The sequence below is a fragment of the Melospiza georgiana genome, chromosome 4 (genome assembly GCF_028018845.1).
Source record: "Melospiza georgiana isolate bMelGeo1 chromosome 4, bMelGeo1.pri, whole genome shotgun sequence".
Taxonomy (NCBI): domain Eukaryota; kingdom Metazoa; phylum Chordata; class Aves; order Passeriformes; family Passerellidae; genus Melospiza; species Melospiza georgiana.
This window is the reverse complement of record NC_080433.1, coordinates 51,000,001-51,124,938: the sequence shown is the minus strand read 5'-3', so window position 1 is coordinate 51,124,938 and position 124,938 is coordinate 51,000,001. Positions and strand designations below refer to the sequence as shown.

General features: G+C 40.9%; 2 protein-coding genes across 4 annotated transcripts; both read right to left on the bottom strand.

The window, feature by feature from the left end:
- Window positions 1-3,525: 3,525 nt before the first annotated feature.
- SCAF11 (SR-related CTD associated factor 11) lies at window positions 3,526-54,221 on the bottom strand. Of its 2 annotated transcripts, none has more exons than XM_058022935.1 (15): window positions 54,143-54,221; window positions 37,151-37,226; window positions 36,159-36,313; window positions 27,126-27,203; window positions 25,332-25,429; window positions 24,239-24,306; window positions 23,559-23,614; window positions 21,131-21,237; window positions 20,107-20,196; window positions 18,678-18,784; window positions 12,417-14,924; window positions 10,208-10,551; window positions 7,322-7,540; window positions 6,763-6,882; window positions 3,526-6,391 (listed from the first exon to the last, which is right to left on the bottom strand). In XM_058022935.1, exons 2-15 carry the CDS (start codon window positions 37,209-37,211, stop codon window positions 6,263-6,265), a joined length of 4,140 nt encoding a protein of 1,379 aa, XP_057878918.1. In that variant the 5' UTR covers window positions 37,212-37,226; window positions 54,143-54,221; the 3' UTR covers window positions 3,526-6,262. The 2 variants fall into 2 exon arrangements, with proteins under 2 accessions (XP_057878918.1, XP_057878919.1); XM_058022936.1 differs by lacking the exon at window positions 54,143-54,221 and adding an exon at window positions 53,342-53,613.
- A 24,624-nt stretch (window positions 54,222-78,845) lies between these two features.
- Window positions 78,846-121,437, bottom strand: SLC38A1 (solute carrier family 38 member 1). Of its 2 annotated transcripts, XR_009114351.1 has the most exons (17): window positions 121,190-121,437; window positions 112,384-112,596; window positions 104,541-104,616; window positions 103,856-103,971; window positions 98,888-98,961; window positions 97,101-97,193; window positions 96,706-96,787; window positions 95,462-95,544; window positions 94,504-94,562; window positions 93,669-93,788; window positions 91,411-91,490; window positions 90,147-90,247; window positions 86,888-87,006; window positions 86,217-86,358; window positions 86,011-86,108; window positions 84,780-84,967; window positions 78,846-81,668 (listed from the first exon to the last, which is right to left on the bottom strand). XR_009114351.1 is itself a non-coding variant. In XM_058022009.1 (16 exons), the coding sequence occupies exons 2-16, from the start codon at window positions 112,500-112,502 to the stop codon at window positions 84,866-84,868; spliced, it is 1,464 nt and encodes a 487-aa protein (XP_057877992.1). In that variant the 5' UTR covers window positions 112,503-112,596; window positions 121,190-121,437; the 3' UTR covers window positions 78,846-84,865. The 2 variants fall into 2 exon arrangements, 1 of the variants encoding a protein (XP_057877992.1); XM_058022009.1 differs by having other exon boundaries at window positions 78,846-84,967.
- Window positions 121,438-124,938: the final 3,501 nt, after the last annotated feature.

The window sequence follows — 124,938 nt, the reverse complement described above, 5'->3', positions numbered from 1 at the left end:
ACTGCAATTACTGCCTGGCACCCCAGGGGAGTGCCCCAGTTCAGAACACAGGAGGTGCCAGAAGGCAAAAGTTACCTCAGTGAGGGGCAACTGCCCTTGCTGTGGTGTGATGGCTCAGCTCCCAGTCATCTGTATTCCTGTGCTTGTTAGTTTAACAGTGATATGGGGGAGTTTGATGCAGGGTTGTTGTCACTTAATTCTTCACAGCTCCAAGTTTGTGACAAATGCAGTTTTTGAAAGCTCATTGAGGAGAGGGAGCAACTGGCAACACGTTTCATGTTACACGATACACAGTGTACGACCCTTTCAGATGTTTTTGAAAACAGGTAATTGCAAAATTTCTCTTACATGTATTTTCTTTATTATGGATTACTTTAGTGTTACCACTGCTCATTACAACTGATGGAAAATGTTCTGTGCTCTCCAGTGAGCATCATCTCACTGGAGCACAGTCATAAAGAATCTTTGTTGTGGCTTGGCTCTACAGCATCTTCTTGAAGACAAGTTTAAATTTCTTTGGAGAAAAAAAAACAAAAAAAAACCAAAGCAAAGCTATATTACTCTGATTCCAGATTAGCTGTATTTTTTAAATGAGGAATTCTCTTGTATGTACAGTTACATTTCTTCCTTCAAAGTGTTTTGCAGCATAGTAAGGATGCTGAAAGCATCTCTTGCTGAAGTGAACATTATTCCTCAATCATCAGCCTGGATCTTCTAGGAGTTGTGAAGCTGTCAGCACAGTAACACAGCACTTTGTTGGCCAGTGGTCTAACTCCACTGACAGCTGTTGCAGCACCCTTGCTTGGAAGGAGGAAATGTGCTGCAGTTGATCACCTCTAGACCAGCCCTTTATTTCCATTCCTTTATGCTCAGCTGTGCTGGATGATGCAGTTCCTGCTGCTCCCTGTGTAGAGCACGATGGCAGGGCAGAACTGCACAGACAGGGGTGTTCATTACTGCTTGCCTGCCTACAGTCTGGAGCAAAGCACTTCTGGATTTGAACCATTTTGTTACTACTAAAAATCCACTGTTCTCATTTTTTCTTGCTACTTTCAAGGGGGGGTGGCCTGGAGGGAGAAGCCCTGAGCGTGTAGTGAGGTGTGAGTTCAGTTCCCATCACGGCCCAGGATCTGCTGACATGCAACAGCTGCGGACACACGTACTCGTCCCGTTGTGTTTCCTCCCTCCTCTGCCTTTTCTACCAGGTAGTTACTGGGCTGTTGGACATTCCTTGCATGAGTGGGTGCAGAGAGCTCCATGGCTGATGTCCCTTGGCTTGCTGGATCAGGGGATGTGTGTGCAGGCTGCAGAGTGTGGCAGGGGCAGCAGCTGAGGGGGCCAAAAGGTTGCTCAGTGTCTGTGTAGCAGAAGCTGCACCTGCAGCACATGGGATGCAGCTCTGCAGGGCCAGAGCAGCTGCCTGGAGCTGGATTGGTTCATTAATTTCTTCCCTCCTCACCAAATATCAATTAATGCAAAACTAGCATTCCTAAGGGAATTAATGTGAGGGATTTCACAGAGGGGTTTGAATTCATGAATCATTTTCAAGTGGCAGACAATTCAAGGCTGACTCTAATAAGTAAAGTTATCACCAGTTTGTTTGTGGTGGGATGGTGGTATCTTCCTAAACTATCACTACTTCAAAGCCATCTTGGTTTTAGAAGCCTGCTGGTTTTCACCTGTTTGTATCAGAATCATCACTTGGATCTTGGCTCCTCCCTGTCTGTGGTAAGATAACCGGGAATAAATCTGAGCCCATAGCTTAGAAAAAAGCTGATTTACTGCATGTGAATAGAAATGCAATATTCGAGTAACAAAAATCTCATAAAGGGGAACCATGGTAAAGGCTGTGATATTGGGTGGCTGTTGGACAACTGGTCTAAGGTGGATTTCCTGCAAACTACAATCTGAGTGGATATGTAGGTTTTGTTCTTTGGGGGTTTTCAGCCTGCATGTCCACAGGAAAGTTGCTGTCCTGCAAACTGTAAAGTTTTCTTTTACACCAATGTCTGCTTGTCCTGACCTTTGGACAGGACACAGGCTTGCACCCTCATTCCAGTTTTCCTGCTGGCCTTAGTGGGCTCCTGTGAAGTTTGAGGCAACTGATGTAGAACTAAACTCGTAGTTGACCCAGAGCACACCAAAGATGGAATCCCTGCCCTGACCCACGTAACTGCAGTGCCTGCACTGCAGGGCTGTGTGTTCTATTGCCCCTGTACCGAGTGCTGCTCTACTGCTATTAGAAATGTTGGTTCAAATAGTCCTCTAGGAAAAGCCCTGCGATTCCAGGTTCAGGCCTTGACCAAGACCATGTGTAAGCTACATTCCTGGTCCTCAAAATCCCTGAATTTTGGCAAAGGGCTCTGGAATTTACAGTGAATTCTGATTTCCATGAGTTATTTTCTGTCATAAAACTTGCTACTGCACTAAAGGATCAAGAAATGCCTGGCTATTTTTGATTGATATTCCTTATAATACTCAGTGGGTATCAAATTTCTTCAAAACTTTAGGACTAATCCTATGACAACCTGCTGCCAAAATCTCATGTTTGGCTCCTGCAGTAGTTTGTGTTGGATTACACTCTGGGTTTGCATGTTTACCATGTGTAACAGGCATCGACTTCCTTGCTGTCAGCCCCTGTACTTACTGCACAGTGCAAGACAATGAAAATCAGGTTGAGCTTTATTGTTGGTGGGTGAGTCTGGGAGTTGGGAGTGACATAGGAAGTGTCAAGTTTAAGTCAAGTTCCAGATCCCAGCCTGTGCTTTTCCAGAGCTTCATCTCCTTCTATACAAGTAGTTACTTGTGCTCTTAGTGGTTTTCTTACCAACCTAGTGATTAAAAACTTAAAATCATAGATACTCCATTAGTAATAATTAGTACTATTAGTAATAATTAGTACTCTTCAATTACTGAAATTGGTGATACAGTTTATTGTCTTTACTGTCACCTCTGCTATTTATCAAGTATTGACCAATGTGAATATTATAAGGTATAGTAATAATGAAAAATGTTGCCAGCATAGCTCCTTAACTGTAACTCCCACACCCGTGCCAACCTTACCTATGGAGCTACCTCATGAGGGTACAGTGGAGGTGACTCTTGGAAGCAAAGAGATGCCTGGAATTGCGTTCCCAAGGCAGGGCAGCTCTCCTGCATTAAAATCCCCCGAGGGTATTTCAGTGAAGCTGCTTGTTCCTAGGGCACGCCCAGGGTTTGGCTGCTGCCCTGTTGGCTTCCTGCAGCAGGATTCCACTCCTGCCCTGAACCCCTCCATGTTGTTCAAGTCCCGGGTGAATGGGCTCTTTGCCACCTGCACTTGTTTGTTGCTAGCTTGGAGCACCTGCAGATGGGCAAGGCAGGGTGAAGGCTAACTTAAAACAAACGAGATGCAAAGGAGGGGGCACCCCGGCAGCACAGAACAAGATAAATGCATGTGCACAGAAGGAACAGGAGCTACCTTGCTTTCCAAACCACACCGCTTGAGCCAGAGTCATTTAAAACCAAACACTGCCAGCTGAGAGAAAAGAATTTATTAGAAACTGTTAAACACTACACAAAACTAAATTTTAGAGTATTTTTTTCAGTAGACAGCACTCCAGCCTACATACACAGTACTGTGGACTTTGGACAGCCACCGTGCTGGTAAGGTATATCTTTAGGATGAGACATTCAAGCAGCATGCACAGTGAGAAAGGGAAAGGGGTGCAAGGGAAACCCTTTTGATTGGCGTAAGTTCACAGAAGGTACACCTGTGTAATTGTTTCCCACAAGGTAGTTTGGATTGAAGGAATCGCCACTACCCCAGAGGCAGCAAGGGGGCTCAGCTCCCCAGCTCTGCTCTCAGTGCTGGTGCGCGTTGGGAGGTTTCAGTAGAAGGTGTTTCAATAAAGTGTTTCAATAAAGAGAATTACACCTTTCATCCTACTGGAACGCAACCAGGACTCTGAGGTTGCCAAACTCCCCTTCTCACACAGAGACCAGCAGAGACCTCACTGCTTTTCAGTAGAAACAGGAGCAGAGTCTACAGATTAAGGCAATGCATTTCTGTAATTCAACATAAAAATTGTAACAAACTCCATATTTTCTGATAAATTCTGAAGTATTTAATTGTAAAAAATAAAGCTGCTAATCACATGCTACTCTATTTGGTATTCTTCATTAGGTTTTGAAATACAGTGGAGCATCACTATAGTCACTGCCCCAACAACGTGGAAGCCAGTGACAGCTTCTCTTCCACCCAGGAGCTACAAAACATGAAACCAATCACCCCTCCCTTCTCCCAGTTCAAATCCTCCCTTATTTCTTCCACCTCCACCTCTCTTCCAAAAGAGGAAAAAAAACCCCATGAAATATTTATCTGACTCCTGAAAGGAGCTTTATAGCAAGGCTCAACTGTATAGACTAGAAAAAGATATAAAAGTGATTAAAATCCAAAAATTCAGAGAAGGAAAATGTAATAAGTACGCATGGCGTGATAAACCAGGATACACATAGCAATTTGCTACATTTTTCAAAAAGTGCTAACCAATTTTAGCTTAAAATAATTCAAGAGATCTTACAAATTGCTATCATAGTGTAAAACTGAGTATATTGAAAAGCCTAAAACCTGACTTGGCTGTAGAAAATGTATTATATCTGTTTCTAATTTACATAGCATTTGTACTTAGGCACACAAAAATAAATATAGACAGTCAAATGTTTCATTAAGTCTGCAGAAAGTTACAGTTAAAACCAAGCAATCAACTGTTGTGACAAACATCATGCTTTTACACCTCTGTCTCTACACCACACATGTACATGGATATCCCTTATGTCATCCTTAGGCTTCTGCAAAAGTTACTTAAAAGGTGAAACTGTTTTCTGCCAAAACCAGGTAATTTGGGAACTACTGGCTACACAGAGATAATTCCTCAGAAATCTCAACTGATACTTTCTGTTAAAATGTTTTTTTCCTGCTTCTGGGCCAGGAGGCTTTGGGCTGGAGTGGAAGCCAGGGTGATCCAACACCAAAGACTGTTATGGCACAACAGGACTGGAGTGTTAGTGACAAGATTTTAACAGCACTGTGTAAGAGCAAGGGAACAAATCGGAGTAAGGCTCCTTGGAGAAGGATCTCAAGCTGTTCTTTTGCTAAGGAGCACATGGTGATTGCAGTATTCCAGCAACCCTCCCTGCTGCTGCCTCAGTAAAACTGGTTTTACCTGAGCTGTAAGCTTTCCCCAGGCACATCCAGTGACCTGACAGCTGTTTTAGCTTTGTGGTACCTCTAATAACTTCTCTCCAGTGCTCAGGGAAGCAGGAAGACACTTGGCTTCCAATGGCATGGGCTCACCAATACCAGTCTGGTGATTCATGCCACAGTCCCTAATTAAAGGAGAAAGGTATCATGCAGCTGAGATTGGCACAACTGGCAGTCTGGTCAACTGGGAACCTAACAATAAATTCCAGCTTTCTTGATTTCACTTGAAGAAGAAACTTTTCTGTTTCTGAACATCTAGCTTTGGTACACTAATTTCCTGCTAGCCTAAGGGCATAACCTAAACTGAGGTTCTCAGCGTGTGGTTACTGAGGGCTTTCAACACATAAAAATTATTCAAGTTATCCCACTATCTTGAAACAAATTAAAAAACATCACAAACAATACCAAGCAGCATAATTTTTATTTGGTGTTACAACAGCTGTGCAGCACCCATGCTTTTGGGCACCACAGTTTACTGTTTATGACTTTTCTTTTTGAAATCTAAACAGTTGTGTTCAGACAACTCTATGTGCTTTTTTAATATACACACTGTGACCCCTGCATTCAGCCTGTCCAGTTAACACTAGAAATATTTGTCAAGGCAATTAATTATTTCATCTTTGCTATAATTAGGGAGCAATCAAAAGAAAAAATTTACTTTAATCTGACTGATCACATGTACTGTACATACCTGTTCCAAACCCAACGTACTCCAAGTTTCTAAGTTAATGCACTCTCTTATTCAAGTCAAAATGCTGTACATCTAAGTATCCACACAACCGTACATTCCTAATGATTCTTCTTTACACCTTTATTCTTTTTAGAAATCTGTTTTTAAAAAGGAATAAAGAAGTTGCCCTGCAGATCTATATTTCTTTAGAACAAAACATCATACACTACCTTGAAAAATAGTTTTATCAAAACCAAATTCAAATCACTGTCATGTACAATTTTCAGTTAACAGTTCACATTGAAATTGCACTTTGCAGATAGAATAAAACTAAAAAATGAAAACATATTCTATTTCCTTTCACAGGAGACTGCCTCTTCAGGATTTTTCTTCCGTGAATGCTTGTATTTGTCTACATATGCTTTGACTAGATTTGCCACTTTTGCAGAATTAACTTCTCCACTCTTGCTATGACAAACCTGCAACAGTTTAAAGAACAAAAATATCTGAAACATTTCCACTGATTTGCCACAGTCCCACATTATTCACTTATTTCCCAACACTTCTGATTCTTCCATCCCAGGCAAAACATATTTTAAAACTCCTAATACTTTCCAATGGCTCCCCTAAATACCTCTGAATTCCCATTCAATTCTTCCACACAATAACCAAGTTCTGTTTTGAGAAGCCAAAGAAAGCTCTTGTGGATAGAGAAAGAAGAAAGGTATTTTTGCTTCTCCCTCTTCCCCATTTCCAGCACCAATGGGCTGTTCCCAGAAAAACGAGAAACCCACCCCAGAGCTTGCCCCAAGGTGAAATGCATGCAGCTTGGATTACTGGACCCACTTACTTTATCTACAGCTTTCCGCACAATTTCTTTGTATTCCTCCTTGGTGATATCTTTGTTTTGGTAGAAAGGTTTGATCGCCAGCTTGACTTCTTGTGCTGCTTTTTCTTGAATTAACAATTTCTGAAGAGAAAACAAACTTGAGTGTTATATTTCACTGCCTATGTATCTTTATCAATCCCAAGTTAAAACTTAACAGGAAAAGGTTGCTACAGAAGATGAGAAAACCACTCCCCACACACACACATTTCAGCTCTCATGGGAGCTGCCCGTGCTCTGCTAAGCACAGAACGTTTTCCCATAGCAATTCAAGTGATATTTATAATAGTGCTGATTTAAAGAAGATTACATTAAAAAGAGTCAGAGGCTAATCTGTGTCCTATGATGGCCACAAAAATATTACATACATGATGGTATGGAGTACATTACACTGAGGGGTTATTGTCATAACTTGCTATCTTTTAGTACATCAAAATGCATTTATATAAAAATTAAATTTTATATGTTTTAATGTAAATATATAAACAGTGTATAAAAAATATATGCTGAACTTTGAACTTGCCTGGTCCTTCTTCGAGCTGTCTGCACTGGCTTCCACTGTTACACTTGCTTTGTTTTCTCCCAATTTTACAGCTGCATTAGAGCTCTTCATGTGACCTGATGACGTTGCATTACCCGAATTTGGTCCCTGAACTGTTCCCACATTTCCCAGGACTGCTGCTGGAGCAGGCAAAGCTGGAGCACTCATGCTGTTACTTACATGAGAAGCATTTGGAATACCCTGTTTTAAAAAGTTATCAGCAGTTAATACATCATTCTTCTATATGGCAATGGGCCTTTCTAGGAGTCTCAGCTGCTCCAGAACGAGCACAAATACTGCATGCTTTGGTTCATTGCCTAACCTCCACACTGCTCATTATTATGGAAGGTACACACATTACATTAGATTGACTCAAAGTAAAAACAAAAAGAAAAGCATCTTCCATGTCACCACAATGGCTGCCATTTTCCAGCTCTGCTCCCAGTAATAAAATACCCTGCAAACAGGCACAGAGGGTGTTAGAACAAGGGGAAGGAAGTTTATGGCTGCAGAATCAACCTGATTTACAAAACAAGGCTGTGATAAATTGACGTTTTCTAAAATAGTCAGCACCTAAACACACCTGCAAAAGGTATCACCCAAAGCCACACTTGCATTCCTGCATACTGATGCTGCTTTGAAAAAACCTATTTTCACGTTTGTTATCAGCTTGAACTTGCAAATATAAATACATAGGCAAGAGATGAAACGCTGGCTGAAGTACCAGGATCTGTTTTTCAGGAAAAGCCATTTTCTGGCCATTTCCAAACATCACCAAAAGGCACTGCACATACTTTGGAACTGAGAAAATAAGTAGCTCTCAGACTTCAGATAGAGGCCATTTTTAGCAAAAGCCCAGAACATCCTCCTGGCATGGTTCTGGCAGGCTACACTAAACGTTGCTTTTTTGCAGGTCATCACCGTTACTCTTTACACATCTGCATTTATCCACATGGAAAATAATGAAACAGGAATCTGAGCTCTTTGGAAAGGACACAGAAAAGGAGCTGTTATAGTCAGCATGCTAACGCTCACCAGTGTGCTGTCTTCATTTTCCTTTCAGCAGGAAGGACAGGTGGTGTCCTGCAGTATTCAGTCATTTCTATTGTGCCACCACTGAGGGGCTGTTGAATGAAATCTCAAAGAAAAAGCAGCAGCAGCTGCAAGACCATTCAGGTTCATGGACACCAGTACACAAAAGCAGGTAAGAGCAACAAGTGTAACATGGACTTTACAATAGGTAAAGCTGCATTTTGCAGCAATACACAATCTTTACTGGAATTTATTTATTGCTACACTAGATACTCATTTCAGAGGTTTGAGGCTTATGTTCTGACTACTTACATTTTTGGAGGTTAAATCTACTAGATTTCCAATCGTGAAAATATTTTAATTAAGACATGAGGTATTAATTAAATCAACAAGCAATCTACCAGCATTTTAGTTCCAGCAGTACCTTGTTGGCTTAATTTGCAGTGTATAAAGTTATTTCATATGGCCTGTAACCCCACTCAGTATTTCCCACAGCACTCAACTCTCCTTGTTGTAAGTTAATGACTATAAACAGATGACAGCAGTGAAAAGTGAGAATAATGCAAGCCATTTATCAGTTCACTTCAGATCTTTACAGGTTATGCATGAACAGAGGGCTAGAAATCGTTTGCTCACTTTTTCAACCTGGAATGTAGGGGAAAGTGGTTTAGGTTAAAACAGGCAGCAGCAAAAGAAAAGCACAAACCCCAGTCACAGAATCACAGAAATTCTAGGTTGGAAGAGACCTTTAAGATCATCGAGTCCAACCCATGTTCTAACACCTCAACTAGATCATGGCACCAAGTGCCACATCCAGTCTTTTTTTAAACTCTTCGAGGGATGGTGACTCCACCACCTCCCTGGGTAGATGATTCCAGTATTTGACCACTCTTTCTGTAAAATGCCTCCTCCTTAATTCTAGCCTGTATCTCCCTTGGCGCAGCTTGAGACTGTGTCAACTCCTGAAGAGCCCTTTACTTATCATAAATGCAGTATTACATGTTCTTGCAGGGCCGTGGGTTCTCCTCCAAGTTGTTCATACTCTTTTCCTTGATACAAAAGCTCTTAATGTAAACAGCCAGCTACAGGAGGAGCTCACATACATAAGAGTTGTTTTAAAGATATCTTGAGAGTCACAAAAAGATGGTCTGACCTGCCCTAAGCATGGCAGAGTCTTTTTGAAACTGGAGAAATAAAGTGGGAGTTAGGTCTCAAACAGGGCATGCAAAACCAGGAAAATCGGGTAAGAAGGTAGAAGTAAAAAACACCAAAGAGACCTCAGAAATTATTAATTAAAAAGCTCAAAAGATTAAGCAGAATAAAAAATGTGTGTGTGGGGAAGCCACTGAGATGGTGACAGATGGAGTATGGAAGTGTGGAAGAAATGGGTGCCATGTAGTACTTTGCAATTTTCCTCTGTTGATAGACCCCCCCATGGGATGAGAACTGCAACACAGAAGGTTAGATCACTTCCTACATGCTGCTGAAACGGTATTCAAGCATTTCCTAAAATGTTTAAAAATCAGATTTGAAAGGGGACGATTTAGTTTTGGAAGCAGGTCACTTCTAAGATAAAAAAGATAATGGACAACACTGATGAAATTTTTCAGTGTTTCATTACCACAAAAACCTGGTTATGATGCAGTATGTTGTTACTTTTTAAAAGCTACAGCCCATATGCTCATGGATGCTTCCACTTCAAATTTGGTGCAGAGTGGAAAAAAGCAGGCAAGAGAGAAAGAAACTGCAAGTATAAATTTATGGTATTCAAGATAAAGAATCCTTAACTGGTATTATTTCACCACTGTTCTTGCCATGGCTTCTGATAAAGCATACCTGCAATTGTTTTCCATCTTGCTGTGAAGCAATGTAGTTGACTTGTTGAGATGGTGGGGGTGGAGGTGGAGGCGGAGGTAATCCCTGAGAAATATTTGTGGGAGCAGCTACCTGTATGAGAGGCACTCCAGCAGGGAGATGCATGGCCATTGGAGGGTGCATGTTGAAAGGATTTCGTTGCATATTCATCAAGGGAGGATGGACACCCACTGGATATGGGAAGATATTCATAGGTTGGTGCTGTGCATTCACTTGTGGCATTACATTCATTTGTTGTTGCATCATATTTATTGCTAACTGAGAACCATCATTTTGCTGGTTGCCTTGGTCTTTGAGGTTCGGATCTGCCAAAACAAAAAAACAGACAGTATATCAAGAAGAAATTCTGTACTTCATAAAGCAAAGTGGGAGCCAGGTGTGTAAACTCTTAATTAGGGATGGATTATCAAAAAGCTTTCTATAATCTGAGTATTTTTAAGATATTGCACAGCACTCACCACCACGCGTGCCATGAAACCAAATGCTAGTTTCAAAGTTTAAAAAATGTAGGTTACTATGAAAGCCTGCATTTTGAATTTTTTTCTATACTTGTTGCCATAACAAATCAAATAAATTATTTCATCACAATGAAACTGCAATTTTTCACCAAAGAGCAGGAAGACAACATAATTAACCCAGTAAATTTATCTTCTGCAATTGCAGAATGTTAGTCACACATTACCACATCAGCAAGTCTCTGCTCCTGATTCACACACGCTCACTGTACACTTCTGGTAATTACAGAAATACCCTGCTGGGATTTTTCACACTGAGCAATAAGTCATCCTCAAACCATTTAACAGATACTCATATTCAGAAAGAGTTGTTCAAAAACCCCATCATGGTACAACAAGTAAAACCCAGAAATAAAAATAACCTCTTGTGGTAGCAGGTAGCACTTCTTAAATGAATTACTTTGATATCCCATCTTCTTTTCAACAGAAGCCAAAAAGTTAAAAATCTAGATACAAGCACCAAGACTTCCAGAAGTCAATAAAAGATAATGGGATAACAGAATCACTGAGGTTGGAAGGGACCTACTGAGACTCTCTGGTTCAGCCTCCCTGCTCAAGCAGGGTCAGCAAAAGCAGATTGCCCTGGAGGACCATGTCATGATGGCAGCTTAGCCTGTTTTATCCAGTTATCAGAGATGGTTGTACTATTCTCAGCTTCTAAATGTGAATAGCAGCATGCCTGCTCCTGAACTACATTAAAAAGTCTCTGAATCACAACATGCTTTCAGTTACAGGTTTGGTAGGTTTTCCCTGCAGCAGATAGAAGGGTGACAATGTTGCCTCAAAACTAGGAAGGCACTGATGCAGTTATCTCTCACAAGAGGGAGAAAACTGCTTGCATATGGGATGAAAATGCATAAAAATGAAAGGCAGAACAAGGAGAGAGTGCAAGAGTGCAAGTCTTCAGTGTCTTCAGAAATGGATTTCATAGTTCTTGAAGTCAATCCACATCTATCTTTAAAGATTATTAATCAGGGCATTAATAATCTGTGGATGACTTCTTAACTACTCAGAATCAATCTCATCCAAAGTTCAGTTAACTTACTTTCTACCAAAAAGTTTATTTCTGTCAGGGCAGTTGTCTTTTAGATATAAAAACCCCTCTAAAACTGATTTAGACTGATATTAACATTTTGGAGGAATTTTAAAACTGAAATACAGTAAAGGCACTGGTTTTGTATTTATAAATTACCCTAAATTTTTTAAAAGCATTTAAACAGGACTACTTATCTAGGAGCAAGATAAATATCAATATGCTGCTTGGTCATCTCCAAAATTTGCCATGTGGGTCTGCACAAGCAAATTAATGTATTTTTGAAACAAATTAGCCTTTTTAAAGTTTTTCAGATGCTAAAAGTAACTATGAAGATATGCTTTCTCTTCAGCCAAATCAATTTACTTCAGCAGCACTCTTCAGATGCAGTCCTTAAACCTGAAACCTGAACTTGGGCTTTATGCAAAACCAAGAAGCCATCAAAACACAAGAAATCACCAAATTCCACCTTTACCCCTCCATATTGCAAAAAGAGTATGGATTCACCCAAAATAACTTTTTAAAGAATTTATCAGCAGATCAGATCACAGGACAATGTGACAGGATTTTGTTCAGCTATTGCATCTGTGACAAAGATATCATACTTCAAAACCATTAATACCTTGTTCAGGTGTCTCCTCTTCTTGTCTCATTCCCCATCCAGACTGTGGGCTCGATGAATTGCGTCCCCTTCTTGAATAATAATTCTGCACATCAGCAGGTAAAGTCTTCCTCACAGCCCAGCTGGATGCAGACGTCCACCCAGACCTGTCAGCAGGCGTTTCGAACGAAAACTCTTGCTCATTCTTACGCTTGCATGGCTGCTGTTCCGAGAACCTTGAAGCTTCATTCCCAGAACCATCTGAGTTCCCTGAGAGAGGTTTTCTGTTTTGCCAGTGACTTTCACTCTGGTCTCCATACATGAAACCACTTCGGCCACGGCCACCTCGGCCACGCTGACCTCTCCCTCGATTCGGAATCCAACCTGAACCAAAGTTCTTATTCCAAGACTGTCCTGCATTATCATGCCTGCTCTCTTCCCAATGTGGTTTCTCTCTCTCTCTGTTCCTGGCCTCAGGAACAGAGTTTATCCTCTCCATTACCCAGTCTGGACAATCATTCCTCTGCTTATCTGAAGAACACTGATCATCGTTGCTTTTTTCTGTATTATTGTCCTTCTCTTTTTTAAGATTTTCATTCTGTTTCTCTTGATCATTTCTCCTGTATCGATCATTTCCTCTGGAACTTCTCCAGCTGTCATTTGCCCATCTGTCTTTCCATCGAGGTGAATGACTTTCCCTCTCATTTCTAGTGAATGAAGAACCTTTATTTCTAGTCCTAGATCGTGATCTTGATCTAGAGCGTGACCGTGACCTAGACCACCTCCTATTTCTTCTTTCTCTGTCACGATCTCTTCTTTGATTATCTCTATCACTGCTTCGAGACCTAGATTTTCGCCTTGGAGATGAATCCTTAATTCGTGATCGAGAAGATGACCTCCTGCTTTCCCTGACAGTTTCCCTTTTGGGAGATCGAGATGGTGGTTTTTTCTCATCTTTGAGTGCGTCTCTCTTTGGAGAACAAGATAAGGATCTCCTTCCCTCTTTCACAACTACCTTCTTGGGTGATCGTGAGCTCCTGTCTCCAGTTGTCTCCCTTTTAGGGGATGGTGATTGAGATTGCCTGCCCTCTCTCCCAGAAGGAGACCAAGTTGTCGATGGAGAGTGAAATCTAGATCTTCTAGTTCGAGCCTTTTTCTCTTTTTTGAGCTCTGGCTGGGACTCTCTTGCTTGAGGAACAGTTTCATCTTTTTCATCAGAACCTGATAGAGAGTTTCCCACATCACACTGTAGGGAGTTCACTTCTTGCTCTGTACTCTCAGGTGGCACTAACTGCTCAATCTTAGGTTCATTCTGGTCACTGCAAAACGAGTCACAGTCCATTGGTATCATTTCATTGTTATCTTCACCAAAATGTTTATGTTCAGCATTTACTGGTGGAGACTCCGAAGTTCCACCCTCTTCAATTTCTGAAATGGTGTTTTCTTTTGAGGGCTGTTCTGAGGTACTGTCCATAGAAATACTGTGTATTAATGCAGCTGGTTCTTCATCTTGAACAGGTTTTGTATCTGCACAGTCTTCTACTGGTTTTAGTTCAGTCTCAGAATTATCTGTTTCCATGGCTTCAGGATGCTCAGGCAACTCACTTCCAGGGCTCTCCAATGGCTGATCTTTTTCCAGAGGATCCAAATGTTCCAACAATTCATTTTCTGGACTAGCTATGGGTTGATCTACTTTTGTCAAAGTTTCTGTGTTCTCCATTAGTTCTTTCTGAGGACTACATGATGTCTGATCTACTTTTTCAGAAGTTGCATGGTCACATACATCATCTTTGGGACTAGCTACTGTTTCCACTTGTTCAAGAGTATTTTCACAATTGTCCTGACTGTCAAGATCTGCATTTTTTTCAATAACATCTTTTACTTTAAATTTCTGACTTTCACTTCCTAAAGTTAATATTGGGAGTTCTTGAAGAGAAAGACTAACATCTGCATTGCCTGAATTGTCTTCATCTCTGTCACATTCTCCTGTAGTTTCCTCAATAGTTTCCTCAATTTCTGCATGCTCACTACAGCTTTCCAATCCATTAGCAGATTCTGTTTCTACATTATTCTTCTGTGGGAGGCTTGCATTATTGCTTTCATTATCTGACTGGTGGTCCTTATCTAAAGTTAAGACTGCTTCAGGCTCAGCAATGTCATCATCTTCCACTGAGCCACAGGGTGATTTTTCAGAACGTGCAGAACGTCTCAGTTTCTTTTTAACTGCAGGTGTTTGTTGTTTAACTGCTCTTTTAGACTTGCGTTTTGGAGGAGCATTCTCTGCTTCTGAGTGAGTTTTATTCAGAGATGGGTTATTGCTTTCAGGGGCACTGCAAGCAGAACTGCTTGATCGAGGGGAGCTCCGAGACTGAGTCAGAGCCTCGTTTTTGCTGTTCCGTGCAGACCTTCTCGTAGGAGTAGTAGCAACTGATTTCCTCCTACTTCCTCTAGTACCAGATGAACCAGAAGCTTCCTTTTTCTCTTCTCCTTCTTGGGTACATGCAACAGCATATCCTTTGCCTAAAGATTCTAATAAAAACAGAAAACATTAAGATTTGATAATAATCATTTATCTGAACATATTTAAGAACATAAAAGGGCCTTCTGCAGCATAACAGATATCCTCCAATAATACAATTTAAGATTTAGTATGTAATACTGCCACAGCCTTTTTTCTTTTTTAAATGAAAACTGGTTGTTTTAAAGAACAGAAACAAGGTAAAGTGACACATCAGACATCTGAACACACAGTTTAGAAGCAGTGCTGGCATGGCTACATGGACAGTGACAGCATGCACAGTGAAACTGCTATTGAAATGGCTGCTCAAAGATAGCCAGCATTTAAGCTGTTAGAAAAGTTATTCATTAACCACACAGCAGTGTGGTTAGCATATAGCAGTTCCCGTCACTATAAGACAGGCTTGTTGTTATGAAGCACAGTACTAGAGAATGGGACATCTTCCAGTGGCCACCAGTGGATGATCACATGTGCAGCAGTTGATCAGGTACAGCAATGACAGTGCAAACTTATTCAGTTATAGGGCAAACTGAACTTGAACTCTGCCACAAGACACCCAAGGTGCCAGCAGCACATACAGCGTGCAGCCTACAGTGCATTAAAAAAACAAAAGCTCTACAAAGAATGACAAAGGCACACCTAGCAAGCAGCTCAGCTCTTGTGATGATACTGCACTAATTTATTTCATGCCATCCACCATTTGACAAAAGTCTAGGTAGGGAAGCTAAGGGTTTACTGCACAGGGAAGACTGCACTGTCAGCTATGAAAGCTTCTGGTGGACAGCTCAGGAATTAAAGGTTAATGATAATTAAGAAAATATACTTGAATGTAATACTTCAGAACTAAATTAATTTATTGGGATGTCCATTAATTTGTTTCACACTTTGTGCAGATTTCAGGAAGCATCAAGGATGTGGTGTTAAAATGCATTCGTTCATGGCTCCAATTTCATACACGAACAGTGCAAACTAAGAAAGATTAATTGCTATAGATTTTGCAATAAATCTCTCACATCACAAACGTGTGATTTTAACTCTGCACATTATTTCCCATGCTTCTGCTACAGCAAAAATTTGGCTACTGTATTCACAAACATATTTTAGAAAAGTAAGATTGGAATAAGAAAACTAAGTAACTGCAAAAAAGCCTCTTTCTACCACTTACTACTTTGTTAGCAGAACCAAAAATGCCTATCACTGTATTAAATGCAAACAATAATTTCAAGAGAATTAATTCCATAACCACCTTGCTCGCTTTTAAAAGAGCACAGGACTACAATCACATGCTCTGACCTTCCTTGCAAACACAATAATTTGCCTGAACATGAAAAAAAAAAAAAGGACTGGTTCTGGATTTTGCATGTCCAATGATCAAATAATCACTTGAGAAAATGAAAACCCCCCAACATCAACTGTATAGAAGGTACCATGTATTTAAAAGAAAATAACATGACGGTAAAGAACTTCCAGGGAATTTCAGGTGACTGACACTATTTCGCGTATCTACTCTAACAGTCTCACCAATCATTTTGTTACAAAGTGACTTTACAGCGGTTAAGTAGCACTTAGCAACAGGTGGCTGCTTCAGACTAATTATGTCTTCAAACCTATTACAATAGCCAGGAAATCAAGTCAGATGTTACATGACATTTCAAATTTTAATATCTGTGATTATTTTCTTCAAGGGAGAAGAAATCTTGCAATAATAAAAAAAAACTCCAGTGGAATGTGGGAATCTGGACAGAATTTAAAGGGGAGTTATTTTTCTAGCACATTCAAAATCTTCATGTGAAGCACAAATCCTTTTTTAGCATGTCCTACTACTTGTAAAATTTTAACAGAAAAGCTTCACAAGATTTGGACTTGCACCAAATAAAAGGCATTCCAGCTCAATAACTCTTTACTGAAAAATATTTTAATCACACAGAAACTGCATAATGCCAACATAAATCTTAGTGGTATTTGTAGATACACTAAAGCGTTTTCAGGTCAAGTTATTAAAGCAGACTATTTAATGGTAGCAGACTACTAAAACTGCAGCAGCTACAGGCATGATTCAGACACTATAGTTATATGGTCATTATTGATATTTGTATGCCTCCTTTGTACAACTCTGGAAGCCAGAGTCAGCTGTTACTCTGCTGCAAATCTGTATACTTTAGGTGAGATCAAAAGTTGAGAGAAGCATAAAAGGAAAATAAAAAATGCTTATGCTATGCTGTTTCAGGCACAATTTAGTAAGAAATGAGATAACCAGTTTGCATCTTTTTTAAAATATATTTATTGTCTTCATTCTCCTTTTCTTCACCTTTTTAAAAAGTCTGTGTCCTTTTATATATATATATATACTTGCTGTGCATCTCTAACAATATTCAGATTAGGTTCCTCTTTGCCTTTGTCTTTACCTTTTCTTATGTATGCTGTCCTTTTACTCAGATGCTATATAAAAATGAAATGGGGTAGCAAGACTCACTCAACAGAATGTGACTAAAATCCTCAAGGGACATCTTCATGTCCACCATCGCCTTGTTTTACTAGGAAATTTTAAGACTCTTAATTCCTGCATGCTCCTTATCAATAGAAAGTATTTCAATAAAATGTGAAGATGACTTAAAACTCTGAATCTTAAAACACTGTAGTATGTTGGCACTAATCTTACAATTCAATCTTTGTCCACAGTAAAAGCATCAAAATTCTAATCAAGACAAACTATAAGATTCTGTTCTAAATATAATTTTTAATGCTTCTGGGACATCCTAACAAAAAAGCTTGACAATAGAAGTGGAAAAGTAGAAAGGGAAGTCAAGAGGTATGAGCTGACATGTATATTACTAGAAGCAAAATGGTTAAGGATCAGCTACAATGCACTGCCAAACATCAGAGACCTGAGGAAGCAACCTATCCATTTTTCACTGGGAAATGTGGAGGTGAAACACATACCTTTAAAAAGAATAAAGAATATGAATGCAACTTTTTCATCATCCTACTACTACTTAATTCCTTCCAGTAATTTATTTTGACACAATTTTCATAAGCCAGGAGACCCAAATCTGTCCTATCTGCCTACTAGACAAGTGAAAGTGGTGTGATTCCCAATTCAAAGAAGGTATTAACTCAAGCCTTATAAAAGACAACTCCTTTGTTTCCACTTCTTTGAACTTGTGCAGCTTTTTGGAAGAGAAACTACATTCTTGCTGAGCATGGAGACAGAGGCTGTTAAAGTAACTGGAAGAAGGCAATTCCTTCCATGTCCTGTCTTCTGCTGCTTTCCTGACAGACCATAGAGCTCCAGCACTTTTGCAAGGTTTTGCCCAGGAGAGCTTGTAGGCAAACTGAAAGGGATCCATACACTTCGCTGCTTCCTGACTAATGTTCTTCCCTGCTAGAAAGGTTTGTTCCTCACAGCACACAATATACCTCTGAAATGTGCCATTCATAATGCATCAAAATAAGATTCATCCTCGAACAATAGGAAATGATGAAAGAAGAGCACGAAATGTTGCAATTAGAAATGGAATGAAGTTACATAAATAATTATTAATTTAATCTTCAAAAGAATAAGTTATACCAGCTTTGAGGTGGATGATTAATGTTCTGTACTCCAAATTCAGAAATTAGGTAGCTGACTTTGAAATAGTACCAAACTGCATCAAAAGAGATTTTTTTCCCCATTAAGTGTAACTAACTATGTTTGATTTCTAATAATCATATTTTAACAATGCTCCACATGAGCTATAAAGAAAACTTACAAAAAAAAAGTTTACCAAAGTTTTCCAAAGGCCTGATATTTGTTGGAAAAACTCTTCCAGCCACTGCAGAAGAAGTGAGAAGACAGGTCTCAGCTTCAACTCCACAAGATATTAAAGGAGCACTGCAAAGTAAAAGCAAAAGCAGTGACATAAGTTGTTTTAGCTGTTTGCAGCAAGTCTTAGAAACAATGCACAAAACCAAAACACATTAGGCAACTACAATCCTTTAAACTTCATCATAGCTGGAGAGAAACACAAAGCTGGCAGTGAACAAAACTTTCCTTGTCATATTTAATTTCAGATTTATTTTACTGCCTAATCTATTAAAACTGTTTGAACAAGGTATGTTATGTTAAAGCAATGTACATCTGGCTTTCTTTATAGTCAAATATAGAACAGCAACAGCCCAGTCCAAAGTAGTAGGTTATAGCACTGGAAATAAGGGAATGAGTGCTGATTCAGTACTTCAGCAGAACAGCAACCATTTCTGCATAAAAAGGAGAAACTGTCTACATGAGAATTTAGAAAATACTCCGTTTTTTTTTTCTTCATACAAACAAAAAATATATATTTATTCAAACTCCTTCAGAAAACCTTGGGCAAAAACAGAGTTTAGTTAGGGATCTACAATTTTTGCATTGTGGCTGAGTTGGAATGAAACTTCTCCTAAGAAAATGCAAATGTAATAAATTTATTATTTCAATCCTAGATGCAATTTTTATTGTAATTTTAAAACTCTTCACTTGCAATTTTAACTTTAATCTTTTTTTAATACCAAAAAGAGCAAAGAGATATGTAATGAAATTAAGATCATAGAACCAATTTCTTATTGTGTTATTTTAAAATCAGTTATTTTTACAGTTCTGCTTCACAGTCACAAAAAATATCCTTAGGGCATGCTTTAACACACATCTGCTCTCTGACAAAAAAACCCATAGAATTACTTTATGTTCTCTGTTTCACTTGATACAACTCTTGTTAGCTCTTTTTAGATGCAAACAGGATTTTTTTATAAATGATTACAGAAAAAGTGATAGAACCAACCCATGAAAGTAGGGTACAGGGTGCTCTGGAGAATCAGAATCAGATTGATGTTAAAGCAAGCATAGTCTGATATCTAGGGACAGAGATAATTTTAAAAGCTCATTGAATATTAGCTTCCAAATAGAAAACATATTCAAACACACATTTCTGTGAAAAGGTGACATATTAAGAGGCACAAGTCAGTGGAGTTACTGTGCTTGTCACAAGTACCAAAAAATTATTAAGACATACAAAAAAGAATCTATTGACATAAAATCACCAACCAGCAAATACACAAAAAATTAACAAGTTAAATGCAAACATAGTCTCATGAAAATAATATTCTATCTAAAGACCAATTTGAATTAATCAAACTCCAAACTTGAAGTATAAATATCCACTATGAGTCCAAAACACAGACCTTTCAACTCTAGCAATCAGAGATGAACAGGACAATTCCAGTTCTTGTCTCTTCTGTCTGATCCCTGAATTGACTTCTGTGAATTCTGTACTGAAAGACAAATTTCATACAAGAAGTTATAAAAAGTAACTTTGCACTATGATAATTTTGTATTTCAGTAACTACTCCTACCAATTACTTTAATTTAACTGTATTAGAACTTTCAACAGTCATGATTAAACTATGCATTGGTTATTGCTTAGAGGAAAAACACAGTCTCAGCAAACACAAAAGAAGTCCTAAACAAATAAAGCAGATGGAATGGAAAACAGGAGATGAAATGTGTCTGTTGGAAAGTTGAAGGATGGAGAAACTTTGCATCCTTGACTAATTAATTCTCTTGCATGCATGGCAAAAAGTTCATCTTTTACAGACTGTCAAAAACACATATAGTACTTTTTTTTTTAATTAGGCCATATTATTCAAATAACATGCTTTTAGACTGTTCTTTTTCTTCCATTTATTCAATGAACAATTTATTTATACACCCATTCTTAAGTTAAAGACTTAATTGAGTATTTTGCTTAATGTAAAATTGCTTCATGGATGTTTAAAGTATTCCTCCTGGAATCAAACAACAACAACAAAGAAACTTGCTTCTGATACAAACCAGGATATTTACCATTAACTTTTTTGGTAACTGCTGTTGTAGTAACAGGGCTAAGCCTTTCCTATCCAAGGCTTCAATTCAGCAAGGAAATAAACATGAACTAAAATTAAAACTCTTGTGAAATCAATGAGGTTAAAATACTCAAGTGTGTGCTTCTGATGCTGAACACATGACAGAAATTGGGGTGTGCCTTTTAACAGTACTCATATTAAAATATTTGTGTTTGTCCTTTAACTGCTCTTTATCAATTAATAAATACTCTGCCAATCTTCAAAAGATTTCAAGGCAGTATATATACAGGTAGGAGCAGAAGGAAGTTAAGAATCCACAATTCAGTTACCCATCAATTTATATGAAGCACTAGTACACACTAACCAGTCATTTCTACAGCTAAAAAAGGATTCTTCACTGCTACCACCAGCCAGAAGTGTGCTGAAGAAATTAGTTCTCATGCGCTCATTCCAGCAGGTCTGTCTTCTGGGCTACACAAAAAATAAATTATGAATTAAAGACACCCAAAATAAAATAATTAACACAAAATACATGAAGATACACTGAAATTAAATTAGGTCAGCAAGAATTTAGTTCATAAAAAGCAGACACCATAATAGCCCCATAGGTATATGTAGATATTTGCAGTTAAAGCAAACAAATTTTCTCTATTCAGTCTCTAAGTTTTCAACAACTGCTTTTTGCAGATAAACTCCATATTTTATATAAAGCAAAATCTTTCATGCTCCAAACAGACATTATGAATAAATAACCCTGATCCTCACTCTTTCACAATTCTGCTACCTAATGCACCACAGTAAGCACAGCTCAAGCACCTTCACAGCAATTCACCAAATAATTTGTTTCAAATAACAAGAAAACCTAACGAGGATAGCCGGGATTCTCCTTTGCCCTCAGGTAGGACTATGGAACATGAAGATTGTCTAGTGTGTCTAGTTACTGAGCCCTCACACAGAGGCACAACACTCACTTTGTATTTCAAAAGATTCCAGAAGCACCAGCAATTTACATTGCTAACAAGGCCCAGCCACGCGCTGTGTGCTGCTGCCATTTGCAGGGAGCTCTGCTCTGGGCACTGCACCGGCTGCAGGGGAAAAACCAAACCCCAACAACAAACCACCAACAGTCCTCCAGGTACCCTTCCCAGACTAATATATACCTACACTGATCCATGTTTGTCACAGCACCTAAGGGGCTCATACCACCTCAAATCTGACCAAAACTTTCCTGTTCATTCCCTGGGGTGGTATTTTAGTACAGGAACTTAGAATACTCCTGTAATTTTAATTCAGAAAAATGAAAAATAAACTTTGGAGTGGGATGTATAAAAATACAGGTCTCAATATGCAGAAATTATCCATATGCTCCATCAAACTTTGGCACACCGAGCTGCTTCTGCAGGGAAAATGCCCTATTTTATCAGTGCAAAAATTTCAAGTTTTGCTTAAAAAACTGTTGTGTTTAAGTTTTATTTTAAGAATAATATAATTTTTTAATATTAACCTTTCTCCCTCCAAATAAAAGAGCTATCCAGATGTTCCACAAATATCCTTATGAAGTAGTTGCTAGTACACCATGGCTTTCTTTTAAATTTTGAACATTTCTTGGATAATGTTCAAAATTTAAAAGAAATTAAAAGAGTCCCGTGCTTCCTCCTGAAGGTTTTTAATGGTTCTACTTTTGTTTACGCACCTTTTTTTTTGCTACAGGTGCTATTAGACACTTCACCATAAATCAGTAAAACTAAAAATGAAAGCATTCCCCAGCCACGAAGTCACATTAGTGGCTGATCTACCGTTAAACCCTGTCCTTCCAGATCAAAACCCCCTCAATGCAGTGAAATATACTCTAAGTTTACAGGGAAACAGAACCCAAATTTCCAAATACCTGACTTAGAAGGGGCAGACTGGAGGTAACAATATCCCTGACAACTATGGTGTAATGAGCACCAAACAGAAGTTACAATTCAGGCCATCTGCTGCTGAAAATACACAGGATGTGCCCCATACTACATGAAACAACACAAAGCTTTTCCTCCAAATATTCAAACTTCAGGTAAGATAGAATGATGGCAAATTATGGCATTTACACTGCAGAATTAAATTTATGGCCTAAAACTTGCACATTCATTTACAGCTACAACTATGAGTAAGAAAGCACTGATCAAAAATTTGTGTCTCAGAGACACAAAGTATTTTTGAAAGGAGGGATGGTAGAAATCAAACGAAAGCCTTTACAGCTCCTTATAAATCTGGCATCTGGTGATCCTGTGTTTATAGGCCAAGATTTATAAACAAGAAACCTGGAAACAGAAACCTTCTTGACAGAAATGTCACATTTAAAAAAATCCCAATTTGATGCAAACCATAATGTCTACGTCAGATTCACATAAATTACTTGGTTGATTACATCTATATATTTTATTGAAAATAATGAAAACCTTCATATAATGGTTTGGCTAAAATCTTCCCAAAGGAAGATGAAACCATCTTCCTTTGGATGAAAGGAGACGAATGAAAACAGGGTTCAGGATCTTATAATGTAACAGCCTAATCTAAATGAAAATATTTACCACCACAAAACTAATTTTAATCTGAGAAAGAAGCTCATATAACCCGGCACTATATTCTAATTACTTCAAGACAAAAAGAGACAAAATAAAAAAGTTTTAATCATACCAAAATGAACAAATTTTGGAGAAGAAGTTAACCTCAAAAAAAGGCAGGAAGGTGGTCTTAAAAATGCTCTAATAAAAGAAAGCATTTACAAATGTTTCCTTTTCAGAACCAACCTTGTTCATCTTCACAGAGAAAGCTTTCTTGTTTTGTTTGTCATGCAAAATATTACCTGTGAAACAAAGAACAAAACTTTCATCTTAACTTTAACATATTCTTGATTGTTCATCAAAATCATTAATGCAATGGGAGGTTAATAAAATGTGTATCTTGAGTGCATTTACAATGTTTACATACAATTGAGTAAAATGAAAATGCACACACTTTTACAATGGCTTTTTAGATACCAAGCAGTTTTTACCTCTTCAGTTATTTTCTTTATTTCCTAAGTTATGAACAGACTTATCAAACAACTTTTATTGAATACACCCCTAAGAACAGCAATCTCAAAACACAGCTAAATGTTGGTTGTGTTTGAACTCTCACCAAAAAAAAACATCTGTGAGTAAAAGCTAGTCATTAGCAGTTCCCCAGCTGCCTGATGCAGAAAATTACTTGAGGCTGAAACCACATCCATTTGAGTTGTGACTGAAATTGAAGAGGCAGTTTTCCAGTAATATAAGAACAGGAGTCTCATATACTGCAATTCTGCTCTAGAAGTTCCACATTTCTACTACTTGGATTTTCAGTTTTATATAAAAATGTAAGCAATTTAAAAACATTAAATTGGCTCATCAAGAAAGACAGTCTAGAGTTCCTTAATAAAACACAGCAATTCTGGCAAATACCAACTTACTGTATTTTTTCTTCACAATTCTGCTTAATTTTATTGTTACTGGCCCTCTGTCTGGATATACAGCTCTTCTGCAAGACCAAAAAAAGACATTAAAAAAGCAGTTTCTAGGCATCCAAACAAAATATTCTCCTATTTGAAGGTAATTTTATTCTTTGCACATAAATCAAGTTCTAACCACTATTAAAATCTGAACTTGCATATCATCTTTTGTATTTCAAAAGCCATAGTGTTTCAAACAGCTTAGAAAAAAAAAAAAGAAAACCAATTTACATAAAAGTTAATATCCTGTACTAAATCAGAATGCTGAGATTTGTTTGATTTCATGGCAACATGTGAAAGATGATGTTATAACCTGCTTCCCTTTAAGAATATCAGTCAGTGTTGATTCAGAATGGTGAATCATATTTTCTTATGAGTTAAAAAAGGTAATTTACCTCCAGTTATCTTTGCTGTAATGAAGTCTGCTTCACATTAAACTTCAAGAACTCTGTAGTTTTCATACATTCCAATAAACACTGACTTTAGATAAGCAGTATTTAGCAAAATTCATCTGTGTAATCCTCAACTTCCCTTTATACAATGCAGCAAATTTTACAAGATAATGTTTACTAAAACAGAAAGGTTATTTCTATATAACAACAGAAATGTTCCCTCTCAAGCTTACTAGAATAAAATCAGTTCTTGACTACAACTATGTTTTACAGAAGAGGAACATCACCAGGGCTTATGATAATATGCAAGAAAAGTGGATCTTTGTTTAGAGAAACAAACAAAAAAATATTTATATTGTTAGAATTTGATGTAGCCATACTTCAAAGGAATGTAAAATTTTTCAGAATTGCTGGAAAAATGCAACTTTCACAGAGATCAATGCAAGAAATACATTGCCCTTTACTTCTTCCCTGCTATTTTAACTATTTAAGTGGGAATTACAGCAATGATAAAAGTAAAATTAAACTACCACTCATGAAAACAAACATATTTTAAAATAAAATAATTTTACAAAATTTTCAGGCTGTACATGTAAAACCAATTGATTTTATTTCTTTTGAATATTCCAATTCAAACATTTGAAATTACACGGCTGACCAACCTCACAAAACTTCTCATCTTCACATGGCTGTAAGTTTTCTTATTGCAGGCACAGTTTTCCTCTTCCTCCTTCCTCCTTAGTTGTTTTGTAACCTGAACCTGTGTTGTAAAATAGAATCAACCCAATCTAGAATGTCATGACACTTGGGCTTTAAATTCATACAAAGTCTCTTCAGGTCTGTACAGAAATTAAACTCAAACAGAAGGACTAGAAAACATTTCAAATCCTACTGCTTTTGAAGTAGACATGACTTTGACTTCACAGTTTGGAGATTTCATTTTTTTTTCCATAAAATAGAAAAACCTACACCTTGATATGCTATTGACAATGTCTGAGATGCATACCACAGAACAAAAAAATCCTGAACATTCCAACTGCCATGGCAAGTGTCTCAGAGCTATGCACTAGTTTCCATTAAGAATCTATAAGCTAAGTTTTTAAAACTAAGTTGTTTGTTCAGAATACACAAGTTTCACCTTGGGAAAATGCTGAACTACCACTCAAATTAATATGCTTCCTCATAATTCAAACACACACAATTTTCTTCTAGAGTAAAATGACTGAGGTTTTTTTTCACATCTCAAAAACACTGAGAGCAATACAACTTTTATTTCACACTGTGAATTTGCTTCAATGGCTACACTGCAATTGTTTGCATTAGAAATTTTGTATTTCCTCACCCCCAAAATCTGGCTTTTCATGCAGCCTCCTAACATATTAGCATGCTAATTGTGAATATCACAGAGAAAGCTGCCAGTCTCCTGAGAGCCACTGATGATGCTGACCACTGTGTCTGTATATCTTGGTACACAATCCACCTATTCCTACAGCTCCAGTGGCTCTTTTTCAGGGAAGGACATTTTTCTCTGCCCACCTGTTTACACTGCAATTCTGTGAACAGACAATCTTTCAAACTATATTTTGATACAGCCTTTATACTTTTCCAAATGTAAACTTCAGTTTATCCCATTTCAACTACTTCCTTGATTCTTCAGAAATAAAGAAGACAAAATACACAAGCATGGTTTTCTATGAGAAGGAAGCACCTCTAGTTGGCAGCATGGCTCCTTTACAGGTGACTGCCTGGGCCTCCAGAAGTACAAGAAATGAGTAGTGGAAGCCTGTTTTCTAAATGTCATGAAGTGCAAGACCAGCAGCTTATGAACTACTTATAAGCATCATTTCATCACAAAATTTTGAAATTGAACATGGAATTACCAGGATCTTTCTATATGCATTTTCAAGATCAACTATCAGAAGAGTTTTTTTCCTACTTGATAAACTAATCTCTGTATCAGTATTTTTAAGAAGAATTCAGAACTGAAAAAAAATTCAGATTTTGTTTGAACAAAATTTAACATTAATTGATCCTCTTGCGTTTTTGTCTGGGAATTGGAGGCTGTGAACCCAGAAGATTCACCTCAGCTAAAAAAAAAGGCAGTATTGCAGGATAATTGGTATAGCAGTTGTTTACAAAACCTAGTTTAAAAAACACTTTGAGACCAATTACTATACTTCTATTCTTGGATATATCATGAATGCTCAGAGATACTACAAAGTAGCGACAGAAGCTTTATGATTATTATTACTCTGGTAAAAGACTTGCTCTGAAAAAATAATTAAGAATAATTCCTAGCTTCAAATATGTAATAGAAACATTGAAACAGCAATTACTTTGTTAAGAAAGCTTATTTAACACAACACATTTCATTTTATATGAACGAAAGGCTGCAGGAAAGGAACTTGGACATTCCTACAAGGGGACTTATTTAAGAAAATAAGTCTGGAACATACCTTTATCTGGTTATCCAGTGCATCCAGCCTGCACACTGCTTGAAATGGTCTGCAATCAATAGGACACGAAGCCTGCGTCTGAAAAATTATTTTTCTTATTACAAACTTGGTAATGAGTTAAGAGAAGCCCTAGAATTTTCTCAACTTTTATTCACTATTATAGTAGCTTACAGAAGCATACAAAGTCCCAATTTGTTCACAGTAAGGATGCATTTGGACACATTATCCATACAATCAGTATTTTATTTTATATAAGCAGATAGCTCTTTCAGGGAAAAATTTAAAGGAAACCAGAATATAAGCCAGAAGTTGTGTTTAGAAAAGGAAAAGCATTTAAAGCATTTTACATCAAGTTACCTTCATTTTCTGGTCTTTTAATTCCTTTTAGGTAACTGATTTTATACCAATGTGTCTTGATTTCGGCTGGGATAAAGCTGATTTTTCTTAGTAGCTGGTACACTGCTTTACCAGATTAATGTTGATAACACACTGAAAAGCATAACAATATGCAAATGTCCTCTACATTTCATATTGTTCTAACATTTTATTTTCAACAGGAAGTGGGCTGCATTGTGTCTCCCTCAAAGCATAAAACTGGTAATGCATAAAGCAAACAGTGGTTATAACACATCTCTTTTGTTGCAGTCAGCAGACAACAGATTCCCACATGTAGTACATCTAAAGTTTTACGAATCAATTTTCAAGAAAAGGGAACTGAAGGCTATTTTACCTTACTGTTTGATGGAAATAGCCATTTATTGTTTTTCCCTGATCATCTAAATGCTCTCCTATTGAGGCTGCACTACATCAGATAAAACACACACACACAGAACAATAACACATTATTAAGCACGGAAATGGGAAATTTCAACTGAAGTGCCAGGTAAGTGGATCACGTAGTCAATCAGCTTTAAGAAAAATCCATATTAGATATTAACTTTTGCTGTGAGAGAACCCTTTATCCCTTTTAATTCCAGACATGTTTGCTGTGGGGGTGTGGTTCTTTGTTTGGTTTGGGGGTTTTGTCATCATTACACCCTCCACACCCACCTAAATTCCACTGGCCTTCAGAGGCTCAGTTCAACACCTGTAAACAAAATAAAAAACCAAAACACACCCCAGTCTCCAGCCCTAATTCATTCACAGAACAAGATCCAGTAGAGGAACTGCATGCCCTGAAGAGGCATATAATTTCTGCAATTTAGAGAGCTACAGGGTATCTATGCAAGCAAGACACCATACTAGAGTTACATACGAAGCTAGGAAAAACCTGCATAAGAACTCTGCCCCAAAATCCAGTTGTGAACTTCATTGCTGTTTTTTCATCAGGCCTTCTAATTTTCCAGTTAATTCTGTTCTTTTCTCAATTTCAAGGAGTGCTCAACTTCATTTTCACATACCAGCCCCCAAACATGGAGCATTCAGGAAGTTTTTGAGCTTCTGATTTCAACTGAAGTAGATAGAACCAAACAAGACTGATTTTAAAAAAATCCCCAGGGGTAGTTTCAGGTATAAGCTGTTGAACAAGAATGTAAGTTAAAGCCATCACCTACCCTTTGATGCTCTGGTATTTTGTCCTAACTAAAAACTTCCTCTTTTGGGGGATACCATTGTTCTCTGCAGTGTCATGGCCCCAGACAAGAAAAGCATATTGGGTAATTAAGCCTGTTCTCTAAGGACTCAGATAATGAAGACAGTTCTTGTTCTGTAGTCAAGGTGCAGCTAATCCACAGTAACACAGTAGTGCAAAGTTCCATCAGGATATTTGATAGCATGCAATGCACTGCAGCTTCTGAATCCACTGCAAACATCAAGGTACATACTTTCATTCTTAGATATGCCAGATTGTAAAAGATAGGTAGGAGGAAGTTATTTTTCTTAGCCATTTTTATTCTCATTTCAGGATCTACCTTAGCTGAAATGTTTATCCAATACAGTCTCTTCCTACATTAAATTTACTCATGAATGTCAAGTTATCTTCCCAAGTTTAAGTCACTGCAAGTTCCGTTTATTCACTGCAATAAAGTATCACAGAATCTAAGTGTTACTAGCAGCAATCCAAATAACAGCTGGTTTTGCTTCACTAGAAAGATGTTCAATTCTTCTGAACAAATGTTTAACAACTTAATACAGTTTTATACAGTAGTAAAAAGGGAGGAGAACATTCTGGAAGAGTCAAAAACTACCATTAGGTTCGGATATGTTCAGAAACAGCGGATGCTCTTTCCACTCCTACTCAGTTGCTTTTTGCGGCCTTAGCATTTTCTGTAAGCTGACAAGAAATTCCAATAAACTCAGGACATTTGGTTGTACATCCCCAGGTGGAGTACAGTTTTGAGTACCCTGAGGGAAACTAGAAGTTACTTCTGTCTATAAACATGCATCAGTTCTTACCTGTCTGCTAACAAATAAAAGCAAACCTTTAAAATGTTGGAAAAAATGGAAGAAAAAACCCAAAGTTCCTCCCCTGTCCCTTTTCCCAACAGCAAGACAGGATTTATATGCTACAGAAAGGAATAAAGGTAGAAAAAGTCAACATTCATTAGAAGATGCAATTATGAGGAGTGGTGACCTTTAACTCATCTCTCCTGTTTTTTGGGAACCTGGTTCAGGTAACAAAGGTGTTGAGTCTTCTTTCATCAAAGGCAGGTTAGCAATTCTACTCTTCTGAAGTTTCCATTCAGGGAGCATTGTAAGTAATAGAGAATGTACACTGTACTTTTTGATAAAGAATATTTAAAACAAGAAAGAAGATGCTGAGATGGAGCAAGTCTGAGGTGCAGCTACCACTTTTATTGTGCACAAGGGAGAAGGTATGTGAAATGCATCAAAACCTTAGAAGAACCACAGATTGTTACAATACCTTTCTTTACCATAGCTTTAAAAATCAAAACATGCAGCACATCAACATCATTAGAACCTCAGCACAGGTATTTGTGGCCTGCTTGCTTTGCTTCCGAACAGTTCTTTCTTTAGAAAACCACACACTAGTAGCTTAGCAGACTTCAAAATATCTTTGATTGTTTTATTCTCCACATGAAACTATTGAGAGTTTTCCTGTTAAACCTGATAACTCCACAGTGATTTATTCTTTCACCCATCCTGTGATAGCTGAAGAATTCGCTTCATAAAATACATAAGCATTCACAAAAACCTGCAAGCCCTGGAAAGTTATCCACAAGCAATGTGTTTCATTTTCAGATTTAAAAAAAATAAATTGTATTTTATTTGTTTTTTATGACACTCTAGAAAAATCTTACTTTAGCTTCACAGGCATCACTTAATTTATATATTCCTGTAACTGCTAGAGTGACACAGAACTGTGCTCTCTAAACTCAAGGAGCAATAGTCCCCAGTTTTAACTGCATCACTTCAAACAGCATTTGAACTAAATGAGGTAGGCAAAAGGATGAAGCAGTTACTATATTCCAGCCAGGAATTTTCAGAAAGATATACCAACAGGTGCAAACTAACCCTAAAACATATTTGGCTGATAAAATGACTTTGACAGATACCCCCATCTCATCAAGTTCCATGTTAAGAGATTTCATAACAAGCAGTAACAAGATGCAAGTACAGAATTCAAGTTGCTGCAGTAAATCCCTCCACCAATTTTTTTTTTCTTCAAGTGGCTCATAACAAAGTCTGTTCTCCAAATTTTGTATTGAAAAGATGATACAAAAAGAAACACGATCCTGCAATCTTAGAAAATCTGTTAAACACAAATAATACCAGATTCTCCTAAATAAATTCAGACTTAGAGTGAGATTTAGACTGTTAAAGCTATGTCTGTATAATTCACTTCACCTTGCAATAACAGTACAGCAAAAAGCCCACAGTAACACCTCCAGCTTCAGTGAACAGGGAGACCATTACACCACATGTAGTGAGAAACACCCTCTCCACATTTTAATGAAAGTAGGAACACATCAGAAAACGCACTATTTTCTAGAAGCATGCAAAACCTTACCATTACCTTTTTTCCAGTCTACTTTCAAAAAGTAAGTACATTTAAAAGTTTTATAGTTATACTTTAAGAAAGCACGATTTCTGACAAGTCTTTTTTGGAGGGAAAAATCACTGATAATAATGATACAGAGTGCAAAAGAACAGATTACAGTTTTAACAGCTAATCAGTAGACTACTTAGTTACAAATCTAAACAGCTCTCTTCTCTCTACCTACATGACACAGCTGGCCAGTTCTTAAGGTCCAACTCAAAATTGCCATAAAGTGTTGACAAATTAAGTTTAATTGTATTGACACTATTGGAAGAACTGGAGTAAAATGAAAACCACTCAGACTTTTGCACTGGCCTTCAACAGTATTAACATTCATAAGTTGCTACATAAATGTTCTTGCAAAATCACAAAGTGGCTGAGGTTGGAAGAGATCTCTGGAAGTCATCTTGCCCAATCCCCCTGCTTAAGTGGGGAAACAGCCAAGAACAACTGTATACTACAAAGCAAACATGTAATTTGCAAAAAGGTATTTAAAATCTACACTTCCCGAAACAATTTTATTAATACAGTTTTTCTGAACATCAGTTCTCAGATGAACTGTCTACTTATAGATCACTTTGGGTATACTTGAACAATAAGGTTTTTTCCACTGTTATTTTTGGGGTTTTAGGTTGTGTTTCTTTGAACACAATCTATGTTTTGTTCATTAGTGTCATCTTAAATCTTGCCCATAATTCTCTGTACTGAAGATCTCTGTGAATGTTGTTGCCACTTAAGCTGATTCCTTCCTATATCCTTCAGAAAAAAAGAATCCAGATCAGAAAGACCAGAAAACACATTAAGAATCCCAGTTATCATACAGGTAACCCTCCTTAACCTAAGAAGAATATAGATGTGCAGTAGTATAATCCACATACACAATAATCCAAACCTTGCATGAGCACAAAGGCAATGACTACTCTAAGAACTGAACATCAAAATCTATGAATAAAACACCTAAGAACATCCACTAGAAACATACTGCAAGACAGCTCTTTGTGCCAACTGCTTAGTGTTATTTAGTCAACCACAGATCCTGTACAGGGCCCACCTGAATATGCCCCAAGGCTTTGGAGAATTTATGACTGTACATACTCCACTTTCAAATTCTCCAGATGGGGAAAAAATAATGCGGGAAACCAGGATTAGAGCATGAGATAAAAAAGCTTGGTAGGTGAGGGTCACTGAAATCAATGTCTGTTACACAAACATTGTAATAATGCAGACAACACACTGAATCTTTTCTTCAACACTCATCTCTCATGACAGTTCATAAGAGAAATAATAGAAGAACAGATATAGAAATCTCCAGTAGATTTCTTAGCACTCTGAAGAACAGAAAGGAAGTTAAAAAGCCTACACTAAAGTAAATATTTATTGTTTCTAAGACTGTTTTCTTTGAATAAAATAGAAAAACAAAGAGATTTTTCTCTAATGCATACAGGGCACGATACCACAGCTGCTAAAGCAGTTGTCTTAGCTGAGGTGGTGTTAACTACTTTGTGCATGTTTGCCACAGATGCTTAGTTAACTTTTCTTTGTATCAGTTTCACTTAAATCCTTTCAGAACCAATTATTATAAACTAAAACATGTGCTTACCAATGAAAATACAAAATACAAGTTTATCAGAAAAAAAGTTTAAAAATTTCGTTTTGACCCAAGTAGTTTAAATATATTAATAGTATTACAGATGACAGAAACATATTAATGTAATTGCTTCCTTTGGTGTAACACGACATTACTGGTGGTATTTAAAGACTCTAGACAGGGGGTTTTTGTTGTTGGCTACACCCTCCCCCCTTTTTTTATGTGGCCAGAATAATGTTACCACATGCATGCTCTTAACACTGAAAGCAACCCTTCCCTTACACTGTCCTTCTACATTCCCACTGAAAGGTGTGTCCAGTAACCTCAGCTCCTGATTTAGCACCTTCTACATTTTTATGATCTTCCAGCACAAACTCACTGAAATACAAAGCCTCAAGCTTGAGAGTCTTCATTAGTAAATTACACCACGTTGGCTTACAGAAGTGGTTGACAGCTGGCACAGGATGACAAACATTTATGTTAATCTTCGTGTGCCTACTGAGAACAGCCCCCGGCAGTGTCTGGGCGAGCACTACTTAGCACGGCCACAAGCACACAAGTCAACAGTGTAATAGTACAGAAGAGTTTAATAGTATAGGCAACTGATTTTGTGCATAGCAATGCTATCAAATGCCACAATTAACACAGCCAAAGAGAGCAGAACAATTCAAGGGACTTATTAAAAAGTTACTCTGAAAATCAACTCCTTTGTGGGGATTCTTGGTCTGTCCCTGACTTTTCTTTTAGGCTTTAGACATCTTTCTTTGAAGGGAAAGAAAATATAGCACTGACTCAACTGTAATGCTATTGAATTCTGAAACTAAATGTTCAGATTTAGCCAACAGGATCTAGTGTATTAGACCTGTTCTGCAGCAAGTTTCCTACCTCTCTTTACCTTTTGGAATAAAGGCAATTTTTATACATTGCTTTTTTATTTCTTTTAAGTGCTTTTTAAAAATCTATATTCTCTCACTTCTTAAAAAGTAAGCTGTTCAAAGTGTTATAACTGCTGCTTTCAGACAGAAGATCTGATGGTACAGGACATTTTACTGCAGTTGTCATGTTGAAAATCTCCTGCAGACTGAAGAGGGAGCAGAACAGTTAAACTCTAATATTTTGCCTAAACTACCCTGGTTTTGATTAGAGTCTACACAGTTATATAAAAAAGCCATAAACTCTCAGGAGAATAATGATTATGTACAATTTGAAAACAACTGTTAAAAGAAGCAGCTTGCCCTGTTATATTTTGTAGTCCAGATGCTATACAGAAAAATAAAATAAATACCCAATTTGAACACAGACTGCTGGCAAAGCCTCTAAGTGTATGGAGCAGAACTGAAGATACACAAAAGAACATGTCAAATAATGTGAATATTAGTCAGGGTTTTTTTTTAAGACTTAATTCAATAATTTTAGTCTCAATTTTGTTTTTCTCCAGCACTTAAAGAAGAAAATATCATTTCTAAAAGCAATTTGTTTATATTCCTAAAAAATACTTAAACCTTACCCAGAATCAGGTAGCCTATTTTTTAAGCAGTAGGTAATTTTTGTATCTTTTTTATATCTTCATTACTCAGAATGAATTAAAATTATGTTTATGATCAAGGAACCAGAAAAATCTAACCCTTATGAAACACTACTCAAAAAAGAACACATTCAGTTACTAAATATCAGTAACAGGCAAAAAGCACACAGCATCAGTATGTTTTAAATGGTGACATGCTTATAATATTTTTCTGTCATTCAAATTCAAATAGAACCTCATCTGCTTCTCACAGCTGAAGACTCTGAGCTGCCACCCAGGCTTCAACACTTATTTTGTCACTTTACTTTTAATTAAAACTACTAAATTAGGCAGTGGAGTTCCATGAACTCCACAGGCCTGGCTGTCAGGTAACCTCAGAAAAGGAAGCCTGGCTGGTTTTGCCTATCTGATGTCGCTAATGAAAAGCAGCAGCAGCCTTATGTAGCTTTAGAAACTCCCCCACAACTTTTTTATGGCATCACATCTACTTTACCTGTCAACTTTTAAGAGAAGTTGCTTTTATTCTATTTGAATAGCACCACAGACCACAAAAAAAAAAAAAAAAAAAAAAAAAAAGACATGACAAGAAAAATGTCGTATCACTCACCTGCCCTTTTAGAACAAGAAAATTTCTCTTGCTCGTTGGGCTTAAAAGCATCTCTTAGACAATGAGAATAAACTCAAATCCTGCAGCAAGCCAATATACTGTACTGCTTCCCTGGGAATGTCACTATTTAATGCTTTTCAGCTGCCATTATAGCAACCAGCTTAGTCACTCAGGGTAAAATTACAGGTGAGAATTTCCTCTTCCCTTACAAATCAAATTGCTTCAATGAATTGAATGCAAAACAGAAAATCTGGCAACAGGAAATTTTGTTTATTATCTGGTTTGTAAATCTAAGCAATTTTAATGTAATAACCTTTTTTTTAATACTCTGAAGTTCATATAAATTCTTCCAAAAACTGTGTTACCACTGGCTTTCAGTAATAAATAGCACAAATATTAAGGTTAAAACATAGCAAGAATCAGTATATTGCATATATACATACCAACCAAATAATACCAATGTTCTAAAGGGAATACTGCAATCAAAATCATACTTTACTTCAAAAGAATGAAAGAAACCAAACACTGCAAAGAAACCCAACAGTGATCTCCCTAAAGTGACAAACAAATTGAAGTCCATAGAAGCAGGGCAAAAGGCAGCAACCCCCACTCATCCCAGTAAAAGGCAATATTAATTTGGTGTTTTATACTGATAATTGAAAAAGTTACAGGAAAGGTAAAGACACCAGACTGAATGCAATGATTGCATAACATAGCTGAGGGAAAACAGACTAAATAGAACAAGGTCATCAAGGATTTCTTCAACAAGTCATTTTTGTTTAATGTTCCAGAACTATCTACTAAGTTACTGACATAGAACAAAAACCAGTCCTCATTAAAATTATATTTTTAGAACAGCAGTAAAGCTTTTAGCTGAATTCTCTCTACAGGTAGAAAACTAAGGTTGTATCACTCATTTTGTAGACTAACATGGATACATATTGGTCCCAGCCCTGAGCTGACACTATGACAAACAGCCTAAGGGTTATCACAAAGTAAAATAAAGCTAACAACAACGCAATATTATATCATGTATATAATACTGTCTGATCTTCCAAACAGACAACACCATCCTGTTTACTTATCCCTAATCTCTAGCAACCAATAACTAGAGTAAGCAAGATTGCCTAGTGAAAGAAAACTCAAAATATTTTATCGCATTAAGAACAAAGTTTTCCAAAATCTATTTACAAATTGGTCACTGCGTACTTCTGTGCAAAGCCAAAGTCTACAACTTAGAAAAAATTTATCTGTAGGTATTAGATGCAATAGATTTCACTGAAAAACAAAAACACCTTGGTGCTCAGTCTTACCTCAGCCCATTTAAGAATACAAGTCATGCAGAAGGTATGACTGCAGCTCTCAGGAAACCCAATCTCTTGCTCTAGAAGGCAGTTCAGACAGATGGGGCATGTGTTGCCATCATACAATAACGTAGAACAGGAACAGCTTTCCTCATTTTCTTCACCTGGTATTATTAACAGTGACACTGAGAAGTTTTGACAGTTTTTGAAACAAAGTCCTTCTAGATCTGAATAATAGAGAAATAAGAATTCTTTCATGTACTCCTCTGGCCAGCTTCTTGGCTACATTAGGCCTGAAAACTTGAATTCAGCTTGCTTGTAACTACAGAAAATTGTGTTTCAGATGAAGAAAGCTAAGCAACTTATTTCATAGACTACTGTACCAGTCTTTGCCATCAAAACAAAGCTAATTACAGGGATATTTCAATAAAGCAGGTATCACAGTGTTTCTTCTTAGTTATGTAGTCATTTAGACATAATTCTCCTATGCTCTTCCTCCTTGTGTGTTTGTACTCTCTCCATGACTTCAATTACTCCAGCATATTCTATACTATCTTATATACATATGGTCTACCTTTACTTTAGCATTTCTGTCTTAGAATTATCTTAATCTGAATATCTTCAAATATTTACCTGATCATGTACATTAAATAAAAAATGCTCCCGATTTTGTTAGAGTTGGAAAGTGTTTCCAGAATACAAAAATGTATGAACTCTTCTTCAAGGAATTTTACTCTGAATAATCATTTTCTCTGAATAGCAATTGCTACCAACATTTTGTTTTGCTACTAGAAGTTAACAAGTAACAACAAGAGAAGAGGCAGGAAATTATTTGGGGACCTCACAGGCCAACACCAAATATTATGAGAGAGTGGTTATATTTACACAACTTCTTTCAAAACAAGCAGCATACTAATCGAGAGAGCAAATGAAAAAAATCAGACCTTCACAGCTTCAACCTGAATAATATGCTTCAATCTTTTCACACACACAAACTTTACCTTCCATGCCTTCATGTGTCTGATCCTCAGTATCTTGAATACATTGCTTTCTGTTCTTCATCTTACAAAATGTAGTCTGGAAAACACAGAAACAGTTCATGTAGATTGCAACTTGAAATTAAAAAAATTTAAGAGTATTCTCCATTGTAGAGTAGATGGTATTAGAAGTTAAGAGATTGTTTATAAGTATCATTATTGCTGTCTAGCAACTGATGTTTCCAACTTCAAAATTTGCTTTTGTTCAACAGATGAGAAGTTTTTGCAGAGTTTTAAAGACTACCACTGGTGCTTTTATTTTTAAAAATGTAACATATTGCTAAGTTTCCATGCAAATGATCCCATGCAACACTGCAGTAACTAACACTTGCAAGCTGCCCTATGCAAATAGTTGAAGCAACAAACTTTAAACACTCTAGCACCAGAAGAGTTGGTTATTTTACAAACCTAGAGTCACCGTAGTAATGGCAAGTGAGAAAAATGAAAGCAGCTTGTATGACAAAAGCAAGAAGGAAATAATTCAAATTATTTGCACTCAGTAAAACATGTAGAGAAATTTATATCAAACAAGGGACAGGTCACAAGCACAACGGCAGCGCAGTACCATGAATGGGGATGCACTTTTTAACTGCTCTGTGAAAGAGATAGCTCAGATGAAGTACATCCCAGTGATTCACATCACAAAAGTTGAAAGAATTTGACCCTACATAAGAAATAGCAAGTATATGTTCTTTGGAAGCTTACTTAATACATGTAGAACGAAACACACTTGAAAAAGAATATCTATACAAAGGACTGAATCTCCTGCAATCACAGCAGAGACAGTATGTACACCTAAAGCCCCAACCCAAGCCCCAGAGGGAACAACAGCTTTCTAGCTTTCTTCAAAACTATATGAAGCTTTAAAGATGATTAGTATTCAAAAGGACAAACTAAAACTTCAGAAGACATTGAAGAAATCAGAGATTACCAATGTCTGCTACTTAAACATTCAAACCTGAAGCAAATCAGCTGAGATGCAACACCTTTGCTAGACAAAGCAGTGGGACAGAGCTGAAACTGCCACAATCACGTTCCTCAACTAAACTTCCTCCTATTTCACTCAGAAACTACAATACTTTGCCACCATGACATCCAGAAGAGGGAGACACAGAATTTGCTTCCCCAGAATTTTCTTCTGATCAAGTCTTTATTGCTTGATCTTGGCAGCAGAAGTGTTTTAATGATCATTTTTTTATAGTAAGAAAAGCAACTCTGCTGCACATTCCCATCACATATACTTCTCGTTTTCTTAGTCAACCCAAGAAATCAGGAGTCAGATCTATGAGTCCCAAAACACAGTTTGTTAAAGAAATGGTCAAAACTGTGAAACTAATTAGAAATCTGCAATTAGAATTCAAACTGGCTTCAATATTCCCATTAGAAATTACTTGATTCCCCAAAGGGAACATGGCAATCAATCCAGCTGAGGGTAGGGGAAATTGAAGGGATAAGGAAAGAAAAGCCTAGCTGTGAGGGATTTTCCCCCTACACTGCTATTGCATTTTTATATCTAAAATTATTTCCAAAGATATCAGCAATACATGGCATCAACTGTAGGCTGGTTACCAGCACTAATACTAACACTGACCAAATTGCAGCCAATGCCGTAAGCTATAGGCAAGTTCAGTTGGCAGAACAACCATTGTCCAGACCTCCACCCTTTGCAAGGTAAGCAAAAGGAAACCCAACCCAAGTCAAGCTGCTCCTTTCCTTTAAAATTTAATGTCTTCAACAAGCAAAATCTGTGTGAAATTAGGACAGGTAAGACCATGAAAACCACATCTGAATTTAGGAGATTGTGTTCTGTTGCTTTTGCTCTGATTTACACAAGTGGCTTTGGCCCCAGAAAGTGCAAATCATGCAGTAGTATGCAATATAGATGATTTTATACACAAACTATAAGAATGTCCTCTCTTCATCACATCATTCAAACATCACCTCAGCAATGCTTTACAGAAGCCAAAAATTCCACAAGCTGTACTCAAACATGTTTCCACCCCAGAAGTCCCAGGACACCTCATAGCTAAGTCAGTCTCAAGACAAGACCAAGATTTCTGCTCTCTGCATAAATCCACAGAAAATTATTTAAATAGACACAACCTAGATACCAAATTAAGGAGTAGCTTTTGAGTTCGCACTTATTATAACACAGGTCAGGAATTCACTAAAACAGATTGCAGAAACAGAACACAGAAGCTCTTTAAATTTGTTTTTCCCCAGACAAAGTAACCTTTTACTCCATTGTACTCTTTCTAGACACAGACATCCCATAAATTCTGACACACTCATAATTAGAAAAACAGAAATCCTAAAATTCTGACAGAATATCAGTAATCCAAGACATGCAGCAACCAAAAAAATTTATGTGGTGTTACCCCATTCTTCTCACAAGCCTATTATTTAAACAGATACTGAGTGCTGCTAATGCATTTCACAGATCACTTTGCACAGCACAACTTCATCAGTTTGACACTGCATTTTGCACAACACAGCAGAGGAATTTAATACTACTGAAATTTTCATAAATAAAGTAAAAGATTTAATCAAAATTTACACATTATTTAACAAATTAACTTTGAAAAGACTGTTTTCTCCACCATTTTAGAAGGGGTATCACAGGCATTAGAATAGCAGAAGAGTTAGCACTGGACTGTTACTACATTTATATGATTAGAAGCAGAATTAGTAAAAGAAAACATGGTCATTTAGAAAGAGCAAACAGCATAAAAAATAGAATACTTATTTTTCCCAAAATGTGATAAGACAGCAACAAACACTATACTATGTTTATGCCTTTGACACTGTCTCCCACAGCACACTCCTGGAGAAGCTGGAGCCCACGGTTTGGACAGGAGCTCTCTGTGCTGGGTTCAGAACTGGCTGGATGGCTGGGCCCAGACAGGAGTGGTGAATGGTGCTGCATCCAGCTGGTGGCCTGTCACCAGGGGTGTCCCTCAGAGGTCTGCGCTGGGGCCAGTTCTGTTCAATATCTTTACTGATGACATGGATGAGGGGATTGAGTATTTCATTAGTAAATTTTAAGACGACACTAAGCTGGGAGCATGTGTTGATCTGTTGGAAAGTAGGATGGCCCTGCAGAGAGACCTGGAATGGTTGGATGGATGGGCACAGTCCAGTAAGATGCAGTTTGATAAGGCCAAGTGCCCAGTCCTGCATTTTGGCCACAGTAACCCTCTGCAGTGCTCTGGGCTGCGGATGGTGTGGCTGGACAGTGCCCAGGCAGAAAGGGACCTGGGGGTGCTGGTGACAGCCGGCTGGACACGAGCCAGCAGAGTGCCCTGGTGGCCATACAGGCCAGTGGCACCCTGGCCTGGATCAGGAACAGTGTGGCCAGCAGGAGCAGGGAGGTCATTCCTCCCCCTGTACTGGCACTGGTGAGGCCACACCGTGAGTGCTGTGTCCAGCTCTGGCCCCTCAGTTTGGGAAGGACCTTGAGAGCTTGAGCGTGTCCAGAGGAGGCAGCGAGGCTGGAGAGGGGCTGGGAACACAAACCCTGTGAGGAGCGACTGAGGGAGCTGGGGGTGTTCAGCCTGGAGAAAAGGAGACTCAATGGTGACCTTATCACTCTACAACTCCCTGAAAGGTGGCTGTGGTCAGCTGGGGGTGGTCTCTTTCACAGCAACTGACAGAACCAGAGGACACAGTCCCAAGCTGCATCAAGGTAAATATAGGTTGGATATTAGGAAGAAGTTTTTTACAGAAAGGGTGATAAGGTACTGGAATGGCCTGCCCTGGGAGGTGGTGGAATCACCATGCCTGGATGTGTTAAAACAAAGACTGGATGCAGCACTCAGTGCCATGGTTTAGTTGAGGTGTTAGCACATGGTTTGAACTTGACGATCTTGAATGTCTCCTTCAAGATCAGTGATTCTGTGAATTCTGTGCTGACCAAAAAAAAAAAAAAAAAAAAAAACAACCAAAAAATTCCAACCAAAAACCCCACCAAGAAACCGCACCCCTCTCCAAACTCTGGAGAATCCTTCCTAAGAATGCCTAAAGACAACATTACAGCTAAGATGGTATTTTTCTGGTGCTTGGACATTCTCAATGGAATTACGTTCTAAGAGAAATATCTTACTTTATTTCATATTTGACAAAGACACGGGTATTCTAGTATATTAAACTGAGAAGAGTGATCAGAAACACTAGCACATGTACACAACACTACCTCATTTCCCTGCTCCCTTAAATGTTTATGTTTCCAGGCTACTCTTTCAAGGAAATTAAATTCCTGTTCTTGTTTTCATGGAATGCTTCTGCCAACAAAAGTTCTTAAAGAAAGTTGACTGTAGATTGTGGTAACAAATTTGTACCTCTCCATCTGAGGAACTCAGCTTCATGAAGAATTTAAACAACTCCATAAAGCAGACTAAGTACCATGCACACATTAAACTATTTCCTGTATCATAAAAGTACAACTGTGATTCACACAAACTACTTCATACAACTCACAACCTAAAAATACAGATGTATTTCAACACTAATTCATTGTGCATGTGGAAAGAAAAGACTTGGTCTGTTCAAAGTCATGCCTCTTAATTTCTCAATGGATGTATTATATTATAATCTTAAATAGACATAGAAAAAGCATTGGATTAAAAAAATTACAGAAGCCTAGTTATAAGTGACGCATGAAATTAGCACATGCCTCCTTTTTGCCTAACTACAAAACAAAGTCTTTACAAGCATTCTTTATACCCTGTAAATATAATGCAACAACTAAATGCACTCTTCCTCAACCACACTAACAGTCTAGGGACTTGTCTACACACAAGTACCCCAGTTCAGCTGGAAAGGGGGATGGAAATCAAGAACACATGCAATGAAGTCTCCAGTGAGAATGTTATCTTGGACATCATTTTGCACTTACTCATTTCTGCAACAGACTTAACTCAAGTAACATTTGTAATCAAGCTTTCGGCTTTTTAGATACATGTTGCACTAACAGAGTAGCATTAACTTAGACTGTTCTGTTACTATTAAAAATATTTTACTTTAAAAAGGATTTGGGGGACTCTTAGTTGTATTTTGATTTTTTAATAACTCAAGAAACAATCAGTTTCAGTTATGAAACAACAGTCAGACATATATTTAGTCCACAGAATTTATTTGCTTAATTAACAAGAATAACACCATTTAGTCCCATCAAATTCTTGGGCAGTAGTAGGAAGGACTGTTTCTCCCTATTAATTTTCATGGTCATTAAGAAAGCAAGCAGAACACTGGGAAAGATGTTTAAGCCACTCCCTCAGCAAATATGTTTTTAAAGAAAACAAACCTTAACAACTAGTCACATTCACAAAACCAGATTTTTGTTGGTGGTGGTTTTTGTTATTGTAGTTTTAGTAGTTAATGACAGAACATGTATCCTCTGAAGTTCCTCATACAGGCTCATCCTAATCTCTGGACCATTACTGGGAACACATCCAGCTGCTGATGAAAAATTTTAAACATTTTGCCAGAACTTGTGTGCTGTCTAAGAGATGGGCTGAGAAAATACTTATCATTTCCAAGAGCAGTTGAACATTTGAAAAGCTTTTGACCTACTTGTATCACTATGTCTAACATAACACATACACCAAAAAACAGAATAGGAAAAAAACCACATTACTGGGTATTTGTCTAAATACATCAAGCACCTTCACAGTTGTTTTATTTTTTATTTGGAAAAACATCTGATTTGTCAGAAGGGCCTGGAAGGTAGACTTGCTTCAAGTGACAATTGAGCAATGTTGTTTGCCCTTCAATAAATGAAGGCTACATTGAGAATCTGGGAGCACTTATCCTGGATTTTCTCCTTTGAGTAAAATCTCTTGGTCCAACACATTAGTGAGAATAGAACCTACAGTGGCACTCAAAAGCAAGCTTTTAAAGAGGATCTTTACTCTTTGTAAGCTCAAATTGCACCTTGTCTGCATTCCCAAATCAAATCCAATAGAACCAACAAAGATGAAGAGAAAGAAAGACCAGTGCTCTGCCTTGGGGAATAAAGAGAGAAATCTTTTTCTATAGGTGGTTTAAGCCTATTCATGTAGATCCAGTATCTTGGAAAGAATCACTGCTATTCAGGCAAGGAGATACTGCTGATTTAAAGACTCTTTCCAGACCCTCTAAGGATGCAATTACCCAAGAGAGCTGACAGCTTGCTGCCACCCAAAGAAGCAGCTATGTTTCTCACCACTAGTGATGGTGAGCAGACTCACTAAGAGCCATAGGGGTCCAAAGACATTGCAGGTGACAGAATGAGGCAGGGAAGACATAAAAAGGCATTGCCCCTTTTGACAGCAGTAAGGTGCAAAAAAAGCTCGGATTTTGTTGTCAAACTGCACCCCCTTCAAGGACACAGCAATACCTAGCTAGATCAGCTGCCAGGTCCATGAAAATGCAAGGTAAAGTCACAGGAGGAAACTACCAAAGCCAAATGGCAAGAACTATACCATACTAAACAGCACACTGCTGTCTGTTGCTCTTCTCCCTCCCTACACAAAAAAAAACCCCAAAAAAGCCACCCCCACCCAAAGCAACACAGTGGATATTATCCTCAGACTTTCCACAATCCAGCAGCAAGATACTGACATGTATACCTCAATTACAGATTCTGTGGCTACAGCTATGTACCTACTAGAATCAATGTGTTCGTTTTTTGTGGCCCAACCAACAATAATACCACAAACAGCAGCTGCAAACACTCACTCATGTCCAGTCAGCACCAGACAGGACAACACCATGAACTGCCTCCTAAACAGGGAAGGCAGGCACAACTCCATCAAAATGTGCTTGAGAACTGCTGCAGTGACTCAGGTGCAGTGACTATCCCTCAGCAACCTATCTGACCATCCAGAAAATCAAGAGTTTTAAGAAAGAACCTTACAGTGGACACACAAACACACACATGGTAATCTCCTTCCTATATATAATGCTTATAAACTGTTTCAAAAACCTGCAGTACAGATCTTGTCAAATCAGTGGAACAGGCAGTGCTCCTCAATGAAGTTTAACAAGAGTACCTGCACGACTTAAGCAAAAAAAATAAGAGTAGTAAGAAAAATGCCATTTAATATGACCTCACATATTTGAGAATATTCTACAAACTGTGAGGACATCATGTCTTTTACAGAATGTTGGGTGTTGAAGTGCTGCTACAAATCAGATTGAACTGCAGTTTTGCAAGCAGAACACTTCTGTTTACTGGACAGTGTAAAAAGGTAGAATGGTTAGCAGAAGTTTAGGATCTCTCCTGAATTTGTTTTAAAGGCGATAATAAACTGTGGAGAAATCTGCTAAAGTACACAAGTCACTGTACATCAACTATCCCACAAGATTTTCAGTATCTGGCAGCAGCAGTAAGGTTAGCTCATAAGACCATGTGGCATTACATGTCAAAGTATAACTATGTGGCACCTCTATACTATCAGTGTGTTTCGGGGTGACCACTGACAACCAAGATGGCCCTGTGTTTAGGTAAATTCAATTTGCAGACCAAAAAACCAGATAAAGCTAAACTTGCCAGTCAGCAAGGAACAGAATAAAAACAAAAAAAGGCACTTAGGGGAGTTAGTTGTCACAATGCTTCATTTGATTCAAAGTATATGCTCCCAGCTGATCAATCTAACCTGTAATATAAAATTATGCTTATGTCCCAGCTGCCTCTTTAGTGACACTTCTCAAGTCTGTGAGAAAACTCTTTCCTGTTCTGCTAGAGGACAAATTATGTCACTCAAGCCTCTGTCAGCTCTTGACAATGCAAAAGGGCAAAGCTGTGCAGCTTCCCTACATGCTAAACTAAGGCAATCTTGGAGGGTAATTCCTCAATAAGTCTGCACAGATAACACTGCTTCCCAAACATGTTCTGAATTATACAAGTCAATTCCAGACGTAATCCTTACAGAAGTGCACAGCTGGGCTCATAATAGCCATAAGGAAGAAACATTCATTGGAGCTGCAGTTAAGTCCCTTGGGAAAAAACAGCTTCATTTATACAGAAGACAGGATGAATAAAACCTTTTAAATACCGATACAAGGTGATGAAATATGTATTCACAGAAATTAATAGCCCACCTTATTTTTCTTTCCAAGCCAGTATTTTGAAGAGAAAGCAATGTGCACTGTGCTGCTGTCTCTCCTGTGCATGCACGTGTATGATAAGACACTCAACAGAAGAAGCACTACACCACAACCACCCCGTAGGAAGAACACGTGTTTGCCACTGGCTAAGTCACAACATTTCATATCCTGACAACAAATCACTGAAATACTGTAGTAATTACCATAATACAAAAAATATTAAAGAGAAAATAACGTACATAACACGCTGTCACAAAATCTAGAATTCAGCACTTTGGTGTTTCTTCATAGTAGTCTGTGACTAAACTGAGTGAAATTGAAATTTACAAATAACAGGAACTCATTAGGCATTAGGTACTATTTTCAAAGTGCACATGGTTTAAGCAACTAAATCCAATCAGCTTAAACTCAGGACCTTCCTTCTGCTGTTCAGGCTCCTTAGTCACATGCATACTTTTGCAGCTGGAAGGGATAGCATTACATACCAAAGTCAGCAAAAATGGCTCTGCCATTTCCTAGAACAGGGTTGTTTTTTTAATGTACTTTTTTCTAGCCACTTGGAAGCACTAGCATTTTCATGCTTTCCACCAAAGTGCAAATATTTGGCAGTGGGTCACGGAGAGTAAGAACATGATTTCCACACACGTAACCCTTCCAAATAGAGCCATGTCACAGATCTGGGGGGAATAAAAGGTTTGTATTTAGTCAGTAAATCTTTGCTAGTCGTTGCATTTAATTTTCCCCCCACAATCTTGATCCGTGCTAAGCATACACAAATAATTTGAAGTTCCTATCCCTCTGCTACACAGCACATATAACATTCCCACAAGATGAATGAGCATACTTCAGCCACTGCTATGGCAACACAGCAGGACTTGTTGCAGTCATCTCTCTGATGCTAAAGAAACTAGAAAGACTATCTTTATTTTTCTTAATACCATCCTAATCATACCCAAATAGCCAGACTCAAACATCAGGGAAGCAGGAGCTGAACCAGGAGACCTTGCAAAGACAGAAGCAGCGAATGAGACTTTTTAAGAGGGGAAGGAAAAATGATGGGCAAAACTGATGGAGTAAGACTGAGCTCAAATTAAAAGCTCTGGGGCAGCAGCAAGAAGCATATTTAAGATGCAAAAAGTAAAGGGGCAACAGAATAAGAGTGGTAGGTGATTAGAGAAGCATCTCAAGCTGTAGACAAAAAGGACAAATGCAGCAAAGGAAGAAAAACAGAATGCAATTGTCCAACTACAGACTACCACTATTTTTTCTTTTACCTAAACCATAGTACTCCTATTTTTTAGCTTCTGCATGTTCAACCCCTGCAAAATGAAGGACATTCTTTTAATAAAATTTATGTAATGCACAGGGTTCCCTATAACTTTATGGTTTAACTTTCATGGGAAATAAAAAGAACTACAGAAGACTGCATAGAACAATAGACACAGTCTTGATAAAAATACCCTGAACTTGAGTCCTCTATTAAAAGCATGCTGTTCTTTCATTTGAAACATCAAATCAAGGGTTTAGACTTGTATCATGTTTATGACATGTTCACAATTTTTAAAAATTGCATTTCTGCAAAAAAAAAAATTACAATTACAAGTAAAATATACAGACACTGAGTCAAAAACAAACAAAAGAGAAGAAATAACATATCCATTTAAAAGCACATGTTGCCTCTCTGAGGCATACACTTAAAAAAAACACACTAGATGAAAGCTTTGGTGTCAAAAACACAGTCCTTGAGCTCCTTCTTGCTTGGAATAACAGCATTTCATAAGCTCAGGTCAAAGACCTACGCTAACCTCTTACAAAACCTGAACAAAAAGAAATGCTGTATTTGTGGAAAAAGAGACCCTGAGAAGGATTTATTACTACTATAATAATTTTAAGCGTAATTGTATTTTGTACAAAATCTCCAACAATATCTGCAGAATAACAATGCATTGAATGCCATTTCAGAAGTAGCAGATAGATGGGGAGTAAGCAGTTTCAATTACTGTTGATTTTGTTTTCACAGTCCTTACTCAGCAATAACTTTCAAGACAGCTAAAATAAAGTTAGAAAACCCCAGCCAGGAACAGAAGACAGGTTTGTAAGAAAAGGTCCTTCTTAATATGAACATCAATGCAAGGAAAGGTAACAAACTACTAATGCAAGATGGCAACCTCAGATCTGAGCTGGAAAATACAACCTGAACTCCATCACCTTTCCTTCCAATTTGTGAAGTGAGTCTAATAGACAGTCATGCTAATCCTCTTTTTGGCTTCACCCTATATATGGCATCAAGAAATTACCTATAACACAACAGTACTTTACAGTGAATTCTTAAGTGACCAACATAGGCTTTATTACAATTGTTATTCTATGCCATTGCAAAAAGAACTTAAGCTTTCCATGTTAACAACACTAGAAGTTCCCCACAGCCAGGAACTCCACTGTCATTCAAAGTTTCTTGCCGGAATAAGAGCCACAAATAACCACTGGAACCTGCTAACTTATCCAAGACTTGCATAAGGTACCTTTCTTGCTTAGATGAAATTGCATCTTAAAAATCAAAACTGCACAGCTTTAGAGAGAAGAATATATTTTACTTTCGTTGTTAGAAGTATCTTTATTTGGTAACATCTCTAAACCAAAACTCCAATGAGCTCAAGGTAGCCCTAACAGATTGATTTCCTCCAGCTGTTTCACAGGACTTTCAATTACTTTTTGTTACACCCATCTATCCACAATGGTCACTACCTCTTACCTAACAATTGATAAACTAAGAACGTTTTAGATAAGCAAAACTGCATATGGAAAGTGCTTATTCAGTAGCTATATGGAAAGCATGGGAGAATTTCATTGCCCCTCCTATGTCCAGAACTGCTGAAGTTATTCACTCTGAATAGCAAACAGGCCAATTAAGAGCACAAGCCTACCTTCAGATTCTACCTCAACATCCAGATTTTTAATATCAGTTCAACTAATTTTCATGTAAGTGTCTCCATCTCTCCTGTGGCATAGCAAGAAAAGCACAAGTTTTCATTGCTCCAGTTTTGGCCTGCATTGATATGGACAGAGATGAAGACTTTTATCAGACACTGATCACACAGAATTTCACGTTCTTTATTACTGCTGGCAGTCTAACAAAAGCCAGGCAGCAAGCCAGAGACAGCAAGGGTTAACTCAATTGACATTTCCAAGCAATTTTGTACTTGCTTGAAAAAGTTTCAAGTATACCACTAAATGCATCACTCAGGTTTACTCATAAATAGTACCTGCAAAGGCAGATCCCGGTTAAGCAGTAATTTCCTCCCTAACCATTGCATTTTAAAGTGAGCTCACCGATTCTTAAACTACAAAACACATGAAGAGAGACATTATTAGTGTCTTTTAGAAAAAGTGCTCAGATGCTGCAGTTTATTAGGCTTTAGAAAACAGCTACTGGAAAACATTTCTAGCTCCCAATTCTCTCTACATATTCTTTTATTCACACACACATCTATATTTATATATATATGCACAGGCAAAATCTGAAAATCTTAGTAAGTTAAGAAGAAATACCACCAATCACAGAACCATAAAATTAAAATGTTACTTTTTCATTTTTGCTATGGCAGAATACTTCTGAGTTCAAATTCCAATTCTGTGTTCTCACAGAGGAAAAAAAAAAGAAAGAACAATACTATAACTTCATCAAAATAAATTTTTAAGATAGCATAACCTGCTAATAAAAAATAAACAGGTGAAAATATTCAACCTAGCAAAACATACACAAATATAAAACACAGATGTACAATGCCTACATAGGGGTGGGTGTGTGTATGTATTTGTTTCCTGAATAAATTAAATGCAGTATTTTGATAGTCCTTTGTGAAGTCAGTTAACAATTTCCCAAGTTTAGAAGTGGCAACTTCCACAATTATATTTGATTTGTTTCTCCAACTGCAAGGCTTTAGGAAACTTGATGCACTGCAATAAAAGGACATAGAAAAGTTAAATCTTTCAAGAAGAGGCAGCTTCCTCTTTCCTATTTTTTTTTTAGTGTCATAATTTGACACTGACTAAACGCCAAGCACCCACAAAAACTATACACTCATTCTCTTCTGCTATAGTTGACAAGAGGAAGGGGAAAGAAAAACTGAAGAGCTCATAGGTTGAGATAACGATTAGGAGAAAACACTAAGGGGCAAAATAGGCTTAAACAGTATAAAGAAAATTTATTAACAGACTTAAAAGAGAATACTGAGAACTAAGATAAACCTCTAGAACACCTTGTTCCTCCCTCCAGTCCCTCCTTCCTTCCCACCAACAGCAGAGACAAAACATGGGCGTCTTTAGTCAGTTTGTTATTTTTTAAAAGAATCTTCAGTTTGATTAGGGAAAGGAGTTTGGTTTTTATCTGCTGTGCCATGGGGTGCTCCTCACAGGAGACAGTTCTCTGTGAACTTTTCTAGCATGGTTTTCATTTTCACGAGCGGCAGTCCTGCCTGACCTGCTGCAAAGCAAGTTCCTCCCACAGGCAAATAGTTTTCCCACAACTGTTTTTCGTGGGTCATTAGTTCAAGGCAGGTAGTCTTTTGAGGATGAGCTGCTCTACTTTGGAAGCAAGGCTCCTTTCTCTATCTCTCTGAGCTCCCTACAAGATTACAGCCTTTCAGCATCTCCTTGCTCCAGCATGAGCACCTTTTCCCATGGGCTGCAAGCAGACCTCTACATCTCTCCATGAACCTAATGAATTACAGGGAAACAGTTTGTTGAAAACCTCAGCTTATAGAAAAGTCTCAGCTCCGATGTCCGGAGCACCTCCTCCTCCCACTCCCTCCTTTCAAGGACCTTACTGTCTCCATTGTGTTCTCCTCACGTGTCTTTACCTTTTCCTTTTCTCGACTCAGGAGAGAACTGTTATTTGTAGGTTTGTTTGCTCTCAAGTTCTACCAATCCAAAAGTTCTTACAGGGTTTCGTAGTGCTGAAAGGTTGATCCCATCTGGGCTCCACATCAGGGAATTGCTCATCGTGCCCCTTGCTGTCAGCCATGTGTCCCCTCCAGCACTGCATGGGCAGCACTGGCCGCTGGCTCCATTCAGCGCCTCTTTTCATGCAGGGCACCAAAAAGGAGAAGCTGCTGCCACCCCTGCCCTTCTGCCTGCAGCTGGCTGGTTAAAAGTTGCCAGGCAAGCACAGCTCACCACAGACCATGCCCAGACAGCCCTGGCTGCACGGTCCTGGCTGTGTGGCCACTTGTGGTGCCAGGATGGCCCCTGGCAGCATGGCCCCAGCAGCTGCCTTGCATGGCTTTTCCTTTTCTTAAAGATGTCATCACAGAGGTGTTACCCGCTTCTCTAATTAGGCCACCCATTATGGCCACCATCAGAGCCTTCAGGGTTTGGCTCTGCTGGACATAGTACAAGTTTCACAGAGCTTCTCTCTCAGAAGCAGCCTCTGTGGCTGCCTCTGCCTCCACTAAAAGCCAGGCTGAATTAAACCCACACAGTTGGTTGTTTTTTTAAAGCTCCCAGCAGAGAAAAAACTACTTTTTGGATGTGGTGTGGGGCACTTACAGATTATGTACATTCAACCTGAGAGCCCTTCCAAGGCATCACCCTCATCATGCCTTTGGTGCTTCACCAGAGCCAGATGCAGAGGTGACAAACCTCTCAAACACAGCTGTTTGAGACAGCAGAGCTGCAGCTTTAGCTAACAGAAAGGTAGAGGCACACTCACCTTCCATCTTACAGCTAGGGCCCTCCCTTTGCTACTTCATCACTGTAGCTATGTTGCTACACAAGAGAATCAATCGGTTCAGGGTATCAAAGTTAAGCAACTTTCTTGCAAATTGTGTCCATATCCTCACCAGCTGGGTGAAAAGACTAAACAACTAGGGAAGATACAATATCACTGCACACAGACCCTGCAATCAAGCTCACAGCCTTTCAGGGCAAGGTGGACTAGTACAAACAGATGAAACAAAATGTGTCTACATTGCTGAACAGCCATGAACAGCCCTTGTTTTGAAGCGCTCAAAAGCATGTGCACTTAGAGATCGCTGGCATTGATGAGTACAGAGGATGCTTAATACTCCACCTCCAACCTGTAATTAAAAAAAAGGCAGAAAAACTGGACAATGTCAAGATTTATAAAATCTACTTCAGCCTTTTTAAAGGGTTTAGCACATTAACTATAACCATTTAAAAATTCACTCAGAAAAACTGATAACAATGCTTGACAGCACTGAATAGTCAGTTTAGCCATCATGAGGAACTGTTCTGCATGTTTTTTATAGGTATTACCTGGAAAGACAGTTTTTGTCCCTCACCTTAGACTGTTGGCAAAGAAAATCTGAACACTGAACAGCAGACTGACAGAAAGCCAGTCTTCAAGAATTTTGCTGTAGGTATGGCAAGTCCGCCCTACAAGCTTTTACCAGCAGTGGTATTTCCACCTCTATTAATATAAATATGTTTAAATACATCATTATTTGAAAGATAAATTACCCTTTAATTACTATATAAAGCAAATTTAAGTAATTTAAAGTTTTTGCACAGGTTTTTTAGTACTTGGGACAGCAGAAGACTGAGAAGATTCTGTAAAGAAACCCGGTAACAGGATAAAACCAAAAACCAATAGATACATGTAACCTGAAAAGAGCAATCCTGTATGATGAGCAGAACTGTCTGCAAGTTTTATAAAGCCAGGGGCTAGAAGCCATGCTACAACTGCATCAAACTACAGCCAGTTGAGAGCACAGAGAAACTCTTCCTCATCTAGATGTTTCCAAGGCAATAGCTGACTAACTGGAGAACAAGATAAACTTACAACTGCCCATTGGGTCAAACTCAACAATCTGCACATATGCAACAAAGTCAACCTTCACATGTGATGGAGAACCATAAAATCACGGCCAAAACATTCACCATATACCATGCAATTTTGGAGAGTTGTTTCCAAAGGCAACCCAAAATGAGGTAAAAACTAGTCAACCCAGGATTGCTGCTATGCAAGAAGGTCAGAAACAACATTCACTTCCATGACCATTCGGGAGACAGATTTCCTCACATAGGCACAAAGCTGTTACCTGCTCTGCTCATTCCAAAGCAGACTTTAAGGTCAGTGATACACAAAAAAAAGTGTCATATTTTTTTATTTGTGTAATTTGTCACTCTGAAAGCTGACACATCAGCAAATGTAAACTGCTGAAAAGAAAGCTTAAAAAGATGTAATATTCTGACTAAATGCCTAAATAGCCTCCCCACCTCTAATATGTCTCATCTTAGGCAATCACAAAATCAAACACTGTATTCCTTGTTAAAGGAAATACTTGAAAAACTACTTGGGATCATTTCCAAGTATTTTCCATGCCACCAAAGAGGATGCTATCCATTTTCTTTTAATACTAAGAGTTTCTAAATACAGCTTTTCCAGTTAAAAAAGATGAGACATGGATTATCACATATAATCAACCAAATAACAGCAAGTTTTTATCACTCTGTCATTTCAAGAAGCCTACAACTTATTTCTGCTAAGAGCAAATGAAATCATGACAAAATGACTCTCCCCTATGTAAGGCTCTGAACACCTACATAGTAAAATTTAAGTCAGATTACACTTAAAACTATGATCCACTGCAAAGAAAATCAAAAGTCCCCAACACATCAGTGATCTACAAACTTCACACTGGACACTCAGTTAGCTAGATTTCCCTTTAAGGTTACTGAAGCTATAAAATTCCAAACTTAAAACAGCTATTCAATAACCACAGACATTCAAATCCATCATACAATAATTACTTAGATGGGCACAGCCTTAACTGTCTCCTACATTTTAAATAAATTACTCTTTGCCAATAGCACCTAGTTATTGATACTAAACACACGGTAACTACCCGGCCTTTCTCTCTGTTATCTCAGTCTCCCTAAGAATTTAAAATTAATTAGTAGTCTAAGAGCAAAACATCGTGAGAGGGCGGGGACAGATTTTAGTCCTAACAATGCTGCTTTGTTTTGAAGTTATAGATGTGAAGTTGGACTGTCAAAGATGACTTACATTTTGGGCTCAGGCTAATAATATTCTTTAATACTCACCAAAGGGGAAAAAAAAAAAAGAAACTAGGACACCATGTACTATAAAATTCAAGAACTGGAGATTATCTCAGTGGCTCGGTAAATTGCTTCCAGGCTCCAGCGCTCCCCCTGCGCAACTTTGCTGATGTCTAAGTCGCGATCCCAGAGCAGCACAAAAGCAGAGCTGGGCTTTGAGCTGAGCCTCTCCGTGCAACTTCCTCCGCAACTCTCAGCTCGCAGGAGCCGCTCCTCCAGCAAAACCCGCCGGTGTTCACAGCTCCAGGCGCCCGGTCGTGCGCCCACCCCACCGGGAGCAGAGGGCCGGCGGCGCTCCGCGGGCCGTATCTTTGTTCAGCCCGGCTCCCGGGTCAGCGGGCAGGGCTGCGGCTCCTCCCGGTGCGGCTTCTCAAAAGCTCTGGGCACGGAGCGGGCCGGCGGATCGCCCCGGCCGCCCCGCTTTGTTTCCCCTCCCGCGCCAGGGGGGCCGGCGGGCACGGGAGCCGGACCCGCGTCTCGCACCGGGCCGGGCCGGGCTCCCGCTCGGCGCCACGACGCGGGCGGCGAGGAGGGGAGGGAAGGGGAGGGGGGAAAACGCGGCCGGAGCCGGCAGCAAACTCCGCCCCAGCCCGACCGAGCGGCGGGAGCGCCCCGGCCCGGCGGGCTCCGCGCGGGGGCGAAGGCCCCGGCCGAAGCGGGACCGCACCGCCTCCAGCCTGCCCTCCCCTCCCGGCCCGCCAGCGCCCGGCCCGCGGCCCCGAGCACTTCCCCTCGCCGCGCGGAAATTCCCGAGGGAGGCGGCGGGCAGCAACCGCCGGTGCTCACCTGGCGCCGCGGCGTTCCCCGGCGCGGTCTCTGCCCCGCAGGGAGCGGCGAGTCCGCCTGCCCGCGCCGCGCCCCCTCCGCCGCCTCGGGGCTGCCGGGGCTCGCGGGGTCCCGCGCGCTCAGCGCCCGCCGCGCCGCCACATGTCCGCGCGTGGCCGGGGAGCGCGGCGGCAGCGCCGGCGGGGCCCGGGCGGGGGCGCTGCTCCGCTCGGGCAGAGGCGGCGCCCCGGCGGCACAGAGAGACGCCTGCAGCCCGCCCCGCGCCGCCCCCAGGGAGCATTCTGGGATAGGTCCTCCAGCACCGCCCGGCGGGGAAGGCGGGGGAAGGGCACGTGACCGGCGGCCCCGCCCCGGCCGGGCGCCAATGAGGCGGGGGGCGGGGCCGAGGCGGGGCGGGGCCGCGCGCCGCGGGCGGGGGCGCCCTCTGGTGGCGGCACGGCGGGCGCGGCCGAGACATGGCTGCGCGGCCGGCGACGTCATGTTTCTGCGACGCGGGGCGCCCCCGAGTGGCGAACGTTTATTTATTTAATTTATTTTGTCAGCAGCAGTAATTGCAGCGCTGTAACTCAGGCACACTGGACGGAGCCCCGTGACCACAAGAGGGTGTGGCGGGCGGCGTCGGTCCGGCCCCGCAGGGAGTGGAAGCGGTTCCTGCGGGGCCCCACGGCGCCGCGCAGTCAGCGGCGGTTCGTGCTGGCCGCGGCCTGCGGGCGCACGGACACGGTGACGTCTCATCCGCGGACATTTCCGTAGGCACTTATGTTAAAAGAGTTTGCCGTGGTGCCGTACGTCCTCATTATGGCAGCCGGGAAAGCAGCTCAGCGCAGCTGCCGCTTCTGTGCGCTGCCCCGTTCCGGCTGCATCACAGCGCCGCCAGGCCCAGAGCAGCGGAGCTCGGGCTCAGAGGCGGCGGAGGGTGGGAAGCGCCGCGGAGAGCCCGCGGCTGAACCCCCAGGGCAGCGCACCTGCTATAGCCACAAACGGCAGGAAAAATGCCTGTATTTTCTGATTGGCTTTTCGCGAATATTAAAATGAATATTATATGTGTTGTGTTTTGTTAGAAAGTAATGCTGTATTAATTCTTTTAAGTAGTGTGTTCAATATAGCTTTAGGTTATAAAACATGTTAAAATAGAAACTATGCTATGTAGGATACTTTTTTTGAAGAAGGATCTCTCAGCGAGATAGCAGCCACAGGACACCTAAATCTTTCAGAGAGCAAGAATTTATTGCCCTGTTATCAGAAGAAACGAACTTATTCCCGCCTCAAAGGCGCTGTTAGGATTCAGAGGAAGAAGTTGACAATGACCAGACAGAATCCTGTATTTGAACGGAATTTATGCATCATGTATGAAGTGTATGAATATGCAACAGGCTGTTGTTCTTAAGGGTTAATCCTTTGTTAACAGGTGTCCTTTTTCGGACTCGTGCTGCCCAGAAAAAGGTACCAGACGTCTGTAACTCTTTGGCTCTATCGTCTCATATTGTCCTAATTCAAATTGTCCAAATTATTATTAGTCTAGTTGTATTACTATTTTTATAACCATATTATTACTATTAAACTTTTAAAATTTTAGAAACAAGTGATTGGCGTTTTTCACACCCCAAATACGCAGGCTTGGTTTAGTGTCTCGTTGTGTTCACAATGAAGTCATGGCCTGAATAGGGTAAAATGTGTCAAGTTTATCAAGAGTTATGATACCTAATTAGTTGGCATGATTGCTGAGAGAGTATTAACTTGGGATCATATCAGAAGAACTTGAATTAAGTAAGAGCAGGCTGTGGGACAGAATGTAAGAAGAGTGACAGGAAGGCTGGAAAAGACTATGTTGTTGGAAGGCTGCAGGGAAATGTAATAAGAGGTAAGACTACTCCCATAGTTGAAAAATACTGGAAAACATAGATTTAGGAATGGAGATTAAATGTTTAAGATAAGTCTGACTTTAAAATGATTAAGGTTAATAAATTCCTCAAATTCTTCAATGGGATTATATAAATAAAGGAATAAGGTGTTAGGAAAATTGGCACTAAAGAAAGCTTTGTTACAAACACAAGTGCTGAGTTTTGACTACACAAGGAGGGCATACTGTACACAGCTACTGTATGTTACTGTTTATTACTGTTGAATCTTTTAATTAAAATGTTTACTAAGTCACTTGGGGCTCACAGGTGCAGAGAGGGGCTGGAATTCACCGTTTCTGCCACAAGTCATGAAGATGTTGCTGTCACCCACTTGTGCTGCACAGATCATGTTTCACAGAAGAGCCAGGCAAGCTGAAGAGAAATATCTGTGAGAGGGAGGAATGCAAAGAGAAACACTCATCACCTCTGATGTGCTGTCTGTACTTTTGTTTGATCCTCTGATTGTCTGTCTCACATCCATCCCAGCACTGGCCTTTATGGCTACTGACACAACTGGCCCTCTCTCCCTCACCTTTTGAGATGGATGTGTTCTGTACACTGTTTATGATGGGGGGAAAGAGTGACAGACATCTGTGACTTTCCTCCTGCCAGTTCTGGCAAATATGTCTTTAGTTTTCCTATGTGTACATGAAGTTCCAGCCTGCAGATGTTTCCAGTCCAGTCAGGGCTGAAGGACAGTCCTGTCCAGTTGGATGTCTGTTCCCAGAAGCCGTCTGTCAAGGATGAGCAGCTGGTCAGATCTGCCAAAGGTGAGCCTGAGGTGTCTCTCCTTCTGTGGGCTCTGTGCCTGCTGAAAGGGGAAGTGAGGAGTTTAGGTTTTGTACAGCAGTATAGAAAAAGAGGGTCATGAACTCTGATTTTCTACTAATCTCAGCAAACCCTGTGATACAGGCACTTTCCTAAATTTATTGGTTGTTCATGCAACCATTAGTATTTTTCTCAAAAATCAAGACAGGAGGATGATTCGATCTGAAGGGATAGTTGAAATGTCATTAGGAACTGAGATGAAGATGGCAAGAAAATAAGTATTAGTTGGGGCAAAGTTGATAGGAATGGATGCAGAAATTGTTAACATTTCTAAATTAGTGGATGAGTTGTCAGCACCAGCCAGTTTTGCTGAAAGGAAGAATCTTAAATTCAAAATCTAAATATCTGGGAGCCAATCTTGTGATTTTTGACATTTGATAAAATTTTGGTTTCATGTTTTACAGTGGTAAAAACATTATAGTCTGTTTTAATGTGTTCTGAAGGCTTCAGCTTTTCCAAGTGACTGATGGCAGAGGTTATCCTTAGTCAAGGTAGACACCACAGCAATAAATCCTTTGCAGGTGAAGGACGGGACTAGTAGAGGCAGTTACTGTTGCCTATTGTCTTTTCTAGGTAGGTATGAGTAGGGCTGTTTCTTCATTTCCAGCTAGATATTAATTTTCTGCTGAAAGACCATGAGTAAACCTCAGGCTGTAGGAGACACACAATTTTTAGTGGTACTTTGGAGGCCCTTTGTGCGTGCCCTGTGTTTTGTTTGGGAGATTTACTCTGCCCACATTTTCAGAGTTTTCCAGTATCCATGGGACCTAGAAACTTCCCTGAAAAGACCCTCTCACCAACTTACATTTCTTTCCAGATGCCAGCATGGTGTAGAAGCACAAGCAAAGCCATATTCATGGCACAGCTCTGAGTATGATCGGAAGCCAGATGTACCAGAGAAAAACTGGAAAATATGCAGGGAGAACAGTGTGAATGAGGGTATGGTCATCTGGAGAGGGGAGCAACAGGGAGTGTGATACTAGAAATAAGACAGGTATTAGGGTGAGGGAGAGGGGGAGATGATGGCAGAGATTTTGACCACAATATGGTAGAGCAAAGGAGGGGAGGTGATGCTTGATGAAAGTAGGCATGAGTCAAGCATGGGACACCCGGAGGACAAAATGGTAGTTATCCATGAGAGCAGAAGCTAGAATTGTCACAGAGTACAGAGGGGAGCTTGAATTAAGTAAGAGCAGGCTGTGGGACAGAATGTAAGAAGAGTGACAACTGCTTATTTGTGGTGTGAATTTAAATTCTTAACTTGGAAGTATTCTGTGCCATCCTACACCATTTGCCATTAACACAACATTGCAGTGAAGGCGCAGGTAAGTGACAACATTATTATTATTATTATTATTATTATTATTATTATTATCATTATCATTATCATTATCATTATCATTATTATTATTTTTATTACTACTTTTATTATTATTTTTACTTATATTATTATTTTTATTATTACTTTTTTCAATGTAATGAACCTGAAATGGTATTTCTGGGGTTTTGAAGCTGCCAGTACTACATTCTGTCTCTGGAAGAGAGGAGTGAAAAAACTTTAGTATAGTGGATTGTTTTTCCTGCTGTAACACTGTTGGGACTCATCAGTTAAACCACTGAAATATGCTATACCCAGGGAACAGAAGAACTATTTATAATATAATAATTCTGCTGTCCAATTTCAGATGCTCATTTAATTAATAAAATATTCATCTATTGGGCTCTTGGATTTTGAGCTTTGAAGAATGTAGATATATGCAAATGGTATAAAAAGGTGGACTTTGAGAGTTTATTCAGAGCTCATTCACTCTCTCTGCCCCATGCAGGGTCAGTCAAGTAGATGATGCTCCTACACTTCTACACTTCAAGATCTCTGGTGGTGGAGCTCTCCTTCCAAAGTCTCCTTCCTCAAGCAGGCCATTTCTCTAGTTTAAAATTTATACTTTTGAAAAGCTGTACTGATTCCTATCTATGATCCTTCCTACTGCATCAGAAGCCCATTCATTTATCCCTGTCCACCATAAGTGCTCGTATCAGATTGTCCCCTTTCTGTTTGAAATAGATTTTTACTTGCTTTTACATTTTTAATTAATTTTCAATCTCTTTTAGGTTAAACAACATTGAAAGGTCAACTAAAATCAAATATATGGTAAGTTCTTTGTCTGCCCTATTCAAGGGGCTTGATATTTTCCTATAAAAGGAAACCAGAGTGATTTGGCAGCAGTTGTTCTTGAAAAATTAGTGTTGGACGTTGTCTTCTTCTTAACTTTGAAATAATTAAAAATTGTTAGCTTGATAATTTTTTTAGAGAGGTTTTTTTGGGACTCTGTCTGTCCCTCTTTCCAACAATAAATTTTTGTTTCTGTTTTTAATTTGTCTTGTGTTTATATATTATGCAAAAAAAGCCCCAGTTAACTGAAAATAAACTAAGTGGATTAGTTAATTGTTCCAATAATGTGGTGTTCTGAAGTGTCTGTCTTTGGTATTCTGGCATTCTCATTTCTTTTTAGGGAATTCTTAATTTTGAAATTCTGATATATATATATATATATATATATATATGTATATCTCCAAGTAAGTAGATTGTATGTTTTCTTGTCAAAATGCCTCAAATACTTGGCTGCACAGAGAACATTATTTCAGTGACAGAGCTTTTAGTTTTTTCCTGTTTTAAAAACTTTGATTCAGAGACTAGTTTTTTATTTACATGCAGTATGTGTTTGCTTGCAAGTGTCATTGTTTAGAAATACAGTGTGATAATCTATAAATAAAAGTAAGTGGGATCAGTTAACACAGACTGGTGAGGAATTTCAGACTTCTTTTTAGTCAAAGGTAATATAAAAATATGATCTAACACCTAAAAAAATCTTTTTTGAAAGTATAGTCAGTCACAGTATAGACAACTGTTCTGTTTCCTTTTTTCTTCTGTTTGTTTTAATAAATCACAGAATCACAGAATATTCTGAGATGGAAGAGCTCCCCAAGTTATCATCAAAGTCCAACTCCTGGCCCTACACAGGACAAACCCAAGAGTTACAAGTGCTAGCCACCATGTTGGAAAAAAAGTTATCAAGCCTCTCCTTTGATATTTTGGTTGGTTGGTTGGTTGGTTGGTTGGTTGGTTGGTTGGTTGGTTGGTTGGTTGGTTGGTTTTTGGTGAGTTTTCTTTGTCTTCTAATTCATTCAAAGGTACTGCTCAGTTGCTACTGGTTCTACTGTATACATTAGAACTGGCCACGTTTGCCATTTAGTAAAGTATATACAATTGTCCCTGTTGGCCTAATTTTTGAGAAAACTGAGTTTATAAAGATGGACGGGATCAGATCAGATAAAATTTGGTAGCATACATTTCAGATTGACAGTATTCTATGTTTAGTACAATATGTCAGTTCCCAGGAGTTCCCTGTTCAAATAAAGTATGTTCTAGCTCTGAAGCTGAAGATCTTGCACAAAGCCTTGGGATATCACGCTTTCTCAGTTCTTTGTGGGTAGCAGCAACCCTTTTGTAAAGGATCAGAGGAATTTTATAATGGTCTTGACTGGAATTTTTCTCTTGTTATGCCAGGTTGTTGGTCACACTTTGACTGGGCACCATGGAGATAGACTGTAATTCTCTGGAATACATCCCACTGTAGAAATGAAAGATGCTATTAACAGCAATATTGAATATCTGGAAGAAGAAAAGGCTTCCTGTGTTTAGGGCTCTGAGGAAACAGGATGTGAGATAATTAGCCATAATTTATAATATATGGCCATATTGTTTCCTCAGCAAGAAATGGAATGGGTGTTGTCCTGTCACCATTCTTTAATTATTCCAAGAGTTCCCAAGAGCATTTTGCATCCTACTACTGTGCTGTGACCAACCACATTTATTCACAGTTTTAAGACAAAAAATCCTCAGAGCTTTTAACACTATGTACATACCTAACAGTTTATAATAAAAATCCAACAGTGCACTCCTTAGCAAAAACAGCCACCATACTTTCCTTGTTCCAAATTATTTGCTCTAGTTTGTGGGATGATGACCTGTCTAACCAATTTAGTCCATTGAACTTAAGCTGAACCATATTACATAATGTTTCTCTTCACCACCCTGAACTGGTTTCTCTCAAACTTAGTGTAACAACAGGTTGACATAAATATTGTTTTAAGTGTTGTCTGTAAGTACCACCCTTCATCTTAGAAGAACTGTAGGAGATAGCTAAATAAAAGCAAAGTTAAACTCAAATTAAAGGCACCCATGAGCTTGAACTCATAGGATGAAAAGGTTTTGCTCTGGGACTGTGTATGACAGAGCGAGAGGAGGATGAGAGGGAATGAAGTTAACTGGTGTCATGCTTTAACCCCAGCCAGCAGCCAAGCCCCAGGCAGCTGCACTCCACAGACTGAGGAACTGCTTTTATTGTGTCCCAACACTCACGGACATCAACAAACTTAGAAAACAGTGTTCCTTCCCTATTTTTGTTTGTTTGTTTGTTTACCTAAAGGGATGAAAACATCTTATCTGTCAAAGAATTTATGCAATCTGGACTATGCTGAATAACATTATAATACTGCAATCTAATAGCCTTGTTTCATGTGAATCAATATTTTCGTACTCACATGAATATATAAAAGATTTTTATTTTTTAAACAGATACAAAATGTTCATTAGTTGATTTTTTTGCATGACAGATATGGACAGACTGGTTTTTCTGAAATTCCTTATTTAACCTTTAGAGATTAAGAACATTCTTTGGCCTTTGCTGGTTTTACTGTAGAAGAGCTCCTTATTTTAATTTGAAATGCTGAATCTTTAGCACAGATTTATTTTCTCCAGAGTATTGATTAACTACTACAGTTCAAAGGTGCTTTGAAATCTTCATCTTCCTTAATTGTCCAGCATATTGAATCCTGCAGTGTCCTTTGCTCTTCCTTGAGATTTTGCATACACCAGAATTCTCAAAGTTTCTTGCGCTTGCCACTCCTCCTGTTGAGGAAATCTATATCCATAACTTTGTGTTTTAGCAGTGGCAGTAGTTTTAGTAGGATGAACAGGAGTCTCTGAAATCCAACATACATGCCGTCAGGTTGTGGTGCAAGAGAAGTTAACAAACATGATGCAGAACCATGTCTCCAGAAAATGTCTGTCTTTTTATAACAAGAGACATTACCTTCCCCCCCTACCTATCTGCCCCTCTCCCAAAGGTTTCCATTTAGAAAAAAAAAAACAACCACACACAATACAAATAAATCACAAACTGACAGTTCTTTACAATAATCTGCCACGCAGTTTGAAACATTGTTTCTGCCTCTGTTGCAAGGTGGTAACCATGAGCAAAATGGAAAAGCAGATTACCAGAGATGGAAATATCCTCTTTGATTGCTCAAATGAGTCAATCAAGCTTGTCACAAAGTACCCAGAGAGCGCAGAACACAATCCATGTTCAGTTTAGGTAATGTTTTGGTGAGGCAGTGATGAGAAAAAATTATTTTACTTAATTGTTTTGATTTTGAGATAGTTAATTTCATCTTTTCAGCAAGTCTGAGTCAGCCAAGTTGATTCTCTGTGATGATTGAGTGGCTCTTTTTCACAGAAGGCAGAAAACACAAGTGTAATTCGGTGTCTCTCAGGTGGAAAAAAATTGCTCCGAAGCAGCAGCTCTCAGGGGCTGGGAAGATTCTTGGAGGACTTTCAGGCGGTTTTTTCTGCTAACTGCTTTTAGAGTTGTGTGTGTTTCTTTAAATGCATTCAGAAAATGTCACATCCTAAGCATAACAGGCAATAATCCAAGTGACTAAAATAAGAACAAAACTTTGCCATAACTTTTTAAAAAATCATTTCAGGCTTTGGATTATTTGCTGTATAGCTCATATGAATTACATCAGTTGCCAACACCACCACCATCAGCTTTTCCAAACAATCATTTAGTTTTGCATTATTATCAAATACTTTATCTTGACAGCATAATTAGTGATTTACTGCACTGGGCTATGTTATTCCAGTCCCTAGACAGTAATCCCCAGCTGATCAGCCAGTGAAGTCAGCTGAGAGGTTGCTAGCTAATGGTCCAATGCAAACTGAAGTGCTGTTCACTATCTAATAAACACATTTGTTCATAGCACACTTGCTAATAAGGGCACCACTAAAAAGAACATCCCTTAATCATGTATAATACCACTGGAGTATTTTTAGTGCATACTAAACAATCTTTTTACCCAAAAGAAGAACTAAGGATCCACTCTACTAAAAGTATACCCCACTTAATACACTCTGAGAACAGTATGTTCAAAATCATGTTGAAATTAATTATTTCTGACATTTACCCCAAAATAACACTTTAACAAGCCTCAGCTTGTCTGCAGCTGCTCAGGATGACATTATGGAAGAAGGCAGCTAGGTGGAGGAGTTGTTAATGTTATGGTGCTCATATTCATGCAGCCACCATCAAGGCTGGACTAGAGGAGATGTATGTTTTATGCAATGAGAAGAGTTCTGTTGAATTCCTGAGATTACCTAGAGATTAGAAAATTTAAGAGAAATATAATTATTTCTTGGGCTTATCATCCCATGCTCTGGGGTTTTTCTAGGCTGTTTTATTTTGTACTGTAGTTACATTAAAAAATATTCTTGTCACTTAAGCCACGATTTTTTGCAGTGAAGCTTTTTCCACCTGAAGTTTGCTTGTCCTTTGTATTTAAAACGCTGAAAGAAGAATTTAGCCAAAACTCAAAGCATTTTCACACCTTTAAATACTAACTAAAAATAGGAAAGTAACCTTCCCAATAATAATTCTTGACCACTTTCTGATACTCCCTCTGCTGCACTCCTTGGCACGGCATGCTGTGGGTCCCTGTCCCTGCTGCTCTCAGCTCTGCATGGTAGAACAGCGAGGTTGCCATGGTATGAACCCGTCACCCCAGGAAGGCTCATGGGACACAGAAGTGGAAGAGAAAATTTGGAGTCATGTATGAAAGGAAAAGCCATAATATCTTCAATAGACCCAGAGGATGAAAAGAGGGACTGGGTTGTAACTATTATATAATATCAGAAATCAGAGGGGATTTGAGCCATCAAACCCAATTAGCTGTTTAAGGAAAGAATGTCTTAATTATGTTCTTCCCCCCCACCTTGCTGTTACCATAGACCTGTTTAGGTGAAGTGACTGCAGGTAAATGCTCTCGTTGCCCACAACTGCTTAGTGAGATGTTGTCCTTTGTTGTCTGTGTCTTCTTTTCACATTGGATATATCCTTGTGATATGCCTACACAGAATGATTATGTATCCATTTGTTTATCAAACAGAATTCAGAGAATGGCAGAGTTCTTGTGGTTGCAAGGGACCTCTAGAGATCATCTGGTCCAACCTCACCCTGCTCAGGAAGGGCCACTTAAAGCTGGTTGCCCAGGACCATGTCTAGATGGCTTTTGAATACTCCAGAGATGGAGATCAGAGCCTCCAGGGGCAAACTGTGCCCTGATATTCAGAGGGAACCAGCTGTATTTCAGGCTGTGTCTGTTGTAATGGATTCTGTCTCTGGGCACTATTGAAAAGAGCCCGACTCCATCCTCTTTACACCTTCCCTGCAGGTGTTTGTACACACTGATGAGATCCCCTTGAGCTTCCTCTTCTCCAGGCTGGACAGTCCTAGGTCCCTTGGCCTTGCCTCCTATGTGAGGTGCTCCAGTCCATTCATCATCTGTGTGGTCCTTAGCTAGACTCTCTCAAATAGCTCAATATCACTCTTGAAGTGGGGAGCCCAGAACTGGACACAGCACTCCAAGTGAAGCCTCTCCCCAGTGAGAGGATGACATCTCTCAACCTGCTGGCAATACTTTGCCTAACACTTGCCTTCTTTGCAGCTGGGTCACTTTGCTGGCTCATGGCTCATGTTCAACTGGGTGTCCATCAGGACCCTCATGGCCTTTTCTACTAAGCTGCTTTTCAGAAAAAAAAAAAAAAAAAAAAGCTATTAAATAGAATCGTTCTATAAAATTCCAAATTTCCAAAAGAGCTAAGTAGGTCCTATTAAGGCCATCTTCCCAGGTTAGTGAAAAGGAAGCGTTATAAAGCGTGAATAAAATAGCCACATTTCTGCTGAGGGAGCACATGGTGTATTTTGTAGCTATTTATAACACTGAACTGTTAAGAGGAGTCAGTAATGACCTGCTCAATTCAGCATTAAAGTTGTGGCTGAGTCTGTACCTGATCTGTGGCAAACTTTGTGTTTTCAAGTATTGAGGTACACTGCCACTAGCATTCTAAGTACATAGTATAAGAGTATGTATTTTTGCCTGCCAACTTCTTTCCAGCTGCTTTAAAGTCTATAATACAAGTGGTAAAGAGACTTCAAATGAAATTTTGTACCTTTTTAACAAAATTGAGATGCAGCACTGAGACTGCCCCTCTACAGCAGCCAACCCCTCCAGAATGTTAGATGTGTTGAACATTCTCTAGCCCTGCAAACTCAGTGTTCCCTTGATGCTATTTTCCCTATCACTGCATCAAAATAATAGTTTGTGTGGGAGGTTGGTGTTGTGGTGGCCTGGAGAGCACTGCTGGTCTTGCATGTGGCAACAAGAAAACTCCTGTCAGCCAGCTTGTGCATACTCCCTCTCCCTTTCTTCCCCCCAGCTCCTGGGAACGCTTCCTGTGGCAGTAGTTTGTGCAGATTTCTGTGCTAGTTTTTGTAAAGCAGATTTCTAATTTTTAGAGGGAAAATGTGAATTTTCATTTGATTTTGAACTAATAATTCTTGAAAATTTTTAATGGAAATAAAAACTGCATTTGCTAGCTACAATTGTCCATATTTTCTCAAGCTATGGTTACCTAGATAATCGTGGGAAACGATGCAAAGTCCTTTTTGAATAGGACCTCTTCCCCAAGTGAGCATCAGGATGAGCAGTTGGAAAACCCCATCGGAGAACCTTCCTGGGGCAGCTCCTGAAAAGCTATTGTACCAAGCAGCTCTTGTGCGCCTGCAGATGCAGAAAATGCCCGTTAACACAAGCAGCCGCATGGTGGAGCTAGGTTTGAGGAGACGGAGGTCAAAGCGTCCCAGGAGATGCTCCTTCTGCCTTGGGAGGAGAGGTGCTGCCTCCCAGAGTGCTGGCAGGTTTCCTGTTTGTTGTCCTCCAGACATAAATGATCAGTAGGCTTTCAAAGAGAGAACAAACGCACAGAGTAAAAGCAGTTGTCAACAGGGAAGAGGTTTAGCAAGCCTTTCAGCAAAGCTAAATAGAGAGACTGAGTGCCAGTGAGCACAGGACCCCAGCTACACACCTAACTGCTGCAATGGAAAAATAAGATTAGGGGAAGAATTTAATTTTCTGAATGTTGAATATCGTGACTAATTTCCACCAAGAACCTGTATTTCATCAGGATCTAAAACACAGCCTCAGAATATGGCTGCAGTTGTTTCTGTGGACACTGCTGCTGTGACTGAGAGGTTTAACTGAGCAGTAGCATCCTGCAATTCCAGGGGAAAAAAAAAAAAAAAAAAAAAAAAAAAAAAAAAAAAAAAAAAAGAGGATTACTGCAGCAACTCCTTTCAGACAAGTTTTCTGTTCGCTGCAATGAAATCAGTTCAAAATTAATTGTCATGTTAAGTATCAGTTAACCACACCATTTGAAGGAGATATGGAGTTTCTCTCTTCTGATGGAGTTTCCCAGCAGCCAAGCAGAAGAAGCTGTAGGTGGCACCATGGCACTCTGCAGGAGGGCAGTCTGTGCTGGGCAGTTCTGACTCATAATTGAGCTGGTGAAAAGAAACCACAGACTCAGTGGAGACACCACTTTTATGTCACATTGCAATATCCCTCCCTACAGTAGCCCTCCTGGCCTCTATACATTACCATCCCTGGCTTTCCCCACCAGATATCCACTTACTCACCCTCTTCCTTCCACCCATCACAAACTCTTCATTGCACAGCACTGATACCACTGGGTTTTGCTGGAGTTTTATTCTGCTTATCCTTTTTTAGAGAGGGCTAAAATCTGTGATTGAGCACAATGACTCACATAGGGAAAGGGACAACTAGATATTATTAGTTCCTATTAAGTGGCAATGCCAAAAATTCACAGGATCAGCTTTTATATGACCGGATATATTTAGCAATTCAGCAGGACTGTAAGTGAGGATGTGCATCATTTCCTGGGATTGTCAAGCCTTTGATGGAACTCTTGGAATGCAATGAATAATATTATTACAATACTGTACTTTCTTAAACATAGTGGGCATAATTAAAGTCCCACCCACAGAGGTCAGATCCATCTGACTCACTATTGTTAAGAATTAAGAGACGTCCATTTATTTTAACAATGGTTTGTTTAGAATATGAAGTCAGTGGATTTCTTGCCTTTGTGGAAGGTGTCATTTTACTATGTCAGGGACAATGTGGAATTCTGGAGTAAAGCTATAAATAGAGTACAGATACTATTGGATCTGGTTGTTACTTAACAAAAGTTAAATTTCTTTGATTAAATCAATGAAATAATTATTTGCCTCAGGGTATTATCTGGTGTAGTATATTTACAATGGGTCTCTACCTTTAAAGGTAGAATTGCTAAACCAATAACAGTGTATGAAACAATAACACCTTAAAAATCCAGGTTTCTCAGGTATTTTGCTTAATCCTTTCATCACAGTGGATTAGTTTTGAGAAAGAATTATATTTCTCATATTTATGTCAGTTTTACCATCTAGAACTTTTACAGATGCACAGAACTGATACACTGTATGTGTATCGAGCATTGCATTGGGACTTTTAAGGGGATCCTATGAGGAGAAAAAGAGTTTAAACTATTATTATCAATAGCAGAATGAAAGCCATTAGCAAAAAGCAACCTCTATATTTTGGCTGATTAGTCTATGGATTTAATAGCAGTCTGTGTAAAATTAGTTTCATGTGTTTGCTGATATGGCCACTTAAATTCAGATCTTCAGAGCTATTTCAGATTTCAGACTGAAATACCTCTGAAGATCTGAATTTAAGGGCAAGCCTGGTGCTTGTGTTTATTATTAGGAGCCTAAATAACTTTGTGGAGTCAGAGATCCTGCTAATGGAAACACATTAATGCATACCTTACTCTGTTACTGTGAACAGTCAGGTTGTAGAAAGAAAAACAGTGAAAACAAAAACTTCTTTTTTGCTCTTGAAATAAGGAAAGAGGGCTAAAATGTTCCATCCAGCAATACAGAAGATAACAGCAGGTGAGTGGCTTTCCATTTAGAAGCTCATGCTCCTGCAGATGCTGTCTACCCAAGGTGCAGGGGTGGGCAGGACAGTCAGCAGCTGCAGTGGGGATATGGATGGGAGGCCCTCCTCACCCTCTCAGTGAAAGAACCACAAAGGGGAAAAAAGTAGCAATTCCAGGCAACACATCTTCTAGCTTTCTTAAGGCAAAGAACCAAAGCACCACAGAGACCTGACATCTCTGAAGGAGATGTTCTGTAACCCTGCAAGCCCAGTCTGCTCCACTGCCCACCGCATGCCATCCCCATAATTTTGCCTGAGGAAGCTTAGGGCTGGCAGTCCTTGTCCCCATGGTCACCATGTTCTTGGTGGGCAAACCATCCCCTTACTCCTGACCTTATTTACTGGTGACTGAATGAGGAGCAGATTTAATCACCTGGGGCTGCAAGTATATGTTGTATTACTTTTCTTTCATACTTGCATGAGAGAAACACGTCAGCACATATTACTGCCCGTGGTACTGGTGAATGTGCTGGATAACCAAGGCAGAAGATGTTGGCAGCCTCTGGCAGTATGAACAGCCAGGATGCAAAGGAGTAGAAGGGACAGTGCTTCAAAGCCACTTCTCAAATCATTGTACAGATCTCTGCATTTTTTCTCCTCAAGCTGAAGGCAAGAAGGCAGAGTTCAGCACAACACTGGAACGAGTCTAGATTTCATTCATGATTGATTTTGCTGTCTTGCTTACATAACCCACCTAATCCTGCCTCCTAGCTTGGTAAATCACAGCTTGCAGTGCTCTTCTTAGGCATCAACCCAGAGGATCATGATGAAAAGCAAATCTCATTAGCCATCAGCAGTGTAAGACATAGAAAAAGGAAAGTAAAGAGAATTATAGTGTTACTACCTCAGTGGAACCGGTTTTATCTTCATTTTTATCAGATATTACTTCTCAGATACACAAATACACTGTGCCAGGGGGGTGGTAAATGAGGTAGGAATTGGAGTACAGGATTTTCCATTTTAGAGGAGCCCAGATTTCAGGCTGAAGGTGTGGGATTAGTGGGTCAGGGGCCATGCGTATTCCAGTGTCCCCAGTTAAGCCCTCAAGTAAGTAGGCAGGATTTACAAAGAGATATTGAACTTTCCAGAATAGCACTCTCACTCACATATCTTGGCCAATAATATCAATGTCAGGCACTTAAAAATATGCTCTTATTTATTGATCTAAGCAGGAGATGAACTCTTCTGACAATTTATTCCCAGTGGGAAGAAAAAATATCTGAGACATCTGACCTTGTACACCCTCCCTTGGTACTGGGGAGGTGCAGGTTTGTCTTTCATTCTTTTGTGCAAAAACAAGGACAGTTCTGAAAATATATGGGGCAGGAGAGGAGGAGGAGGCAAGGCTGCCTCTAATTCAGTCACTTCAGTCACCCAGTTATATGAGTAACTTTGGTCTTGTTTCTTCAGGCAGTTGGGCTTTTTCTTAGAGTAATTTGCTGAGATTGAAGAAAGATATGGCCAAACAGGCCCACAGGGAGGAAGGGGAAGGGTGAGCAGAAGGAGCACTAGGGTAGCAGTCATTCACAGCAGCCTTTAATCCTCAGTGTCTGAGGAAGTGATGCTAGCTAAATATTGGCTGCCCTCCAACAATCTGCAGCTGGAAAACTACACTGCTGGGGAAGGGCTGAGCTGGGTGTGCAAAGCAGCCCCTGCAGGCCTCAAAGATGAAGTAAAGTAGGGTCTCCTAGGGACACAGCACCATCTTTCCTAGGCCCTCTCTCACTGAAAGCTGGATCCAGCCCTTGACAAAGCAGGGACACGGGATCATTGCTCCAGCCTGCAAATGACAGACGGAAGCAATGTTGTCAGAGTGCACATGACCCATCTCTCTTCGACCAGTTCTGATTAGGAACCTTGTGTTTTGCAGCAGTAGCAGAACAAATGCAATCAGGAAGGCCATGTGAAATCAATTTTTATTGAATTATTCATTGCATATTTCTATGCTGTACTGAGAAAATAATTCCAAATCCTATAGTACCCATCTACTTTCAGCTGCTTTCCTGAAGGCAAGCATGTGACTCTGGTTTCAATTGCTACTGTAAATATACAATTATTTATAAACTACCTCAGAGGGACCATATGGTTCCCTTTTGAATAAAAATGCACAGACGGAGCTGAAAAAAAATCAGTGAAAGAGAGGCATAGTAAATTGATATGTAGGAAACCATCTGCTTCCATGTGCGAGTGATGTTAGAACAAACTGCAGGAGGCACGGTTCAGACAACTGCAGAGAGCCAACTCCTCCTTGATGTTTGCAGACCTGCTGGTCTTCTACCTAGCATCAATTTTGTGTTGTCTTTTGCTCCAGCAATATACCAGGAAAGCTATATTAGCTGCCTTCTACGTGCCTGGGACTAACAACCCTCTGTGGTTTCTCTTGCATATGCCTACCCAGTGAACACACTTCAATTTCATTTAAATTGCTCTGATTTTTGCTAAGTCTGTGAAACACAGTGGGTATCACTAATCGACTGTACTAAAATTAACATTTTGAACAAGGTTATTTCTGTAAAGCAGTAAGAAAATTGATGTAGACCTAATTTATTAAATTTTTTCCATAAAGTTTTTCCAAAACTTACTATGAATTGCTTGGATGATGTCAGAGTGATATTTGTGTTAGGTCTCAGTTATTACAAAGGAGCTGTGAAAGCTGCAGAGATCTGGTTTATGTAATTTCTATCATAATGTTGAGACCATAACTACCATAAATACAGGTGCCAAATGGAAGCATCATTGATGTCACTTTGGTTACACTGCCACAAAGTGAACCCTTAAATGGGTTGCTGGCTCCTCAGGGAGAGAGTGGCTCAGTACCAGCACAAGAGCAGTGGAGCTGGCTGTGGGTGTGTGTGGGTTGTCCCATGCTTTGCTCCATTCAGTGTTACAGGAGCTAGGCTGCTGGCAGTCCCTTGAAAGCACAAGGGCAGTGACTGAAAGCTAAGGGTTTGTTATGGCAAGAAAATAATGACAGGCAGGACAGCAGTCCTAGCACCCACCCCATGAGTTTGGGAGCACTTCAGTGAGCCTGTCTGGCAGTGAGTTACTTTTGCTCCCCAAGGTTTGTGAACTCATCTAGGGCCAAGAAGCTGTCTCTGCCCTTCTTGCCCAGCCTCTGAGAGCAGGCAGGCAGAGATTGGGGATCACCTCTGTGCAGAGGAAAGGAAGTCTCAGGTCTGAACTGCCCCCATGAAAATCCAACTGTGGCTACACTACCTGGGCAAGGGGGAGAGGGGAGACACCTGTGAAAATACTTTGGATCTTTATAAAAACACAACAAAAATGTCATTTTCTTTAAAAAGGCAATTGGAATGAACATTTAAGGAATACAAACAATGCACATGTTCTGAATTATTATAGTTATCCTAATAATGTAACAATATTATGAATAATATAAGGACCAATATTACTAAAATTCATTCAAATGACTTGTGGTTTTTTGACATGGAAATTCCATCTATGGGGCAGAGACTGAGTCAGACAGAAAAGGACAGAAGCATTAAGAAGGGAATTATAAATAAACTGATTTGCCTTATTCTCTTCCCCAATCCTCCTCGGGGCTGTCAAACACAGGAGCACAGTCAAAAAAGCCATCGGGCCAACATCTCCTTGCCTGGGCAGCTCTGAGGAGATGTTGAGTCTCCTGGGGGCACTTCCTTCCTTTGCAGTCTCGTTTGTGCCTCTCTTCAGAGCACATTGATCAGAGACTTCACCATCTTGACTGTGTACTGGGGGGCAGTTGGAGACTGTCTCATGAGAACCAGCAACATAAAATGCTGAGATGAGACAGCAGTACGTTAGTAAAAATAAAAGCATGGCTCATCTAGAGACCTACATTTCCACACAAAGCTTTCTGCCCCTCTGTCCATCTTTCCTTACTTCAACCAATAGTAAAATTATGTATGTGCAACCTTGTCTTCCTACTCACCTTCTAGGTTTCCCAGATGAGGGGCAGCTCGCTGGAGCATCTCTTTACAGGGTTTGCCAAAATTCTTTGGCTGTAAGTCATTCCTTCTAAAAAACATAGTCCTTCTAAAAGCACTATCTTCTGACTTGAAACAGAAGAAGCAGTAGGTACACAGTGTCTGGCAGAGAAGTTAAGGCTGTCACAAGCAATGTCAACTGGGCTGCTAAATGACATGCCCATATTAGTGCAGTGGTATGGCAATTTTTTCCAGCTGTTGAAGCAAAACATGTGACTGTCTTATCCCAGCCCTAATGGTTTGAAAAATTATTCCCAGTGAGGCTTGTGTTTGCCCTTCCATTAACTTGGTTGGGTGAGACAGATTTGTTTCATGGCTCATCAGAAGCTTGGACATCAGAGTTTACACATGCACTTCAGTTTCTGTGTGTTCAGATGTAAAACAATGGTGCAGGAGGAAATACTTTTGATGACCCAGTTTCCCTGGAGCTGAGAACAGATAGATGTATTTTCTGTAGCATGCAGTATTGCTGCAAAGTGGTGAAATGCTAAACTGCTTGTGTCTGTGCTGATTTGCCTCCTGACTTGGATATGAATGACAAATTTGTGTTAGGGATTAGTCTTCATGTGTAGCCTGCAATGACAAATCCTATAGGCAGTGATGGTTTTGCTCTGCTGACTGTGGAGATGAGGAAAAATAGCTTCAATAACTAAGGATAGACTTATAAAAATGTGTGTATGCAAAATACTGTTTGCCACAAGAACAGAGAAGATTTTGGTGCTAGTTGTGCAGTTCTCAGTAGCCATCACTAGCCATGTTGACTACCTCCTCACAGCTTGGGCCTTGTGCATTAAATACTGTTTCTTTGACCTCTATTACCACCCTTGCACTTACCTTTAATTTTTTTTTTATTCTCACTAGAGATTTGAAGTAATATTTTCCTAAGAGACCTGGAGTTCATGCAACTCCAGTGAATTTTCATCTAAAGATATTTTCTTCAATAGTACTGTCTGTTTTCCTGGGGTTTTGTTGACCCTCTGCATTGTTTACTGAGTCAGTTTAGATACTTTTTCATTTCTTACTAAGGCTGAAACAAATAAAATATAAATCCTTTATCAGCACTAAAAGATACAAAGGCTTGAAGCTTATATAGCATTTCTCCTATCCACTCCAACTCTTCCAAGCAATTAATATATAACTTAGTAGGAATCCATTAAGGCAGTTCTTCAGAAGTCTAAGATATTTTATCAGGTTATATAAATTTAAAGCTGATTTCATTGATCACAGAGGACCTCAACCATTTCACAGCAGGGTGTGAACCTTGGAAAGTCTGTGGAAGTAGTGCCTGGAAATATCTCTGTCTATCTAATTAGCAAAATAGTCTGGCATGCCTACCACTTAGTAGTGCTTGCTAGTACCTTTTGTGAAATAAGCTCTGTACCAACTCAAGATGTTTGTAGCTAGATTTCTTTGCTCATAAAACTTGGCACTTGAAATTCTTGTGAGGCATTAATTAATTCTTTAAAAAATGCACAGCATTTGTATATGGGTGCTATATAGGTCATCTGGCCTCCTGTAACTAGTTGTGGGCTTTCTGTCTTGGACTCATCCGGATCTTCTTGGAGGGCCTCTGGGATTGAAAATTTGCTGAGATGATCCATAGCAAGGATACATGAAATCTCATTTGTGGCTTTCTCTTCCATAAATGCCCTCTTCCATGTCCCATTATGAAAAGTACCTCCCAGAGCTGGCTTTGATGAATCTTGCTCTTTGTGGGTGTTGTTTTCCTGTCTCAACTGTGCTAACCACGTTGTTTCCTCAAGGGTAAGTGGGTAGGTAAAGAGTGTGTTGCAAGACTTCTTTTCTAGCTACTAGTTTTGACCTATTTTGTTTATTGGTATCTGGACTGTTTGCCAGATGTAAGTAAAATAAAAAATACCCCCAAAAAGATGCTTTCCAATTTTAGACAGCTGTTTTGAGACCTCAGAGAGATATTCAGTTGTCTGAGAGGAGGTATTGCTTATTTCTGCAGTAAACAGAACTAGTGGTCTCTTGTGCTTGACAGAGGGTTATAATGTAAATATAGAAATGTTCTTGCTTGAATGAACTGATTTATTACTGTGCTCTCTTTTAGGATAGTGAAATTGTCCCCAGAGAGGTTAAGGTGTTGGTGATGTGCTTGCCTGAAGTGCTGAGGTGGATCCTGACTTGCTCTGTGCTTTAGCTGCCTGTGGGGTTTGTAGACTGCACAGGGTACATCTGCTCTGGTACACCTACTCATCATGGTCTATCTAAACTCATACCCTGGTCATCCACAGGGACAAGCTTTCTCCTCCCAGTTGTCCAGAGCATGAGTCCTACCAAGAGCTGAATTTGCCTTGGTGTAATTTGGAGCAGGCAGGGACATGCCAAAACACTACATGAAGGACAATAATTAGGTGGCATGCATTTATCTGAGCACATTTCCCACTCCTTAGAGAGCACTCTGCATCTTGGTGGGCACTGGCAGCTTTGTACAAAATATTTCAGGCTGGTTTTTATTCTTTGGCCCAGAGAAAGGGTGAGAATATCATCCCCTCTCTGTGTGAGACTGGTCTGAATGGTACAGCTGGAATCAATCACATGTTACTTTAGAACATCAGCATCCCGTGTGAGGATGACATGTCTGCTTTTGTAGTAATAATGAATATGTTTTGAAGCCATCAACACAGCTAGGAATCATTTATTTTGTCTTTTTTTGTCAACTGAGTTTAATTGTTTCACAACCAGAGCTCTTTGAGAAAATAATTTCTGCATCTCCTAGTACCTGCATTCCTAGTGTTTATTCCATTAACTACAGGGATTGTGGATTCTGGTTAAAATAATCTGCCTCTGGACAGGGAGAAGTTGACCCTGCTTGTTCAGCACAGAAAGATGGCAATTAGTTCTCTTCTCAAGTAAAAATTCAACAAAGACTTGAATGTTCCTGTGCCTGTTGCTTTACAAGATTGTTTATCAGTTTACAGGGAGGCCACGCTGCCTTTTCAAAGTGCTGCTGGAGGGCTGCCAGCAATAGTAACAGAAACTGTGCTCATTGTTTAAGTGCCACTGGATGCAGGAGTAGCAGACTGATGCCTGCTTTCCTTTCATTTTGTGATGATCTAATTGCAAGAGATATATAATTCCTTGTTATGTCAGGGAAGTTGTTTCTCCAGCATCTGGTACTTCTCTGATTATCTACAAACGGTATCTGAAAATTAATAGGAAATCCAGCCATTATGTAAGAAGTACTACAGGGAACTGCTGCCTGCACTAAGCCTGAGAAGACTTCAGAGACAACAAGAACTGGCTGTGTCAGTGAACATATAATTTTCTTTTTATTTCTTTTTTTTCTTTTTTTTTTTTTTTTTTGTTTTAAACATCCTAGTAAATTACAGCCTTTGGTTATGGTTTGAAGAAATGTGTTCTACAAATGTTGTAGCATCTGTATGCTGCTGTTTTTACTGCAGCCATTGTACAGGTCATTAATCTGATCCCACATCATAAAAATTTCTCCACCCTCTTCGTGAGTTTCTTTGTTATCCTAACACTTTCCAATACCTTGACGCCTGACTCTGCTATGTTCCCTTATAATTACCTGGGGTAGAACAACAGGTTTTTTATCCTCAATGCACTTGGCTCTGCAGTGGTGCTCCCATCTCTGTAACAGACAGCACATCCAGCTCTGGTGGGCTGGAACTGGTGGCCAGGGAGACATCTGGGCAACAGACCCTCCTCTCTCATCCCCACCAGCTGCTTACCAGGATGAGCTCATGACAGGAGCCTGAAGAGGAGAAATGGCAGCTGCAGATGCTCCATGTCTGATACTTGGTTTTACCCCTGTAATCACTGTCAAACAACTCTGTGCAAGGGTTGTTGCCATCCAGTGATGTGCAAGGGGAATGGTTAAGCAAAACCCTCCTAAGCAAGGTGAGGGGAGCTGGCAGGTTTGCCTGGGCTGTGGGGCAGGTCTATAGTGGGCAGCAACAAGGATGGTCCAGGTGTTGCAAAGCTTAAAGTGAGCACTGCTGGGAAAACAGTAGGGTTTGGGAATGATCTCCACCCAAAGCTAGGTAAATTTCACCAGCTTTTCATAACTGGCAAGAGGACAGTGCTTCAGGTTTGCTGCCCAATGGGCAAACATTCTCCCAAGGGTACATGTGTCCTCGGGCACCCAAAATGCCATTGTATCCCATATCTGTCTGTGTCCAAACAATCACTACTGTCTGTTTACGGCCCAGCAGCACAGCCAGAACCACAACTGTGGGATGGTCAGGGGCACAAATCCCTTTCAAAGGGTCGGGTCTGACACTGGTTTCCCTTTGTCTCCCCATTTGCAGTTGGCAGTGGGGGCTGCTATCTTGGAAGGGGGTGGTACCCTGCCAACTGAGGGTCTCTTTGTTCCTGTGGAGCTTGTGATTTAGCAATTTTGTATTTAGTTATTATTCACTGCTATTTTTTTGTCTGTTGCTGTTTCACTTGTTAGTAACTCAATTTTTCTTGTATCTACTGGTATTAGTTCTTTACTGGTAGAAATAGATTGATTGGAACTAAGGGGAGGTAACTCATTTTTAGAGGGTCCACTTCTTTAAATTGTCTTAAACCAAGAAAATATGTCAGGGAGGACGAAGGGGATCTGGTTACCTCTGGGAAAAAGACCTGACATTTTAAGCCAGGTAGCATTTTTAAGGAGGGACGTGGTTCTTGTCTCTGGGGTGCATTCTGACTCATGTGGATGATACACTTTCCTCCATGTTTCCAGGACAGCAGCTTCCGTGGGCCCATAGCTCAGGGAATTCTCAGTGTGGCTTTACCTGCAGATTGACTCTCAGACAGAGCTGGCCTGTGCCACCTCAGCCTTCATGGTTTACTTTCCCAGGCATTTTGTCTAAGCTTCAGCTGGTCAACAGCATTTTCTAAGAGTACCAATAACCTCACATTTTTCAGGCAGCAAGCCGTGACAAGGTTGAGGCACACTAAGCCAGCAGCACCATCCCTTGCTGGTGCCATGAAATTTAGTAACACCGACAGCTTTAAGAGTCTCCATTTTCCATAACTGTAAGCTGAAAGAGAAATTCATGGCACTTAATATTTTCAAAATGCAGATGCTGAGTTTCCTGAAAACTTCTGTGTAACCACACTGGGATTTGTGTTAGGAAGTCAGTATTTCAGCCAGAGATTCTTAACACAACTGACTGCAAAAAAAGGGTGCTGCTCTCCTGCATGGGGCTGAGAACAGGGAAGGAAGCTTCCTCACAGGAAACTAAACCCATATGAAATTTGTGGTCAGAAAGTCTTAGAAATGGACTGATCATTTGTGCCTGCTTCTACCATCTCCTCTTTCTCCACACTTTCTGAAGTTGGCATGAGTTCTTACTCCCAGTGCTTAGTGCAGTGGAGAATGAGACATCTTAACAATGGCTTGAATTTGGGCTTCAACTTGAAGACTAAATGCAGTTTTACATGAATTTAAGTCAAACCAACACCCCACTTGAACAATATGGAGGAATGTCTTCCTTCAGATAAAAGTAGTGCTTGCCCTAGGAAATAGTAATTCTTCTTTTTTTTTTTTTCCCACTCACAAACAGGGACTGGTCAGATGTACTCAAGAGATGATGCTGACTTTGGGGATACAAGCCAAAAGTAGAAGCATGTGGCTGGAAAGGAGATTGGTGTTTTTAATTTTGGCTGTGTGGTTTTAGGTGAACTTCAGGTGAAGCTGTCAGACTGCACTGCAGAAGGCAACAGATATTTGTGGCAGTCTCTGCAAGCAAGGAGAAAAAAGAACTATAGCTTCTCTTTTTTCCTTTGCTTCATAAATTATGTTCATATGTCTTAAGATACAGCTATGATAGGATTAAATTTGTCTGGGTAGAGAAGTGTGTGCAAATGTATGCCAAACAGAAGAGACTATTAGACCAGTCCAATGGAGAAGCTTGTTCCTCTGTGCTCCCAGGTTTATGGCTTTAGGATACATCCCTGGGCTTGGGGACCAAACAATGGCTTCCAAGGATCCTCTAAATGGTCTCATCACTTCTGCAGGAGCCTGGGGAGCTGTACTCATCCCGTGCAGTCAGGTACTCTCTTCAGTTGTTTGGACTCTAGCCAAGAAGCCTTTTTCTATGTGGTCACTATAATCTGAACACTAGTAAAATTAGTGGTCGAAGGCAAAAAAGGTAGCACTTTCCAGGCCCTTTAAAGCTTTGACAAAGGTACTTTGGCAGAAACAGCTGCCTAAGACATTACTGTCTTTGGGTATCCTCCTCATACATCTGCCAATGGCTTCTGCTTCCATAGCTGACAAAAGTCTGGCAGGGGTTCGGACACGTCAGGCACCAGTTTGACATCTTAAACCCAACTTAACAGCAGCCCTTTAAGTTAAATTGCCTGATTTGACCTTGAAACAGACTGGCAAGCATTCAGACAGTCTTCTAGAAGCTGGCAGAAACAAGTACTGGCCTTGAGGAATGCTGTCATCTTCAGCAACCGCAGGCTATAGTAACCATCTGTCCAAGTTTCAGGTCCCCCTAAAACTATTTCAGAAACCTCACCTTAACGTTTCATAGCTTTTTGTTGGTGCTTTGCTGTACATACTGCACCAAATCTAATGCAGTTGGCTTTGCAAGAGCTGCATGCCCTAAATTCAGTGAAAATACTTGGCTAAAGAGTCAGAGAGCATTTGCTGTTCAAGCCATTAAAATGATACATCGTCATCCCTTTGGAAGAATGAGTATGGTCCCAACATGAATTAAGATCCCAATTTTAATGTTTAAAAACCAAGAGGTAACAGAGAGATCATAGAACTTGATACATTTTATTTACACATAGAAACTGAAAAACTGTGTTGTTTATTTGGATATGAGCAGCACAAAGTTAACAGGTGTTAAAAAGAGCAAAATATTACTGATGACTCACTTCAACAATCTATTAGACATGAGCTTGTATGAAGCATACATCATTCAAACAACATTGTTTATACTGGATCTGTGTGAGCCTTAGCATATGTTGGGACACTAAAACCAGGTTTCTATAAACAATGAAAAGTTCAAGTCTAGTGGAAAAATACCTTTTCAGTTTATATTTTGTAGGCTATAACACTGAAAACAAAACATACACTGGTATTAATTTGAAAAGCTCTGTAGAACTGACTGTATATAGGGTTTTCCCCTCAAATTTGTGCTCATGATAAAAGCAAATGTTATTTCAAGTTTCATTTTCATCCAAGCCCATAAAGTAAACTTGGAAAAAACCCACAATTATTTTTAGATGCATTTCTTAACCTCCATTTTTCAGCAGTCCCGAAAAAACATTTCCATGCTTTACCAGTAAGAAAGTCTATGCAAGGCCTCTGATGGATGCACTCTCAGGAGATACCCAGCCCTCACCCCTGGACACAGCTATCCAACGACCTCTGCCTGTTCACAGAGTGGGATGTGCAGGCAGTCCCTGGCCAGGGAAGCTCTTGGCAGCCTCAGGTGCCAGCATTTTGGTCGCATGAGAGCAGCAGAGCGTGAGGCAGACCAGCCACAGGACTCTGCAGGAAGGGAGGGGGCTGGAAACGGCACCAATTGCTCTGGTTGCCGCTGAACCCTGGCTTGCCATACTTTTTTTTCTGAACTACTGGCATTTCTGGTGGCTGAAAATGGAAATGCAGAAGCTCTGCCCTGACTTGTGTTTGTACTAGTTGGGTAAATACACGCCTGGATGCAACACAGCATAATGCTAGGTCAAACTGCTGGCTGCAGTTTGCCATGGTTTCTTCCACAAACCCTTCTCAGCACCTTACTCCCAACTGACCCCAGCTGAGAAGGTAAGAGGGATCTGGGTACCAAAGGGGCCCTTTAACAAGGGAGATATTTTACCCAACAGGAAGACTGGTAGACTTGCTGTTGAGAAAACAGGGAGTCATGCGCTGGAATTAATCCTAGCAATTTAACTGGACCTTTTATTTCTCTTTTTACTTTAGGGATGTAATTATAATTTCAAGTTTAGAATTTAACTTGTGAACACTTGGGAGAAAGAAAAGGATATACATTTTGCTAAGAAGCTAAAGTATTTGTATTTCTATTAAAATTATTCTTAATATGCAGAGCCTATCTTAACACTTCCATTCGTAGGGGATAACCAACTGCAAAAATATACAGCATCCTATTTATTTACAATATATATGTACATAAAAATGAAATTTCCTACAACACAACTGCATAGATTTGTCTTCAGAAACATAGGTATGTGTACAATTTGTGAATTCTAGACTATCTAGCCCAGTACCTTTTATTAATTAATTTTCTTTTTTTTTGTTTTTCACAGTTCATTACAGAAATCCTTACATTAGATACAAATAAAACATTCTTTGCTGTACGTTACAGGAAATAAGGATTTTCTGATGCCAAGGGCTCTGGGGATTTGTTTATGAAAGCACCGTGGCTCCAGCTGATAAAGCCATCTCATGGAGCTGCTGATGGAGCTGAGTACATTCTGTGGTGCCTTTCTCCTACAGGCACTGGGGTGGGGCAGTAGGACTGGAGGTGGGACACCACCACATGAAAGTTTTGTTTTGACCAAGGTGCTCTTTAGCCTTAATGTAAGGTTCAAGCAAAGAAATGTATAAATTTATAGATAAACTAGACATACCATTAATTGTTACTGTTTAATACTCCATATCAGAGAGCTGTGTTGCGCTTATGCATGGTAAGGCAGATGTACAGACAAAACCCACACACCTTCCAACCCACACTTGCATGTGTGACCTATTCAGGTGGAGCACAGGCTTGGGGTTCATATGTGGCTCAGAAGAGCAGCCCTCAGGGTGGATGAGCATTCTCATCCCTGACCTCACAGGATGACACCAGCTCTTGTGCCCTAGGCTTGCACATGTGCCAGGCACCCCTTGGTCTGTGCCAGCTCTACAGAAGGTCTGTGCTGGTGAACAGATTTGGCACTGGCCCTCTGACCAGGAGCACACATCAGCCAGAGAGGTCACTGCCCTGAGACACTTTTCCCAAGTAACAATTTACTGTGTTTTACTACCTAGTAAAACACCATTTGGTGTTTGCCATTGGACAGAGAAGGGCAGCTGTATTACGGCTGCTGTAAGCCCATAACTATTTTCTTTGCAATGTGCTGTGGACTAGGAGAGGCAGCAAGGCTGTCTTTTAAGTGTAGGATTAACTCTTACAATCTTATTAGTAATCCCTGCTTCTAATTAGTCCTTCCTTGTCCCTCACCACTCGATTGTTGCTACTACACAAATAAGAATTTTAAAGATTTTTGTTGCAGTTATTAGGAGCAATTTTGCATACAGTCTATGACATTTGCAGTGCTCACAATAGTGATAAACTCTCTATGAAAAGAAAGCATGCTATCACCTACTAAGTAGATATGGTACTCTGGATCCTATTAATTTTACAACAGAGAAACTCCTACAGCATTTCACTGTGCTCTTAAAATCCTAGCTAAAATGTGGGACTCGTACAATCGCGGCTACAGGTTCACTATTCCAAATGAACTGAATAACAGCAGTACATTTTACAGATAACCTCATACAAATATTGTCATCCATCACTGATGTTGACAGTTACAGCAGGGTCTATTGCATTCTGTTAAGAATGTATAAACCTGATGAGAAAACAAAAAGCACGTTATTTCACGTTCATTACCACAGACATCAAAAACACATGATTCCTTTCCATAAATATCTATAAATATGATGCCAGTAAATCAGTCTAAGCAAAATTCCTTTTTTTTTTTTTTTTTTTTTTTTAACGAGACCCAGAAACAAAGTCTATTTAAAGACTTAATATTTTGGGTATCTATTTTTCAGTATATAAGACATGCTTTGGTGGTTCAGTACCTTGGGTAATTTCACTTCTATGCACACTCAGCTCATTATCCCTATTTATTCAGTAAAACTCCAGTATACAAATAAACTGGGGAAAAGGAGAAGGCAGAATAGCAAAGAGGAGAGAGAGGAATGATGATGGAGGAGATTTAGGAAGATGAACAATCAGTGACCCAACAGCCCTTCAAGTCGAAGGAAGTTGGGTGCCAAAACTCAATGGTTCGTATTTCAAACAGCAGACTACAGACTATTGGGGGGGGGGGGGGGGGGAAGGAGGAGGGAGATGTCACATATGGGATCTTGCTGGAATCCTGTGCAGCAGATCAGACCTCTAGCTCATACCTGGATACTTGAAAATCTTTCCCAAGATCTCGTCTCTCACAACCCCCCAGTGCACAGCACTGTGCTGCTCATTAATCAGTAGTAGAAGAAAGACAAGGGGAGAGGAAAGCAGGAGAGCCTGATAGCATCTTAAGGATAACACTGCACAGCATTCTCAGGTCTGAGTTAGGTTTTTAGGATAAGATCCAGAGAGATTATAAGGCACCTCAAAACCTGAAATGCAATCTCAGCAAGCTGAGTCAGAGAATGGAGTGAGATGCTGGGCTTCTGCTGCAGTGACCACTGAGGGTTCGGTGCCTGCAAAAGGAAAACCATAAATTTACATCCCAAGCTGAGAAGATGCCTGGAATGAGGCACAAAGAGATAGGAACAAAGCTCAGGCTCTTCTCCCTAGAGCTTGCCTAACACCTGGTCTTGTAGGCTATAGTATGGGCTTCTCTGTGAATAAGGTCAGGGATCAGTCCCATAAGGAGCACAGAAAGAACCAGTGACCTGCAACATCACAGATAAGGGTCTGAGACCACCCACAGGAAAGTACAAGGGATCTTAGTGAATGGGCTCCAGGTAGCTCAGCAGTTTGTATGTCAAAGGCTGAGCTAGGGGGTGCTTGGGAGAAAGGATGATGCACCAGAGACCTTGCTGGGAGGTTTCCAGTTTTCTTCTTGCTGCTGGGCTACTCCAAGTAGTTTGGAAGCTTGTGGAATCCACTCTGCCTTATTTCTGGATCACAGTGAAGTAGCATCAAAGGCAAGCACCTCACTGCCTATGCTAAGGTACAGATCTGGCAGTCTGAGTTTAGTAGGTTTAGTTTCTGCAGCATGAATAATCTGCAACTCAATGCCCAAATTTCTAGGAAGGGCCCAAACTAACCTCTCTGGATGTTATCTTTAGAAACCAACTTTCAGGGTCCTGAGATGTGTTCTGTGATCTCAACTCTCAGTGACTTGAAGTGATGGTAAGGTGTTACATTACAAGGTAATGGAAAATGGGGCAATTCAATAGCTCACAGAAATCCCAAATACTCTATCCCTAACCTTAAAAAGAGTAAGTTGCAATGACAGGTTCTTCACAGCTGATGATGGTCTGTTTCCACAGTTACAAAGGGAGCTGTCAATGAAGCAGCTACTGAGAACAAGAGAGTCACTGCATACTGACAGGTATGGTCTGAGCATACCAAGGGCATCACAGCCCTTGGGCATGAAGTGGGGCTCCCTCCAGAATATGAACATGGGAGCCATGTTCATATTCTGAGACACTCCTTAGCTCACATGGTGAACGACATAAGGTGAACACGTTTTTGCTGCTGGCAGTGCACTAAGAGAAGATGCCTGCTCAGGACAGTGAGTGATCATCTGCTTAGCTTTTGAGTCTCTATATGTGGTTTTCTACACCAGCTATAAGGCATTAGGCAAATGCTTATTCTGTGGACAACTGTTCCAAGTGTTTCTGCTAATAGAATATCTTCTAACTGGTATGCAGAACTAATGAAAAACGTAAATGAAATCTTTTAAATATAAAAAGTATTTCTGTTCAGTTAAAGAAATGTTGCAGATTTCAATTTCCATTAGAAATCTAGTAGTGTGAATCAAATCCTGCTCCCACTGCTGTCAAAGACCCCACTGACTTCAGTGGGAGGAGGGTAAGACTCACGAGAGGAGCCAGTCCCTACAAGGTATGGAAAAGGCATGAGGTATGATGAAATGCGTAGGTTTTGATAAAACTGGAGCTTGGTATTTTTTTTCTGAGACCAATGGGGCATTACTAAATAATTTAATGCTGAAGAAAATGCAGACTTCTTATGGAAATCTCCAAATGTCTGCTTCTCTTCAGACTCAAGTACTCATGGTTTGGGGTCAAGTTCTGGTCAACCTCCAGCTCAAGTGTGCCAGAGGAATAGCGGCTGGTGGTGGTGGCTGTCCTCCTGCTCCCTGCTCCGCACCACAAAGACACACACACACAGACACACCCAGTCTGTTCCCCAGAGCCATGAATGGACCAAGCCCTGGGCCTGGTTTGCCCCCAAAACATCAGAGAAGCACCGGATTTAGGACCTACGCTTACACAGCACTTGCTACGCTCTCGTGGTGCTTTTCATGCCTGTATCCAGAATGCTACACTTAAGCCAGTGAGGCAAATGGTGCCTGGAACAGCAACAGAACAAACAAACAAACCAACAAACCAGATACATACAATTAGAGAGAAGAGTTTTGGCTAAAAGAGGGGGGAAGGATGTGAACGGACAACACTCCAGTTGGAATTGATAGCAACAGGCACTGCTGCCCTAAAGGAGCAGAGCTTGTGGCTGGAGGGCTAAGGAAAATAATGGAACAATGCAATTCATGGGTGGAAGAGGGGAAACTAATTGTGACGAATTTCTGTAAGTGATGCTCTATATAATCTCATGGACAATTAATACAGACTTTTTGCTGATCACAGAGTGACACGCCTGCTGGAAGAATGGGTCTGTTTTCTGCAAGAAAATACTCCCATGACAGTATTTTCAGTACTGGATAATCATTATTTGGATTTGATTTGAGTAAACTCACAAAAGGTGGAATAGACAACAGAAGGGATGGTTGCGATTTTGGTGTGTAGCAAACAGGGGTATCTTCTTTTGGGAAGAAGGTGAACTTCAGTGGCCTTCGGCACTGCCTCCTGATTGTACCCAGTCATAGATGACCAAGGGAATGCTCACCAGGGAAAACAATACCCCCAGTGCCAAAAAAAGATAAGCCTGAAACAAGAAAAAAAAAGAGAGAAGATTAACCAATAAAAAGAAAAGACAATTCAAGTATGTTAACTTCTCTTAAGAAGATGTACAAGGTGATGTAATAAAGTTATCAGCTAAAATGAGCTAGCACTTCTGGTAAAGACAAGACCAACAGGTAATTAAACAGATTAGTGCCATTAATAATTACTTGCTGAACATGAAACTAATTTTTTTCTCCTTTCAATTCCCTTCTTAAACACTGATCACCTCTAAAGATGATTAAGTGAGTCTGTTTATAGGACAGATCAGCTCTGCTCTTTCCAAAGCCCCACAGAAATCAGTATATTCTTCCCACTGGATATGTGTTCATCTAAGTTCAGCCCTTCCGTCATGGGATCTGTGGGTGTAGCCAAAGTGAAACAAGTTTCCTATCTGTCTGCTCAGAGAAGAAAGGTCTAACTGTAAATGCTTCCAGTGCATGCCCCATTAGACTGGGAATAACAGGAATGCTGCATCTTTTCAGCTGCAGCACTCTCTGGAGCTCACAGGAAATCTTTCCAAGGTCCAGTCCTATTTGCTCATGCATGCCGAATGGCTAACATAACACTTCAGCTGGCTGCTTCGAGTGGAACCACCCTAGGTCTAACTCAGGTCCATTAAAACCATGAGGAATACTGCAAATGGAGCACTTTGCACGCTTTCTGGATCAACACGCAGAAGCAGAGAGAGCTTGCTGCACTGAAGGGCTTGTTGAAGTGGGCTGCAGGGCTTCCTGCACCCTGCTGACAGCTGCTGCTGCGTGCCAGCCAGGGAAGTACCTCCTCCCACAGAGAAGGGTCTCCCCAAAACACAAGATGCTGTGCACGGCACGGCCCCTCCACCAGGGGACTCCCAGGGTGAGCAAAGGAGAAGGGCAAGCACAGCTGCCAGCTGACTGAGGTACAGAGGGGATGTAATGTAAAGGAGCTCACACATATGTTCAGACTAGGTCTGCTCTGCTTTAATGCTAGCACATTAAAGAGAATGACAAGATGGAAGTGTTGCATTGATGGGAATGGAATTCATACCCAAATCCTCTGAGTCAACTTTGATCCATCCTGCTGTGTAATTTTTATATACAATGATGAAGGAAGAATGAAGATCAGCATGTTGGCAGAAGTGACCCCTGCAAAATTCAAATGAAAGAGTTTTGTTAACTGTCGGCAAAAGCTAATTTATGCGTTGCTGATTAGCAACTGTGTTTTATTAGCAGGACAAAACCAGGATACTCTACCTACAACTCCAAAAATATCCTTCATGGATGGGATAAAAATGACTAACAGGTTGATGATAACCAAAAGAACCAAAGTAACCACAATATGACGGCATAAGTCAAATTTTGTTTTTCTGGCCATCTCGAATAATGACGAACGCACCTGTAGGGGGAGAGAGAGAGGAAGTTTTCTGTCAAGATCAGTCCATGAGCTTCCCATGTTTATTTTAACTGGTTTTTGTGTGAAAAGTGCTGCATAGATCTGTCAGAAATTTTGGGTTGCCTGAGGTAATGTCCTTTGAAATACCCCTTAAAATTAATTTTTATTTCAGAACTGTAGGGACATGTGCATGTGCAGTAGCATATTCCTCTCTTTCTAACATGTCTTTTTGAATCCTTCTGCACTTTAAAAGGAACTTCACCTCTGAGCCTGCTCCAGTAAAGTGATGTGACATAAGAGAGGATCCTTGTGGATTCAATTTAAAACATTTACCAAAAGTGATATATTTATTTACTATGAAGAGAACTTCTCCAGAAGTTAGTGGGCATCTGGCATGAAAAAAGACTAATCCAAGCTCAAGCTCTTTTGTACTGCAACACTGTAGTCTCAGCCACCACTGGATTGTGGTTTGAAGAAATGTGCTGTGCACAGCTGTTACCAACTTCCAAACCATGCAGACCTTTTTACTTACAGTGAAAAACAGCACTGGCACGGTGAGAATCACTGCCACGATCACAGCCAAGCGCACAGTCAGGATGAGGATGTCATCTTTGCTCTGGTATTTGTGAAGCAGATCTGACTGCACATTCTCTATGGGAAAGACAGTAAGGTAAGTGTTCTGGCAAAAAGGCAATTAGTCCACAAAAATCATTGCTTAACAACAGCCTTCTTGAACAACAAGTGATTTATCTGTAAACAAAAGAGTATGGAATGAAACATCCTTGAGTTAATACAGCACTTTAAACAAAATCCCAATGATCCCATTATTCCAGATTAATTCTTTGGAGGCCTGATTTGGAAATGCATCTTATTTCATGACAGCACATGCCTGAGTCTAAGGTAATTTTCACTGTAGAAAAGACAACAGTGAGACATACACGAAAGCTTGCTTACATATATACATTTATACAAAAATAGGTAAAGTGAAATTAGCTATTTTTAATTGGTTCTGTGGACTTTTTTTAAAGTTCCAAATGATATAAAAATAAAGACATGCACTGCAATGGCTGAACTTAATATAAACTGCAAGGTCGTGAGCTAAATTCATTTAAACAGCAAATAAACTTCCAGCAAAAAGCAGTGCCCCTGTTCTCAACTGAGAACAAAGCCTATCTCAGGTCAGCTCTCAGCAGGACACTCTGACATTTGCACTCAAATCCTTCAGCAGCTCCTCTGAGGGCTGCCAGCAGAGCCTGCAGCTCAGCTCCACGCTGGCCAGCAGCCCCAGCAGCCAAGACAAATCACAGGGGGTGCTTAACAGGGAGGTGCTGGCAATATTTTAATACAACCTCCTGCCAAAATGTTTCCTTGAAGCTGTGAAAAATAGTGCAGAGCAGGTCTGCGTGTACTAACCAGCAGGAAAACCAAGTTGCTGAGGGACCTACATGTTTGCTTTGTAATTTTTAAATATCCAGGAGCAATAACCTAAAGGGGTGGCTGTTAAGCATGCCACCAAATGCACTTGCTGCCCCTTTTTAGGCCCTTGTTTCTGCTTGCTAATCTTAGAAAGCTGGTGGTAAAACATAACAGCTCTTAAAGGGAACTCAGTGGCCACGTCTAATTTACCATCTTTGGCACTTGGGAAAACGTCATGTATTCCTGGAGGCAGAGGGATCTGTTCTGTGGCAAAATGCCTACACTCCCCCCAGGGCGCCCTTCTGGGTAGAGACCACAGGTCAACACCACCTAGGCATCCTGCCTGAATCCCCACCAGGAGAAAGAAAACGCTCTCCCACCTCCCTGCAGATCAGGAGTGGGGTTTTCAAGCCGGGCACATGCACAGCTTCTGCAACACAGAGCTTACTCTGCTCCTGCAAGCACAGACTGCAACTTCTGTACCGCTCACGGGCTGCAGCCAGGTAGGAAGTGAAGGGCAAGGCTTACAGTTGAAGGTCTGTTTTCCTTTCAGCTAGATACACCACAGAGCCCAACCACACTGTGACCTTTTAGGGGAAGAAAAACACCTCTTTTCTGTAATTCTGCAATGTAAATATAGTCATCACTGCAACACTTTTGAGAACACAGCAAACAGACAAGTACTATTGGTGTAAAGAAGAAATGGTCACAATAAAAATACTGTTCTTACCCAGGTAAGGGTAGAGAAGAGGGTTAGAACACTGTAAGTGAACATATGAAAGGTAAGGTCTTTTTGGTCTCAAGGGGAAGAATGAAGAAATTTTATGGAGGAATTCTACATTCCCTCAGTGTCTTTTTTGCAGCCTGTCACTGCACTGACACTGCAGAAGCCCCAGCAGAGCTCTCCACAGCTTCCACCTGTGGGCTGTCAGTGCTGGAGAGCAGGGATGCCTAATGTGGGGAGAGGCACACAAGACACCCCAGGGATTCCTCCGCCATTCCCCCTCAGGAGGGCCAGAAGGATGCAGCCCCTACCTCCTCCATGGACTCCAGACCCTCGTCCTTGAGGGGTGTGGGAGCTTCCCAGAGAGGAGCGCCACAGATCTGCCTCCTCAGATCCCTGGGGCAATCACATCAGAATCTCCTCCCTGCCAAAGCGAAGGGGTCCATGCTGATTTACACCCACTTGCTCCCTGGGGCTGCTAATTTGATGCATCTCTATGAAAATGTGTTAGATGGGAGCAGCTGGATGAGAACGGCTGATGCTGTTGTCACTTGCAGCCTATTTGTGGGTTCATTGGGAAAATTAGAACAGATGACCTCAAGTTACTTCAACACATGGATACTCAAGGCCTCATAACCAGAATGAGAGTTTGAGAAAGCAAATATGAGATTTGGTACAGGTTTGGGGGGGAAAAAAAGCCACATTTCATATTTACTTATTTTTTTTCTCTTGCAATTGGTGGCTCACAAGGGACATTATCATGAATGAGGAGGTTGTAACAAAAATGCCACTTAGAATAGGGTGGTGAAGACTGATGGGTGACTCTGAGGTAAAAGGCAAACATCAGCTTTGTCACCTGTCTTGTAACCCCTTAGCAGTCCATGGAAAAAGACACTACTTTTCAACATTCTCATGATACTGGAATATGGGAGTTCCTGGGCAACATTCATATTTTATCCTACTTTACTTAAGAATTGTGCCTTTAGGGCATGCATATTGTATCCTTTAGTGATACAATATAATTTGTTTGTTAACTGAATTGATATGCATGGAAAGAGACAGGGTCGGAGTCTCAAACACTGAGATAATCATCCTTTGGTGGCTGAGCTGGGACAACACTCAAAGCTTCCCCACCTTCACTGCAGTTTGTTTAACCAAGACCTTAAGAGGTCAGCTCTAGGGACACAGGGAAAACATTTGGTCTGTTGCCTCTATGACGAAAGCGTTACTAAGAAAGTGAAAAAGCTGTGATGGCCAATTTGTTACTCATTTCCTAGGACCTGCTCTCAAATCTGTCTCAACTTTTGCAAATATGCATGCTTCAGCCATTACCAATGCACACATCATTCAGGTGAGGACCTTGGAATAAAATAAAATCTTAGTGGGGCCCAGCTAATCCTCAATTCTGTAAAACAAATCTCTCCCTCATATTTTGAAAATGCCTTTTGCAAATAATACTTTCACTTGTGCATTTCATCCACAGGGAAAGAGGAGAAAAGGATTTATACCTACAATATGAGAACTACAAGGAAAATTATTTGGAAAAGTACTTTAATATAAGTGGATGGGACTTTCCTTTCCAGCTGGGATACACTATTGATTTGACATGTATCCCCTTTCTACTCCGATCAGTAAAGAACCCCATACTTACCGTAGAAAGTCAAATAGCCAAATATGGCAGTCATAAAGTACATCAGAAACATGGCAAAAAATGAGATATTTGAAACCAACTGCATTTTTTTCTGTGAACGGCTGGAGAAAGAACAAGAAAAGAACACATAAGAATGGTTTGGCTGGATTTTTCCATAGCTGTTTCAAAATGGATTAGGTGTTTGTATAAGCATAGTAATTCTGGGGAGACTCATAAATGCATTTTCATTTAAAACAGTAACTCACTGACAGCTGCACAAGGAAGAAAAGGACTGGGGAAAAGGACCCTTCTTGGGGCTTAAGTGAAAAAACAGTGGGTGTGACCTGTGGGTCTGCTCCATGTCTGTACCTGCTTAAACAGTGAAGCCATGTGGAGACAGGATGACCCTGAAACACTTTGGTAATTAAATTAAAAGGTCAAAATGAAGGAAGTATAAAATTATTCAGAGAGAAAAAACCCCCAAAATGTTCTGAATAACTGCAGAGAAATATCTGTGTCCCCATGTGCAGAAAATACTGGATTTATGCTGACCTGTAAAATAGGTTAAGTGTAAACATTTAATCTTCAGATATTTATTCTGAAGTATGAGCACTCCAGTACCTGAGCTCAGACTTTTAAATCCACACAAGGTTGCCCTAACAGGTACCTGGGAACCTGCTCAAGTGACTTGAAATTTAAAGCACCCAGCAAGAGTCTGAGGGCAGTCATGGGTCTGACAGACCCTGACCTCTCCCTGGGGCTCCCCCATGGCCCAGGACCCCACTGCAGCTGCCTGGGGCTGTCAGCAGTGTCACAGCAGAGCTGGTCTCCAGCTCCCCACAGCCCATCCATCCCAGCTGGAGGTGTCAGTGAGACAGCAGTACCAACAAAGGTCTTTTAGTATCAGTAAGGCTGAAAGCACTTTTATTTTCCTGGTACTGCAACAGACTTTCGGTTGCACTAATGCTGTGGAACAAACACTGTTAGCGGAACACACGCCTCTCCTGTGCCAAATATCAACTGGCAGAACTTGGCTCTCCCCAGGCTGCTGTGTATTTCCAGGGAAAACTCCCAAGTATTGCATTATTCTCCACCTCCCTCGCCCCTGCTCCAGGGGCACAGCATGCCTGGAGGCCACATTTCCTAGCTGACAGCCATGCTTGATGAGTGTTACTAAAGCACACCTCTGAGTGGTACAAATGACTCAGAGCACCTCTGTGCTAACACTTTCCATGTAAAACGGGTCAAAACAATAAACTGTTTAAAAAAAATAAAAAAGGCTTACTCTTTAAGTTCGCTGTAAATCGGGAGGACTGATGGGTGGCACACAAATGCAAAAGCAATGGTGGGCAAAGCGTACACGGTCTGTTCAGAGAGAATTTCAGAAAATAAGTTAAGAAGAAGTATTTTCCCCAGTGGTCTGAAGAAATGTTCCATGTTCAACTACCTCAGCTCCAAGCTCTCTGGACTCTTCAAACAAACAGAGAGCCTTTCTGAGAAGGCAGAAGACCTGTCCCTTAGCATGTGTTTAACAAAATGGGGAAACCAGGGCGCTTTCAACAGGAGGACAAAGTCTTGCCTTGGTGGCATCAGCGCAGCACTGACTGTGCTCACAGAGCACAGAGCTGGCTTTGCCCCCTGGGATGGGTCTGCCTGCCCAGCCACTGCCACCGTCACTAGCACAGTGTCAGTGTCACGCGTGAAAGGGACGTATGGTGGGTCACGGCTACGCTACCCTGCCTTGGCATGGAGAGGGGTGCGCGCCCATGGGGCTAAGGCTGAAGTCCTGAAGAGGAAGCCCGTATCCAGACTGTAAGAAAAGAGAACAGGAATGCAGAACTTACAAAGAAATGGATATTTCAAGGTACCAGACTGAATCCCTTAATTTCACAGGCCAACAAAAGGACCAGGAGAGCTGTGGAGGGAGCATGCTTTTTCTTGGGGAAAGAGAAAGACCATTATGTCACCAGAAAGGGCAGAAGGCCTCCAAGTGGGACCTCAGCCCCTTCTCCACTAACAACTTGGGTGAGTTTCAGTCCTCAGCCAAACTTCAAAAATGGTATCAGTGCTCAGGCACTTCCATTCTCCTGAGGGAACAGGTATGAGCAGAGGTCACATACCTGAAATTATAGGTAATTATAGGTCCTCCTCTAAGGACAACATGAGTCTATTCTACATGCAGCTCTGTCCTGCCCTCTGAGATCTGCTTGTGCTGGTCACAGGCATCCCCTTCCCACACAAGACATCCTATGGTGCACCCCAGGCCTGACAAATTCAGTAAATGTGCTGGTTGCTCTCCGGAGGTCTTTCCTTGCCCAGGCCTTTGCCACCTCTCCCTCACTCACAGCGCAGTACAGTTGTGGTGTCTCTATCTGTAGGGACATTCAGAAGTTGCCTGGACATCGTGCTAGGTGGCCTTACCTCAGCACAGAGGTTTGACCAGGTGATTTCCAGGTCTCTGCCAACCTGAGTTGTCCTTCTGTTCTGTGAAACTGTCCTGTCTCTCCTCTCACACACTGAAGCTGCTAAAAAGACTGGCAAATTGTTGGCCCAGAGGACAAGCCTCTGGAGTTCAGCTCCTTATTCAGATGGACTAATCCTTCCGAGGTGCCTCCATTGGCTCTGAGGCAAATGCTGACACTCACTGAAGAAGAAGACTACCCTTCAAAGTTTACAGAAATATACTTACACCTAAGCTGCCATGGCACAACAAGTTAACTAATTCTTGGTTCATCAGGATGGATCTGGGGTGATGGTTACCCCCAGCCAAAGAAAAGTGCTTTACCTGGCTTCTTCAACTGAAGCTGGTGGGTTAAATTTAAAAAAAATACATTTTGCACACCTCTGCTATAAATGTGCATTCCCTATGAAAGTGACTAAGGCCCTGAGGACCATGTCCTGGTGGATAAAGTGCTGTTTCACTGGGAACACTGCATCCCAGCACAGCTGACAGGAGCCATCCTCCTGCAGGTAGAGACAGCTGCCCTCTCATATTCTCTAAGACCAACTTTTTCTGCAGCTGTGTGGTGATGGAGGGAAGCATCCAGCTGAAAGGCAACCAAATTTTTGCTGGATTAACTTTCAACCATATCCTTTTCACAATCCAGTTCACCGCATGGCTACAGAAATGTGTACCCTGTTACAAAGAAGTGGTTTGGGTGCAGGACAGAGGTTTTGGGCTTTGGATGGAGAGGCGACCTACTCAGCCTCTACTGAGCAGCAGCCTAAAGGCACAGCTGCAGCACGGATAGTGAGCAGCAGTGGAAAGGAAAAATCTCCTCAAGAGAGCAGTTATTGTCCAGCGGTAGCTTGGGCTCGTAGCCTTAACACCTCTATGCCAGGGCAGGACAAGACTGCAAGGAGCCACATTCACCATGGCACCTCTGCAAGGCTGGGCAAGGACGCCTGCTGTGCATTAACCACTGGGTCACAGGTGGAACCATGGAGAATCAGGCCCTTTGTGGTGCTGATCAGAATAAGAATATGGGGTGTAGGTGCATATATTATGGGAATTAAAAGTAAGTATTATAAAAAGAAACATACCTTGGAATTAAAGATAACATACTTTGGCTTACACGTATGTTCTGAGCTATTTGATAGGATAGATGATGTTGCATTTAGCCCTTGTCCATCACAGGGAATTTGAAACTTCTTGTAAATAACCTAGAATAAGAGGAGAAGACAGCTAATTGCTAAAATAATAATGAAAAGCAAATTGGAATTTAAATATCAGTGGAATTGTGGGCATCCTGACCTGCATCATCAATAGTGTGGCCAGCAGGACTAGGGAAGTGATCATTACCCTGTACTCAGCACTGGTGAGGCTTTCCCTTGAGTGCTGTTTCCAGTTCTGGGCCTCTCACTACTAGAAGAACATTGAGGTGCCACAGCATATCCAGAGAAGGGCAACACAGCTGGTGAAGGGCCAAGAGTGAGCCATAAGAGGAACTGCTGAGGAAGCTGGGGATGTTCAGCCTGGAGAAAAAGAGGCTGAGCAGGGACCTTATTACTCTCTACAATTGCTTGATAGGAGGCTGTAGCCAGGTGGAGCTCAGCCTTTTCCTCCAGGTAACAAGTGACAGGATGAGAGGAAATGACCTTAAGTTGCACTAAGGGGCATTCAAACTGGACATTAAGAATTATTTTTTCTTAATGGAAATGGTTGTGAAGCATTGGAAAGACTGCCCAGGGAACTGGTGGAGTCACTATCCCTAAAAGTGTTCAAAAACACACAAGTGGATGTTTCACTTGAGGACATAGTTTAATGGTGAACAAGGTGCTTGGTTGACATTGGACTTTTCCAGTCTCTTCATCGCCGACACCTTAACAATCCTGATTCCAAGTGATTCATCCAACAAAGAAAGCAAGCTGAACTTACCACTACCAGGAAAAATACCATGCAGCTTAATGAAAATCCACTGGTATAGCCAAGGTATCCTGAAAGAAATTAAGAGGAAGTCTCATACAGAATAATTTTATTAGTCTTATCTTGCTTTTTACTGCTTTTTGCTTCTGCATGAAAAATTCAAATGTATTAAACATTTAATATGTGCTGTGAACTTCTGGGCAGGACAAGAGCATGTCCTGTTGGTGTGGGAGTCTCCCAAAGTCTTTCAAGTCTCCCAGGTTTTGGGCAAGCCTAAGCCTTGCCGTGACCTGTTGTGACTTCCTCAGGGTCACCTTTACCACAGTTTAACTAACTTTACTTTTAAAAGAGGCTGTGAGAATTGAAAAAAACCTGAAAGTGTGCAAGTGCAATCTGAATATGACTCAGGTTCCCTAAGTCATGTCAGCTGAGTCTCAAAAAAGAAGATCCCAAATGGACTTTGGTGCCAAATGTTACCAGGATGGTTTTTAAAAAATACACTGTGTACCTACTGGCATTGCAGTTGGATTCAAACACATCTGAAAATGCAATTCTCTGTACATATCTTACTTCAAAGTCCAATACTTCCAATTAACCTCACCAGAAAAAATTTTCATGCAGATAGAAAAGTAACATTTTTTGTAATCTCACCAGTTGTGAACATGCTTTTATAGGCCGCACATAAAATTGAATTACCTTATGAAATGAAGACCCTCTTAACTATAATTTGTAAAATCAATTTCCACAATTGTGTGGATAAAGCTGGTTAATACTGAGCTCAATCACTGTGATAATTTCGGCCTACTTGTTTCAAAATGCTCAGAACACGGATTATTTCTGGATCAGGGAGGCTACTTAGATAGCAATGAGAGCATATTTTTCTTATTATAGTTGAATTGTCAGTTTGGCCATCAGTGGCAAAATATTTGGGTTCCCCTTCTTGATTCTCATGATGGCATTTTCATCTTACCTAAGTTCTTCAGGAGACATAAAGGGAGGATTATACAAAGCGTCACTGCAACAACAAGAATCCGCCCATCCACGTACCATTCCCTGTATAAAACATTAAAAAAACCATACCATGAGCACATCCTAAACATTTTCTGGTTTTCCTCACTCAGTCATCCTCTTTGATTGCTGTACTTACAGAACTATCTTTGGTCTCCTTGCCCTACATGTTTCTAATAAAGGACAGAAAGGATCACATCTTGGCTTTGCAGACTCATTAGGTATCCATGGCACTGCTCTGACTCAGGTAGGGCAGATTTCCAGAGTCACCAAAGTATCACCCTACCATGGAGATCCGTGCGTGGGTCTGAGAGGCAGAACCACCAGCTCTGTAACCTGACACAAGCCACTCTGCCACGACAGTGAAAGATCACACAGAGGGCCAGAGAGCACAGTGGGGCTGGGGGGCCACCACGAGTCATTTGCCAAACCACCCAGGCACGTGACTGGAGCAGCAAAACAGGCTCCAGCAGGCTGGCAGGCACTAGCTAGCCCAAGTCTGCATCTCCTCTACCAAAGTGCTTTGCATCCTACTGTAAAGAAAGAAAGAGGAGAAGGGGCAGTGTTAGTGATGCTCTGTATGGCCTCTTTCCATTGCTTGGTCCAGTACAGTAGGAAAGCCTAAGAATGGAATCTCTACAACCCTCTCCTACACTGCAGCACACCATATAATCCAGTGCAAGGGGTATTAACTGGTATAAAAAAATGCTACCCCTCTACTAAAGTAGCTGGCAAATGCCAAAGAGAGATAAGGGGCAGAAATCTTATTTATATAAATATTCTGCAATGGTCATATGCTAGTAGCAAAGAATTTCACTCTGTGGACATTGTTTCAGGGGCAAAATAATGTAAGAGACTGAGAATTTATGGAAACACATAATATCTTTAACTTGCATTGTTCCCAATATTTCAAGTGTTGCCTAACACTGTAAAATATTGGATTCTCTTATCAGAGTTTTGTATATAACAAAATTCTTCATGAAAACCTGTTGTGCAAAAAGGGCAACTAAAGTTTCATTCTCTATCCATTGTCTCCTTCCCAAATTTATCTTGTCTTTTATTAACTCCCCGAGATATTCCTGTGAAAATCTACTTTGACAAACCTAAAGTGTATCCAATACTTCAGAGCTTTTATAAACATCTGCTTAAAATTTTCTGTACAATGTCAAATTCTATAGTCTAAGTAACAGAACTAATTCAACTTACGAAAAAGTTTCTTCTTTTCCCATTAGGAACTTTATGGCAGAAGGCAGCTCATTTTTGACTATGAAGAGATAGCTCAACATTGCTGGAGGAAGAAGAAGATAATTTTAGAAAACGGATAAAATAGTTTGTGGAACAAGTACCGTGAAGCATCCTTAACCTTTTCCCACATCAGTATCTGATGATAGAAGACCCCAAACTATGACTGACTGTAAATCACTGATCATTCAGTAATGCAGTATTTTTAAAGGGCTGCATGCAAAATTATAGCCACAACTATATTGAAGACTATGAATGTCCTTGGATGTGAAGGAGAGAAGGAACCTGACTTGTTTGCAGCTGTAAAATTATTGAGATATTCCTGGCCTTTGTTTTTCAATATTCCTTATTTCCTTTACCTCCAATATTCTGAAGAGATGTAGATCCAAAGACAATCATTTTCCCTGGGGTACCAAAGATCTGCTCACCAAGCTTTTCATATACCATGCAGCCTGCATGAGAAGAAGAGGAGAAAGGTAACAAACACACTACTGAAAGCTGTTGAGTCAAAGCATTTACGATTCCTTTTCAGCCAAGCACCTATCTATACAGCCAAACCTGCCATTTGCAAGTAAATAGGGAGCTCCCTTGTAATTTCTAGGGCTGAAAATTATGTAGGTATATTTTCCTGACTTCTAAAAATGCTGTTGTTGGCTACCAGTCACTTCTGAAATGGAAGCTCCTAAAGAGAGGTTTACACACTTTTAATGAGTCTGTCTATACCCCGAGTGACATGTTAAGTCCTGGTATCCTCATCCCAGCATATTAAGTTTTTCACTTGCAATGAGAGTAATGTAGAAAGGCTCCTCTGCAGAAGAAACTCAGCACAGCAGGATCCACAAGGCAGCCCAGGCAGCCTGGACACACACTACTGCCATTCTGCAGTTCTCCTTGCCTTGACTCGATGATCAGATGAGGACAGACACTGGTTTAGAGGATCATTTATGGCTTCTAATGACAAAGCCTCAACTTGTGAATTCTCAGTGTTGTATGTTTTTGGTAAAGCAGGCAAAGGTGTAAAAGATAACTAAAATTTCTTTCCAAATATCTGTCAAGTTTGTGAAACTCCTCCATTAATTGGTTTGTGTTTATGTTAATTTTTTTTTTTTTTTAACTTGTCTGTGATGTAGGCTGATAAAAAAGAGTAGTGGACATTGTGAAGATGGTGAGATAGATAGGAACAGAAAGAGAAATACTGGGCAGATTATTTTTGGGATACATTTTTAAAATTATCCAATTATCTGGTTTTGTCTATATTACCTTACTGACATTTCTGCTTTAAAGTTTGTGTAAAAAGTAAGTCTGAGCTTAAATGTACCAGCAACATAGAAAAGAGGACCTAGATTTTGGGTGTAATGGGACACAAATGTATCCACATTGAGGAAGCTGTACCTATCTGAAATAGGCAGTTGCTGACATTATACATATTATAACAGTAATCGTGTACATCCAAATTGCATATTTAAATATTAAAGTATTCTTATGCACAGATTATTTTTTAAATATGACATTGTTAACAAGGAAACATTGTTAACATTTAGACATTGTTAACAAGGAAAGAGGCTCTTGGACTTCAGAACACAGTGTCATTTGACATAATACTCTAGGCAACTTCTAATTTTTGTGTTGAGATAGTGTATCTGTGTTACAGTTACACTTCTCTCTGTGAAGGAACTGTTCCCTTTTATTTTATTCTAAGAAAACTCCACCACAAAGATTATCAGGAGTTTCACACTAACCACTAAGGAAAAACTGTGTTTCCAGGTAAGTTTCACCATAGGCAAAGATACATTATATTTAATTTGCAATGCAAAGAAACTATATGAGCTGTTCCTTCTAGCTCACTGAAGATAACATTTCTTCAGTGAAACATTTCTTTCACTTGAAGATAACATTTCTGGGCAGCAGAATTCATTCTTTGTCACAAGTATTTCTCTTTAGAGTGATGTTGTTCTCCATTGCCAATCCATAAATTCTTCAAATTCTTGTTAATTCTAGGCTTCTGACTCAAAGTGTATCAGGCCTTCCCATTGTGTCAGCAAAGTCATAGAAAATCCCCATCTTACACAAAGCACCTGCCCTCATTTGAACACTTGTCACCTCTTGATTTTTACATTCTACTGAATGGTGTAGCATCTTAAATTACCTGTTTCCTTTGAGCACACCAACAGCAGATGTATTGAATAAATAGACAGCAGCGTGACCGAAACCAAAAGCAGCCTAAAAAAGAACAGAAAATAAAGTTTACCATATGAGATAAGGTCTGACATTGCAATATTTCATGTCCGGTCACATTCCTATGGACTCTGAGATAATTTTTTATTCTCCTGACAATGCAATAAGCCCTAAAATACATGTGATTCACATCCTGCTTGCAATTCCACCATGGAGGTAGAGTGCTCTGCATGTAGAGGGTTATAACCAAATAAGACTTAGCAGAGCTGCAGAGTTACATCTCCTCATATTGAAAAAAGCAAGAATAAAGATGTTTTATCAGAGAGGAATGAAGATTTATCAGAGCACAGACAAGCCAGGTATTTCACTCAAAATCCATTCCAATGCACTTTTTTATTTTCTGGAAGCAGAGTGAAAATTTAAAGCAAAGTCTTTAATCTAAGGACTTCCATACCAAATAGAAGCATCTTTTCCCAGGACATGTTTCATATGCTACCAAAGGGGTGCCCAAATGGCTTTTTATGTACCTCACAGTGCCCGAGGAGGAGGAAGATGGGGGGAGTTAAGGCTAGATGGGCTTCCCTTGGGAATAAAGGCTGCAGCCAAAGGCTGCTGCTTTGTCCAGGTAGAGATTCATGTTGCCTCACTGATGTCAGTCCTGGTCTGACATGATCCATAATTTAACTTCACACAGAAGAATTGCAGGAAGTAATGACCAAACTGTTTGTGTAGGGAACTTGCTGGCACAAATGATAATTAGTCAGTGCCGGGGGCCAAGTGCATAAAAGCACATTTTCTCATTGCTCAATGTCTTTAATCCAAGCACCATGTGTGCCTTCCCCTCCAACACTCTGACACACAAAGACCTGATGATGTTTTCATGATGTGTGTGAAGAGCATTCAGACAATCCGTTGGCAATCCCTCCCTTTATTATGACAACTACCCTCCGGACACTGAGGAAAACACAACTAAAATTCAAGAGAAAACAAACTGCTGCCATAGATAGGCAGCAACACATCTTTTCATAGGCATACATAGAAAGAACAGAATGAGAAGCCTCCTCCCCCACATTTTATTAGTTTACATTGGAAATACTTTCGTACCAAATAATGACCAACTCGTTTCTTGGGGCCAGAGGAACAGGGAGAAACATAAAGAGGTGATAGGAGGAACTGTCCTTTCGCCAGCAAAGAATGATGGCTGACAATAACAACACACTCTTTGTACAGCCCTAAGGGTGTTTCTCCTTGAGAAGGTGGAGAAGGAAAGGGAGATTGTACTGGCTGAGGTCACTCTGGTCCATTTTTTATGGATTGGCTAAGCCCGGCTGCTGCCCGCGTTCCCTGCCGAGCCGTTCCGCCCCTGTCTGCCTACAGGCACGGCGCTCGGCCCCCGTGCTCAGCTGCAGGGCTGACTCACTCCCAGCCCCAAACAGCCACAGCTGTGCATGCCAGCATCCAGTCTGCCTTAATATTAAAAGCTTCTGTTCTTCAGGCACTGAGCTCATGGAGCCTTTGCAGCGGTAAAAATAACACTCCCAAGCAGCCAGGTATTTATCTGATCTGTTGTCCTTAGCTCCCCATAGGGTTTCTACAGACACTTGGCATTTTCATTAGCACTGTATGAAAAACTTGTTTGTCCTAGGACTGTGGTATGGACAGGAATATTCGTGCCAGAACCACCCCTTGGAAAGGAATGAAAATGTCCATGCCACTCGCTCTGCACAAATTCAAAACAGAAGCAGGAGATCTTGCACTGCAGTCTCAAAAGCACTCCTCTACTTTTTATTTTGTCTGCTTTCAAAGAAGTGCTGGTAGCTACGGAAGCCAACAGCAGATACAAAAGTTACCTTCCCCCAAAAGAATAAACAGTTTAGGCTAGGGGACTGATACAGTGTTGGGAAGAGCAAAGTGCTTCTCTGATGCCTTCTGCTGTCTTCTCCCAGATGCCACATTTACCAGGTAAACTGAAACCTGTGCTGTCCCTCCCCTCTGTGGAGTCCCAGGCTTTGGGGCTAGAACACCTGTGAGGATTATGCAGTCATAAGAATTATTTCACTGAGCAGTTCTGAACCCTCAAAAGATGCAGAGGATGGAAGAGCAGAGAGTTTGCTCTCATACAGCCTCCCTGCAGGTGTGCCAGCTTTCCCTGAAACACTGCAGGAGTTACACTGCAGCTTCCTGGCCCCTTCCAGACATACCCAGCAGAAGTGGCTGCAACGTGAGACTTCAGCTGTAGTCTCATACTATTCCCAATCTAACAAGCCCCTCTGCCTCAGCAAGGTGTTTCAGATCACATACAGTGCTGTGTTAAATGCAGGTTGAAAACACCTGGTGCTTGGCCAGTCCATATTTCTCTACAACGCGATCCATCACTTTGGTCCTGGCTCTTCAGGAAACCACAAGCAACAATAACTGCTCCTGCCATCCCCAGGTAGTCCAGCTCATCTCTAGTTTTCCAAACTTTTTCTGCTATCTTTCTACAGCAAAGTTTTCTCTCCTTTTGCATACTGGAAATGATGCTGTCTTTTGGTCTAGGCAGTAGTTATCAATAACACTGGGATGAAGTTCCTCTGAGCTCCCACCCGCAGTAATTTTTGCTAGAAAGTATAATGCTTTGTTATGGCACTGTTAAGCAAATAAGATATGTCATTGCCATGTTTATTCTGCACATCTTTTGCTTAGGATATCAGATCTGAATTGATCCAGATGTTCATGGCAGTACACACTTCACACTGCAGGAGCCCAAAACTCGTGAGAGTGGAAATCAGGCTGGGTCTGCTTTGTTAGAGTTGAAAATGCTCCCTTCATTTTTCTGCATCTGCAGAATTTTCAGCGATGGTGCATGCCAATACTAGATAAAGCAACCTAGAACCTTTCCAGAACTGTGCTACTCAAAAGCAGTGAATTTAAGATCTTTCTTATGTGCAAAAAGTAGTGACAATATTGTTAGAACTCTAATCACCTGCAAAGCAGAAATGATCTACCTGTGACAATGACAGCAGAACTATACACTTATGGGAAAAATGAACTGATTTAGCATGTAAGAAAAAATCTATCACTAATGGACTAGGTTTAATGTTGAGATTATGGCATGAGAGCAGAACATTTAAAGCAGTTCAACTTCCAAGCCTAACTATGGACACCAGGTTAGGATCCTGCATCTCCAGGCTTCAAAGAGGGAAGCTCTACTAGCCTGCTCAGAAAGGTCCTGCTAACTTACTGCCTTTGATCTCAGCTGGCTGCTCTATCTCAAGGCCAACAGATCTAAAGGCATCATAAAGCTAACAAAAACTATTACCCACTTTTAAATACACACAGTTAATTCTATGGAGATCAATGCTGTCATTTACTGAATGAGATCTCCATATTCATGTTTGGCAGTTTTTTGTACAACGTGTTGGTACAGATCTACACACTCACTACTTGAGTCATCAATACACCTTGCTAGAAGTTTCTCTGGTGTTCAGATCACCTGTCTGATCTATGTCACTTAAAAGAAACTGCATTTTTACATCCTTTAGAACAAACACCCGTCACCTAACTCTCATAAAAACTGCTGAAAGAATGAGAAAAGGATGGGATTATAAAAAACTAAAGCAGTAAGGACAAATTGAGGCTGCTCCTCTGCTGAGAGCCTGTTAATCAGTCTGTATCAGGTGACAAGCCTGAAAATATGCAACTTCTTTTTCTCTCCTTACAGCGATGCCTTTTCAGGACTACCTAAAAACAGAGGCCTAAGGCATCAACAGCAGTTATTGCAACCACCAGTTTGTATTCTCAGGGATGGAGCATGGGTGGAATATTACATGCAGGTTAGAGCACTAGGTAAAAAAGCAGCAAAAATAAAATAAACTCTGTCACTTTGCTAACGAAAAGTCCAGCCTAGCTTAGTGACAGCACAATAATGAGACCTTCTACACTCTTAAAGTAAATGGATTAACTCCTTTGATTACTCCTAGATTTTACCCAGCCACAGCAAACTCTAAGCTAGCAGCATGGATCTAGCTATCCTGGCACAAAACTCCAGAGCAGATGGCTATATGTACCCCTTTGGCCATCTACTCTGCTTTGTACAGGGCTCAAATTATTTATTTCCCAAAATCCTAAGAAATGGCAAAAGTTCTATATTTTTAGATTTGACATTCAAGAAATGACATCTCTTTAGAGCAATCTGTAAACTCAATAACTATGTTGAATTGTTCTCAAATAATGTAAATTATTGTATTTCCTTCCTCAATGAACATTTGTCATTGAAATCTGCACACAATTCCCAACTGATTTCTTAACAATCACTTTTCAAAATGAAGCATCTCATACTGAGATCCAGAATAACACTTAGTCATTCAATGGCGCTGTTTCATTTTTAACTATGAAATTCTCCTTTATAAAAAGCCTCTTTTTTTTCCTGGACTTAAATAGTCTACCTCAGTTCTTTTCTATACTAAAATCTTGGCTATATTTATGTTGGCTTTCAAGGACTCTCATTAAAGAAACTGTGGGAGTGAGACGAAAATATTGTATGTAACATATAAAGGAAATAACTATTCTTGGTTTTTAAAAAGTGTTTATTGCACCATGCTTTGAAGAAAGCTCTGGAAATCCTGTGACAAAAGTAAGAACTAGGTGCTAACTCACTGCAACTATTACTATAGAATATTTTTGATGTCTAACTTGCAGAGCACAGGAAAAATCCCTGTCTAGGTCTGTAGTAAATAACATGGACTTAATTTTCTCTAGCACTACAAGGAGTGTTTTTTTCCACAAAAGCATGTGACTGAAAAAAAGATGTCTGAAACTTGTAACTAATATTTTCAGGCTTGAATGCTGTAGTTGATTACACATGGACTATAAATCCCTCCACTTGCTGGCAGTGCATGCATTCTTTAAACACAGTGAAATTCCATGGAGATCAGCTACTCACCACATGAATACTTACAGAAAAAGGAGAATTCCTGTGTTGGCCAAGGCAAAAGCAAGACCCAAAATCCCACTGCCCATAATTGCATTGCTAAGGTTGAAAACAGACATTCCCAGTGAAGTAGTTCCTGGGATCTGGAGAAATAAAGACAGATGTGTCAGCAACAGCTTGGAACAGAGCAGGGAAATGCACCCCTGCTTCAAACCCCATGTTTTGTGATGTACCAGATGTAAGTAACTACTGCTATGAAAAGGATTTAATAAAAATTGTTTGAAAGAGGAGAAAGCATCACTGAACTCTGTCACAGCTACGCTGCTCGCTGCCCAATAGGTTTTGTAAACTGCCCTAAATGGCACAGGCAGCACACAGCTCATACTGCACTTTCAGTTTTAAACCCCATCTTCCACTACACCTGAGAAACATCCTGGATGTGTAATTCATATATGGCAAAGCCATAAGGAACCACCACAGCTTCCTGCCCAACAGAAGCCAGAGGGATTCCCTTGCCTCAACCCAACCAATATGCTCGGGGGTTTTGTTTTGGGGTTTTGTTTAAGTGCCGATCCCAGGCAGTTCCTACTGGAAATTGAATTCAGTTATAGTTGTGTCTGCCCAGCACTTTTGAAAACAATGTCTAAAGGCCTTTCATATACACAACATGCAGCTCCTTTTGGCAGGGAACAGAGCAGTGAGAGAGACTTACATATTCATCACATTTCTTCTTCTCGAGGTGGCTGTTTGTGAGACTTCTTCTGCTTTCTCGATCCGAAATAAACTTGCTGAAAGAAGTCAGAGGATTTATTTCCAGCAAGTGCTTAGAAAATATGAACACAAGGTCCTGTGAAGCAAGTACAAGAAGAAACCAAACAGACTTCTTCTTCCCCTCCCTATCAACCTCAAGACTCCTGGGCACCAGCTCAATTACTTCCTGCCTTGCCAGGCTGGAAGGTCCCAGGCACATGGCCCAGCAGGCAGTGGTGATGACCCTCCACAGAAGAGGAAAGAATAACAGCATCCTGGGAACTGAGGATAAAATCAAGCAGTTACAAGTCCTAAGTGGGGAACTAGGGACTGCAGGTGCCACTGGCCAGAGACAAACCCCTGTCCTCTGCATCCTCCAAGGATTATGGGAGAGGCTCATATTCTTTTACATGATTTTTGAGTCAAGATTATGTTTGTGTACTGATACAAGAAACCATAGATTAAGATCTGACCCTATGTGCTGAGCATCCAGTTGACTAGAAACTGTAAGCCAAATTGTACTCTAAATTCTGTATTATGCTACTTACAGATTGCACTGCATTGATTCTGCTTGTTGAAATCCTGTGCCATTCTAATAATAAATTCTGTGCTACACTAATCATAACATCCTGCTAAAAAATAAACCTTTAATCGTAACTATGAATTACTGCCATCATCATTCTGCCAAGGATCCCTAAAAGATGTCACTGTCTACTCACTGTCAGGTGACACTGCAAAACCCTATATTGCTACTGAAACCTTAAGCTGCCTGTCCTGGTTTAGGGCAAATTTGGGAGAAAACCTCCAAATGGGTGCCTCTAGAAAGCAAATTCAAGTGGGCCCTCCCCCAACTGATTCAGGAAAATATTTCCTTGGAGGAAAGTGGAAAAATTGGTTTATTTAACAGACAAAGCATTTACCAGCACAGAAAATGAACAATATTAAACAATAAAACTTCTTGCCAATCTGAAGAGATGACAAACTCAGAAAGTCCTTTTTGTGGGCTGTAGCTCAGCTCCCCCAGTCTGTTAGCAATCCCTCTTTGGCAGGATATGTCGCAGGCCAGGCCAGGCCCCGAGGGGCCACAGGTGTGAGCTGCTGGTGCTCCTCTGGGTGCTCAGTCCAGAGCAGGTTTAAACAGGTCCAAGAAAAAGAAAAACCACAGTCCAGGGAACTTCTCTGCCTCAGAGAGCTAAAAACTGGCTAAAAGCAAAGGAGAGCTCTGTCTTGCCATCTGTCCATCTGCAGAAAACACAGTCCAGGGGAAGGATGCAGGGGAGCAAGTGTAGTTTCTGACAACAAACTGCACACTTCTTCTCTCCCCCCCTTCTCTCTCAGAACCAGTCTTAAAGATGCAAAAGTTATTTCTGGGCTAAACAGACAAATGGGGATACAAGCATCATAAAGACACCCCAGGACACTGCCACACAGGGTTGGTATGGCTGGAGTTAAGAGGAGGAAGATGTGACACACATGCCACTGCTGACTGAACAGTCCTGAAGCAGGCAACCCGCTCTGCTGGTACACTGCTCTGGGCTACTGGATTTTCATCTAAGTGTCTTTCAAAACTCAATGCTGAATTCATCATACCGCAAAATTAAACACTTCTGTGCAGGGAAACATAGAATAAACAGCTTTTCTTTCTCTTTACCCTTTGCTTGCTCTGTGTCCTTGATGTATCCACATTTAGGAACTTACTGTCCCCCTGTGGCAGTGTTGGCATCCTTGAGATTTACGACACTTCTGATCTGGATGTGCTGTTACTTTCTCACAGACCTTCTCTTCAGCAAACATGTTAGTTTGTATAAAGCATTCTTTCAGCTTTTCATCTTTTGAAGGTTTATGCACAATTAAGTCCCTGGCATCTTTGCTAATCCACAGATGGTTCTTAGTCTGCGCTGGCTAATGCCTCAGCCATGGTACACGTCACATACCTAACCAGGGGCTGTCACCAAGTGTCAGAGCCCATTTTAGCTCTAGCTACATTAAGCTGGCTCTTCTTAAATTGAAGCAGACAAACAACACTGAACACAAACAGCAGCACTGCTGGTCCTTTCCCACAGTGGGAAACATCTACTGGCCAGGGATGTATAGTTCAAACTGTGACTCAAAACTTTGCATCATCTCAATACATCCAGCAGTATTCAGGCTGGTAATAAATCTGTGAACTTGTAAAGACAGAGCTTGAGCAAACTTCCCTACTGCCCCAGTTGTGGCCTAATTACTGCTGATATGTATGCTAGCACAGCTTCTAAGGCTATGCCAAAATCATGCAGCTAAAATGCTGCTGACTTGGCTTCCACAGCTGACACACTGGGCCTTGTGTTTTCAACATTTTGTGTTTATGCCTTAAATCCAGGCATAGATGGCAAAATGTAATTAGTATTTTAGCTGGGGTTTCACAATTTTGCCTCCTGCCCATTGGTCTGCTTTGACTTCTTTTAAATCAATGAAAAAGAACTATAGGCTTCTCCTGTATTTTTTAAATACTAACTTCAGCAACTAATTTGCTGGAAAGTATAGATATGATGTCAGATTTACCAGCTCTAACACAGTTGGAATTGATGGCTGAACCTCCCCCACCATTTTATGAAGTGAGAAGCAACCACTTCTAAGACAGACTGATCTGAAATTAGCTTTCCAAAGCTCACCTTATAGGTATTTCATCCTTGTGGAATAAAATCTCAACCTGATTCAGAGCATGTGCTTTTTCTCTTTCATGTCTGTTAAAGCCCATCTCTTGAACACAGGCAGCAGAGTGTGAACAGCTTGAAAAAGACATTCCAGCTCTCTCTCGAAACACCCTGCAGGCAATTTTTACAGGCAGGAGCACAGAGAAAAGTTTTGTCTCTTTTGGATTTGTAACTGCTGCTGGGAACATCTGCAGACTTTGCCTTCTTCTGTCCTTTATGGAGATCATGTGTCATTTTAGATTTTGTCAAGAGTTATGATAGAAGTCACTAGTCTGCTCCCCCCAGTTCTGCTCATCCCCCTGCAGCCAGCTCCCCCTTAATAATTACAAAAATAACAAATTTGTGCACACTGTTATTATTGTCTTCTGGTATTAAACTTCCATGAAAATTATTGTTAAAAAACAAATACAGGATAAAGACAACACTTGAGTAACATTGCTTGAATATAAAAGTGACCACGGGACTTTCCATTAGAATACTTCTGACAGAATAAACAGCTTCTGCAAAGTTGGTATCTTCCACAGCCAACAAACATGTTATTTCCTTCTGGATGCAACTTTGAGAGAACTAGTCTGATTTGATAAATTGATCCAAAGTACTTTCTTCTGAGCTAGCTCTAGGGTAAAAATGGAGTTGGCTTGTTGCCCAGCTAGGCTCCTCATCCACCCCACATCAAACTGCACATTTTTCCATTTTTCTGTGTGATGCGTACAGAAGGGCAGAGTCAGACATGGGGATGAGGGTACTGGGACCCCAAACAATGAGGGACATAGCACTGAGCCCAGCTTTCTTATGGGGGACTTCCCAGACCCAGGACAGCTTGCCCAGACAGCCCAGGGGATGTGGGCTCTGCCTGTGCTGCATTTGCTGTTGCAGGCAACTTAACCTGCAGGTCCAGAGCAGAGGTCTGCCTTGGGACAACGCTTGGTGTGGCCAGACCTTATGCCAGACAAGTTTTCCACAAATGAAAAATATTACTGATCTTAAATGAAATAAAATGAAAAAGGAAAAAAAAACTACAGTGGAAGGTAATCCAATGAATTCAGCAGAAAAAATTTTATCAAGTTATTGCTTTTTATAAACTTTTTTTTTTATTTCAGGGTGGTTTTTCTCCCTTAGAGCATATGAAAGGAAACATATGCTGGAGTACCGGAATTTCTAGTTAAACTGTGCCATGCATCTGCTCTGCTTAATGGACGTGCTTAGAAAACAAGCCATTCATTGTCACAGAATGCTGCATTTCTGACCTTTACGAATATGACACAAATTAAGTGAAACGCCTGTTTACACCGCCTCTCCCAGCCCTCCCAAGGAGCAGAGGCCAACTGTGAGAGGTGCTGTGGCAATGCACTGTAGGACTGTCTGTGCCATCAAAGCCTTGAGACTCCCTGACAAGCATGAAATCCATTTGCACTGTTTGTTGTCTTCATTTCAAATGACGCTTTACCCATCACTGAAAGACATAACCTGCTCTTACATATTTCTGCTTTCCTGTTGTGTTTCCTGTATCATAGCTGAGCATGAACACACTATGCACAACTTTTCTGATACATTAATGAAGTATCCTGGCCAAGATACAATGAGCTCATCCTTGTGATGCATGAAGCCTCACAGCTGGCCTGGAAAGAATATCTTAATCTAATTATTTTCCTGGTTTGATTTAGTGCAAAGTAGAAACTTAGCCTTATTGATAAAGTGGTTTAAAAAGGATGATGTTTAACTATGGTTTCCAAATTTAATTTATTTAAGGACTTCAATGAGAAATGTTTGATTAAGGTGATACCCCCAAGCTAACCACTTTGGCTAAGCAGAGTTAGCCAAAAACCATTTAGCCATCTCAGATACGTTTAAACATAATTAAATTAAAATGGTATTTTATAATGCCTTAAACATTTGTTAGGGAAAGCTAGTTTTGCCAAGATGACAGAACTCTATCCTTAGGCAGCTTCTTAAACTGCATGCTAACTTGAGCAGTGGCAAGGATTTCCAGGGCAGGCATGAACAAGAAATGCAGAGGAAAGCTTGATCTGACTTACACTATGAAACTTGGACCAGATCTTAGCATACCTACTAACAACCTTGCTAACTGAACAAGGGGTGCTGATAACTTACTAGCAGCTGTAAACCAAGCCAGGCACTCAGACATCAGCTTCTTGAGAGCAGTGTCATACTTATAGTCAAGGAGTAGTTTATCTAAATACTGATTCACAATTATGTGCAGAGATGGCAAGGTTTTTAGCCAGGAGACATTGTTAAAAGTCACAAAATCCATGTCTGGGTTTCATGCAAATCTCTGAACTGACATTTTCAGAAGACATTCCCATTCAACACCTGCATACAAAGAAAAAGCCCTCTTAGTAGTAGAGCCTCTTCAAATCAACATCCCCTCCCTACATATATTTAGGCCCAGAAGAGGCAGGAAAGTCAAAGGAACATACAGGATTTTTTTCCAAGATTAGGAAATATTTGGAGTTTACAGCCAGCTTTGGAATCAGCTTGTGCCTGGTGTACCATCTCCAAAAGACCCTTAAAAAGTTGCTCTACATTGAGCTTGAAAAACTATGTCCTGAGAGAAAAAAAAATTAAATTAAATACAGAGTGTAAAATCAAACAGGTTGAAACAATAAAAAAAGTGAGTTGGTTGAAAATTAGAGATCTAATCTAAAGCTCAAGTGAAATCAACAGAAAAAGTCCCACTGATTTTGATGGACTTGGGCATTTTACAAGGCCTCACATCACGTGCCAGGCAGCACAAAACGTGTTGCTCCCTGTGCCTGTTAACCTCTTACTCCATGGAAAAAAGGTGTCTGCCAAAATAGCTGTAGGAAGGGACTAACCACATCCTTTCAGGATGCACGGGTGCAGAGCAGGATATGCCTGCTTGCTCGTCACACAGCATGGCATGGAGGTGCTTGCAGCTGTGGGGGGCTCAGGGACAGCCTCAGCCCCAGGGCATGCTGGCAGGCTGCCCTGGTGCCAGTGTGCTGCTGCACTGGAAACTCTGGTCAATGCCAGCTGCCCTGAAACTCTTGGTTTGGACATGGAGGGGGACATGAACAAACTGGGATATACAGGGCAAAACAGTCATGCATGGGATGCGAGTAGCTGTCCCATGAGTGCCTGGGCAGAGGACTAAGAGAACCATAATATGCTATATCCTATAGACAAATGATAGATCCTCTTCTGCAGAGGAAGCAAGTTCTCCAGAAAGGAATAGAAAATTGTGAAATATGTTAACCTGCCCTAAGAGCCAGAACAGTAATCAGAAATTCTGCCTCTGAGTTTCTGACCCTCTTTCATCATTCCACTTTTCTTCTTCCTTTTGCAGGCAGTCTGGATCCAGCCCAGCTCTTGCCACACTTACTATGCCCTAGCTCCAGAGCACATGGCGACCACAGAGGACCAGGCACATACAGCACGCTCCTTCCCCACCCTCCATAAACATTCACTGACAATGAAGCGCCAGCAGGGATTTTCCCCATAACAGTTACTGATGGCATCAGCCAAAGTGCTGGGGAGGCACAGCCAGCCCAGTATAGCCACTCCTTGTCTCAAGGATATAAATCCTCAACAGCCTCCGGGGAGTGAATTTACCACTGTCAGCCCCATAGCTCCTCTCCTTACAACATGAACCAGCAGGAAAGCAAGCAGGTTCATACTGGAACTGTTTTGTTTTGGCAAACTTGGAGGGTTTTTTCTCTTTCTCTTGCCTTTTTTTTTTCTTTTTTTTTTTTTTTTTTTTTTTTTTTTTAACAGAAGTGGTTTGTGTTTCATTTTGGCACTTTCCATCAAAGCAGTTGCATCAGAAAATTCCTGACCAGCTCTAATCTCCATCAGCGCAGCTGCGCTGCGGTCGCAGCACCACCCGCCCTGCCGGTGCCGGCCCCAGGACTTCCCCTCGCCGGGGCTGGCACCCTCCTGCCCCCACCCCGCCACCACCCCTGCTGCTTCTGCTGCTTGAGTGGTGTGGACAATGCTGGGCGCTTATTCCCACACCTGCCACCAGGATCCTTGTCCACCCATGCAGTTGTGAGTCTCACAACTGACTCTAACCTCGCCTGGGAAAAAACAGCTCTGAATTTCATTTTAACGCTAGAAAGTGAGTTTCTCACGTAGCTGGAGAGGATGTTGCCAACAGGAAGAAAAGGCAAGAGAAGGAGATTTTAAAGATCATAAAACAGGTGGTGGCAGCCCCGCAGAAGGGATCACAACAATGCGCTGGCACAGCCTTCCCAGCAGGGCTGGATCCCTATGCAGGCACTGACTGGCCCTGTGCTCCACCTTGGTTTGCAATATTTGAACAGGAAGTTTGATCAAAACAGAGCTTCCTATTTTACAGCTCACAAAATACAAACAGGGTCTGTCAGCAGGTTTTTGCTGTAAACTGGATGGCTCAGCACCTGTTGGAGGCTGGCAGGAAGGGCTGGAGAACTGCTCTCTGGAGAAAAGGCAGCTCTTTAGAAATGACTGTAAGCTTATAGAAAAAGCCAACAGCCTAATAATTGTATTGATAATAATTGCAACTAATAATTTTCACCAATATTGATGCATTTTTTTAACCTTGATCCGAGTTAGGTGTAAGACACAGTTTTACCATCTTCTTGCCACCTCTGCCTCAAGGGAGCAAACCGCTGCCCAGTTTATCTTGTCAAATTGCAAACACAGACTGGAACTACAATTGCTGCCAACCACACCAGCTGTAACTCCCCAGAAGCTTGGATACATGGAGGTGGCCAGACAAGCTAAAATTGTCATACCAGAGATGAAAAGTCAACTAAGAGACTTCTCCAAAATTATGCCATCATATTGTTATTACTTCTTTGCTGTGTGGAAGCAGACATCTAAAAATTTTGGCTTTTTGCTGCATTATATGTTTGTGAATTTTATTAGACTAATTTGAAAGATTCAAAATGATGAATAAATTGCTACTCTGTTTGCTTTATCTGCTATTGCAGCCTATGCCCAACAGATGTTACGTATGAAATTCAAATTACATCTTCAAATGGAGCATGACTTGGTAATGAATAATTCAAGATATATACTGAAAATTAGAATGCTGTTTTTAAACAGTGTGTTTCTTAGCAGAGGCAACGTCAGTGGAAAAATACTCACCTATTTATCTGGCCATTTTCCACCTCTGTGAAATCATTTGAATCATTGCTGATGTTATCATCTTCAGGGACAGTCATATTCTGCAATTCGGTCAGTTCTAATCCAGCTTTGAAAGGCATGCTGGGTGAGGAGCTGTACCTATCCAAGTGGATCTTCAAATACTAGTGTTTGGTTGGTATCTTGTGAGTAAACTGGAGCCACAGTGTTCGCAACCTAAATCAAACAAAAGGAAAAAACCCAAGATGTATACCAAAACTAGCAGGCAATATCAAATATCACCAGGAGAAACCAGTGAAACCTGCGTGGGAGGGACATCCATACCAACCAATTTTGTACTGTTAGATGGACCTCAGGTTATTATCTAAATACATTGCTGAACAATAGTAACCTTGTATGTCTTAATGAGATCAAGCTCACTAACCTTATAAATTTACCCTGTCCTGCAATCTATTGCTGAAGACAGTAATTTTTTTTAAACTTGTGAGCAAGCCCAGCCTGTTTGTTTCAGGAAAAAAGATTAACCTCAAATTAAGGAATAAAAACTATTTGCTTGTCCAAGTCTGTCCCAATTCAATATCTGGTGTTTGTCCTCTCTATGCTCTCCATTCTTACTTAAAAATATAAAATACATGTCCACGCTGATGCTAAGTGGGATACAAAGAGGGATAGAGTAATCCCGGTACTCTGTGCTACTAGCACATGTATTCCAACTTGTTAAGGATTTTTGGGAAAGCACAGGTGCAGTGGACGCTTTGTTCAAATTTTTGGATGGTTAAACTTGTTACGAACAAGGAGAGAAACAGAAAAACCCAAAATCCCTAAGCTGATGTATCACAGAAAGAAAGAGCAATGTATACCTTGTGTCAAGCAGTTACTATCTAGAGACCAGGTGATGTCTCTTCAGATAGATGTGTTCCATAAAAGCACAGAGAGGAGCACCAAAGGCAGATCAGAGAAGCCTGCTACAGTGACATACTTCCTCATCAGCAATGCAAAGCAACTGAAAGACCAATATTTTCCGGAGCCCAACCACCCTCGGCTGAGCTACAACTCCAGCGTGGTAGTGAGGCAACAGCAAGTTACTCTGCACCACAACTCTCTCAATTCTCATTTTGTGAATGAATTTCCTGCAGTATTGCCAAACAACTATTCAGCCTGGGGTACGTGGTGAACCCTCAGACACCAGATTAATTTGGGGATATTTTAAATTCTCAGGGCTACCTCAAAGCCATTGAACAGCATGCAACCAGAGGCATGAACATCCCCAGGCTCCTGCAGGGCGAGACAGGAGGATGTAGTTCACTTGTTCAGTTATGACATCTGCCTGTTTCAAATTAAGTTTACAGAAGCCAGTACTTCTGTTTTATACCACATCCCCACCACACAGAAGATAGCTTTGCAAATGAGCAGCTTTTTCCCTGTAAATTCTTTCTCAGAAACGCCATGTTCAATTCCTCAAGAGCCCATCCTGTCCAAAGTTCAGGTGCCAAGTTTAAAGGCTATCCTCGAGGCTAACAGCAGGATCCCTTCTCTTCAACTGAAGGAGCAGCTAGGCATGTGATTATAGCAGCAAACACTGCCTGGTGCAAGGGTAGAGTTTGGGGTGTGTGAGCTGGGTACTTTTCAACTCCTCTGCAAAAGAGATTTCCACTACAGATAGCAGGAGAAAACTGCTCAGGTATTATATTAAAATGTTGGCACAATAAAATATTAAAAAAAAAAAAATTGATTTAGGCTGCTGATAAATAAAGGCAGACTGGCAAGCAGAGGGTGGTTTTAGCATTCTGGAACAGTCTTCCCAGAGGCTGCAGGGATATAACAGTCTACCTATTTTGGAAGAGAAGCACAGTCTTTTTATAAAAGGATAAAGCCACAGGAGACAGCAACTGCTGAGGTGGCAAGGACCAACCCCACTGAATTCTGAAGTTTCTTGTGACCGTGAGTTCCTAAAATAAACAATTTCTTAAGAGACCCGGCAACCTCTGTACCAGGATCTGGGTCCCCTGGCATTTTAAAGGCCCTGTATAAAGGTTCAGCTGAGATTCAAGCAGAGAAGCTTTTCCTTTGGGCACCGTTATGCATCATGATGCCCAGGAGGATTTTCAGAACTGCCTTGACATTGCCTGTGCTTAATAAATTCCCCATTAAGTGTCTCAAAAGCAGGTGCTGAAATTAGCAGCCGTGTGAGGTAAGCAGCGCACTGGAGAGCGGCTGCACAGCTCACTGACGTGTGGCTCCAGCTTCGCCCTCTGCCCCTCTGTCCCTGAAACACTGCAGCACCAGACTGGCAGCAACACAGCTCCCCGCTTCATTCCCAAGGAATCTTTGCAGCACAAAAGTGACAAGCTTTGTCTGTTTCAATCAAAACCCTGCTTCTACAGAAAACTAATTGAATGAAGACTCTTCGAGGGCATGTAGTGATAGGGCAAGGGGGAATTGCTTTAAACTGAAAGAGGACAGGTTTAAGTTAGATATTAGGAAGAAATTCTTCACTGTGAGGGTGGTGAGGCACTGGAACAGGTTGCCCAGAGAAGTTGTGGATGCCCCATCTCTGGAGCTGTTCCAAGGTCAGGCTGGATAGGGCTTTGTACAACCTGGTGTAGTGGAACGTGTCCTTGCCCATGGGAGAGGGGTTGGAATGAGGTGATCTTGAAGCTCTTTTCCAACACAAACCCTTCCATGATTCTATAGGACAGAGCAAAATCTTAGAGCAAGCTGAAGCACCAGCAACCATTTCAGCAGATTTCATGTTTCAGACAGACAAGTTGCTCCTGAAGCATCATGACAGTGGGCGTATCTCTGAATATGTGTCAGGTTCTTGCTAGGGTAAGTGATTTACTAAAAAACCACCATAACAAAAACAAACAAAAAAATCTTGAATCAAATAATGCATAGCACTGCCAAGTATGAGAAAACCTAATCTCAGCGTCAAAACATGAGGTGGGTAGGGAGAGAGTGGTGGGGCTGGGAACTGAGGTTTTCATTGTCATGGCATGAACTCATCACAGATCTCTGGCAAAGTAAAACCAACATGTCCTCTGCATCTCCACCTATAAAATTAAGATGATAATAGCAACACTAATACTCTGTTTGTGAAGTGCTTGAAGATTTAGAGACGAAGGGTGATACAAGCGTGATACCAGGAATAAAACACTATGTAAATCACAAAATTTTTGCAATAACTTCATCTTAGAGATATACAGAGAAAACACTTTGTCACTGCTAATTACTCTGGGCACTCTCCACAGTCAATGGAGTATAGGTGGTCACATGAATTTCATCCCCAAATCACCTAGTCTAAAATTCAAGTTCACTCATGGGACAAATCACAGAGCCTAAATAAAATCTAAAATCCCAGAAGGTTAGGGATCATGTCAAATAGCTTAATTCCCAACAAATCCAGTGTCCACTCCAGACCTGTCACTTGGCCTCTACAGCAGAGCCTGCTGCTGGAAGACAACCCCCTGACCCATGGGAGGGGTCTGCAGTCACACTGAGCTGTTCCCTGCAATTGCAATAGCTTTGTTCCCAAAAGGAGATTCAATGCTGGGATAGCTGAGCAAGTTGCCACCTCAAGTGTGCATGCCACTAGTGCTGTGAGAAAAAAATCCCAAAATTGTTTCAACTAATAAAAATTCACCATATGTTGATACTGAGCTATAATGGAAGCAGCAAGGTAATATTTGTACTTCTACGGCCTTTTCATTCAAGAAATGTCTTAAAAGACATGCAAATAAAAATGCTATGTTGGCAAGAGTTCTTAGGCTGAGCTTTATTCCTAATTCAAATTGAAAGACAGTAAATAATCACATTAATAGTAACTGCAGAAATTCCAATCACCTCAGCCACTGTGCCTACTACTCTGTCCTACTACTCAGCTTTTAACTTCTTGAAAGGAAAACCTCCAGAGACTCACAACCAAACCTCTTCTTCCAGACAAATACTTAGTAAATCATAAAGGACAAATCTGAATTTTGCTCTTGCTTCAAATTTTTCTACTCAAATGGGCAAGCACTTCTTCTTGTAAAAGGCATCAGCCGGAGAGAAGATCAGCAAAGAGCTAATGACTCTTCAAAACAAACCTCAAGGATCTGTGTTTGGTAGCTGACCCAGCTCCTCTGTTTGGTAGAAAAGCATTGCTCTGGCCTAGCAACTTGGCTTTCTCTTTAAATCTCCCATTATATGTCTTGTAAAAGCCATTACAGATAATTTATTTGCTGTGTGCTCCTTGCAGAATATGGGAAAGATTACAACTGGTCACAACTTCAGGAGGACTATGAGAGGACACAAGAAGAAAAAATGAGCTTATTATTTTCAAGGACACAGAGACCTTCACAAGCCATTAAAACATATTCCAAGAACTGTATTAATTTTTTCTGTTGACTTGTGAAACATAAAAAAAAAAAAAAAATCCCTGCAACTTCATTTTCCTGGACTGTAAAAATTCCACAAGAGCAGTAATGGGATCAAAAATTTTATGTTTGGAAAAATTATGATAATACAGACAATCTATTTCTTCTGGTTCATGCATGAATCCTTTCTAGGCCATACATGGAAGAGGTATAATCTCAGAAAACACTTAGTCAGAAGCTGTGTTTCTAAAAAGAACATCATCACTCCTGGTAGTAATCACAATGGCTTATTTCATGGTTTTTTCATATCCTGTAAATGACACAGTTCCATAAGTGTAATCTTAAGGCACGTGGCTGCTCAAAAGCTGACCCAGTACATGAGAGGCATTTGGGCAAGTGGTCAATCTGGACCACATCTAGTCCATCTCTGGGTATGGTTTTTGCAATATGCCCTTCCACTGGGAATTTCATTCACTGCACACTTCCTGCAGTCAAATGGTCTTGGGGCTGGTAAATATCCAAGACACACTAAGCACTTTGAACTATGGAAATCAAGATAATTTGCTCAAAAGACAAAATGTGACTCAACTTTCTTCTCAAAGAGAGTATTGCCAAGAAAAACTTGGTTGGTTACAAGTCATCAGAACCCTGCACTCGAGTTTCACACAAGCTGTTTTTAGCCCTGCAAAGCCTGAGATGTGATTCTTTGGTGATACTTTTGAAAGTTTTTCAAAAAGCAATGTGGCCAGTAAGACACCATGGATATAAATAATGAAACACAGAGACTGAAACTCTGCGTACGAACTCTTCACTTAAATGACAGAAAGCAAGAATAGGCTTTATACGTAACAGTATCACACTGGGAGGCAGGGAAGCAACTATCAGCTTTTTGTTCTGCACTGGTGACACCTGACATGAGGGACATAAAGCTCCAGACTTACTCCTCATCTACAGAAAGGACAAAATGGAGAAATGACAGAAGAGCCACTGAGATAACAAAGAGCTTGGAAATTAGACTGACTCACATCCACTGAGCAAGCATCTGCAGTGCTTGAAATGTCATTGCCTCCAGCTCCTCAGCTCTGCCCCTCTGCAGCAGACTGCAGCCACAGGAGCAGCGGAAGGAACCGCGTTCACCCCAGCCCCAGTGGTGTCCCAGCTGGGTCCAGGTGCCACACAGAACCAACAGGGGCAGTGCCAGGATGAGGGCAGCGCGGTGGCCAGAAGGCCTTGGCGCTGCTGCAGCCATTTGCTTGGTGTCTGCAAGCTGCCCCCTCTCATCCCCAGGCTCCTCTCTCTCACAACCCCCACAGCATGCAGGATGGAAACAGTTAAAAGATAAGATAGGGGGTGGGAAAACAAGTGTCAGAAGTCTTGGGAAGGAAGCTCAGAAAAGGATGCCATAAAACAGAAGTGATGAGAACAAATGTGGATAGTCAGCCATTCTCTTGGTAGTGCACGACCTTGTGCTGCAACAGGAAAATGTTCCTGTTCTCCCCCATCACTGTCCACACTGCCCTTCTATGCTGCCATGAAGAAAGGGAAGACAGTCCCAAATTAAGTTTCGACAGGCTACTCAGCTGATCAAAGGCAGGCAAATAAGAAACCATAAAATCCCAGTCTGATTCACCAAGTGATTCATTACTTTAGGCAAAACACTTAAAGATGAGCCATAAAGGAAAATGGTCTTAAGTACATTTTTGTTTAGAGCCCTTCCCAGTCAAATTAGGAAAGGCATTTGGCAGAGGAATATAGTCACATTTTTTCCTAATTATATTTCTTTGTGAAATCCTCTCGACAGTCTTGGTTTTCAGAAGAGATCCCACAACGCACCGCCACAAATAAACGCGCTCTTGTCTTCCACAGAGAGTGGAAATTCTGTATGAGTGGGGCTTTATGGGTCACTGCAACAAAACACGCTATCCAGATGTATTTCTAAGAGTTAAACAGCAGCTTTGAAATTCCCATTTAAGTAAACTTTTGTACTACAGAAGGAAGAATCCTTTGTATAAGTTCACGTGTAACTCACTTTTCCTCTGCCCCAGTTTACAAGTAATTTCTCTGCCTCAGTTTTCTTGACTGTAAGAGACTTGAAGCAATATTTACCTGATAAGCTTGGGTAAATATTTTAAACACTAACTGCAAAACATGTAAAAGCTGCCATTTTTCCCAGGAGCAGCTGCTCAAACTTCTTGGATTGGATTAAGGTCACAGCAGTAAGTATCAATCAGAAAGAAAACTGAATTCAGGCTTAAAATATTTAAATATTTCCATAACATCCACTTGTCTTCACAATACAAACTTGTAAGTGATGGTTATTATCATGTTAGTTGCTACGCAGATTCCAACAGAAATGAACAAGATGCTAAAAAGAGAGAGAAGAGTACAGGAGAGAGTCCCATTTCTGCTCGGTCACCACTCTTACACTGCTAAGAACAAGCTCCCAAAACAGCAAACACAGACAAAATGTAGGACAGAGACCCAGGATGAGCATTCTCCAAGCAGGAAGGCCGAGAGAGCACTGCCTCCCCTTCCACCCTTTAGTACCCTTGTAAAAAGCAGGATTTGGGCACGAAGGACAATTGATTCTCCACATTTTACAGCAGTCTGCAGAAAGCCTCAAACTCGGGGGATAATCCTCTTCACACGGGTATGTGCAGCTTGGTGCTCACTGCCAACAGCCGTCTCCCATCCTCACCCAGGCTGGAGAGCCCAGTTGGTCCAACTACAGCATAAATAGTCTCAAGTGACGAGACAGAGGATGCTGCAGTGTGCTTCAGTGAAGTGCTCTCTCTATGGTGCCTCTTAAAAAGAAAAAAACCCGACCTTCCGAAAAGGCAAAGTCAAATAGGAGTCATTCAGCACGACAGTGAAGCAGATCCCATTTTAGTCAGTGAATTTCCACCGAGCCTCAGCAGAAGGCCCCTGCTCACCAGCAATATGGCAGTTCGGAGGTTTCACGCAGGTTTTGCAAAGCGGATTTCAGCGCCATTTCGGCATGGGCTTCTAGCCTGGAAAGGGCAGTTATTGATACCTACATCCTTCAGCAACAGATGGAATGTCCTTTTGGAGGCTTTTTAAACAAAGTTGGTGTTTTGGTAGCAAATGAAGTAAAATTTAGATGGAGGATGCTGTTTCTTTCTCCTCCTGCAGCTGTTTTTATTTCTTCTGATCTATGAAGGTTATTCTCAGAATGTAGGGGATTTTTGCTTTGTTATGCTTTTTATTCCTGCAATATATGTTATCAACTAAAATGTATCTTTTTCTTACACTTTACTTCTAGAACAATGTTCTATGTTATTTCGCCTTTCATGCACAAGTAAAAGCCAAACAAACCCGAAGATGAAGGAAGAAGAGCACAGGTTCCTATTTATAATTTGGATTAAAGGTTGGTAAATATGCCCCACAGCAGTCTGGGATTCTGAATAGCCTGCGGACATGAGGCGAGTTCAGCTGGTAGCGCAAGAAAACTACAGCTTCTCCTTCCATAAAACCAGCTGCCAGATCCAGGGTTTATTTCAGTCCTTGCAATGTCACATAAACAAAGCACGGCTTTACACACCTCATGGTCTCCTCCCTCACAAGGAAACAGACACATCCTAATGCTACAGGTTGCACTGCGAACTCTGCAGAACAATGGAACAAGCCCCCAGCCACAAGAGCGTGCTGGACGCCCACACGCGTGAGCCAAGGCACCCCGGGCATTCACCGGGGCCTCTTTTTGTTCTCGCCTCGGCTCACGGAAAGCGACCACCTCAGCTGTTACTATGTATTTACGGGCACCACGCACACGCGTGCGCGCCATGGGCCCGGACTGCATTTTCCGAATACCGTAAAACTTGCACTGACCCCACGGCAGCGCTGGCTTTAAGGGAAAGGCAGGAACGTTCCCCGGGCACGGCCACACCGCGGCCGCGCACGCTGCCCGGGCTGCGGCACCCGCCACCCGGCCGTCATAAGGGGCAAACTCATTTATTATTACTACATTTTTTTTCGCCGCCAGCGGAAGCCCGTAGCCGCAGACTGCCAGGTTTTTGTTTTATTTCTGCGGGTTTTGTTTGTTGGTGGTTTTTTTCCACAAACTGCTGCCCGCCTCAGCAGTCGGCGAGGGCAGCATCGCTCCCGCCTCCGGCGTGGCAGCGCGCCCCAGCCGCGGGAGATGCCGCATGGCCGCCCGTCCCCTCGTCCCCTCCGCCCCGTCGGGCTCCCCGAGCCCCGCCCGGCTGGCTGCTCGCGTTTTTAGGGTTCGCACCGGGCAGCACCAGGGGCGAGCAGACTCGTTTGGCAGGGGATGGGGGAGGGCTGCGCGCACGGCGGGGACAAAGCGCGGGCGGCGGCGGGCTCCGGGCTCCGGGCTCCGGCCCGCGCTGCGCGGCCGCGGCGCGGAGACAAAGGGGGCGCGGGGAGCCGCGGCCCCATCCCTCCCTCCCCTTGCATTAGCCGCTGCCGCCTACCTTCCCCAGGAGCCGCGGGGACCCTCCAAGAAGCGATCCACCTTTTCCGCCGGGATCCGACTGGAGAACCCCGACAAATAATTACAGTGATAAAAATTAAATAAAATTTAATTGGAAAAAAAAAAAAAAAAAAAGAAAGAAGAAGAAGAAGAAGAAGGAGAGAAAGGGGGGAGAAGGGGGGTAAATGAAACTGGCGAAACGAAAACGACGAGAAAGATGCCCTTCCTCCTCCCGCCGCGGGTGTGTGCATGTGGAGGTGGGCGGGCTGGCGGGAGCGCGCCGGGCGCGCGCCGCGCGGGGCCGGCGCCGGGGCCGCGCCTTCAGGTGCTGCGGGGCTCCGCGGGGCGGCCGCTCACACGGGCCGGGCAGGGCAGGGCACCCCCGGGACCCCGGCACGCACCGCTCCCCGGCCGCATGGACCGTCAACACCTTTCCTTAAAAAAAAATTTTTTTTACTCTTTTTACAAAAGACAGTAATTTTTTTTTTCACGCACGGTTGGAGAACCCCTCCTGGCAGCCAGGCTGGATTTTTGTGACTTGAAATGGCTACGGAAGATCTGGCACTATTGTGTTAGCCGATTTCCTGTTGTGTCATGCAAAAGGTATATGCTGAAAATGCTGCCATTTGTGCAAGAGGTCGGAGTATTTCCTGCTGGGGCAAGACGCCTTCCTTAAAATGAACGGGGGAATTCAATGCACGGATGATTTACTGTAGCCTGTTATTTCCATCCTAATATCTAGAAAGCATTGCATGAGCTTTTTGGCTTGGAAAAAACTTTTCAAGAACTAACCTGAAGCAAGATGGTATTGCAGCTGTCCTTGGCTGCCCTCCCCTACAGAACACATGACTTCCATGGGGTATCACAAGGCAAAGAATGAAAGGGTGATGGAGCCTGTGGGTTTGGGTGCAGTTTGCCTCGCTACCCATGGACGGTAATGGTTTCTGGGAAGCTTTCATGGCAACTCTTTCATAAGCTTCTTGAGGTGCTTGCTCTGGAATTTCCACTGCTATGTCTCATAAATGTCAGACCAAAAAGGCAGATGACACACATGAAGAACTGTGGTTTTCAAATTACTGATTTGCATACAGAAATTGGATTTCTGTTTTGGTATTTTCACAATTTTAAATTTTTTTCCCCAGTAGAGCAGTTCACAGAACCATAGAACCGTTTGGGTTGGAAGGACTTTTAAAAGTCATCTAGTGCAACTCCCAGCAATGAACAAGGACATTCTCAGCTATATCAAGTTGCTCAGAGCCCCATCCAGCCAGTCTTTGAAAGTTTTCAGGGATCCACCACCCCTCTGGGCAATCTCTTTCAGTGTTTCACCGCCCTCATTTTCCTTATATCTAATCTAAATTGACTCTCCTTAGTTTAGACCCTTGTCCTATTGCAACAGGCCCTGCTAAAAAGTTTGTCACTCTCTTTCTTATAGGCCCCCTGTAGGTAGGGAAAGGCCACCATAAGGTCTCCTTGGAGCCTTCTTTTCCCCAGGCTGAACTCTTTCAGCCTTTTCTCATAGGAGAGGGGCTCCATACCTATGATCGTCACCAGGACCCCACTGCTCCAGAGCCCCATGTGTCGCCTGTGCTGAGGACCCCAGAGTTCTCTGAATGTGAAGTGCTGTGCAAGCAGTAACCCAATTAACACCTATTGCACCCTGCTAGGGCAAGAGCCACATCATCCCAGCATTGAGAGTGAAGCCTGAGGAAGAGCTAGCTGAGCAAGGGCATTAGGGCAAGGGCTGATCTTTCAACCTCACTCGTGTGGTTAAACTTCTCACATCAGAATCATGTGCAGCTCCAGAGAAATTTAAGATTGACAAAAGATGTGGGATTGGATTTCAAGCCAGAGGCTTCACTCCCCACCCAGCCCTCAGTGCAAGGTACCGTGCCTGAAAGCAGAGAAGCAAGTATTTGCAATTCACTGTGACTCACTTAGACTTATATATGGTAAACTGAAAATCAATCTCTCCCCCAGATTATTGAATAAAAATGTGTATTATATAGTGGATGAGGTCAGGTGGTGTTGCTGTAGGGAATAAGAGGAAACTACTTTGTTTCTTTAAAACTACTTTGTTTCTTTAAAACTAAATATGTATCAGGCTATCAGGTGAGTGATCATTGATTTGATGTGTTCTGCTACCTCCTTTCCTTTTATAGTTACAAAGGCAGGCTATTTGATTCTTACCTTGTCATGTGCATTCTTAGAATGGTGCTAATTATTTTTAAGAGAATTTCAAAAAAAGTCTTTTAAATATATTTTAACCAGCTCCAAAAAATTATAGTACTTCTCAGGAATGGAAAGGATTTTACTTTGCATCTTTAGTAGTTTAAACTTCTCCAAACTCCCTCTCAATATCTCTCTGATTTTTTTATTACTGTTGGTTCTGTTTTCCTTGATAGGCTGTGAAACTTTGACGCTTGTGGCAAGCATCTTCTAGTTCTTGTTTTATGGTTTCTTGTAGGCTTTTTTCCAACAGATTTTCATGGCAGTCACTCCTTATTGACCCTATTCACTCCTCCTGTGTCTTTCTCTTTATTCTTTTCATTCATTATCTTGCTCCTATTCCTGGTTTAGAGATATACCACAAAATTCAGGAATTTACTGTAATATTTTTCTTTCTGTTGCCCATATTAAATTGGTATGAGATGGTCATCCATCTCAAATCTCTTCTTGGATGTCTTTCAATGCACTTTTATCTAGTCAAAATGGGTCCTCTTTTCTTTCCTCTGAAATAACCCTGAGCCTTTCTCTGTTTGTGGTATCACCATTCTCATCCTGCTTTTGTTCAGACTTGCAGCTTCCAAATATCCTTTAGATTATATTTTGCCTGCCTAAAATGAATCAACAGCCATGTTCATTTTCAGAACTACCCTCTGAAGTGCAATGTTCTTCCAGAGTCTGGAATATTCCCTTCTGTACTCTCCTTCAAAAATTTATGCTTATTGACTAACTTATACTTACTAATGGAAACTGCTGGTATGCAACAAAAAATATACCTACATAATAAAAGTGAACTAAAATCAAAAGACACCAAATACTTCTTTGGTTGACTAAATTATTGCCTGTGTGAATATTTGGCAATTTTCTTCATGCAGTTTCAGAATGCTGTTTGATTTGGCATGCATTTCATTGAACGTGGGGCTTGTTTGGCTTCTTTGTTGTCTTTTGCTTCCAAATTGCAGCAAAGCCTACCAGACATTCCAGACACAATTCTTGCACCTGAAACAAAGCTGATGACAGAGCATCATTAATTTTGTATGATTATCCGTTCAACTATTTTCCCCTCAGGCAAATATATGGCTGCAGCCCAGGGGGATGGAGTTGCTGGAGTCAGAGGTGGCTGTGCCTGGGGCAGAGGAATTCACGGCTGATGTGATGGGGCTGACAGGTGGAGCTGGAGGTGCTTACAGAGCTCTCTTCACCTCTATTTTAGTACATCCGTCACTGGCATGCTTGAACTCATGTGTTAGTGCTTGTGTGAAAGAGAGGAGAATAAAAGAGAACAGATCAGAAGTGTAAAGCCAGCTGAAGGACAAAATCCTCTGTTTTTCAGAGAAGGTGCTTGCTGCCAGGAGGTGACCTTGAACCTCATCGCTATTCTGACTGCCGTTCAAGAATAGCGATGAAGCAAAGGGCGTAAGCAATGGCTATTTTTGCACCTCAGTACTCCATCTAAATCAAGTTGAACTAAAATGCACATAGAATTTCGTGCCTTCCCCCCCCCACCCCCCGTTTTTATTTTTT

Coding starts and splice junctions, on each gene's coding strand:
- SCAF11 (XM_058022935.1), bottom strand. CDS start 37,211: ATGAAGAACAGAAAGCAATGTATTCAAGATACTGAGGATCAGACACAT. Junction 7,541..10,207: donor AAGATGGAAAACAATTGCAG/GTATGCTTTATC, acceptor TTTTTAAAACAG/GGTATTCCAAATGCTTCTCA. Junction 6,883..7,321: donor ACAGCTCGAAGAAGGACCAG/GCAAGTTCAAAG, acceptor TTTTCTCTTCAG/AAATTGTTAATTCAAGAAAA.
- SLC38A1 (XM_058022009.1), bottom strand. CDS start 112,502: ATGCCTTTCAAAGCTGGATTAGAACTGACCGAATTGCAGAATATGACT. Junction 104,617..112,383: donor GAAAATGGCCAGATAAATAG/GTGAGTATTTTT, acceptor GACTTCTTTCAG/CAAGTTTATTTCGGATCGAG. Junction 93,789..94,503: donor TGGTATTTTTCCTGGTAGTG/GTAAGTTCAGCT, acceptor CTCTTATTCTAG/GTTATTTACAAGAAGTTTCA.